General features: G+C 43.5%; 9 protein-coding genes and 2 long non-coding RNA genes across 19 annotated transcripts in view; 6 read left to right on the forward strand and 5 right to left on the reverse strand.

Annotated features, from left to right (window-relative positions):
- The window catches only part of nfkbiab (nuclear factor of kappa light polypeptide gene enhancer in B-cells inhibitor, alpha b), a 3,000-nt gene extending 2,671 nt beyond the window's left edge, over positions 1-329 (forward strand). Inside the window, exon 6 of the mRNA XM_029675757.2 lies at positions 1-329. This exon is cut by the window's left edge and continues 157 nt beyond it. The gene's annotated coding sequence lies outside the window, so the exon portion shown is untranslated.
- A 2,387-nt stretch (positions 330-2,716) lies between these two features.
- LOC115139012 (proteasome subunit alpha type-6-like) lies at positions 2,717-5,144 on the reverse strand. The gene is made up of 7 exons (XM_029676186.2): positions 4,966-5,144; positions 4,424-4,518; positions 4,242-4,323; positions 3,972-4,127; positions 3,283-3,461; positions 3,087-3,181; positions 2,717-2,922 (listed from the first exon to the last, which is right to left on the reverse strand). Exons 1-7 carry the CDS (start codon positions 5,039-5,041, stop codon positions 2,865-2,867), a joined length of 741 nt encoding a protein of 246 aa, XP_029532046.1. The 5' UTR covers positions 5,042-5,144; the 3' UTR covers positions 2,717-2,864.
- A 145-nt stretch (positions 5,145-5,289) lies between these two features.
- prorp (protein only RNase P catalytic subunit) lies at positions 5,290-32,930 on the reverse strand (the record flags this gene model as incomplete). The annotated part of the gene is given in 11 exon segments (XM_065025013.1): positions 5,290-5,472; positions 5,750-5,882; positions 5,884-5,943; positions 6,140-6,285; positions 16,575-16,579; positions 17,313-17,424; positions 31,855-31,987; positions 32,150-32,189; positions 32,312-32,796; positions 32,798-32,867; positions 32,870-32,930. Coding segments are annotated over 11 exon segments (1,377 nt in total), but the record flags the coding sequence as incomplete, so codon positions are not given.
- LOC115139013 (uncharacterized) lies at positions 21,592-24,230 on the forward strand. The gene is made up of 2 exons (XR_010465218.1): positions 21,592-22,273; positions 22,393-24,230. It is a non-coding gene; the product is annotated as an uncharacterized LOC115139013 (long non-coding RNA).
- LOC135574191 (uncharacterized) lies at positions 24,915-25,826 on the reverse strand. The gene is made up of 2 exons (XR_010465219.1): positions 25,689-25,826; positions 24,915-25,391 (listed from the first exon to the last, which is right to left on the reverse strand). It is a non-coding gene; the product is annotated as an uncharacterized LOC135574191 (long non-coding RNA).
- Positions 32,931-37,247: 4,317 nt separating the features above from the next.
- ppp2r3c (protein phosphatase 2, regulatory subunit B'', gamma) lies at positions 37,248-46,482 on the forward strand. The gene is made up of 12 exons (XM_029675758.2): positions 37,248-37,437; positions 37,658-37,779; positions 38,098-38,202; positions 38,343-38,455; positions 39,097-39,194; positions 39,784-39,854; positions 42,956-43,088; positions 43,244-43,375; positions 43,531-43,667; positions 43,998-44,135; positions 44,727-44,786; positions 46,016-46,482. The coding sequence occupies exons 1-12, from the start codon at positions 37,371-37,373 to the stop codon at positions 46,205-46,207; spliced, it is 1,368 nt and encodes a 455-aa protein (XP_029531618.1). The 5' UTR covers positions 37,248-37,370; the 3' UTR covers positions 46,208-46,482.
- fam177a1 (family with sequence similarity 177 member A1) lies at positions 46,344-48,825 on the reverse strand. Its single transcript, XM_029675761.2, has 5 exons — positions 48,717-48,825; positions 48,096-48,278; positions 47,908-47,974; positions 47,690-47,787; positions 46,344-47,541 (listed from the first exon to the last, which is right to left on the reverse strand). Exons 1-5 carry the CDS (start codon positions 48,783-48,785, stop codon positions 47,347-47,349), a joined length of 612 nt encoding a protein of 203 aa, XP_029531621.1. The 5' UTR covers positions 48,786-48,825; the 3' UTR covers positions 46,344-47,346.
- A 4,768-nt stretch (positions 48,826-53,593) lies between these two features.
- LOC115138664 (F-box only protein 33) lies at positions 53,594-61,296 on the forward strand. The gene is made up of 4 exons (XM_029675765.1): positions 53,594-54,138; positions 54,947-55,057; positions 55,493-56,160; positions 56,467-61,296. The coding sequence occupies exons 1-4, from the start codon at positions 53,600-53,602 to the stop codon at positions 56,730-56,732; spliced, it is 1,584 nt and encodes a 527-aa protein (XP_029531625.1). The 5' UTR covers positions 53,594-53,599; the 3' UTR covers positions 56,733-61,296.
- A 655-nt stretch (positions 61,297-61,951) lies between these two features.
- mia2 (MIA SH3 domain ER export factor 2) lies at positions 61,952-89,120 on the reverse strand. Of its 9 annotated transcripts, none has more exons than XM_065025758.1 (28): positions 88,779-89,114; positions 88,547-88,680; positions 88,362-88,448; positions 83,418-88,215; positions 83,112-83,240; positions 82,853-82,968; positions 81,133-81,264; positions 80,911-81,021; positions 80,693-80,764; positions 80,429-80,539; positions 80,205-80,276; positions 79,966-80,070; positions 79,576-79,698; positions 78,263-78,374; positions 75,444-75,490; positions 75,255-75,345; positions 74,486-74,624; positions 70,044-70,145; positions 69,755-69,815; positions 69,605-69,640; positions 69,455-69,522; positions 69,251-69,333; positions 67,029-67,166; positions 66,238-66,366; positions 64,879-65,001; positions 64,404-64,453; positions 64,077-64,251; positions 61,952-63,412 (listed from the first exon to the last, which is right to left on the reverse strand). In XM_065025758.1, exons 1-28 carry the CDS (start codon positions 88,885-88,887, stop codon positions 63,231-63,233), a joined length of 7,635 nt encoding a protein of 2,544 aa, XP_064881830.1. In that variant the 5' UTR covers positions 88,888-89,114; the 3' UTR covers positions 61,952-63,230. The 9 variants fall into 9 exon arrangements, with proteins under 9 accessions (XP_064881830.1, XP_064881829.1, XP_064881833.1 ...); XM_065025757.1 differs by having other exon boundaries at positions 83,112-83,243; XM_065025761.1 differs by having other exon boundaries at positions 87,387-88,215; positions 88,779-89,073.
- gemin2 (gem (nuclear organelle) associated protein 2) lies at positions 88,892-94,166 on the forward strand. The gene is made up of 10 exons (XM_029675766.2): positions 88,892-89,727; positions 89,830-89,914; positions 90,077-90,166; positions 90,260-90,319; positions 90,410-90,523; positions 92,961-93,005; positions 93,128-93,196; positions 93,449-93,559; positions 93,728-93,786; positions 93,884-94,166. The coding sequence occupies exons 1-10, from the start codon at positions 89,606-89,608 to the stop codon at positions 93,921-93,923; spliced, it is 795 nt and encodes a 264-aa protein (XP_029531626.1). The 5' UTR covers positions 88,892-89,605; the 3' UTR covers positions 93,924-94,166.
- Positions 94,167-94,960: 794 nt separating this feature from the next.
- On the forward strand, positions 94,961-100,427 carry pnn (pinin, desmosome associated protein). The gene is made up of 9 exons (XM_029675768.2): positions 94,961-95,108; positions 95,757-95,822; positions 95,905-95,982; positions 97,373-97,448; positions 97,526-97,620; positions 97,881-97,956; positions 98,143-98,298; positions 98,468-98,606; positions 98,716-100,427. The coding sequence occupies exons 1-9, from the start codon at positions 94,996-94,998 to the stop codon at positions 99,939-99,941; spliced, it is 2,025 nt and encodes a 674-aa protein (XP_029531628.1). The 5' UTR covers positions 94,961-94,995; the 3' UTR covers positions 99,942-100,427.
- Positions 100,428-142,740: the final 42,313 nt, after the last annotated feature.

A 142,740-nucleotide genomic window follows, 5' to 3' on the forward strand; every position in this document is an offset into this window, starting at 1 on the left:
GAGGTAGAGGATGGCAGAAGACTGGTACAGCAGGGGTACAACAGACTGAGAAAGTGATGATGGACAGTGTGAACCACTGAGAAGATGCCAGATAAACAAAATGGATGCCAATAAATAATTCTTTATGGCTCTGAAAGAGACTCATTATCACAGCATACATCCAACCAACGATGTAATAACACCTACATGTATTATATTGTAAATGGATGTGAATACAAAGATTTATATTTTTAAATGTGTAAAGTTTGACTATTGTAAATGATTTCCATTGTTTGTGGAAAGGTAAAGCAAGCCACACACTCCAGTAAATTAAAACAATACATATTTAACATTGCCTTGATTTCTGGTGTTTTGCCATCTATTGGAGTCATACCTCTTTACGAGACTGAATCATGCAATTATTGTTAAATAAATTACACAGTGTTAAAGACTAACACACTATTATGCAGATAAAATGGCACATCACAAATGCCCGAACAGAATAAGGGACTCAAGTCCCAAGATGCTGGTCTATCAGGCTTGTAAATGAGTTACAGCCATATGATGAGCTGTACCGTCTATCCATAGACTTGTATAGGTAATTAGTATTGTTATTATAGCTGAGCACACTGGCATTTCCTGTAAGGGTGGGGCCAAAACTGGCAGCAGTGAACAATTTCCCTGGGGAGTCAGAGCTTCCCAGACATAAGGAAGTCTCAGATGTTTAACGTGATTAAGGTCATGTGATGAGGGATATACAGTAACTTTGATTACCTGTGTGTGTGTGTGTACAAACAGTCTGGTAGAACTCCGAGACTATTGTCAGTGTGGTTATTGTCATGCGTATAAGTACAAGCTTAAAAGCTCATGGGAATCTACCACTGAGCTACTGATTTTCATACTACAAAGATGAGTCATTTTGCCTTATCAGTCTACTTTTCAGTGGTGCATTCTCAAAGAAACCTCTGCAGGTGAAGGCAAATTATTTAGTCATAGCATGCTCCCTCAAAGCCCGAAATGATCAGGAAACACAAGAGGGACAGGCAGGCCATTCAGAAAAGAGTCCCGAGGGGGAATAAGAGAAGCTCATATGACTCGGCCTGACAAGGAGAAATGACAAAGCCTTCGGATGGAAAATCCAGACCGTCTTCATGAAGGGGAATATACAGTGCATTTGGAAATTATTCAGGCCCCTTGACTTTTTCCACATTTTGTTAGATTAGACTTATTCTAAAATTGATTAAATCATTTTTTTCTTCATCAACCTACACATAATACCCCATGACAAAGCAAAAACAGGTTTTTAGAATTTTTTCAAATATACAAAACCCCTGAAATATCACATTTACTTCAGTATTCAGACCCTTTACTCAGTACTTTGTTAAAGCACCTTTGGCAGCAATTACAACCTTGAGTCTCCTTGGGTATGACGCTACAAGCTTGGCACACCTGTATTTGGGGAGTTTCTCCCATTCTTCTCTGCAGATCCTCTTCAAGCTTTGTCAGTTTGGATAGGGAGTGTCACTGCACAGCTATTTTCAGGTCTCTCCAGAGATATTCGATCGGGTTCAAGTCTGGGCCACTCAATGACATTCAGAGGCTTTGTCCCGAAGTCACTCCTGCATTGTCTTGGCTATGTGTTTAAGGTCATTGTCCAGTTGGAAGGTGAAGTCTGAGGTCCTGAACACTCTGGAGCAGGTTTTCATCAAGGATTTCTCTGTACTTTGCTCTGTTCATCTTTCCCTCCGTCCTGACTAGTCTCCCAGCCCTGAAAAACATCCCCACAGCATGATTTTGCCACCACCATGCTTCACCGTAGGGATGGTGCCAGGTTTCCTCCAGACATGACACTTGGTATTCAGGCCAATGAGTTTAATCTTTGTTTCATCAGACCAGATAATATTGTTTCTCATGGTCTGAGGGTCCTTTAGGTGCCTTTTGGCAAACTCCAAGGAGGCTGTCATGTGCCTTTTACTGAAGAGTGGCTTCCGTCTGACCACTCTACCATAAAGGCCTGATTGGTGGAGTGCGGCAGATGGGATAACCTTCCAGAAGGGGAACTATCTCCAGAGGAACTCTGGAGCTCCATCAGAGTGACCATCGGGTTCTTGGTCAACTCCCTGACCAAGCCTCGGAGCTCTACGGACAATTCCTTCAACCTCGTGTCTTGGTTTTTGCTCTGACATGCACTGTCAACTGTGGGACCTTATATAGACAGGTGTGCCTCTTTCCAAATCATGCCCAATCAATTGAATTGACCACAGGTGGACTCCAATCAAGTTGTAGAAACATCAAGGACGATGAATGGAAACAGGATGCATAAATGTGAACACTTATGCAAATGTCATCATTGAAGATGAGGTAATTCCATTTTAGGTGATTGCTAAAAATCAGAGTTGTCTTTGATAAGACATTTGTGGATGTGAATATTAAGTTTATAATGCACACATGCTTACAACCACTTCAAGAATGCTGTACATCCAGCAGTCTAGAACAGGGAATAAGAGGATCTTCAATCTCATTGCTCAACTTTCAAATATTATTGTATTACATCACTAATGTGCTGAGCTGTGTGGACAACTTATTTCAAAAGATCTGAATCCACTTGCCTTTGTTAATAAGTTAAGACATTCAGGAATTTCTATAGCACACACACAATCATGGTGTCAAATAACAGTCAGCATAAGGCTTTGGATCTATGCACCATATCTGTATGGGGAAAGAAAACCTACCAGGATTTGAGTTTCTCGAAAACATTCTCTTTAATTGAACAGCGTAAATGTACAGCAAAAAAGAAGTCAGGGCTTTCGTTCTGAAGATCAGTGGTAGTGTTCTGTCATATTTCTAGGGTAGTCTCCCCTCTAGACTGGAACACATGGAAACACTCAATCTCGCTCTGACAGGGACACAAGGTGGACATCGATCTCGGTCTCTGTCAGGATCCTGTAAATGGAGAGAGACAAATACTGATTCTGCCTGGGTCTTTGTACATAACCTATCTGTCCAAAAGATTGAATTTCTATTTACACTCATGACTTCCTATGTTCTTTTCTGCACCAAGCTTCAAAAAGTTCCATCACTATTAAACAATTCCCATGGAGACTCACCTGAATTTAGGGTCTTCTGTTGTAATGACACCGATCTCTAGCTCGGAGGGCTTGAAGTCAATGGACAGTACCGTAGACAAACAAGTTATTGCAGTCTGTAAACAAAAGAGGATTAAACTCAAACTATTTCAAATCGGGACTATTTTGCTGATTTAAGTTTTATTATTCTACATGCCAAAGGGGTAAGGTATTTTACCTCGATTGTTTGCGCAAAGGTCCAGTCCAGTTTCTTCTTGACCTTTTTCTCCAGGAAGGTGGTGGCCTCTGTCTGTTTGACCCCAGCAGCAGTGGCCTTGAAGCCACAGTAGTATCCTGCAGGGTCACACTTATACACCTGGGGACCACACTCCTCGTCCACACCAATCACTATCATGCCTGCAACAATGGATATTTTATTTTTTATTAATTGAGACCAAAACTAAAAGCATCTTAGCTAAGAATGCAATTTTCTTACTCTGCATTCCCCCCCAATTTTTTATTTATTTTTACATTTGAGTCATTTAGCAGATGCTCTTATCCAGAGTGACTTACAGTTAGTGCATTCATCTTAAGATAGCTAGGTGAGAACCACATATCGCAGTCATAGTAAGTACATTTTTCTTCAATAAATAAGTTATCAGCAATGCCAGTGCAAGTAGGAAAAGTGCAGTTTTTTAGGGGGAGGGGGATAAGACAGATGTCTTATTTAAGATACTCTTTGAAAAGGTAGGGTTTCAGACGTTTTTATAAGATGGGCAGGGACTCTGCTTTCCTGACGTTTTTATTAGTGAGGAACAACAGTCATGCGATTCATTTTAAACCAGCGGGTTTGGTTCACCTCCAATCATTTGAAACCACTTATAGTCCAAGATCATTACTATTTTTAAACAGAATTGTAACACTTACAGCAACCCAGAGGTCTCATCTCAGCATTCTGTGTGTACACCTGAGAGATGTCAGCCATCCTCTTACACAGCATGTCCACTGGGATCTCATAGCCATACTTGTACTTCCAGTTGGCTGCTTCGTAGCGAGCTCTCTGGACTTGAGACTTGCTGTCAGCTGAACACAAATTAATCAGTTATTATTTGTCATTATTACAGAAATTAATTAATACACTCCATGAAGTTCATCTTCAGTCTGTATTGGATATTTCAACCTTAAAATATTTCCCACCCGTCATTCCGGACATGACACAGCCAATGTTTTCTGTGATTTTGAATAGGTGTGTGACTGTGGAGGCATCAAGAAGCTTGTCCTGTGGGAGAGATTGAAGAGCACATCTCATTACTGCCTGTAACATCGCATAGGCATATTGATAACAAGAGCAATTAATAAGTCATGAAGGGTGTTCTTACTGGAACTTTCTTCTGTGTGACGACAACTGCACAGTCTTGTCCTCGGATAGCTAATGAGGTAAGGCCACCTTGGTTGATAGCCTTGAATGCATATTCTGGGGAAATAAACAACAGGAAAACATTATGCATCACTCCAGACTGTTGTTTATGGAAGAGATAACAGATTCAAAGCGGCAACTTCTGTCAAATAACGTTACACGAGTAGTTCTTAAGTTAGCAAATTTCAAGCGCTGCAGGAACTGTTGACAGATTTGAATGAGACGTTAGCTAGGATAGCTACTTAGCTGGCTAACTAGCTAATTGATTAGCTACTAGTTAGCAAGCATAATCAATGTCTTACACGTTAGGATCTGAAAATGTTAACATACATTATCCGTTCACTGACAGAATCAAACAGATAGCTAGATATAATATGCCTAACTTAAGTAACATGTTCCTTAACATTACTAGCTAGCTAAATTACTAGCTTACGTTAGTTTGCTACCGGTGATGACTGCGCAAGTTAGTATTTTTTCTTGTCTTCATAACAATCCCATACTAACCGACTTGGTAGAGTCTGCCCTCTGGAGAGAATATGGTAATATGTCGGTCAAATCCTGCACTCGACCCTCGGGACATTGTGTTGGTAAACAAGCAAATATGTATAAAAGTTTAAACTGAAAATAGAACAGCTCAGGGAAAAACGATGCACGGCAATGACCCCCGGAAGTAGTTTTGGGGAACAGTAGATTCATGTTCGGGTCAAGCGAAGAAGGGGCGTGGTTTACTCACACTGGTTTGATGAATGCTTATATATATATATATAATCTAGGACTCAAAGTGATTGAGTCTTTCTTTTATTATTTTTTCACGTTTTATCGTTTCATTAAGGAACACTGTATTTTACAGTTTGTGAAGATCAAACCGAAGCAGGTGCCTTATTTTGCCCTGGTGAGACAAAGACACTTCTGGGGAACTAAATAAGTATATCTCTCTGCCCCATTCTCATCACAGTGGATGTGACAGGAGCCTCCATTTGTCTGGACAATGGTGTCATAACTTGATATCCTCTGAAAAAAAAGTAACAGAACACCACAAGAATTATAATAACCTCAAACACACACATGCCATGCATTTATTTCTTTGGGGCTCCGAGTGGCACAGCAGTCTAAGGCACTGCATCTCAGTGCTAGAGACATAACTACAGACACCCTGGTTCAAATCCTGGCTGTATCCCTGTGCGATAGGGCGGCGCACAACGTTAATTTTAGGTCCCCATATAGACAACATGCATTTATGCATTGATTTGTAATAAATAAGCAAGCTCCATCTCCCTTTTACTTTCACCTGGAATCATACACTCTTTCCCAGAGTGTAACTGCTCAGCACCATCTAGTGCCCGCACTGCCACTTGAAGAAGAGGCGTCGAGTAGCACCATCGGGCAGGCAGGCCTTGTGGTCCCGCATCAGGTCCCAGCTCAAAGTTACAGTGGTTCCCAGAGTGCAGTGTGGCATACAGCAGGAAAGGGTCATCCTCAGAACTGTCAAACAACCAGAGGTGTCAAGATCCAAACAAACCCAAAGAATACACAATGTATTGCACACAAATACACAGAGTGGACAAAACATTGAGAACACCTTTCTAATACTGCGTTGCCTAATATGATCCTCCAGAAAGCTTTGGTTTGTAAAGACATAGGACTGAGTTTGTAAGACAGAGTATACAGCTGAACTCACATGTCAGTGAAGAAGCAGTGGGCCTTCTGCTGGACCAGGCTCATGTCATGTCTGTTCCAGCTGCGTGAGGGCCGTTGCATGTGCTTCCTCCACAGGACCAGAATGACCAGGCCCTGTCGCTCCAGCTCTGACACCACCACCAGGAGCTGCATGTAAACACAAAGACATTTAGCCATCATCACTTATGTCACACCACGGTCCTTTTAATTAGGCACCAAACAGAACACAATGTATTTAAAAGGACTACTCATTTCTTTGCACATTTTAACAAAATGTTTGTTGCATGCCAGCCTTAATAAACATTATTTTGCTTTTAGAAGATCAACAAAGGTTAGCCAATATAATGCATTGCATTTAGGGTGAACATTCTCTGTCAATGTAAGATTTTTATGAATTAAAGAACAATGCATTTTCCCATTGGGATGAATACTCAGTCCGTCATGTGTTACCTTCATTCACTTTCTCTGTGGGGAATTTCCCTGGTTGAGTCTGAGACAATTGACACATATATATATTTTTTTACCTTTATTTAACTATGCAGGTCAGTTAAGAACAAATTCTTATTTACGATGACGGCCTACATCAGCTATAGATAAATTAATTATCTCAATGCTTAACCATTGTTTTGGCTTTTTTTGGTATTAACTATTGGTTTACTCAGGTAGGGTTGCAAAAATCCAGTAACTTTCCCAAATTTCCCTGGTTTTCCAGAAAACCCGATTGGAGTTCCTGGACAACCCTACTCAGAGGTGATGATGATGCGAGTTCTTTTCTACAGGATATTGCATATTTTCCACTTTTGACAAAAAAAAAGGGAAATTAAAAAGCTGATTTCAATCTTTATATTACTTTGCTATCAATTTGCACCTGTTTGACTGAGATAAAAAAAATTTTTTGTCTCATTCATCTCATCTCCTCTGCAACTTATTCCTAGGTTCCTTGCTGCAAATGAGAATTGCTGCAAATGAGAATATGTTCAGTCAACATACCTGGTGAAATAAGGGTTAAATAAAGAGGACCTGTGCAAACACCATGCCATTATTTAGCACTTTTTAAAAAGATCACACCTAGGGCCGTGGCAGTCACGAAATTTTGTCCGCTGGTTATTGTCATGCAAAAGTGAATTAACATAAACATGTTTAGTATCTCTAGGCCTCCACACATACAATCGGCATACAAGTGTAAGGTTCTGCTTTTCTTTTCTTAGTCAACTTTGTGTTCTGGAACGTAGTTCTGTCTTTCATTTTTGTTCATTGATTTCACCTGTGTTCGTTTCTCACCTGGTCTCATCAGCTCCCTAATTAGTTCAGTTCTTTATGTTTGAATGGTTGTGAGGTATTGTTTGTTTTTGACTTCCTACCTGTGTATGACCATTGCCTGCGACCACGTTCCTGCCTTCCGTGAAGGCTTAATGAACATCTGCCGTGCTCTGTGTGTGAATCTACACCTTTTTCTCCCTGAGTATTCATTACAACAAGCTGGTGATGCACGCCTTTGGAACATCTACATTTATGTCGAATAAATCAATTGAATATACACCATGACAATAAATCCATTATTTATTTTAGGCAGGTCTAATGAAACATGACATGAATAAAATGTATTTCAGAAGAACAGAATATGTTTTGGCCTACTGTATGTTGTCTGGCCATACGTCATGGCATAGGCTGAAGGCTTGTACATTTAACAATCAGTGGAGGATCCTCATAAGAGGAAAGGGAGGACCATCCTCTTCAGTGAATTTCCTAAAAAATAAAAAATAATTTTTATACTGAACTAAAATATAAACTCAACATGTAAAGTGTTGGTCCTATTTTTCATGAGCTGAAATAAGAAATCCCTGAAATTATGCATACACACAAAAAGCTAATTTTGAGCACAAATTTCTTTACATTCCTGTTAGTGACATATCAAGAAGCTGATTAAACAACATGATCATTACACAGGTGCACTTTGTGCTGGCGATAATAAAAGGCCACTCTAAAATGTGCAGTTTTTACTCTAAAATGTCTCAAGATTTGAGGGAGCGTGCAATTAGCATGCTGGCTGCACATTAGCATGATGTTAGCATGCTGACTGTCCACCAGAACTGTTGCCAGAGAATTTAATGTTAATTCCTCTAATATAAGCCACCTCCAATGTTGTTTTCGAGAATTTGGCAGTAGGTCCAACCTGCCTCACAATTGCAGACCACGTGTAACCATGCCAGCCCAGGACCTCCACATCCGGCTTCTTCACATTTGGGATCGTCTGAGACCAGCCACCCAAACAACTGATGAAACTAAGGAGTATTTCTGTCTGTAATGAAGCCTTTTTGAGGGGAAAAACAAATTCTAATTGGCAGGGTCTGGCTCCCCAGTGAGTAGGTAGGCATATGCCTTCCCAGGCAACACCCATGGCTGCACCCCTGCCCAGTCATGTGAAATTAGGGCCTCATGAATTTATTTAAATTGACTGATTTCCTTATATCAAATCAAATCAAAGTTTATTTGTCACGTGCGCCGAATACAACAGGTGTAGACCTTACAGTGAAATGCTTACTTACAGGCCCTAACCAACAGTGGAATTTTAAAGTAAAAAATAGGTATTAGGTGAACAATAGATTAGTAAAGAAATAAAAAACAACAGTAAAAAGACAGTGAAAAATAACTGTGGCGAGGCTATAACAGTAGCGAGGCTATATACAGGCACCAGGTAGTCTGGCTAATTGATGTAGTATGTACATGTAAGTATGGTTAAAGTGACTATGCATATATGATAAACAGAGAGTAGCAGTAGCATAAAAGAGGGGTTGGGGGGTGGTGGGTGGTGGGACACAATGCAAATAGTCTGGGTAGCCAATGTGCGGGGGCACTGGTTAGTCGGGCTAATTGAGGTAGTATGTACATGAATGTATTGTCAATTTCTAAGTCGCTCTGGATAAGAGCGTCTGCAAAATGACTTAAATGTAAATGTAATGTAAATGTTAAAGTGATATGCATATATGCTAAACAGAGTGTAGTAGCAGCGTAAAAGAGGGGTTGAGGGGGCACAATGCAAATAGACCTGGTAGCCATTTGATGACCAGTTCAGGCGTCTTATGGCTTGGGGGTAAAAGCTGTTGAGAAGCCTTTTGGTCCTAGACTTGGTGCTCCGGTACCGCTTGCCGTGCGGTAGTAGAGAGAACAGTCTATGACTGGGGTGGCTGGGATCTTTGACAATTTTTAGGGCCTTCCTTTGACACCACCTGGTGTAGAGGTCCTGGTTGGCAGGCAGCTTAGCCCCAGTGTAGTATTGGAATGGCACTATCCTCTGTAGTGCCTTGCGGTCAGTGGCCGAGCAGTTGCCGTACCAGGCAGTGATGCAACCAGTCAAGATACTCTCGATGTTGCAGCTGTAGAACCTTTTGAGGATTTGAGGACCCATGCCAAATCTTTTTAGTTTCCTGAGGGGGAAAAGGCTTTGTCGTGCCCTATTCACGACTGTCTTGGTGTGTTTAATGGTTTATTGTCTTGGTGACCAATCTAGTTTGTTGGTGATGTGGACACCAAGGAACTTGAAGCTCTCAACCTGCTCCACTACAGCCCCATCGATGAGAATGGGGGCGTACTCGGTCCTCCTTTTCATGTAGTCCTCAATCATCTCCTTAGTCTTGGTTACGTTGAGGGATAGGTTGTTATTCTGGCACCACCCGGCCAGGTCTCTGACCTCCTCCCAATAGGCTGTCTCTTCATTGTCGGTGATCAGGCCTGCCACTGTTGTGTCTTCTGCAAACTTAATGATGGCGTTGGAGTCGTGCCTGGCCACACAGTCGTGGGTGAACAGGGAGTACAGGAGGGGACTGAGCACGCACCCCTGGGGGCTCCAGTGTTGAGGATAAGCATGGCAGATATGATGCTACCTACCCTCACCAAATGGGGGCAGCCCGTCAGGAAGTCCAGGATCCAGTTGCAGAGGGAGGTGAATAGTCCCAGGGTCCTTAGCTTAGTGATGAGCTTTGAGGGTACTATGGTGTTGAATGCTGAGCTGTAGTCAATGAATAGTATTCTCACATAGGTGTTCCTTTTGTCCAGGTGGGAAAGGGCAGTGTGGAGTGCAATAGAAATTGCATCATCTGTGGATCTGTTTGGGCGGTATGCAAATTGGAGTGGGTCTATGGTTTCTGGGATAATGTTGTTTATGTGAGCCATTACCAGCCTTCGGAAGCACTTCATGGCTACAGAAGTGAGTGCTATGTGTCTGTAGTCATTCAGGCAGGTTGCCTTAGTGTTCTTGGGCACAGGGACTATGGTGGTCTGCTTTAAACATGTTGGTATTTCAGACTCAATCAGGGACATGTTGAAAATGTCAGTAAAGACACCTGCCAGTTGGTCCGCACATGACCGGAGCACACATCCTGTTAATCAGTCTATCCCTGCGGCCTTGTGAATGTTGACCTGTTTAAAAGTCTTACTCACATCGGCTACGGAGAGCGGGATCACACAGTCATCCAGAACAGCTGATGCTCTCATGCATGCCTCAGTGTTGCTTGCTTCGAAGCGAGCATAGAAGTGATTTAGCTCATCTGGTTGGCTTGTGTCACTGGGCAGCTCTCGTGGCTGTGCTTCCCTTTATAGTCTGTAATAGTTTGCAAGCCCTGCCACATAAGACGAGTGTCAGAGCCGGTCTAGTAAGATTCAATCTTCGCCCAGTATTGGTGCTTTGCCTGTTTGATGGTTCGTCGGAGGGCATAGCAGGATTTCTTATAAGCTTCCAAGTTAGAGTCCCGCACCTTGAAAGCGGCAGCTCTACCCTTTCGCTCAGTGTGAATGTTGCCTGTAATCCATGGCTTCTGTTTGGCGTATGTACGTACAGTCACTGTGGGGACAATGTCCTCGATGCACTTATTGATAAAGCCAGTGACTGAAGTGGTGTACTCCTCAATTCAATCAGAGGAATCCCAAAACATGTTCCAGTTTGTGATAGCAAAACAGTCCTGTAGTTTAGCATCTGCTTCATCTGACCACTTTTTTATAGACCAAGTCACTGGTGCTTCCTGCTTTAATATTTGCTTGTAAGCAGGTATCAGGAGGATAGAATTGTGGTCCGATTTTTTTATATTTTACCCCGTTTTCTACCCAATTTTGTGGTATCCAATTGTTTTTTAGTAGCTACTATCTTGTCTAAAATCGCTACAACTCCCGTACGGGCTCGGGAGAGACGAAGGTTTAAAGTCATGGGTCCTCCGATACACAACCCAACCAAGCCGCACTGCTTCTTAACACAGCGCGCACCGGAGGAGGAAGGAAGGAAACACTGTGCACCTGGCAACCTTGGTTAGTGCGCACTGCGCCCGGCCCGCCACAGGAGTCACTGGTGCACGATGAGACAAGGACATCCATACCGGCCAAGCCCTCCCTAACCTGGACAACGCTAGGCCAATTGTGCGTCGACCCACGGACCTCCTGGTCGCAGCCGGTTACGACAGAGCCTGGTCGCGAACCCAGAGTCTCTGGTGGCACAGCTGGCGCTGCAGTACAGCGCCCTTAACCACTGCGCCACCCGGGAGTGATTTAAAAGTTATTTAAGTTTCCCTGCATTAAAGTCGCCGGCCACTTGGAGCACTGCCTCTGGGTGCTCAATTTCCTGTTTGCTTATTTCCTTATAAGTGCAGTCTAAGTGTGGTCTTAGTGCCAGCATCCATCTGTGGTGGTAAATAAACAGAATATCCATGTCATCATTCAGTCACGATTCCGTGAAACATAAGATGTTACAGTTTTTGATATCCCATTGGTAGGATATTCGTGATCGTACTTCGTCTAATTTATTGTCCAATGATTGTACATTGATGAGTAATACTGACGGTAATGGCAGCGTTCCCACTCGCCTTCTGCGGATCCTTACGAGGCACCCCGCTCTGTGTCCTCTGTACCTGCATCTCTTTCTCTTGCCAATAACGGGGATGTTGGCCTTGTCGGATGTTAGCAGTATATCCTGTTCGTCCTGCTTGTTGAAGAAAAATCTTTGTCTAATCCGAGGTGAGTGATTGCTGTCCTGATATGCAGAAGCCCTTTTTTGCTATAAGATACGGTGGCAGAAACATTATGTACAAAATAAGTTACAAATAACCCGAAAACCCCACATAATAGCACAGTTGGTTAGGCACCCGTAAAACTGCTGCCATTTCTTCCAAGGACATTTATATGAACTGTAACTCAGTAAAATCGTTTAAATTGTTGCATGTTGTGTTTATATTTTTGTTCAGTATAAATAAAACTATACTAAATATATTGAAGTCACCAAATAATTGATTTTAAAAAACTGTTTTGCAATTGTCCACAGTTGCCTCAGCCATTATTCTGTAGGGGAGCTCCATGGTGTTGCCGGAGGACAGCTAGTTTCCGTTCTCCTCTGGTCACATTGACTTCAATACAAAACCTAGGAGGCTTATGGTTCTCACCCCCTTCCATAGACTTACACAGAAATTATGACAACTTCCGGAGGACATCCTCCAACCTATCAGAGCTCTTGCAGCATAAACTGACATTTCGTCCACCAAATCAAAGGATCAGAGAATTAATCTAGTACTGAAATCATAAGCTTTGGTCACTGGAACTCTTCCAAGTCAAGGTAAGCATTTGGTTTTATTAATGTATTGCCACTGGGGCCGGCCAGTGTAACTGCTAATCTGATTGCTGCATGTACACTGTACTGCATGATTTTAGCGGGTTTATTAGTAGTTTTAGTTGACTATGATGTGACAACGATGTAGGCTGTGTGTAGCGGTTAGCGGTCATGATATGAAGTTTTGGCTTGGAAAGGTTTTTTCATCTGGTCACAGACAGCTGATGTGTTGTGCAAGTGAAGGGAAAAGGTGAGGAGGAGACTGAATAGATAGTTGCGAGAAGTAATTATATATAGGTCTACAGCGAGCAAAGTGATCATGCTGTTTTTATGTGGCTGCTATGAAAGTGAACTGTTAGCGTGTGATTAGGGGTGTATTCATTCCACCTATTCTGTTGAACCTTCACCTCACTAAAACCCCAGGTTCGATCCTAGGCTGTGTCACAACCGGCTGTGACCGGGGGTCCGATAGGGCGGTGCACAATTGGCCCAGCTTCACCTGGGTTAGGGAAGGGTTTGGATGGGCACCTGCAGGCTGGCTTCGGTCGTCAGTTGGACGGTGTCTCCTCCGACACATTGGTGCGGCTGACTACTGGGTTAAGTGGGCAGGTGTTAAGAAGTGCGGTTTGGCGGGTCATGTTTTGGAGGACTCGACCTTCGCTACACCCGAGCCCGTTGGGGAGTTGCAGCGATGAGACAAGATCGTAATTGGATCGCAATTGGATATCACAAAATTGGGGAGAAAAAGGGTGTAAACTAAAAATAATAAATAAAAGAATAATGATGTTCAATGCTGCAAAAATGTTTTGATACCCTTTCCCAGATCTGTGCCTCGACACAATCCTGTCTCGGAGCTCTGCGGACAATTCCTTCGACCTTATGGCTTGGTTTTTGCTCTGACATGCACTGTCAACTGTGGGACCTTGCATAGACAGGTGTGTGCCTATCCAAATCATGTCGAATCAATTTAATTTACCCCAGGTGGACTCCAATCAAGTTGTAGAAACATCTCAAGGATGATCAATGGAAACAGGATGCACCTTTTCTCAATTTCAAGTCTCATAGCAAATGGTCTGAATACTTATGTAAATAAGGTATTTCAGTTTTTATTTTTAATACATTTGCTAAATTTTCTAAAAGCCTGTTTTTGCTTTGTCATTATGGGGTATTGTGTGTAGATTGATGAGGGGAAAAAATTATGTAATACATTTTAGAATAAGGCTGTAACGTAACAAAATGTGGAAAAAGTCAAAGGGTATGAAACATTTCTGAATTTACTCAGTCTATCATTACTTTAGGCCTATGTATAAGGTCTAATATGCATATGGGTGTTTGGAATTAATCATCACCTCTGAAAGTGCTGTCCATTTCATTGCACTTTCTTGGCATTCTCTCAACCAGCTTCACAAGTTAGTCACCTGGAATGCATTTCAATTAACAGGTGTGCCTCGTTAAAAGTTAATTTGTGGAATTTCTTTCCTTCTTAATGCATTTGAGCCAATCAGTTGTGTTGTGACAAGGTAGGGCTGGTATATAGAAGATAGCCCTATTTGGTGAAAGACCAATCTCATATTATGGCAAGAACAGCTCAAATAGACAAAGAGAAATGAGTCAATCATTACTTGAAAGACATAAAAGTCAGTCAATACGGAAAATTTCCAGAATTTCAAAAACCAAGCACTATGCACTATGCACTATGCACTATCAAGCACTATGATGATGAAACTGGCTCTCGTGAGGACCATCACAGGAAAGGAAGACCCAGAGTTACGTCTGCTGCAGAGTTACGTCTGCTCACTAGAGTTACCAGCCGCGGAAATTGCAGCCCAAATAAATGCTTCACAGAGTTCAATTAACAGACACATCTCAACATCAACTGTTCAGAGGAGACTGTGTGAATTAGGCCTTCATGGTAGAATTGCTAAAAAGAAACCACTACTAAAGGACACCAATAATAAGAAGAGACTTGCTTGGGCCAAGAAACACGAGCAATGGACATTAGTTTGGTGGAAAGCTGTCCTTTGGTCTGATTAGTCCAAATTTGAGATTTTTGGTTCCAATCGCCGTGTCTTTGTGAGATGCAGAGGAGGTGAACAGATGATCTCCGCATGTTTGATTCCCACCATGAAGCTTGGAGGAGGAGGTGTGATGGTGTGATAGAGATACGCCATCCCATCTGTTTTGAGCTTAGTGGGACTATCATTTGTTTTTCAACAGGACAATGACCCAACACACCTCTAGGCTGTGTAAGGGCTATTTGACCAAGAAGGAGAGTGATGGAGTGCTGCATCAGGTGACCTGGCCTCCACAATCACCTGACCTCAACCCAATTGACATGGTTTGGGATGAGTTGGACCACAGAGTGAAGGACAAGCAGCCAACAAGGGCTCAGAATATGTGGGAACTCCTTCAGAACTGTTGGAAAAGCATTCCAGGTGAAGCTGGTTGAGAGAATGCCAAGAGTGTGCAAAGCTGTCATCAAGGCAAAAGGTGGCTACTTTGAAAAATATAAAATATATATAAAATATACTTTTTGGGTTACTACATGATTCCATATGTGTTATTTCATAGTTTTGGTGTCTTCACTATTATTCTACAATGTAGAAAATAGTACAAATAATGAAAAACCCTTGAATGAGTAGGTGTGTCCAAACTTTTGACTGGAACTGGAAGTGTTTGATGTGATTATCGATTGCGTTTGCATTGATGTCAGAGTGGTTAGAGGGACAATAGAGCCCTTAGTACCAGGCCATTAGGACCTGGTGATCGTTAGCGAGTTGAGTACTACTAATGCATGTCCAGAGTGCATAAAAGGAGATTACCATGATTCAACGGTCACTTAGAATTTTTACTGGGGTCATGACTCAGGACTGCAGGTGTTGCAGTAATTTGGTCACCGCAACAGCCCTAATCACACCCTGTTCTCTTTCTGTCCACTCTAGATGAGGAAGTGTTGACCTGGGAACAGCCGGTGGGTGTGGCTGTGTTCTGCTAACTCATCATGGGGGAAGTGAGCTTGGAGCAGCAGGTGTAAGGTTTACCAAGTAAAGCGTGAGACAAGAGCCATGAACCTTTAGCTGTAACCTGAAGTAATTTATATTTCCCACCTCATTGTTGTATCCGTTTTAGTTTCTCATTCGAAAAAAATCAACACAGAATAATTATTTAATTACGCAATGATTTCCATATTAAAAGTCATTGCTTATTGCAAATATCTGTTAATAGTAGATTCATGGTTTTACACACACAAAAAACTCCTAAATGTCTAGTTGTCCGATGTGGTTGATGCTGCAGACGTGTGGGTTGGGGAGATGTGGCCTTTAGCTCATAACTGGGATGGAAGTTTACCCCACACACACACTTGAAATACTGATGTTAGTCATGTGAGAACCGGAGAGGAAACCCCCTCAATAAGGCATCAGGGTCTGTAGGTGTGCTGAAACAATACTCTCTGTGCTGCGATTATACTAACACAGACCTCTTATACATTTACATTTAAGTCATTTAGCAGACGCTCTTATCCAGAGCATGTATTATTTATTTATTTATTTGAAAGCAGGGGATTAATATATACTCTATGCAGTCAGTGACCTGAGGCCACAGCCCCTCCTGCTCACTTCACCTGTCAGAGAAACAATAATGCCACACAGTTGTGGGGAGTTGGAGGGAGGAAAAGGAATGTCATTATTCACACTGTGTGGTCAGACTGCGGTGACTGAGGGTTCTGCTTACAGATAGAAACCCACAGAGTATGGTCAGGCTATGAACAAATGTATACCCATCTTTCCCACAGGATCCAATCTAAACAACAGCCTCCCACATCACATTGCAGCTGTGACAATGCCATCTCCACTGTGTCTCAAGTGGGGGAAGACTGGCATTACAACTAAGTCACTTCAATGCAATTCAAGACGTTCCCTTTCAGGATATTTGTATTTGGCTCTATCCGAGGGGTCTATCCGAGGGGGAGGCAGGTAGCCTAATGGTTAGATAGATGATGATGACTGATGCTCGACCACTCAAGTAGTAGGAAATCCAGATTAAGGAAATCCACCCATTGCATTGGGAGATCGCTTTTTGAGTGACATGGACTGTGGTTTGCTTAGTTTGGAAGACAGAGGAAGAGTAACAGTGAGTGAGCATGAACCTAAACACACTAACATGAGCTGTTGCCTTGCCAACTGGAAATGGTAACACCAGCTGTGGGTGTTCATTATGTTCTAATAGCTACTGTAGAGAGGGCAGGGAAGGAGAGAGAAGGGCAGGAGAAGGCATGGAAGGAGAGGGCTGGGCAGGGCACTGCACGGCAGGAGAGGGCAGGGCTGGGACGTGGAGATTCCATCAGGTGCAGTGTAATTGCACTGCAGAAGCCACATCAATAACACATCTCAACCTTATGTGTCAGATCTTATGGTCAGATCAACAGTGCCAACCTAGGCTCGGAACATTTCGTACCATCTTGCTCAGATTGTTGCTCCATTGAGTTTGGCAGGTCGCTGCCTTAAGAAAATAGACAAGGCCTTTGCCTTAACTCATGACAATTATATATTCTGGATTCACACCGCCAGATATGAGAGATCTGGCAGAGCACTCGCCAGCTGCGACTGGTTCCCTTTGATGCCCATGTTGGCAACTTTGAAACCATCTATGACCATGTCAAAGGCCGGCTTCCACTTGACAAAGTTCTTGAAGCTCTCCAGCTCCTAGGAGAGGGAGAAACATTTGGTTACCAAAGCTACTGGTTTAAATATTTGGTGAAATGCTTTCTGCTTCCATTTTAAATGTTTGTGCATGTCAAGTGCATATCATATGTAATATTGACATTTTTATGATGCATTTCAATGTCTCACAGCTATCAAATATCTAAATCTTAGGTGAAATATAAAGGGGGTGGGGGGATTCACATGCTGGAACAATATCACTTCATGACAAAAACAGACTTGAAAGTTACAAGCACCAGCTCACGTTGCATGCCTGACTGTACACAACAAGGATGACTTTTAGTAACAGGGCAAGACTTGTTCAATATTTACTGAACTTGACAGCCAGACCTTCCCTTTTTTTGTCATGTTTTTCTTTTCTTGTTTCCATTTCAATGGGAACCTGGACTAGCTCCAGATATGAGTCTGGCAGTACACAGTACAGTGGGGGAATTTCTGGCTGGACCACATGCCAACTCCAGGCCACACCTCTACATGTCTGTCTATCATGTACATTGCACACTGTATGTATGCATAGGTCTCTCGTGTTGCTGTCACTGCTGCATTGGAAATAGAGATCCATTTACATTTCATTGGTAGGAGGTTGGTAAATACTGGTCATACATGTCTAAATCTAAAGTTTTTTGCTGAACTAAAATGTTTCTTAAAAAAGGATTTCATCACGTATATGCAAATATGTTCCTCATGTTTCCAGAGAATGCAACGAGACTGACCAACTGCAGCCTACACACAGGAGATTACAGTAGGACACTGCAGAGTCCATTCATTGTTCAACCAATCATGTTGTGTAAGTGTCTATTATACAATACTGTAGCCATGGGAACAGGCCACTACTTTCACTTCTTTGTCTCCACGATGCAAATAGCCTGAGAAATCCCCACCACACCCCAACACAAACCTCAAAGTCCACCAGAACAACAGTACTGTATACCCTTGCAAAATACTAACCATTCTTCAAGTAGGCTCCAACTGCTTGATTGTACTGTACCTTTGAGAATAAGAAATGCAGATAATAATTCTAAAAAGAATTGTAGATTATTTGACTAAAGCTAGTAACTTGTCCCTTGTAGTGTCAGCTGTGTGAGTTGTGTCAGTTGCTCTGTCTAGTGGTGTCAATTTTTTTACATTTTCCATTTGGTTTACATTTTTTATATTATGCACTTCGAGATTATTCTGTATAATAAAAAGCACTTTGCAAATGTAATAAATTATTATTATTATTATTACTTTTATTATTAACAGCATTGCAGTGAGACATCTGTATAGAATGGTAAGGGGAAGAATATTTGGGGAATCCCTCTTTTGTGCAGAAGGGAGAAGGTTCTGAAATAAATTACATTCAGAAGTCAAGAAATGTTCAGGCCCTGTTTCAGGCCATTTTGCACTTTGGGTTTCATCCCTCTTTTATATATGGTGCTTTAATAAATTCAGTAGTTCTAAACCTGCGAGCGACTGCCCCCTGCCTGCTCCTCTCTACACTTGTGACAGAATGACCGACCCAAGAGAACAGGAAGCAGCAGGACATCCTGATCTCTCCGCTACAGGAACGAAGTTCCACTACCACGACTCGTGCCTGGAGCACCTCAAGACTGCCATGGACGAGGTGCTCCAGACTGTACGCCAGCTGCAGGCTTAAACCACCACCTTCCCAGCTCCCTGCGGTCGTTCCAGCCACCCCACCACCATCTACCCGGTCTGATTAGAAACCTCCACCTGCACCTCCCGGAGCGGTTTCACGGCACCCCAGCTCACTGTAGGGGTTTTCACCTGCAGTGTGACCTCCACCTTGCCTGTCATGCTGGGACGGCCTCCGAGAGGGACAAGGTGGCAATGGTGATGTCGACAGGCCGGAATCTGGAATGGGCACAAGCTGTTTGGGAGAGGGACGGTCCAGAAGTGCAGTCCTATGAGCGCTTCACCCAACTCTTCCGTGACGTTTTCGACCACCCTACAGAGGTCCGATGGGGAGGTGAGCATCTCCTCCGTCTACTCCAGGGGTCCAGGAGAGTGTCTGAGTACGCTCTGGATTTCCGGACGGTGGCTGCGCCCACTGGTGACCAGGCCCTGTTGACGGTTTCCCGCAGTGGGCTACAGGCGGATGTCCAGACCGAGCTGTCCTGTTCCGATGAGGACCTTATGCTGGACCAGCTCATCGCCATTGCCATCCGCCTGGATAATCTCCTGCGTGCCCGTTGTCGCCCATCCCGGGGGTTCCTTCTCTCTGTCCACCCAGCCCGTTCTCCTTCCTGTCACCTTCCCGGACTATCCTGACCCCCCACTGACTCTTGCCCTGGTGGACTCATGTTCTGCAAGCAATTTCCTAGACCAATCAGAGGCCTTATCATTACACATTCCTCTAGTCCCTTTACAACCTCCTATCCCAGTCCTTGCCCTAGACAACTGTCCCCTAGGAACAGGACTGGTGTGCCAGACCATGATTCCCATTTCCCTCACAGTTGCCACAACCACCATGAACCCATAATTTTCCTCATCTTAGACTCTCCTGTACACCCCGTAGTTTTAGGTTTCCCCTGGTTACAGTTGCATAACCCCAGGATATTGTGGACAGAGAGGAGGTTGTTGAGTTGGTCGTAGGAGTGTCAGGGGAGGTGTCTATCTGTGCCACCTCTGTGGAAAGTCCGGACCAGGCCACCCACGTCCCTATCCCGGAGGAATACTGGGACCTACAGGTGGCTTTTTTGAAGACTTCTGCCATGTGCCCCTCTCTCCACCCTCCTGAAGGGAGGTCCACAACAGCTGCGCTGGACTGAGGCCAACAAAGCCTTCCGTGCGCTCAAGAAACGTTTTACGAATGCACCTGTTCTGGTTCATCCTGATCCGTCTGTGCCCTTCATCGTGGAAGCGGACGCCTCAGAAGTTGGAGTAGGAACTCTTCCCTCCCAATGCACTGGATCGCTGTCTAAATTCCATCTATGCTCCTTCTACTCACGGAAGCTGTCTCCTGCAGAGCGAAATTACGACGTGGGGGATCGTGAGTTGCTGGCCATCAAGAAGTCACTGAAAACATGGTGGCACTGGCTGGAGGGTGCGCAAACACATTCCTGGTTTGGATGGACCACCGGAACCTAGAGTATATTCGAGCAGTGAAGAGGCTGAACCCGTGTCAGGCCAGATGGGCCCTATTCTTCGCCAGGTTTGACTTTTATTTTTTTATTTTTTTATTTCACCTTTATTTAACCAGGTAGGCTAGTTGAGAACAAGTTCTCATTTACAACTATGACCTGGCCAAGATAAAGCAAATCAGTGCGACACAAACAACAACACAGAGTTACACATGGAATAAACAAACATGCAGTCAATAATACAATAGAAACGCCTATATACAGTGTGTGCAAATGAGGTCGGATAAGGGAGGTAAGGCAATAAATAGGCCATAGTGGCAAAATAATTACAATATAGCAATTAAACACAGGAGTGACAGATGTGCAGAAGATGAATGTGCAAGTAGAGATACAGGGGTGCAAAGGAGCAAAATAAATAAATAACAGTATGGGGATGAGGTAGTTGGATGGGCTATGTACAGGTGCAGTGATCTGTGAGCTGCTCTGACAGCTGGTGCTTAAAGTTAGTGAGGGAGACATGAGTCTCCAGATTCAGTGATTTTTTGGTTGGTTTTGCCATTCGTTCCAGTCATTGGCAGCAGAGAACTGGAAGGAAAGGCGGTCAAACGAGGAATAGGCTTTGGGGGTGACTAGTGAAATATACCTGCTGGAGCGTGTGCTACAGGTGGGTGCTGCTATGGTGACCAGTGAGCTGAGATAATGCGGGGCTTTACCTAGCAAAGACTTATAGATGACCTGGAGCCAGTGGGTTTGACTTTACCCTCTCCTAGCGGCCGGGATCTAAGAACATCAAGGCCAATACGTTGTCCCGCACACACGCACACACACACACGCACGCCTGCACGCACACACACACGCACGCACGCACACACACACACACACACGCACACATGCACACACGCACACACGCACACACACACACACACGCACGCCTGCACGCACACACGCACGCACGCACACACACACACACACACACACACACACACACACACACACATACACACAAACAGAGCAGGCAGGGACTTTCCAGGGTCACTCATGTGAGAGCCTATTGAGGGCTGAAATGTGAAACTCTTTTGTGCAGCTTACAACTACAGTTCCCCCGTCCCGCGTTGTGGCTCCTGCTGTGTGGACGTGGACATCCGTTAAGCCCTGCGACAGGAGCCCTCACCTGCCCACTGTCCCGAGGGGAGTACCTACATGCCCTCTGATGTGCGGGACTGTCTCCTCGCCTGGGCACACACAGCACCTGTGTCGGGGCATCTGGGTATAGCCTGTACTATCGAGTGTCTCTCCTCCAAGTACTGGTGGCCCACCTTGGCTCAGGGGTTTACATCTATTCATGCTCCACCTGCGCAGAGAGCAAGACACCGAGATGCCTCCCCTATGGCAAACTCCACCTGCTGCCGGTTCCCCAACGAACCTGGTCCCATCTCTCCGTGGACTTTGTCACAGACCGTCCCCCCTCGGAGGGCACACCACCATCCTGGTCGTTGTGGACCGGTTTTCCAAAGCCTGTCGTTTGATTCCTCTGCCTATTCTCCCTACGGACATGCAGACCGTGGAGGATCTCTTCTCTCATGTCTTCCGGCACTACGAGATTCCGGGGGACATTGTGTCTGACCGTGTGGTCCTCAGTTCACCTCCCATGTCTGGAAGGCCTTCATCGAACGACTGGGTGTCACGGTCAGCCTCACCTCTGGGTACCGTCCCCAATCAAATGGGCAGGTGGAAAGGTCAGGAACTGGGTAGGTACCTTCGTAGTTACTGTCAGGACCGGCCGGGGAAGTGGGCTGCGTTTCTGCCTTGGGCAGATCATGCACAAAACTCCCTCTGTCACTCCTCCACTAACCTCACACCCTTTCAGTGTGTTCTAGGCCATCAGCCGGCCCTGGCACCCTGGCACTGGAGTCAGATAGAGGCTCCTGCGGTGGACGAATTGGTTCCAGCGCGCCGAGGAGGTATGGAACACAGCGCACACCCATCTCCAGCACGTCGTCAATTACCGTCTCTCACCCTCATTTCATGTATGTCCCTTGGCAAGTGCTGGACTCCACGACGCACCTCCCCCTCCCTTGGACGGCGAGGGGGCCCACGGCGTAGCCTGTCCGCAGCCTGTTGGACTCACGGCGTTGTGAGGGGTCTCTCCAGTACCTGGTCGACTGGGAGGGGTACGGTCCCGAAGAGCGGTGCTGGGTTTCGGCGCGGGACGTCCTAGACCGGTCTCTCATTCGGGACTTCCACAGGCGTCGGGCTGATTGACCTCCCCCTCCTGTCCAGCTCAGGCGTTCAGCATCGCTGGCTTTCTAGTTGCTGCCGAACCTGCTACTGGCAAACGCCATTCACTCGTCAATCCCGGACTTGTCACGTCATCATTACACACACCTGGCTCCAATTCCCACTCCATCACTGTATATATATTGGACACTGTGCTATCTAACCTCCAAACGAGGTTAGATAGCCTCCAAACGAGCTTCAATGCCATACAACACTCCTTCCGTGGCCTCCAACTGCTCTTAAACGCTAGTAAAACCAAATGCATGCTTTTCAACCGATCGCTGCCTGCACCCGCATGCCCGACTAGCATCACCACACTGGATGGTTCCGACATTGAATATGTGGACACCTATAAGTACCTAGGTGTCTGGCTAGACTGCAAACTCTCCTTCCAGACCCATATCAAACATCTCCAATCGAAAATCAAATCAAGAGTCGGCTTTCTATTCCGCAACAAAGCCTCCTTCACTCACGCTGCCAAGCTTACCCTAGTAAAACTGACTATCCTACCGATCCTCGACTTCGGCGATGTCATCTACAAAATTGCTTCCAACACTCTACTCAGCAAACTGGATGCAGTTTATCACAGTGCCATCCGTTTTGTCACTAAAGCACCTTATACTACCCACCACTGCGACTTGTATGCTCTAGTCGGCTGGCCCTCGCTACATATTCGTCGCCAGACCCACTGGCTCCAGGTCATCTACAAGGCCATGCTAGGTAAAGCTCCGCCTTATCTCAGTTCACTGGTCACGATGGCAACACCCATCCGTAGCACGCGCTCCAGCAGGTGTATCTCACTGATCATCCCTAAAGCCAACACCTCATTCGGCCGCCTTTCGTTCCAGTACTCTGCTGCCTGTGCCTGGAACGAATTGCAAAAATCGCTGAAGTTGGAGACTTTTATCTCCCTCACCAACTTCAAACATCTGCTATCTGAGCAACTAACCGATCGCTGCAGCTGTACATAATCTATTGGTAAACAGCCCACCCATTTTCACCTACCTCATCCCCACAGTTTTTATTTATTTACTTTTCTGCTCTTTTGCACACCAATATCTCTACCTGTACATGATCATCTGATCATTTATCACTCCAGTGTTAATCTGCAATATTGTAATTATTCGCCTACCTCCTCATGCCTTTTGCACACATTGTATATAGTATAAAGAGTCCCCCTTTTTTTCTACTGTGTTATTGACTTGTTAATTGTTTACTCCATGTGTAACTCTGTGTTGTCTATTCACACTGCTATGCTTTATCTTGGCCAGGTCGCAGTTGCAAATGAGAACTTGTTCTCAACTAGCCTGCTTGTTTTCCTGAGAGGAATCTCTTCTACTATTTCTTGAGTACTTTATTATTTTGCACTTTGGGTTTTGTCCCGCTTTTATATATGTTGCTTTAATAAATTCAGTAGTTCTAAACCTGTGACTGCCTCCTGCCTGCTCCTCTCTACACTTGTGACAAGTAGGAAGAGATTCTTTCACATTTGGCTCTTCATTGTTCTTGCACAATTAAGTTATCAATGTGGAAAAGGGACAGACGTCTGAGAAACAATTTTATCAACAAGATACAATGTCTAAAAGCACTGAGGAGCCTACATATTAAATGCATTAGGCTACACAGTGACATTCCACAACTATTCTACAAAAATCTCCCAACCTCCCCAACCTCCCAAAACAAAAGGCGGGCCTGCTGGTAAATAAAGCCCGACCAATCAGCCTAAAATGAACACAGGTGAAACCAATAAACAGAAAGGGGGAAAAGGGATCAGTGGCAGCTAGTAGGCCGGTGACGACGACCGCCGAGCGCCACCCGAACAGGAAGAGGAGCCACCTTCGGTAGGAGTCGTGACACCACCCATGTCTGTGATCTAATTACGTCTAGTCTAAAGCAAAATAAACCGGTTGTTTAAGTTCTATGGCTGGGTCTATATTCTAAAAAGCCCTGTCAACTTGTTTCAAAATGTTACCAGAAACTCTTTCTTGTCAGTGTAAGATTATTTTGTGTTTATGCTATGCCTTTACCTCTAAAAGTATTGATTGGGACAGAAAGAGAAATCTGCTAATACAAAGCTGTATTGTGAATCCTAGACAAAAATTATGCAGATGCTTTTCAATTGGTTCTGAATGCATTGTTATTCAAATCAAATCAAATCAAATGTATTTATATAGCCCTTCGTACATCAGCTGATATCTCAAAGTGCTGTACAGAAACCCAGCCTAAAACCCCAAACAGCAAGCAATGCAGGTGTTGAAGCACGTTGAATAGGAAAAACTCCCTAGAAAGGCCAAAACCTAGGAAGAAACCTAGAGAGGAACTAGGCTATGAGGGGTGGCCAGTCCTCTTCTGGCTGTGCCAGGTGGAGATTATAACAGACCATGGCCAAGATGTTCAAATGTTCATAAATGACCAGCATGGTCAAATAATAGGTCTGGGACAGGTAGCACGTCCGGTGTACAGGTCAGGATTCCATAGCCGCAGATAGAACAGTTGAAACTGGAGCAGCAGCACGGCCAGGTGGATTGGGGACAGCAAGGAGTCATCAGGCCAGGTAGTCCTGAAGCATGGCCCTAGTGCTCAGGTCCTCTGAGAGAGAGAAAGAAAGAGAGAAAGAGAGAATTAGAGAGAGCATACTTAAATTCCCACAGGACACCGGATAAGACAGGAGAAGTACTCCAGATATAACAAACTGACCCTAGCCCCCCGAGACATAAACTACTGCAGCATAAATACTGGAGGCTGAGACAGGAGGGGTCAGGAGACACTGTGGCCCCATCCGATGATACCCCCGGACAGGGCCAAACAGGAAAGATATAACCCCACCCACTTTACCAAAGCATAGCCCCCACACCACTAGAGGGATATCTTCAACCACCAACTTACCATCCTAAGACAAGGCCGAGTATAGCCCACTGTTTCATGCGACAGACTTAACAAAAGTTGAACCTTGAAAAGAAAACACTGATGCTGCATAGGAGCATGCAAGGAGCAACGCTCCAGCGCCAGGACTGAAGGCGTTAGTTTTCAGTGCCCCACAGTGGTTTCACTACATAAACTACTCACTCATGTAGACATGGGGGGTTAGAGTCCACCCACAAACACATGCATACGCACACACACACACACACACACACACACACACACACGCACACACGCACACACACACACACACACACGCACGCCTGCACGCACACACACACGCACGCACGCACACACGCACACACGCACACACGCACACACACACACACACACACGCACGCCTGCACGCACACACGCACGCCTGCACGCACACACGCACGCACGCACACACACACACACACACACACACACACACACACACACACACACACACACATACACACAAACAGAGCAGGCAGGGACTTTCCAGGGTCACTCATGTGAGAGCCTATTGAGGGCTGAAATGTGAAACTCTTTTGTGCAGCTTACAACTACAGTGGTCTAAAAACTGTCCAAGCTACGCCCAGAAATAAACATGTCACAAAAAGCTAGTGTTACCTAAAGCAACAGAGAAGGATTACAGCTCAAAACAGGGATTTAACTGACATGCAGCAGCAGCGAATTGCATTTCCGAATTGCATAATAGCTTATTACTTTATTATACAATATGCATATCTTTATCAATACTGAAGATGCCAATTGCATGCTCGCTCTAAACTTGAGACATACGTGGCATTGTGTTGTGTGACAAAACTGCACATTTTAGAGTGGTGCAGGCCTACCTGCAGGCTCTGTTGCCCCGGCTGTAGGAGGGCACAGAGGAGCTCCTCTGGGAAGCGATGGAGGTGTCTCGCCTGCTTTCCCTGCTCTTGAGGGATGTGGCCCGCGTCAACGGATGGGCCATGGCGCAGGTGGTTACCTCCCAGCACCATCTCTGGCTGGCCCAATCCGGTCTGCCAGCAGCTCTCCAGAGCACATTTGCCACTCTCCCAATCCCCCCAGGGCGGACGCTTGGCCCAGGAGTTGATGACATTCTGGAGCGGACGGATAAGGTTCATAGGGACCGGGAGACGCTGAGACAGTTCATGCCGCCTCCTCAGTCCGGGTCCAAGGCAGACAGACCATCGCCACCCACATGCACCCGAACGATAGTGGGGTCCCTCTCCTGCCCCATCGCCTCATGCCGAGGGACGACAGCAGGGAGGGGCACAGCATGCGGTGGAGCAACAACCTGTCAACCGTCACCACCGCAGGGACGTACCTGGGGAACCCAGGCGCTCAGGGCACCAGAGGAGAGGCGGGCTACGGCAGGACCTCTGACACACCCTTCCCCGGCCTCGGCCGCTTCTCCCGGTCTCAAAGGGCAAAGTGGGGGGAGGGTGTGGAGTCCCACTGGGTGTTGTCAACAATGCTCGAGGGGTACCGACTCCAATTCCGGTGCCGGCCCTCATCCTTCAGGGGCCTTTGTGTCACCGCGGTGGCCAACCTCCTGAAGAAAACCCTGCTGCTGGAGATCTCCTCACTCCTGGACAAGCGTGCCATCCGCAGGATCGAGACATCAGAACGGCTAGGTGGGTTCTACTCCACCTAATGTGTGCTCCCAAAAAGAGACGGAGGATTTCGACCGATTCTGGACCTCCGAAACCTCAATGCGTACTTCCATGTTCCTGTTCACCCAGCTCATTGGCAGTACCTCCGATTCGCTTTCGAAGGGACAGCTAACAAATTCATGGTTCTTCCGTTCGGCCTCTCCTTGGCACACGCACTTTCACAAAGTGCATGGACGCTGTCCTGGCACCTCTCCCGTCCTGAGGATTGTTTATCCTCAATTACCTGAATGATTAGCTGATTTGTGCCCTGACCAGGACCTAGATCCTGTCAGACAGAGACATGCTCCTGACCCACATCGCAGGCTGGGTTTGGCGCCCACCCAGAGGATGGCCTTCATTGGCATGGAACTGGACTCAGTTCTCATAAGAGCACGCATGCCCACCAGAAGGGTTCAGGCGATCTTAACTTGTGTCGACCACTTTCGGCAGGAGCGGGTGGTATCCGCCCTGACCTGCCAACTCCTGTTGGGCTTGCTGACGGCGGCCTCGTTGCTGATTCCCCTGGGCCTGCTCCATCTCCGGCCTCTTCAACGGTTGTTCAACTCCCACCAGCCGCACCCGAAGCACCACCGTCACCGCCAGCTGTGGGTGACCGCACTGTTCCTCAAAGCATTGTTGAGGTGGCGCTGTCACTCCTTTCTCTCAGGTGGGTTGGAGATGCTGAGGATATGCTGCCGGGAGCTGGTCAGCACAGACGCCTCCCAGATCGGCTGGGGGGATGTGACCAAGGGCAGGTAAGCCAGCGGCTGTTGGCTACCCCCTTGGAGCAGCAGGCACATTAATACACTAGAGCTCCGAGATGTACTGCTGGTCCTGTGGTCTTTCCTTCCACATCTGAAGGGAAGACATGTCCTGGTGAGAACAGACAACACCACAGTGGTGGTTTCAATCAACCATCAGGGTGGACTGAGGTCCCACCACCTCCATCTTATGTCACGGGAGCTCCTTCTCTGGTCTCAGGGACATCTAGTGTCTCTACGCTCAGCGCACATACCTGGCATCCTGAATGTAGCTGTGGATATGTTCTCGAGGGAGGGCCCGCCACCATGGGACTGGAGTTGCACCTGTGGGACAAGTTCGGGAAGTCGCAGGTGGACCCATTTGCCTCCCTGGACAATGCACACTGCCTCCTGTGGTACTCCATGTCAGAGCCACCAGGGCCTCTGGGCTTGGATGCTCTGGCTCATGATTGGCCAGGGATGGAGCTTTACGCATTCCCCCCTTTTCCCCTGATCCAGGCTGTGCTGGACAGGACCAGGATGGTGGAGCATCGTCTGCTGCTGGTGGCCCCATACTGTCCCAGACGATCCTGGTTCAGCCTTCTCCTTGCCCTGTTGACTGGGACACATTGGCAACTGCCCCTGAGACCCAACCTGCTGTTGCGGCTGGGGGAACTCTGTGGCATTCAAGACTACACCGCCTCAGTCTGTGGGCCTGGCCGCTAAACAGCACCAATGGTCCATGTTAGGACTAGAGGAGGGCGTAATGAACACCATGCAGAGTACAAGGGCACCTGCTACAACCGCGCATACCAGTTGCACTGGCGGTTATTATGCTCTTGGTGCACTGGTATTGAGGTTGTGCCCGAGTCATGCGGGGTGCAGTATGTCCTCCAATACCTGCAGTTTCCCTTGAATGAGGGCTTGGCAACCTCTACACTGAGAGGGTATTTGGCCGCTATATCTGCCTGCCATGTGGGGTGGATGGACAGGCCAGTGGGGCAACATCCCTTGGTCTCCAGGTTTATGAAGGCTGTTCGTCGCCTGCATCCAGCTTTGACCCACTCAATGGCGAGCTGGGATCTGGATGTTGTCTATGCAGCTTTGGCAAAGCTGCCATGAACCGTTGGAGTCTGCCTCCCTGAAACACCTCTATATGAAGGTGGCTTTCTTGGTAGCGATTACTTCCATGTAGAGGGTGGGTGAGCTCCATACTCTTTCAGTAAGTTCTGAGTGCTACCGGAAGGACCCCGGTGGGAGGAGTATATCTCTCCGCCTCAACCCTTCATTCCTCCCGAAGGTTCTGTCAGACAAACATGTGAACATCCCTTTAATCCTGTCTGCTTACAACCCCCCGGCAGTGGCGGGGGAGCCTGGGCCTCCCTCCGGCATGCTGTGCCCTGTGCGGGCACTGGCTGCCTATATGGAGCGGACACGGTCAGTGAGAACAACAGACCAGCTCTTTGTCTGCTATGGTGAGAGAGTCCTGGGGGCTGGGGTATCAAAGCAGAGGCTCTCTCACTGGATCATAGACATGATTATGCCAGCATACCGTCTGGCTGGAAGGCCAGTGCTGGGATCTGAGGTGGCACATTCAACACAAGGTGTGGCTGCGTCCTGGGCTCTACTGAGAGGAGTGCCCCTCACTGATATCTGTGCTGCGGCCAGCTGGGCTTCCTCTTGCAACTTTTCTAGGTACTATTGGGTAAATGTGGCACCTCCCTCTGCGGTTGGTTCAGCGGTCCTGAGCGGCGTCTCCCCTTCCAGGGACTGTGCCGTGGCCCCCCTTCCACATTGACGGCCCCTGTGTCTCGATCCCTCGCTGGGACTTCGCTGCAGGCTGGCCAGGTCCCTCTAGCACCGACTAAATCTGCTACGGGTATAGCAATATATTGCCTTGATCCAATATAGTGAAACATAACGAAGGTTACGTATGTAGCCACAGTTATGTGAGCCATATGAATCACTCTAATCCTCTAACGTGCTAGAGGCACCTCAAAAATGATGTCGAGAACATGTGTCATGGCCATGGGGTCTATATATAGGGGCGGACCACAGCCGTGACACAGGTGTACACAGGAGTAAATCTGTAAATCCTCACTTCGGATTTATCCCTCCGCTGTGGATTAATACCAATATATTGGAGTGATCCATAGACAGTGGGGCAAAAAAGTATTTAGTCAGCCACCAATTGTGCAAGTTCTCCCACTTAAAAAGATGAGAGAGGCCTGTAATTTTCATCATAGGTACACTTCAACTATGACAGACAAAATGAGAAAAAAAATTCCAGAAAATCACATTGTAGGATTTTTAATGAATTTATTTGCAAATTATAAATAAGTCCATACAGAAATGGTTAGTCGAGATCGGTGTGGAAGAACTTGACTTGCCTGCACAGAGCCCTGACCTCAACCCCATCGATGAATTGGAATTGAATTGGAAGGCTGTTATAGCAGCCAAAGGGGGACCAACTCCATATTAATGACCATGATTTTTGAAGATGTTCGATGAGCAGCTGTCCACATACTTTTGGTAATGTAGTGTATCTGTACAAAAAGGAGTTCCCATGCTCCCATTAAGACAAAACAGAATTAACAAGGTGTTTCCCCCACAGTATTCTGTAGGTTATATTGTGTATAAAGGCTTTCACACATCGCAATGAATGTGTATCTAGCGTTCGTCTGCCGATCGTTCAGTGCGCTGTGTTTGGCTGCCAACATTTTCACAAAATTCTATATGTAAAATCGGGTGGGCAAATTACGTTCAGAGGTGCTAAGTACTCTCAGACTGTAAATGCTATTGTTGTGTCTGAGCCCTAAGGAGCATTAGGAACATAAGATAAGACTCAGTCTCAAAGAATTGTATGTTTCCTCCCATGCGTCTGAAGATTTCTTATTGATGAAACATAAATGGCCACATATAGGAACAGTGATAAATGGAGGTAAGCTAGATACTGTACAAATATTTTGACCTGAGAAGAGCCTAAAAGCAGCTATCATCAAACACTGCATTTAGACAGACGGAAGAATTCGGATATTGACCAGCCTTTGCTAGTGTCTGCAATGTGTGGCTGGACTGAGCTGACTGACTATGAGCGGGCTCAGTGGGGGATGCATAGAGAGACACAGGGAGCTAAATGTGATGCAACTGGAAATCCCCATCATCTCATCTAATTGTGAAACATGCTTGATTCTTTGGAGGACATCTTGCTATTTAATCAGTAGACACCCAGCTCATACAAGAGGCCCCCATGCAGCAAATGATCTTGTCTAATTCAGGAATGAGATAAATCGTTACACTACAGCAAACTCTAAGACTAAAGCAAGATCAGCCCTGAACAACACTGTATCATGCAGCTGATTAGTTTGACCAATACTTTTAAAATGTTTTTTAAAATGTTTGCCCAAACATCCAGCACCAAAGGAATAGTTCAATGCAAAATCAAAAATGTGCAAATCTCACTGCATGCATCTGGAGAAATGCAGGAGAAATCTGCAGTTGCTTGACAATGCAACCCTTTGCCATTAAATTCACATCGTGCAGACTTGATTTAATATGACACTAGCACCATCTACTGGCCATTGTATCTGTCTACTTTTACATGATGTGTTTGTTCAACCAAATGTACTCAAAAGGATCAGCTGATAAAAAAAACATAAAGCTGACCTGTAGTGCAGACAGTTTGCATCATGTTTTTGGAGACTATCAGTGTGGTGATAGACAAGAGGGAGACAAATAAGAAAGAAAAAGAGGTTCCCAAACCTCTGGAGTGGTCTCATTTAAGACATCTCTGCCTTGGATCACATCCCCCATAACCCTGTCCTTGAGCTGGGCGTACTCCTCCTGACTCTGTGTGATGAATTTCAGCTCTGCCTGACAGCTCAGACATAATCCCCTGGTTACAGGGGGTAAAGAGGCCAGAAGTAAAAAATGAATTCAATTTTCCAGCCATCTAGATTTATTTAGAAGTATAGAAGTAGCCTATGAAGTGCTGATTAAAAATCTGAATTCATTAGGTCTATTGGTTTAATGAAGAGGAGAATGTTTATGTCGTTACCTGGGGTCTGCGGTGGACCAGCTTCCACTCCACTTCTGGTCTAGAAGATTGGCAGAAGAGAGGAAGATATCATCATCAAACTAAAATAGGCACAACCCATGCTTTGTCCCAATACTATTGTGTGATTGTAGGCCTATTCAGTAACCTATACTCAGGACTTACCTCTCAAACCAAGCTTTGATATCTTTATCCAGAGTATCCATAGGATAGGTTGTCTGATAGGTTGTCTGGTTGTCTCTATGTGAAGCAGGATGGACTGCAGCCCGTCCCCGTGGCCCCGATGAGAGAGGCCACACTGGAATAGGGCCTGCCATGTCTCCTGGTTGGGAATGAGGCCCTTCTCCATCAGTTCGGCATACAGGGCCCCGGCAGTGGCACAGTCACCATGCAGTACTGCCCCCATGATGGCATCGCCATACTTACGCGGTGATGGCCCTCTTGATGGGTGTGATAGCGCCTCCTTCCAGCGTTCTGATCAGCTGAAGTCCTTTATGAGCAGGCTAGAGGCCCTGGTGTCTAACGTAATGATCTGGCTCCTCATGATGTCATACATGTTAAACACCTCCAAGTGGTGACCACTGCCGACACACAGGGTGAGGTATTGAAGAAGCAGCTCGTAAGACAGTGTCCCGGTGTCCATGGTAACACAGGGACTTGGCCACGCTAATGTCTGTCCCATCGGCCAGCATTGATGCCATCATCGTCAAATCGATGGGGGGTTCGGTGAAGTCAATTTGAGTCTCTCCCATTCTGAGGCAGTGAGAGGGTGGTCTGGGGGTTCCACTCACTTATTCTTTCTGGGGAAGTCTGGTTCTTCCTCCTACAGGGCCGCCTCAGCCCTCTTCTTTTGGTATTCATCATTATCTTAGCTTTTATTTTTTTATTTTATTTCACCTTTATTTAACCAGGTAAGCAAGTTGAGAACAAGTTCTCATTTACAATTGCGACCTGGCCAAGATAAAGCAAAGCAGTTCGACACATACAACGACACAGAGTTACACATGGAGTAAAACAAACATACAGTCAATAATACAGTAAAAAAAAAAAAAAAAAAAAAACAAGTCTATATACAATGTGAGCAAATGAGGTGAGAAGGGAGGTAAAGGCAAAAAAGGCCATGGTGGCAAAGTAAATACAATATAGCAAGTAAAACACTGGAATGGTAGTTTTGCAATGGAAGAATGTGCAAAGTAGAAATAAAAATAATGGGGTGCAAAGGAGCAAAATAAATAAATAAATTAAATACAGTTGGGAAAGAGGTAGTTGTTTGGGCTAAATTATAGGTGGGCTATGTACAGGTGCAGTAATCTGTAAGATGCTCTGACAGTTGGTGCTTAAAGCTAGTGAGGGAGATAAGTGTTTCCAATTTAAGAGATTTTTGTAGTTCGTTCCAGTCATTGGCAGCAGAGAACTGGAAGGAGAGGCGGCCAAAGAAAGAATCGGTTTTGGGGGTGACTAGAGAGATATACCTGCTGGAGTGTGTGCTACAGGTGGGAGATGCTATGGTGACCAGCGAGCTGAGATAAGGGGGGACTTTACCTAGCAGGGTCTTGTAGATGACATGGAGCCAGTGGGTTTGGCGACGAGTATGAAGCGAGGGCCAGCCAACGAGAGCGTACAGGTCGCAATGGTGGGTAGTATATGGGGCTTTGGTGACAAAACGGATAGCACTGTGATAGACTGCATCCAATTTGTTGAGTAGGGTATTGGAGGCTATTTTGTAAATGACATCGCCAAAGTCGAGGATTGGTAGGATGGTCAATTTTACAAGGGTATGTTTGGCAGCATGAGTGAAGGATGCTTTGTTGCGAAATAGGAAGCCAATTCTAGATTTAACTTTGGATTGGAAATGTTTGATATGGGTCTGGAAGGAGAGTTTACAGTCTAACCAGACACCTAAGTATTTGTAGTTGTCCACGTATTCTAAGTCAGAGCCGTCCAGAGTAGTGATGTTGGACAGGCGGGTAGGTGCAGGTAGCGATCGGTTGAAGAGCATGCATTTAGTTTTACTTGTATTTAAGAGCAATTGGAGGCCACGGAAGGAGAGTTGTATGGCATTGAAGCTTGCCTGGAGGGTTGTTAACACAGTGTCCAAAGAAGGGCCGGAAGTATACAGAATGGTGTCGTCTGCGTAGAGGTGGATCAGAGACTCACCAGATTTTTCAGCTCTTTCAGAACTTCAGCTGAATGGATTTGGGAGAAGGAGAAATGGGGAAGGCTTGGGCGAGTTGCTGTTGGGGGTGCAGTGCTGTTGACCGGGGTAGGAGTTGCCAGGTGGAAAGCATGGCCAGCCGTAGAAAAATGCTTATTGAAATTCTCAATTATGGTGGATTTATCAGTGGTGACAGTGTTTCCTATCTTCAGTGCAGTGGGCAGCTGGGAGGAGGTGTTCTTATTCTCCATGGACTTTACAGTGTCCCAGAACTTTTTAGAGTTAGTGTTGCAGGAAGCAAATTTCTGCTTGAAAAAGCTAGCCTTGGCTTTTCTAACTGCCTGTGTATAACGGTTTCTAGCTTCCCTGAACAGCTGCATATCACGGGGGCTGTTCGATGCTAATGCAGAACGCCATAGGATGTTTTTGTGTTGGTTAAGGGCAGTCAGGTCTGGGGAGAACCAAGGGCTATATCTGTTCCTGGTTCTAATTTTCTTGAATGGGGCATGTTTATTTAAGATTGTTAGGAAGGCATTTTTAAAAAATATCCAGGCATCCTCTACTGACGGGATGAGATCAATATCCTTCCAGGACACCCCGGCCAGGTTGATTAGAAAGGCCTGCTCGCTGAAGTGTTTCAGGGAGCGTTTTACAGTGATGAGTGGAGGTCGTTTGACCGCTGACCCATTACGGATGCAGGCAATGAGGCAGTGATCGCTGAGATCTTGGTTGAAGACAGCAGAGGTGTATTTAGAGGGGAAGTTGGTTAGGATGATATCTATGAGGGTGCCCGTGTTTAAAGCTTTGGGGGGGTACCTGGTAGGTTCATTGATCATTTGTGTGAGATTGAGGGCATCAAGTTTAGATTGTAGGATGGCTGGGGTGTTAAGCATGTTCCAGTTTAGGTCGCCTAGCAGCACGAGCTCTGAAGATAGATGGGGGGCAATCAGTTCACATATGGTGTCCAGAGCACAGCTGGGGGCAGAGGGTGGTCTATAGCAGGCGGCAACGGTGAGAGACTTGTTTTTAGAGAGGTGGATTTTTAAAAGTAGAAGTTCAAATTGTTTGGGTACAGACCTGGATAGTAGGACAGAACTCTGCAGGCTATCTTTGCAGTAGATTGCAACACCGCCCCCTTTGGCAGTTCTATCTTGTCTGAAAATGTTGTAGTTTGGAATTAAAATTTCTGAATTTTTGGTGGTCTTCCTAAGCCAGGATTCAGACACAGCTAGAACATCCGGGTTGGCAGAGTGTGCTAAAGCAGTGAAAAGAACAAACTTAGGGAGGAGGCTTCTAATGTTAACATGCATGAAACCAAGGCTATTACGGTTACAGAAGTCATCAAAAGAGAGCGCCTGGGGAATAGGAGTGGAGCTAGGCACTGCAGGGCCTGGATTCACCTCTACATCGCCAGAGGAACATAGGAGGAGAAGAATAAGGGTACGGCTAAAAGCAATAAGAATTGGTCGTCTAGAACGTCTGGAACAGAGAGTAAAAGGAGGTTTCTGGGGGCGATAAAATAGCATCAAGGTATAATGTACAGACAAAGGTATGGTAGGATGTGAATACAGTGGAGCTGTTCCAGCAGCAAACACTGACTTGGAAAAAGGGGCCTATCTCAGATATTGAAGTCCCTCTGTCTGTCTTCTTTCCTGTTGGTACCTTCATGTCTACTCACTCCTTTCATGCATAATAGTCTGGTACAACCTGATAGCTTGCTAATCGCATTATTTAGGGCAATAAAGCCAGGAGTGCTGGGATGAAAGTGTGGGCTAATGTATTTGATGTTTTCTTGGTTTGTTTACAGAAAATATTTTGATGATACCAACTACTTTAACAATATTATTTTGTACACACTGTCAGTGTCCACTGTGCGGTCTCATGCCTCTGTTGTTCAAAAAACAGTTAAGTGAAGTTCAAACTAACATTAGCTAGCTAGCTGGAAGTGTCAAGACACATCCGTTGTCATTGTCTACAAGTAACAACCAGTTAACAGCTGATAATAACAGGTTTAATTATTTTATTCTTTATTCTTTGACTAAATAATATAGCTGAAGAAGAATTTACAGAGTATTGAGAATGAATGCCTGTGATCAGAAAGTTGAATTTCATGATGTCATAATCATGTCGATAGCCGACAAACCCATTGCAGGATTAGACAGATGGGTATACAGAGAAGGTTTACTTGGGTCCCGTTAGAGGTTGGGATGTTGATGTTGTAGTTTCAATGAGCAAGGCAGAGGCAAAAAGCCTGATATGGACAGTGATGCTGCAGAGATGGCAGGAGCAGTGGAATAGAGATACTAAGGGCAGGCATTTATTTCAAATACAGAGGAAAGTCAGGGAGGGGAGGACGCAGGAAGGGACAGAAGAGAGGAGGATATTTTTTTCAACAGGCTGGGTGGCACACAGCCTGTTGAATAAGTCCTTAAATGTGATAGGAAAGCATCCAACAGGAAAGTGTGATTATTGCCAGGAAACAGAGATGGTGGAGCATGTTTTGCTACAGTGTGGGCAGATCAAGTATGAGGGAGAATTTTAATTATTTTATTTTATTTTATTTAACCCTTATTTAACTAGGCAAGTCAGTTAAGAACACATTCTTATTTACAATGACGGCCTTCCCCTGCCAAACCCGGACGACGCTGGGCCAATTGTGCACCACCCTATGTGACTCCCAATCACGGTCGGTTGTGATACAGCCTGGAATCGAACCAGGGTCTGTAGTGACGCTGGAGAAGGGGATACAGGAAATTAGTTGAAAGAGTATATTGATTAGAACGTCATTAGATATAGTCTCAAATATTTTATATTTTTTAAGAGCAATGGGGCAGGTAGAATTTTGTTTCTCCGTCTCTGGTCTACACCCCCAGTACAGTAGGTGGCGGTAATGCACCATAACATTGGATGTCAAGCGCCGATAAACCCCACCGAATAAGAAGAAGTCGCTAGCCGACCAATCCCAAGCGAGCTAACGATTGTTTAGACATTTCAGAGAAGCTGAAAAAATAAGTTATCATAACATTGATTAGCTTGTTTTCATGTTATTAGGAATAAAAATAAGTTAAAATGTCAAACGATACGGTAGTACACTGGAAGGAACTTTTGAAAAGAAGATTGGCATCCTCCAAGAAAGGTTTTCTACGTCCATAGCTAGATCTGTTGTGTTTATTTAGATAGCAAGTTAGCTAGCTAACCTTAGGCTCATTTCAGCTAGCTAGTCATATTTATGAATAGCTAGTTATCTACTTATTTATTTTCGTGTTTAGAAAAACTAGATAACTAGCAATCTACCCACTCAATTATTGAACATTCACAAAGCCTTGTTGTGTCAACGTGTATCCATTTCTGTTCAGATGAGAGGACTGAGGAGGAGAAGAAAGCAGAGGAGACAGCACTCTTCACTAAATACTACACAGAGTGGAGGGGTGGAGGCAACAGAGAGAATTACAGGAACATTCCACGCTTCTACTACAGGGCAATTGAACATTCTGACAAACATTCTAGCTGACTAATCAGATCATTTTTGGGGGGGTGTTTTGACATCTTTATAGCAATTGTGATATTCACAACGTGTCAATTTAAAATAAATGTTAGGGTCATTTAGCAGACGCTCTTCTTCAGAGCGACTTACAGAGTCTGTGCGTACATTTCCCCCGTGGGAATGGAATCCACAACCCTGGATTTGCAAAGCACCAAGCTCTACCAACTGAGCCAAACAGGACTGAAGTGCTTTTGTGAGGGGCTGAAAGGATCATGCTTTCTGAAGTCTTATATATCTGTGTGATCCCTATAGCTTCCTGCAGAGGATGAAGTTCTCCTGCAGAAGCTGCGAGAGGAGTCCAGAGCCGTCTTTCTGCAGAGGAAGAGCCGGGAGCTTCTGGACAATGAGGAGTTACAGGTGAGACTGACATCTGGTTCAATCAAACAACTATTTAGTGAAATAGAAAGATTTACAAGCACTGGAATCTGGTAAGTCCGTGGCACTATTAAAGTAATCAAACCTAATTATTTAACCTACACCTTCTTTCTGTTATCTAGAATCTGTGGTTTCTGCTGGACAAACATCAAGTGCCACCCATGACAGGAGAGGAGGCAATGATAAGCTATGACAGTTTTCTGAAGGTTGGAGAAAAAGCAGGAGTTAAGTGCAAGTGAGTACTCGGCATATTACGTTTTGGAGCCACACATTTTGTGCTAATCACTTGAGCAGAATTAACACTGTTTACATTCATATTAGCCCAAAAGCATGTTTTTAGCTGGTGTGAAAAGGCAACATGAATACCATAATGAGACATACTGTATGTGTAAACTAGGGGTGGATTTATTAGTCGTAGCAAAACGTTTTGCACCGTAGCAATTTTTATTTTGTAAATCTGCTCCAAAGTATTCCCACGAATAATAGAGAGATACAGGATATGTGATTGTATACAAGCAAGGTTTGAAAATATTTTGCTTTAGTCTAATATTATATTAGTTTCTTGTTGTAAATTTGCAGTCTACAAATGATTTGTAATTATGTTTCTGCCCACTTACCATCTGCTCAAGAAAACATTTGCCTGCAACTGAATCTAGTTGATGATCCCTGGTTTAGAGTAAATGTTTCCGTTGCAAAGTGTGTTTTTTCTTGCAGTGTAAAAAGTTTTGCAATGGTGAGCAACTAATGAATACACCCCAGGACTATGTGTGTCACAAGCATATGGAACACTAAGCTCATTAACCATTTTTGACGTATCTTGGAATGGAACGTAGAATTCTTCTAACAGTTTTTTTTTGTCCTGCCTTTCGCTCCTAGGCAGTTCTTCACTGCCAGGGTGTATGCCAAACTTCTCCACAACGATCCATATGGCAGGATATCAATTATGCAGTTCTTTAACTATGTCATGAGAAAAGGTCAGTTTCTTATCCATGTCTCCTATTGTCTTGCATCCATAACTTTCATCCATAACTTAGGTCCAACATATTTGGCCAGACAACTTTTTCAGTCAGAGCATCTGGATAATGGAACACCCTGCCAACCAAGAGAGTGTAGTACCTTTATTAGCATCAAAGCAAACATGAAAAAGTGGCGGAAGACAAACCAGTCATGTGAAAATTAATACATTCCTACACTTAAGATGTCAGATACCTTTAAACAAAATATTATCATTATATTGTCTATTATTGTATATTAGTGTTATATTGCTGTTTTCTGTCTAGGGACTACAGAAAATTATCACATAAAATGTGCTATCTAACTAAGTCTGGTGTAATGGCATGTTATACATCAGGGATGGGCAACTTTGATGGGGTGGGAGCCACAAAAAATCGGAACTCATCATGAGGGCCGCAGTGGCTTGCGGGTCTGCGAACCCACATCCATACTTTTTGAGGCCCCTAAGTGAAAATGTGTTGAGTTTGGTGGGAAAGTGAAGTTGGTACTTTGTAACAGTGTTCGATAAGTGCCTTGTCCTGATTTTGATATTGATGTCTCTTCTTCCAGTGTGGCTTCACCAGACGAGGATAGGACTGAGTCTCTATGACGTGGCTGGACAGGGCTACCTCCGTGAGTCTGTAAGCACTCTCACTACTTTACTTTTACACCAAAATCTTGTGTTGGTGGCTCCTTAGTGAAATAGGGATATTCCTTCCCTACTTTCTCATGATTCCTATTGCGGCCCATTTGTGCTTTTCAGAGATGTGAAAGATGATATTTACTATGACCATGATGCAGGAACCACCCTCCTGTGAAGCATCTCTGGTTATAGGGTGTTGTTCTTCTCTGTGACATGTTCTTCTCAGTGACCCTTTTGCCTTTGGTTAACCAACCAATGGTGTTTTTTTGTTAATTTATTTGTGTTTGTAACTGATTTTTTAAAACTTAATTTGTACATAATGTTGCCGCTACCGTCTCTTATGACCAAAAATAACTTTTGAACATCAGGACTGCGATTACTCACCACGGACTGACAGAATCCTTTTTTCCTTTTAACGAGTCTGATGAGATCGACACGGACGATATAATGCTTTCTCGGGAACAGGCCCAGATCCCCGTGATTTGCATGAAGAGGAGGCGGTGAAAAAGAGGCCAGAGGCTGGGCTGCCTTCTGAGAATTTGTAGGCGATTGAATAAACCCCCACTTCCTTCCATTCTGCTAGCAAACGTGCAATCTTTGGTGAATAAAATTGATGACCTACGTGCAGATTTAAACTACCAACAGGACATTCAAAACTGTAAAGTCTCATGCTTCATGGAGTCGTGGCTGAACGACGACACTATCAACATACAGTTGTCTGGTTATACACTTGCTCGCCTTATCTCATGATAAGCTGTAGACCACACTATCTACCTAGAGAGTTTTCATCTGTATTTTTTGTAGCTGTTTACATACCACCACAGTCAGAAGCTGAGCTGTATTCCACCATAAGCAAACAAGAACATGCTCACCCAGAGGCGGCGCTCCCACCAGCCAAGGACATTAATGCAGGGAAACTTAAATCCGTTTTACCAAATTTCTATCAGCATGTTAAATCTGGACCACATTTACTCCACACACAGAGATGCATACCAAGCTCTCCCTCGCCCTCCATTTGGGAAATCTGACCATAATTCTATCCTCCTGATTCCTGCTTACAAGCAAAAATTTAAGCAGGAAGCACTAGTGACTAGATCAATAAAAAAGTGGTCAGAGGAAGCAGATGCTAAGTTACAGGACTGTTTTGCTAGCACAGACTGGAATATGTTCCGGGATTCCTCTGATGGCATTGAGTAGTACACCACATCAGTCATTGGCTTCATCAATAAGTGCATTGATGACATCGTCCCAACAGTGACCTTACATACATACCCAATCTAGAAGCCATGGATTACAGGCAACATCCTCACTGAATTAAAGGGTAGAGCTGCCGCTTTCAAGGAGCTCTCTAACCCGGAAGCTTATAAGAAATGTAAATTTTACCCCTTTTTCTCACCAATTTCGTGGTATCCAATTGTTTTTAGTAGCTACTATCTTGTCTCATCGCTACAACTCCCGTACGGGCTCGGGAGAGACGAAGGTTGAAAGTCATGCGTCCTCCGATACACAACCCAACCAAGCCGCACTGCTTCTTAACACAGCGCGCATCCAACCCGGAAGCCAGCCGCACCAATGTGTCGGAGGAAACACTGTGCACCTGGCAACCTTGGTTAGCGCGCACTGCGCCCGGCCCGCCACAGGAGTCACTGGTGCGCGATGAGACAAGTATATCCCTACCGGTCTAACCCGGACGATGCTAGGCCAATTGTGCGTCGCCACACGGACCTCCCGGTCGCAGCCGGTTACGACAGAGCTTGGGCGCAAACCCAGAGTCTCTGGTGGCACAGCTGGCTCTGCAGTACAGCGCCCTTAACCACTGCGCCACCCGGGAGGCCGTGAGTAAGACATTTTAACAGGTCAACATTCACAAGGCCGCAGGACCAGAATGTTTACCAGGACGTGTACTGCGAGCATGCTCCGACCAACTGGCAAGTGTCTTCACTGACATTTTCAACCTCTCCCTGTCCGAGTCTATAATAGCAACATGTTTTAAGCAGACCACCATAGTGCCTGTGCCGAAGAACACTAAGGTAACCTGCCTAAATTACTACCGACCCGTAGCTTTCACGTCTGTATCCTTGAAGTGCTTTGAAAGGCTGGTCTTGACTCACATCAACAACATTATCCCAGAAACCCTAGACCCACTCCAATTTACATACCGACGCCAACAGATCCACAGATGACGCAATCTCTATTGCACTCCACCCTGCCCTTTCCCACCTGGACAAAAGGAACACCTATGTGAGAATGCTATTCATTGACTACAGCTCAGCGTTCAACACCATAGTACCCTCAAAGCTCATCAATAACTAAGGACCCTGGGACTAAACACCTCTCTCTGCAACTGGATCCTGGACTTCCTGACGGGCCGCCCCCAGGTGGTAAGGGTAAGTAACAACACATCCACCACGCTGATCCTCAACACAGGGGCTCCTCAGGGGTGCGTGCTCAGTCCCCTCCTGTAATCATGACTGTGTGGCCAGGCACGACTTCAACACCATCATTAAGTTTGCAAATGATTATCGGCAACGACGAGATAGGCTATAGGGAGGAGGTCCGAGACCTGGCCGTGTGGTGCCAGGACAACAACCTCTCCCTGAATGTGATCAAGACAAAGGAAATGATTGTGGACTACAGGAAAAAGAGGACCAAGCATGCCCCCATTCTGACCGACGGGGTTGCAGTGGAGCAGTTTGAGAGCGTCAAGTTCCTTGGTGTCCACATCACCAACAAACTAACATGGTCTAAGCACACCAAGACAATCGTGAAGAGGTCACGACAAAACCTATTCCCCCTCAGGAGACTGAAAAGATTTGGCATGGGTCCTCAGATCCTCAAAAGGTTCAACAGCTGCACCATCGAGAGAATCCTGACTGCTTGCATCACTGCCTGGTATGGCAACTGCTCTGCCTCCGACCACATGTGACTAATACACTTTTATTTTATTTGTTCTTTCCAGCAAAGCGACAAATATTATGACTTTTGGGGTGTAAATTGTCCAGGTTGCCCCAGATTCACTATAGGTTGAACATCAGACTGTTTAGAATTCAGATTTGACTTATTGTTGAGATGATATGTGTGTGTTTTGTAATGTAATAGGACTTGGAGAACTACATTTTAGAGCTGATTCCCACACTCCCTCAGCTGGATGGCCTGGAGAAGTCCTTCTATTCCTTCTATGTCTGCACCGCTGTCCGCAAGTTTTTCTTCTTCCTGGATCCCCTACGGACTGGTTTGTTACTTATGATAACTAACCAAAAACATATTTGTCAAATGTGCATATTTCTGTAAGATTCCTATAACTCCTTTGTCATGCCTATAACTTGTTTATCACTGCCTGCTCTGACAAAATAACAACTTGTTCCATTTATTCATGTTTATTCTCAGGGAAAATTAAGATTCAAGACATCTTGGCCTGCAGCTTTTTGGATGATCTACTCGAGCTGAGAGATGAGGAGCTTTCCAAGGAGAGCCAGGAATCCAACTGGTTCTCTGCACCCTCTGCTCTTAGAGTTTATGGTATGCAGCAGCTATTTGATTTAAAAAAATGCCTCATAGACATTAGGCTAATCTGAAGCTGGTAACACCTGAATGTTCAAATTAAAAAGAGATTCTAGATGATCTTTGTCCTTGCCCTCTTGGTAAGATGGTCGATCATGTGTTCCCTTTTGTAGGTCAGTACCTGAATCTTGACAAGGACCACAACGGCATGCTCAGTAAGGAGGAGCTGTCTCGCTACGGCACTGGCACTCTGACCAGCATATTTCTGGACCGCGTGTACCAGGAGTGCCTCACCTACGACGGAGAGATGGTAAGAACCTTGCCTGCTGTTCTGACCTATTTTACTATACATGTGCGCACTTAGAATAGATGATTGATGTCGGTGTGTTGCAAAGACTCTCCTTGCAGGTTTATAGCTCTTTATTTGTCTAAATTTAAAATAGTTTAACCAAATACAATGACTTTGAACTGTACGAAACCATCTAAAACACACTCTTATTCAGAATTGCTCAGATTCCACATGGCATAAGACCATTATCACATAGTCGTTCTAAGATTTTATCAAAGGACACAGTAAGTGCGAAATGTGTTATGACCTGATTTGATGCTTAATCTGGTCTTGACTATGTGTCTCTCACAGGACTATAAGACGTACCTGGACTTTGTCCTGGCTCTGGAGAACAGGAAGGAGCCTGCAGCGCTGCAGTACATCTTCAAGCTGCTGGACATGGAGAATAAGGGCTATCTCAACGTCTTCGCACTCAACTACTTCTTCAGGGTGAGACATCAGAGGGATAAATAGAGACAGCACAGTAGACAGTGGGACCTCTCCATCTGAAATCCTGCCCACTGAATAAAAAGTGTTGTCATGGGCCTCCCGAGTGGCGCAGTAGTCTAAGGCACTGCATGGCAGTGCTGAGGCATCACTACAGACTCGGGTTCGATCCCAGGCTGTGTCACAGTCGGCTGTGCCCAGGAGACCCATGAGGCTGCGCACAATTGGCCCAGCGTCATTCGGGTTATGGGAGGGTTTGTCGGGCCGGGATGTCCTTGTCTCATCGTGCTCTAGCGACTCCTTGTGGTGGGCCGGGCTTGGCAGGGTCTTGTTTCGGAGGACGCATGGCTCTCGACCTTCGCATCTTCCATGTCTATAGAGGAGTTGAAGCGCTGACACAAGACTGTAACTACCAATTGGATACCACGAAATTGGGGAGAAAACAAAAAATATATATCAGTTATCAACTTTTTTTGTGAACAATTGTTATTTATTAAGTCACTTTATCAAAACAATCAATGAGAATAATAATAATTGATCTACATCTGAAAACTGTTGTAATCATGTATTTTTGCTTCATGTATTTTCCACCAGGCCATTCAGGAGCAGATGAAAATCCATGGCCAGGAGTCGGTGTCCTTCCAGGATGTCAAGGTAAATGGACTTTGTCCCCTGTTACCGTATTCACCATGGAGGAAGTAACTCTGAAGTATACTACTGGTTACTGTAAATCAGCTTAAAGTATCAATTTCCTGCAGAAATATTGTGTGGTTACACCATGCCCAAAAGCCATTGGGCGCAAATTGATTTTGTCCCCCCACACCAAATGCGATCACAACTCGCAGGTTGAAATATCACAACAAACTCTGAAGCAATTGTATTAATTTGAAGAGGTCAAAAAGTATGACAAATGTATGGCAATTTAGCTAGCTAGCTTGCAGTTGCTAGCAAATTTGTCCACTTTAGCAAGCTTGCTGTTATTAGCTCATTTGTCCTGGGATATAAACGTTGAGTTGTTATTTTACCTGAAATACACAAGGTCATCTACTCCAACAATTAATCCACACATAAAACGGTCAACTGAATCATTTCTAGTCATCTCTCCTCCTTCCAGTTTTTTTTTTTTGGACTTCTAGCTTTCATAATAAGGTGTATTACCACAACTGACCCACCAACCTGTTCATCTTTCAATTACCCACGTGGGTATAACCAATGAGATGGCACGTGGGTATATGCTTCTATAAACCAATGAGGAGATGGGAGAGGCAGGAATTGCACTGCTTTCAGTGTCACAAATAGAACTGACTTTTATTTTGGCGTGCACGAGCAGTGTGGGTGAAATTATTAAATAACATGCGTGTCCATTTATTTTGGAATGCACACGATGTGATTGTTCTGGTCAGCATGTTAGTGTGGGCATCAAGCATTTGTAGAAGGTATTGTGCTCAGTAGGTGTTCAGTGTTTCCCCAAGCTCTATTCTGAGTTTGTTTATACAAATTTTACATTGATGCAAATTTGTCATGCCATAAAATCGAAGTTCCCTGACGCTTTTTACAGTCTCAAACTGCATTCTCATTTGTACTAGTATTTTGTTTTTAAAACTGGAATCTTTAATATTACAAGAAGTTACTGCAAAGAACAGTTTTTTCCATCAGACGTCATTGCATGCGTGATAGAACAGCAGCATATCTTCTGACATTTCTTTTACCATGATGCGTGATGCTCCCCAGCTCTGCTTCAACAAAACAAAAACAACGGCTGTGGGGCAGACAGTGGCGCTGTTTTCCCCACTGTGGTTTCCATCTTTAATAATGATTTCAATAATTAACTCAAATGATTTTAATAAGTTGTTTAAAAAAAAGTTGCAATGTTGTGCCTTCAGGATGAGATCTTTGACATGGTGAAGCCAAAGGATCCCTACAAGATCACGCTGCAGGATCTAGTGAACAGCAGCCAAGGAGACACAGTAACCAGCATCCTCATTGATCTCAACGGATTCTGGACTTATGAAAACAGGGAAGTTCTGGTTGCTAATGACAACGACAGCAACACAGTTGACCTTGACGATACATGAATCTTCAGTCAAACCGGGGACTACTAGACTCAGCAAGAAGAAGATACATGTTACGGTAAAGATTCTAGACACACTCACTGGAACTCAGTTGTTTTAAAAAGAACTTGTCAAGACTTCGAAATACAACAGTTGTATGACCTGTTTAAATGTTTATTAATGTAGTGTACATACTATAGAAAATGAAAATGCTATGTATTTTACTCTAAAAATGACTATAAAAAGCCTTCAAATTAAACTGTTTTTCCATTAACACATTATAAAATGATTTTACATAATTATGTTGGCCTTTCAGTTTTTCTTTCCTTGGGTAAAGGTGTGTAGTGTGAATACCGTAGGTTGGGAAAATATTTTCCTTATACAACCAGCCCTAATAAAGTGGCATTTCATATTATTTGGGGACTGTGAAAAGTAGTCATCTTGACAATACTGCTGTTCAAAAGAAAAGCAGCAGATATGTTTTAAACATGTTTCGCTTTATCTTGGGCTTCCTTCTCAAGCCTTATACACACACTCAGAAGGGATCATGGCAGATTAGATAAACTTCAGCAAAGCTATTTCTAAATGTATGGTTCTGGACAATAGTAATGATTGAAGTGTGAGCACAGATGCCAACGAACAACGTGTGAAGTTTTGTTAAAGGAGAACTGGAGGACAGTTCTCAACATCATTATGATGACCTTTCTGAAAAGTACTGGAGAACTAGTCATAGTAAAACAATAAGATTTTTGTGGGTATTTTAAGGGGAAAATTGTCACGGTTGACAATGAATATAATAAACTATTCCAATAACATTATGCACCTCTGGAATGGTTTTAGAAAGGTCACTTATCTCGCTGCTAACTTATTGTATAACAATGTTATTAAGTACCTGAAAAAATGTATCAGATCTCTTAAACCCGCAAATAGTTCAAATCAGCATCATATCTATAATGTGTGTGCTCATTCACTGACGCACAGCAATGTTCATTGCACACAAAAGTTATTGACAACGCAGCAACTAAAAAAGATGTATTCTGTCTCATGTCTGACTTACAGTATTAATAGAACATGATCAATATGATACAAAAATAAGAACTACACTATAGCAAAAATGCTGAGGCTACATTGTGAAATGTGAAGATGTCCATTTAATTGAACTGTTAGGTGGGGATGGGGGCAGGGAATCTGTTGGCATCAGATGTGGCATCTTGATCCAGCTCAAAGGTGACGTTGACGAAGGAGGCTTTACCCTCCGGCTGCTCCATGGCTGGCTGCTGCATCTCCTGTTCACGCTCCTCCTCAAAACGACGCTCTGCCTCCTCAGACAGCCGGTTCTCCTCTTCCTCCTCCTCCTCCTGTCAGTCACAACATGAATTAGGAGCAGGGATACTAAACTACACCTTGGAGTAGTAACAAGTAGTGAAAATAGTGGTAACACATTAGTAGTAATTAAGCATGCCAAGGTCTGCCAGTAGATGCTTCCCCATTGACAAGACAACGTACCTCCTTTTTCATTCTGTAGTACTCGTCGATAGCATACTGGTACTTAGGTGACGTAATGCCAAACAATGAGGCCATTCTCTCCCCAAGATAGTCACAAACTGAAAGCACAAGGCAGAGGCACAGTATTACCAAGACACAAAACATTACACTTATATAGGATATATTTTGACACTCATATGTGTGTATCTTTAGGCTAGTACACATAATACCACATTTACCTGAAATAGTGGAGGTTGCCACTCTCCACATGTGAAACAAAAAATATGGACCCCAAGTCAACCTGGACTATAACAAAATGATGACACAATTAAGAAAAAGTTAACAAAATGCAGGAATATTTAATTCTATTCAAACTCATGTCATGGAGTAAAGTCCAATTTGAATTTATAAGGACATAGAAACTAACAGGGTCAGCTGAGGTCTTAACAGCTATAGAAGCTTGCACTTCCTCCTCTTCTTCTTCATCTGTGCTGTATTCCTCCATGGTCTCTCCACTGGCAAAGTAAATTGTTCTTCGGGGCACCTTCTGCTTCTTCATCCCTATGTCTCCCAGCTCCACACTCTCAAACTCCTTCACCATATTGGAGCTCTGTCAATCATCATCACCAACAAAAACAGTATATTCTCAAAACATGTCTGGTTACAGCTGGTAGAAACAGGATTTTACTATCATGTTAGCGCTAGAAAACTTAGCAGCTACATTATAGGGCTGTTTACATTTGTCTCACGTTATTTTGAGGTTAGTACATCACCATTTGAATGAAAACATTCCAACAGGTTTTTCAAGCAGTTTCTGTGAGTGATTGATTCATAGCCAGCTATGTCTGTGTTATAATTGTGAACAAATAACCTACAGAATGCACATATTTATTCATGTTCGAGATAGCTAGATATATAGCTAGCTGCTGATGCTACAAGGAAGTATTAACGTTAGATCGCTAGCTAAAACAAACACAACAAACAATGTTTTTTTATTGGCTAAACTCATGAGAACAGGTCTAAAATTGTAATTATGACACAATCGCACCTTTTCAGCGTCCATAGTTTTCCCCAAAGAGATGTTGACATTAGTGAGATATAGCGACAGCTCTGCCATCTCACTTCTCTCTCAAATTTCGGAAGTGACGTAGATAGGGGTTTGGCCATAGAGATCCTATTAAATTACAAAACGGATTTTTCATAAACCCTCAAAGATCCAGAATGGACACAATGGCAGCCACCTTGGTCAGGGAGAAATCCAAAACCTGTCGAATTGGAATTAATGGCAGTAAAGGCATAGGTGATGCATTTCCTGCTTTTACTTACACAGGACAATAAATGTAACGCATAAGTAAGTTACCAGGGGGCAGGGCTACCGACGTTAAAACGAATCTGAAGAGGGGGCTGGCTAAGGCTAAAACTGGCGAGTGTAGAGAGTATAGGGATATTGTTATCCACGCCGGCACCAACGATTTTCGGATGAAACAGCCAGAGGTCACCAAGCACAACATAGCTTCAGCGTGTAAATTAGCTAGAAAGATGTGTCGGCATTGATTAATTGTTTCTGGCCCCCTCCCAGTTAGGGGGAGTGATGAGCTCTACAACAGTCTCACAACTCAATCGCTGGTTGAAAACTGTTTTCTGTGCAACCCAAAAGATACAATATGTAGATAACATGCCCTCTTTGCTGAGGAATGACAGGGCTCAAACTCCTCTAGCTCCACAATGAGATAAGGTGCAGACCAGGCAGCAGGCTGTCAGCGGCCTGCCAGTTTAGTGGAGTCTGCCACTAGCATAGTTAGTGTAGTCAGCTCAGCTATCCCCATTGAGACCGTGTCTGTGCCTCGATCTAGGTTCACTTTAGCAATCTCACTGGAATAAAGACCTCCTCCGTGCCTGTCATTATTGAAAAAGATTATGATATCTCAAAATAGGGCTACTTAATGTTAGATCCCTCACTTCCAAGGCAGTTAAAGTCAATGAACTAATCACTGATCATAATCTTGATGTGATTGGCGTGACTGAAACATGGCTTAAACCTGATGAATTTACTGTGTTAAATGAGGCCTCTCCTCCTGGTTACGCTAGTGACCATATCCCCACGCATCCCGCAAAGGCGGAGGTGTTGCTAACATTTATGATAGCAAATTTCAATATACCTAAAACAAAATGGCTGTGTTTTTGTCTTTTGAGCTTCTAGTCATGAATTCTATGCAGCCTACTCATTCACTTTTTATGGCTACTGTTTACAGACCTCCAGGACCATATATAGAATTCCTCACTGAGTTCCCTGAATTCTTATCGGACCTTGTAGTCATGGCAGATAATATTCACATTTTTGGTGACTTTAATATTCATGGAAAAGTCCACAGATCCAAAAGGCTTTCGGCGCAATCACCGACTCAGTGGGTTTTGTCTCCGGACCTACTCACTGCCACAGTCATACCCTGGACCTAATTTTGTCCCGTGGAATAAATATTGTGGATCTTAATGTTTTTCCTCATAATCCTGGACCATCGGACCACCATCTTATGTTTACAATCGCAACAGGTAATCTACATAGACCCCAACCAAGGATCATCAAAAGCCGTGCTATGAATTCTCAGATAACCCAAAGATTCCTAGATGCCCTTCCAGACTCCCTCCACCTACCCAAGGAGTACAAAAATTGGTTAACCACCTAACTGAGGAACTAAATTTAACCTTGCGTAATACCCGAGATGCAGTCACACCCCTAAAAACAAAAAACATTTGTCACAAGTTGGTATACAGAAAATACCAGAGGCCTGAAGCAAGCTTTCAGAATATTGGAATGGAAATGGAACTCCGCCAAACTGGAAGACTTCCAACTAGCTTGGAAAGACAGTACTGTGCAATATCGAAGGGCCCTCACTGCTGCTCAATCATCCTATTTTTCCAAACGAATTGAGCAGAATAAGAACAATCCAAAATAAATTTAAAAATGTATACTGTCGCAAAGCTAACTAAAAAGCAGAAAGAGAGGATGGTTTTCACTCCAGCAGTGATGAATTCATGAACTTCTTCAATGAAAATATCATAATCATTAGAAAGCAAATTACGGACTCCTCTTTGAATCTGCATATTTCTCCAAAGCTCAGTTGTTCTGAGTCTGCACAACACTGCCAGGACCTGGGATCAATGGAAACACTCAAGTTTTTAAAATCCTATATCTCTTGACACATTCGTGAAAATTATTATGGCTTCTAAACCTTCAAGCTGCATACTGGACCCTATTCCAACTAAACTACTGAAAGAGCTGCTTCTTGTGCTTGGCTCTCCTATGTTGAACATAATTAATGGCTCCCTATCCACCGGATGTGTTCCAAACTCACTAAACGTGGCAGTAATAAAGCCTCTCTTGAAAAAGCCAAACCTTGACCCAGAAAATAAATTAAAACTATCGGCCTATATCAAATCTCCCATTCCTCTCAAAAAAATGGGAAAATCTGTTGTGTAGCAAGTCACTGCCTTCCTGAAGACAAACAATGTATACGAAACGCTTCAGTCTGGTTTTAGACCCCAATCAAAGAACTGAGATTGCACTCATGAAGGTGGTAAATTACCTTTTAATGGTGTCAGACCAAGGCACTCCATCTGTCCTCGTGCTCCTAGACCTTAGTGCTGCTTTTGAAACCATCAATCACCACATTATTTTGGAGAGATTGGAAACCCTAACTGGTCTACACAGACAAGTTTTGGCCTGGTTTAGATCTTATCTGTCGGAAAGATATCAGTTTGTCTCTGTGGATGGTTTGTGCTCTGACAAATCAATTGTACGTTTCGGTGTTCCTCGAGGTTCCGTTTTAGGACCACTATTGTTTTCACAATATATTTTACCTCTTGGTGATGTCATTCGGAAACATAATGTTAACTTTCACTGCTATGCAGACAATACACAGCCCTACATTTCGATAAAATATGGCAAAGCCCCAAAATTGCCCTCCCTGGAAGTGGATGGGGGCATATTTTTTACTTTTAAACTCAGACAAAACAGAGATGCTAGTTCTAGGTCCCAAGAAACAAAGAGATCTTCTGTTGGATCTGACAATTAATCTTGATGGTTGTACAATCATCTCAAATAAAACTGTGAAGGACCTTGGCGTTACTCTTGATCCTGATATCTCTTTTGATGAACATATCAATACTATTTCAAGGACAGCTTTTTTCCATTTTCATAACATTGCAAAACTCTTTGTCCAAAAATGATGCAGAAAATCTAATCCATGCTTTTGTTACTTCTAGATTAGACTACTGCAATGCTCTACTCCCCGGCTACCTGGATAAAGCACTAAATAAACTTCAGTTCGTGCTGAACATGGCTGCTAGAATCTTGACTAGAACCCAAAAATGTGATCATATTACTCCAGTGCTAGACTCTCTAAACTGGCTTCCTGTGAAGGCTAGGGCTGATTTCAGGGTTTTACTGCTAACCTACAAAGCATTACATGTGCTTGCTCCTACCCATCTCTCTGATTTGGTCCTGCCGTACATACCTACATGTACGCTACGGTCACAAGACGCAGGCCTCCTTATTGTCCCTAGGGCTTTCTATAGAGCTCTATTTTTATGGAATGGTCTGCCTATCCATGTGAGAGACGCAGACTCAACCTTTAAGTCTTTATTGAACACTCATCTCTTCAGTAGGTCCTATGATTGAGTGTTGTCTGGCCCAAGGGTGCGAAGGTGAACTGAAAGGCACTGGAGCGACGCACCACCCTTGCTGTCTCTGCCTGGTGGGTTCCCCTCTCTCCACTGGGATTCTCTGCCTCTGACCCTATTACGGGTGCTGAGTCACTGGCTTACTAGTGCTCTTCCATGCCGTCCCCAGGAGGGGTGCGTCACTTGAGTGGGTTGAGTCACTGACGTGATCTTCCTGTCCGAGTTGGTGTCCCCTCGGGTTTGTGCCGTAGGGGAGATCTTTGTGGGCTATACTCAGCCTTGCCTCAGGGTAGTAAGTTGGTGGTTTACAGATATCCCTCTAGTGGCCCAATTTGTAAGTCGCTCTGGATAAGAGCGTCTGCTAAATGACTTAAATGTAAATGTAAATGTAATGTGGTGTGGGGGCTGTGCTTTGGCAAAGTTGGTGGGGTTATATCCTGCCTGGTTGGCCCTGTCCGTGGGTATCATTGGACGGGGCCGCAGTGTCTCCCGACCCCTCCTGTCTCAGCCTCCAGTATCTATTCTGCAATAGTTTGTGTAATTCTCCTGTCTTATCCAGTGTCCTGTGTAAATTTAAGTTTTCTCCCTCTAATTCTCTCTCCCTTCCCTCCCCGGAGGACCTGAGGCCTAGGACCATGCCTCAGGACTACCTGGCCTGATGACTCCTTGCTGTCCCCAGTCCACTTAGTTGTGCTGCTGCTCCAGTTTCAACTGCTTTGTCTGAGGCTATGGAACCCTGACCTGTTCACAGGGTGTGCTACCTTGTCCTGGACCTGCTGTTTTCGACTCTCTCTCTCTCTCTACCACACCTGCTGTATCGAGCTCTAAATGCTCGGCTATGAAAAGCCAATTGACATTTACTCCTGAGGTGCTGACCTGTTGCCCCCTCTACAACCACTGTGATTATTATTATTTGACCCTGCTCAACTGCAATGAAAGTGCGGGGCTCAACTGCAATGAAAGTCCTCCACCTTGCGCACTTGAGCGGTATGGCAAAAATAACAGCACTTGGGTCAAACCATTTATCTAAATGGCTTGATAAAATAATACTGCATTTGAAGATGCCGTCAGTACAACTAAATGGACAACATACTATAGGGAAACTAAAAGTGTATCAAACAGATGTATTTTCATAAGGAAAACAAACTATGTCGGCCTGTTTCATAAGTGGGATTTTGCAGAGTATTGTTTTCATCCCCACGTAGTCATAGAAGTGGTATGATCCAATAGTATTGAACGCAAAGCTGCTGAATGTTGTTTGTTTTCCACACAGAGAGTAGCGGAACAGTACCGTTGTCGCACAATCTTACAACGGTTATATTTACACTTTTGTCTGCGAATAATAGTTTAGTGGCCTGCGCCATGGCTCTGTGCGGGGGTGTTGGAGCCATGGCTTTACCAAGCGAGCTTATCGTCCACATATTTTCATTCTTGTCCGACCGTGACAAGCTTCGGGCCTCGTCCGTTTGCTCTCGTTGGAGGGAGTGTCTGTTTTACCCATCGCTTTGGATGGAGCTCAAGTTGCGTGTCGGAGGTGGCTCGAATGGGGGAGGCTATGGCTCCGAACAGACCCCAAGATTAGACTTTCTCATGAGGAAGTTTGGCTCTTTCGTGCGCGAGCTACAGCTCGAGTTTGCCCCAGTTGAAGGATATCTAAGGCCATTGAATGGCGTGGAGGGCAGGATGGAATCTGTCGAAAGCGACCCTCAGTTCCCTGGCCGCTGGAAAGAGGCAATTATCACCTATTTGGACCAGGTGTTGTGTGTCCTCGGATGTATTCGAAACAACAGGTAGTTGGATACATCAACATAATGTTTAATGCGAAGTGCGTCAGCTACGCCATACTCGACAATTTGAGTGCGTTGGGTCTGCGTAGTCAGCGAGCTAACCTTTAGCTAGCCTAACTATAAACAAACCCACCATGTCATTACGTAATCGGGCCATGTCGTTCTCTACGGATTTCTGCTTATACTGCCTGATTGACGTGTCGTTTTTCGCCTATTCAAGCTATTATCTAGCTACTTGGTATATAGGACATGTCAGTCTGAAGTCTGTTTTTCTGCCTGGTATGCAAATGTTGCTAGGGTATGTTTATAATTTGAACTGCATTGCTGCAGCAGTGGTGGTCAAGCTCAGGTAATTTATAAACGGAACCACTAAGGTCAGCAATGACATTGGCAGCATGCTTTCATTTGCAAGTCCGGTTTCTCGAACCTGTACTAGCAATATGCCATGTACTAGCAATATGCCAATATCTTTTGGACACGTACTGTCCTGAAAAGTGCCAGTTGCACTGCCACCTAGGGAGACTAAAGCTGTCTTGAGGCATTTCTTTGTTGGTAGTTCATTCCAGTACTCATTCAATAACAGCACACTTGTGAAAGAGAGCTCTAGAGAGGTTGGTTGTACAGTCATATGAGGAATGCTGGGTTTGTGGTGTACACCAGTGATGTTGAAAGGTGCTGATTGTCACAGGCCTTCTGGAAAATTGGTGAGGACGTGTTTGTTGCAGTGTACAATTAGAACATACGGTCACTGACCTCCACTATGTCTGATTGTGTCTGGTTTTGTCTAAAGCTCACTACTTTCTCGCTCTAGAAATCTCCAGAAGCTGAGTCTGTATGGGGATACCTGCATTCTTCAGGATGAGGGCATTCTGGACAGTGCCTATCTCAACCAGGTTGACCAAGGAGGAGTGAAAATCAAAGAGTGAGTGGCTTTATATCTTGCCCAAGTTGACAAAATCACAATCACAGTACAAACTGTCCTCAGTTGAAATTCTGCCTCATAGAATTACATAACTAGGTTTATTTATTTAACCTTTATTTGATTAGGCAATTCAGTTAAGAACTCATTCTTATTTACAATGAAGGTGCCTTATGACAGATTTTGACCTTGTCAGCTTGGGGATTTGATCTAGCAATCTAGCAACCTTTCGTTACTGGGCCAATGCTCTAACCACTAGGCTACCTGCTGCCCCAGGTAACCTAATAGGATTTATGTTCTGCCTAGTTTTTTTTCCTGTATTCATTTAGAGTAGGCTTTTATTCGCAGATATGAGAGTTAGACGTTATGAAGATTTTAACTTTTTCTCTCCTCTCTCTCTCTCTGTCTTTGTGTTTGTATTCCTCTGGCCTGAAATAGGATCCAGCAGCTGTTAGTGGAAGTTTTGTCTAACAGCAGGCAGATGAAGTGGCTGTCCTCAGCCTTCATGCTGGGTGTGTTGACCCCCTGCTCCCTGGCCTCTCTGTCCAACCCCAGCGCTGCCTCCCTGGAGCACCTCAGCCTGTTGGACAACCAGCTGCCCTGCCTGTCCTCCCCTGTGGAGCTGGAGCGCCTTGTCCACCTGCGTTCCCTGGCCCTCGACTTCTGTGACTTCACCTCTGAGATGAGCCGCCTGCTGGCTGGAGGACACCGTGCTCCACTTCACCGCCTCTCCTTGATGGTGAATGGCGCCGCTCTGGAGGCCAAGCCGCTGGATTGCACCGCCAGTGAGGATGACTGGAAGGCCCTAGTCCGACGCTGCGCTAACCTGCGGGTCTACATGATGGCCCTGGATGTGTCCAGCCAGGACCTGCTGAGGGTGCTCAAGCCCAGCCTGCCCCTGGAGAGGATCCACCTGGACAGCTACTCCACCCTGGTCACAGACGGCACTCTGGAGCTCATTTCCCAGCAGTACAACAAGACCCTGAGCCACTTCGTCCTGATGAGGGATGACACCGGCTTCCCTGACCTCAGCGTCAACCGCAACGAGGACCCGCTGGTCCTACTGGCCTGGCGCTGCGTACACCTCTCTGTCCTGGTTATCCATGGTGAGTCAGCCTGGGTCAAAAGCTAGTATTACATAGCTCAACACTTTTAGTGTAGCCTAACATTTTAATGGGAGTGATTTACATTTAAAATATCATGGGTTCTAGTTGCGCAGATAAAATAACCAGTTATAGATCTTTTCTATAGGAGTAATGTTATGTCTAGTGTGTGTATAGTGTAGAGGTCATATTGGCAGCATGTTGATTTTGTATAGCACAGATCAAATGGAGTTGGTTTACATTCAGTATGCAGTATGTTTTTTTCTACAGTGGTGTTCAATGTGATTCTTCTCTGTCTGAACGCCACAGGCTACACTGTGTGGTCCCACAACCTGGTGGCCATCTCCCGTCTACGTGGCTCCAGCCTCAAGGTCCTGGCTGTGTCTGAGGAGAGTATCGACTTCGACCCGGACCAGGGAGTCTTCATGGAGGGTGACCCCGTCCACAACCTGGTGAAGGAGGTGTCCCAGGGCCTGGGGCGCATCTGGCACCCCTCCATGGACTCCAACTTGGTCCTCAGCGAGCCCACCCAGCACTTCCACAGGGAGATGCAGAGCTTCAGCCTGGGCATGTAGACTAGAGCTACAACCGCCAGGCCGGGCCTCCATCTGGGTCGTGTTCATTAGGCACCAAACGGAAGAAAACAAGACAGGGAGGGACTACCCGGACTTGTCCAGTAAGAAACACTCATCTTCTGTTTTCTGTTGCAAAACATTTTGAAATGTTTTCTGTTGCGTGCCCTAAAGAACACGACCCTGGTCTGGCCTGCTGCACATGCTCAGTGCTTGTCATGATGATATAATCTAAACCTTATGGGTCCTATCTCATTTGCATACTTTATTTTTAGTTTATATATTTTCTTTCTTTGTAGAATGAACTAATCCTTTATATGTGCTGTGTTTAATCAGTATTAGCTCTATATTTATATCTATCTATATATATCCTGCTTATGAATAGGAGAGTATAGTTGGGTATTTGATTAATAGCTAATTGAGCGATTGGTGTATGGAGGGGGCTTTTTTTTACACAGCTAGCTTACTTGTATTGCAAGTTTTCTTTTTGGTTTTGTCTGTTTGTTGTTTTTCTCTTAGCGAGTGCTGAGTTACCGTAAACTAACTTATCAGTTAATCCACCTTGGCTTTTTGCAATGACTGAATCCTTTGTAATTGCTTGTTCACCTTTTTAAGGGGAGATTAGTCCAGTGGTCTTCCGGCAGAGGGGGGGAGAGTGCTGGTGGACTGTTAGGCCCCCTAACCCCTCCCTTCCTGTCTGCTCTTTACTTTTGTGTTTTGGAGATAATATGATTGCTATGTTACGGGACTAAGATCCTGCTGGTTCTTCTCAGCCTAGAGGTGGGATGTGATACAGTTCTGTTGGTGAAACCAATTGCTGAGGTTTCCACACTGACACACTCATGCTGAGGCCCTTTGAGCTGCCTACGTACAGCTGCAGTACTTTAGTCAGGGGTCAGCATTGACAGTTATGTGTTGCAGTTTGCTCTCAGAAAAATCCTCTGTGTCTCAGGTAGGCAAAACATGATGATGAAGATGGTGGTGGGGGTGATGATGATGTATACTATGAAACAATCAGCTAGTCTGTCAGTTTAATCCAGTTTTTCTTGAGTCACAGTTGCCTTGGAAATCCCCTTGTGTTCTGGATTCAATCGTTTTTGCCATCAAATCTGCCCCTTTTACCACGGGGTAAACAAACTTAGTCGTACATTTGTTTTAAGATTAAGGTGTTGAAAGAGTTTAAAGAATGGCAAACTACTCCTTGCACGTATTTCTCTTGTTCACAGTTTTAGGGCAAAGTACTTGCTGTGTTGACTGACTCCAGGGCCACAGTGTTTCACCTGCTGAGCGTTGGATGGAGGGAGGCATATATTTGCTTGTTCCATATCTCAGGATTTTTGCACTTTCTGTACTTTTTTCCAATGAAGGCTTTATTTTAATGCAAAGCTATCTGTTGTTCTAAGGACCAGTGTGCGTGGTGGTGGGACTGAATACTGGATACTAATAATGGGGAAAGAAATCTTCCAACACAACGCACACCAGAGGTTGTTGGTTTTATTTTTCTAGCCCCGCCTCGTTCCCTCAATTGAACTTTTAAGAAGGTTAAGATCTGTGATGTCCGTCTGTGAAAATACTTTTAATGACGTTTTCTATTGTTGTGTACTTGCTGTTTTAGAGCTCAGAGTAGTAGAGGGAATCTGAAGTTGGTTGCTCAGTGGTAGAATGTAAATGTGAAGCTAACAACCTTTTTTAATGTGTAAAGTTGTCTGCTATCCAGAATTCCCCCTACGTACGAATATCTTCTTCTTTATCCTCGCTTGTAAAGCTTAGGGAACCATTCCTGACTGATAGGGCAGTACAGTGTGTGGGGCCTGGAATAGGTGACCTCTCTGGTAGGCCTCTGCTTGTTCTGTGCTGCTGAGATGTTGTAACATTCCAGAGAGACGAGAGTAGGCTACATCTCTTGACCTTGAGTGGTTATGAAGCCGTCGGTCGGCTATTGCTTCTTGTTGCGTTCCTCCGTGCCCATGACTTTCATTGGTACTACCAAAGCCAGCCATTTCAGTTAAAGAATAGATAAAGTACTGTATATTGAGGAAAAAATGATCTTGCATAGAAACATCTGACATCAGATGGCAAGAAGTGTGTGTGTGAGATCCATGTTTCAAACAATGTCACAATCAGCCTGTGGAATCCACTACTAATCTGTTTAACTGTTGCAGTCAGATATGAGCCTGCATGCAAGGTTCCACTCGGAGTAAACTTAGTCTATCTACGGTTTATGCATGAGAAGCATCAATATGGGGAAAAAGTAATATTGAAACTATATGCATGTTAAGAGGGATTCTAAAAGTGTTCAAGTCCTGTCTATTTTTAGTACCACACCAAAAAGGATAGATAATATTCTATATTTGGAGTTAACTTGTTTGTGCTGAACAGGGGTAGGGTAAGACCTTGTTAGAGGTAGAGGATGACGAATGCCAGTCAATTGTTACAATGTGTAAAACATCCTAATGTTGCATTCATGCTGTGCCTAAATCCAGAGGAGCTTTAATTTCAAATGTTCCATTTGTTCTGCGTTCGTTTCCAGTTCATTGTCTAGTACCGCATTTGACTACCGTTACAGAAGCATAGCTCATTTACGCATCAGTGTTTGTTTTTTTGGTGTGTGTTTTGTTTAAAGTTTGAAAAGTGCATACATCAGAGAAGGGGGTGTATGGTGTGTTTGAAGTAAAACATGGTGTACCACTTTCTCACCAGTGAGCAGGAAACAGCCTTTCTCAGGGTTACTGTCAGTTGCGGGAGAGGAGGAAATGATTTCCATCGCTCAGGCCTCAACATCATAATGAAAGTTAGGATCAATCTTTTTTCCAACAAGTCACTGGATTTTAAAAACGTTGTGTCAGCGCGTCTGCGTCAGCTGCCAAAGATCACGGTGTGAAACAACTCTTAAAGTGCCCACATGCTGGCAGAGGGCAGGGCCCATGGCTGATCAGCCGTGATGTACTACTACGACTACTCCTTTACAACTACTACTATACTTCTAGAAATATGATATACTTACTGAATAGGGGGTGAAGTTGGACCACATGTGGTGCACAGCTGAGCTGTGGTTTGGTCAACAACAGTAGAGCTCTCTCTCTTTACAAATGCACCTGTATCACTGTGAAGAGTGAATGTAATTTAAGTATAGATAAAATCAAGATTGGTTGATTCTATCAGACCAGTACGCTGCTAAGAAACGTGTAAGGAACATTCCACTGGGGAGTTAAAAACAAACAAAATGGCCAAATGTCTGCATGAGATGACTTTTTTTTTTTTACTGTTTTATTCTTTGTTTTGAAGGGTAACGGGATCCAGTAGGTAGGTCACAACTGGTCTTTTGATGAAAATAATTGTTTGCATAGAGGTTGTGTAGCCCAGTCTTTCTGCATGTTAAAAGGCACAGGAGAGCAGACGGGATATTTTGTTACTATGGACAAAAAGACCAGTTGGGTTATTTGTAGGTTACAACTGTGAGGTTGGATCCCCTTTTTTTTATTTGCTATTGTTTTATTATTTCTGAACACTTTTTATATGCATTTGCAATCCAAATCTCTCTTGAGTAGGATGAAGCTGTGTAGCTACAGTGAGCTGCTTGGAGGGCAGGTCTAACTGTTGCCTATAGAAGCGTATTGCACTCAGAAAGCTACAGTACCTTACAGCTAAATGAACTCATGCCAGCCTTAAGAGTGTAAATGCTTGAAGTTAAGAGACCTGAGTGAGGAGAACTGATGCTTTCTGTCTTTGGTTTTATTCCATTATTAAAAACCTGAACCACTGTAATACCACAGGTCCACTGTTGTGAGGGTCAGGAGGGAGGCGAGCTTAAAACAAGCCACATCTCTTAATGGCTGGCTTGCATTACAGCAGTCAAACTATGCAAGTGGAATGCATATAATCCAGTGGATTTTTTTTTGTCACTTACAAATGGAAATAACTTGCTACGATACTTGGCCTTATTACAATTATTATTGTTTTAAGATCTTGATTCTTCGGAAGCCAAACTGTTTCAAAGGCAACCGTGGGTTACAGACATGGTCTCTATGAGACTGGCCAGCAGGCCCCAGTTAAGTGGTACGAATGTCGTGCATTTGTTTAAAATCAGGACAGTTTGCAATAAAATAAGTCATACATTACAAGTGGCAACCACGGGGGCACGAGCAGTGCGAACACCTGGGCTGCGTCCTTATACATTTTTGGGGAAGAAAATAACTCATTGCATATTTGTATATATCAATACATATACTCTTATGCAACATGTCTGGGTTCTATTTATGAACGAGGTTTGTTACCATCTTAAATGTTTAAATATTTGGACAGGTGTGTTCTGTTTCAAGTGAGCACATAGCATTGGATTTTATATGTACATCTGCTAATGGGAAATCCACTGGCGCATGTGTGAAAATGCCAGGTGTGGAGAGAATTTTATTGATTTAGAAAAGTGATCCAAGGTTTCAAGATAGCTAAAGAAGGAGAATCCTATGAAAAAAACCCTAACTGACAGATTGGGTAAACCAGCCGAATGTTGATTTGAATCAATGTTGAATGCTTCTTTTAATCAGTGAATAAAAGCATTATAAAGACACATGGTCTTTTGTATTATTCATTAGTGTTTCTGATCCTTAGTTTTTATTGCAGTGTTTAATCTTGTGCAACATCTCACCCTTAATATTCATCAGGTGTAATTTGACCTTACAAGAACATGTCAGAGCTAGACGACGTTTGACTTGGCACAGCTTATGGTTTAGATCGAGGTTACAGCTATACCTGAATAGGACCAATGTCATTTTTAATGAAACATTTGATACTATATGAACATTACAACAGCAACAATTGAATTACTTGAGCACAACATTTTACATTTTTACAATAAATCTCTTCATATTCCATGACCTTTAATGATCAAACTATGGACGGTCAAAACCTCAATGCTAAAAAAGTCATTTTTTTAGCTCAATTTAGACAATTCCTTCACAATCTCTATACCCATGTCAAGAATGCAAGGGACATAAGATTGATTTAAAAGGCCTTAAACAATACAAGCAAACGCACTCTTCAAGTTAGTCCAAGTCGCCACTCAGAACAAGGCAGATTCACATAGCTAGAGTCATCATACCCATAACACCTAGTGGTCAGAGAAATCTATATTCTACTTTTCCTGTAGGGATTTCAGAAACACTTAAGGGCTGTGTAGGCTTACCCTGGCGTGACATTTTGATAACTCTCTTGGACAAAGGAGACATAGTCGGCTCTATTTATTCAGATTCAAAAATGCTAATTACTAGACATCATGCAAAATGGCAAATCCCTGCAAGCCCCTGAACATCATTTTTAGGTGACACCTTTGCCAACAGGTAAGGTCAATTTAAAACTTGCTCAAGACAGTTTACAGAAATGTAGCCAATTTATTACTGCACTGAAAAATATAAAACGCAACAAGTGTTGGGCCCATGTTTCACGAGCTGAAATAAGACCCCTGAAATTCTCCATATGTACAAATGTTTTGCACACATCTGTTAGTGAGCATTTCTCCTCTGCCAAGATAATCCATCCACCTGAATGGCATATCAAGAAGTTGATTAAACAGCATTATCATTGGACAATAGAAGGCCACTCTAAAATGTGCAGTTGTCACATGCCACAGTTTTGAGGGAGCGTTCAATTGGAATGCCCACCAAAGCTATTTCAAGATCATTTCTCACCAGTAAGCCGCCTCCGCCGTTTTAGAGAATTTGGCATCCGCAGACCATGTGTATGGTGTCATGTGGGTGATCAGTTTGCTGATGTTTATGTTGTGAACTTGGTTTTGGTATGGGCAAGCATAAGCAAAATAGCATTTTATCAATTGCAATTTGAATGCACAGAAATACCATGACATGATCGGGAAGCCCTTTTCTTAAGGTAACTATGTCCAACAGTTGCATATCAATATTCCCAGTCATGTGAAATGCATAGATTAGGGCCTAATGAATTTATTTCAATTGACTGATTTCCTCATATGAACTTTCAGTGAAATTCTTGCATGTTGTGTTCATATTTTTGTTCAGTATACATTTAGTGAAAATTAGATCTTTAATAGAGATTCTTACCGTTGCCTCAATTAATCAATTTTAAGTGTTTCTAAAATCCCCTATGGGAAAAATGGTTGGAAAAACAACTGGAAACAATTCCCTGTTTGACTGCTAGATTTTATGAGTATTATGACTCATACAGCTATGTGAATCTACAAAAAAAACTGTTACATAAATGATCGCTCAGTACTCCTAGTGGTACTGTATTGTTCACTCATTAAGTCCTAAGACACAGTGATCTATGTTTGTGTGTGCAACAGACTGTGGGGGAAACAATTCCACTCCCAGCCTCTAGAAAAGGGAGAAAGAGTCATGAATGTTGAAGTTACACTTCAGGAAACAGTCCCTGAACACACGCTCACTACTATCACAACAACAGGAAATTAAGTTTCACACAGGAAGCGGGCCAAGAGAGTTACTCCCGCACAGAGAGAGAGAGAGAGATGGCTCAGATGACATCATGTGGAGAGGGAGATTGGTCAGAAGACACTTCACTGTCAGGTGGGGAGGGCCTTGGAGGGGGCCCAGGGGGAAAACTGTCTGGGTGGGGTCTCATGGGAGGGTACCCCATATGCTGCGGTGGTGGAGGGGGGACTCGCCCGAACATTCCCGGGGGAGGTGGTCCTCGCACTACAGGGGAAATAAGGGGGAAAGGATTACATTTAGTCAGTCTAACAGTATGAAGGCAGAGACATTTAATCTGCAAGATGTAGCAAATGATGGATGGAATGACAATCTTCATCTCCCACCCAAAACTTAATAGAAACAAATGACATAAAAACATGTAATACTACTTAACCTGCAGTTTAAATGCATTATAAATGTCTATTTTTAATATACCCCCTTTTCTCCCCATTGGTAGTTACAGTCTTGTCGCTGCAACTGCTGTACGGACTCGGGAGAGATGAAGGTCGAGAGCCGTGAATCCTCCAAAACACAACCCAACCAAGCCGCACTGCTTCTTGTCACAATGTCCACTTAAACCGGAAGCCAGCCGCACCAATGTGTCGGAGGAAACACCGTACATCTGGTGACCGTGTCAGTGTGCTCTGCGCCCAGCCCGCCACAAGAGTCGCTAGTGCGTGATGGGACAAGGCCAAACCCTCCCCTAACCCGGACGACGCTGGGCCAATTGTGCGCCGCCCGATGGGGTCTCCCGGTCGCGGCCGGCAGCAACAGAGCCTGGACTCGAACCCAGAATCTCTAGTGGCACAGCTAGCACTGTGATGCAGTGCCTTGCGCCACTCGGAAGGCCCGTAATGCCTTTATTATGTAGGGAAAACAGCATACTTACTGCCCATGGGCGCTGGACCTCGTGGGGAGAAAAAGTCTGGAGGTCCGTAAGGGCCTTTGCGTGCAAAGTAAGGGTCCCTGTGGTCCATGGGTGGGAGGGGACCCATACCAGGGGGTACTAAGAGAGGAGGTCCCATCCTCATGTCTCGCAGATCTCCAGGTGCTGACAGATGGGACTGAGGGAACACATTTCAAATACCCAATAATGGAGGGCACTGTAGTGGTACAACACTATTATCCCCATGGGGAAATTAGTTATATATAAATATGAGAAAGAGAGAGTGCATGACTGGACCCCTATTGTTAGTAGAAGGGTGAGAAAACTTACGTCTCTTTCATTTTCACCAGGACCCATACTGTTTCCCATAAATGACGAGTCTGCAAGAACACAAGAGAAAAAAACAGTAATGACCTAGCTAGATCCACTTCCGTCTTTGGTGGGTTTATTTGATGAAGAGGGCTCATTTATGCCTCGATAATGCTATTAGCTTAACTCTATTAAACCAAGGGAGTTTCCAGATTAGGCACAATATCCTGCCCATTCTCTAACATTGGATTGTTCTTCAGGGGTATACTAATCATCGACACTCCTACTATTCACTGCTGACGAAGGAGATCGGTCTGAATCACGTCAGCATTAAAGATCCTGTCTTCAAAATATATTTAATCACTTTAGTTACATACACCTAGCTTTTTGAAGTTAATTTGACAGAGTGGCTATAGTGCAGACACAGAAATAATCTCAAACATTTTAAAACTAAATCTATGGTCCTGTAATACATGTTAGAAAGGAAGGTTCTCACCAGGTTGGTGGCCGAAGCTGTGGGGCTCAGCAGGACCGGGGCCCCTGGGTGGAAGGGGGCCCATAGGAAGGGCTCCGGGCAGAGGTCTCCTGTAGGGAAGGCCTGTGTCTAGATACATATACCCTTTATGAGGAAAAAAAAGAGAGAGAGAGAGAGCACTGTTTCATCAGATTTATTTAGACCAGCTGAGCCGAAGGAGGGGATCACACAGTCAGAAGTGTACAAAGCACAGGAGGTTGGTGGCACCTTAATTGGAAAGGCTCATGGTAATGGCTGGAGCAGAATAATATCAAACACATGGTTTCTATGTGTTTAATGACATTCCATTCGCTCCATTCTAGCCATTCTTATGAGCCATCCTCCCTTTAGCAGCCTCCACTGGTCCAAAGGGGATTGGAGCAAAAAGCAAAAGCCTCACCATCATATCAGAAACAAAAAACAAGCACACATTTAAATCATGATGCATTGAGTTAGTACACATCAAAACAGTGACAGTAGTAGGCAGGGTGGGCATGATGGAATTGTGAATGTAATCAAAATACAGTGATGCCACATGCTAATTGCTCCCCCATGATAACTCAACTAAATAAATAATAGTTCCTAACTCAAGTGAATATTAGACATCTCAAACCAGGCTGAGGCCAGACTTGGGTTAGAGTAGCGTAGGGGCCCAGGTGACAAAGGCCAAAGTGTGGGTGGGGGAAAACTCTAGAACAAACCAGTGGAGGCTCAGGCTCCTCAATGCAGTGGTCTGCAGTCAGTGTGCCCAACCTGCTGACTCTGCCCATCTCTGTGGTCCCGTCACATGACTCAGACAGAGATGAGGCTGGAACTACGACAACCGACCACATCAGTACTGGACAAATAGTAGTCATACACTCACTGACCTATGCCTCACAGACTGACAACCAAAAGACAGAATCTCAAACCTTTCACAGGGCCGGCTGACCACACTACAGCACCACAATCAAATCATATAAAAATGTATTTGTCACATGTCAAATACAACAGAAGTAGACTTCACTGTGAAATTTAAATAGTAACCCAACTGAGGGGAAATATTTTGCTGTGAACAAATCTGACAGTTGGTTAACAAACATAATTAGTAATCAGGTTAGAGTGAGTTATCTAAAACCCAAAAGAAAGTCAGGGCCTCTATACGTAGAAAGATGGTAAAACATACTGAAGTAAATAAAGAACACAAACCCTTTAGGGCTGATATTAAAAAACAAATGAATGTGTCAGAGTAGACTAGAAGATTTGAATATCAGAAGGATAGAATAACTTCTGTCTATTGTGATTGGAGCGGCTGCTGCCTGAGATCATAGGGGGGGCGATAGCAGGTTGTCATCACTGTACCTGGAGGGTGTATAGGTGGGCCCCTGCGATCCCTCTCCCAGGTGGGAGATATCGAGCCGCTGTCAGAGTGAGGACCACCACTACGATCAGAGTCCACCCCACCAGGGGGATCTAACAGGCCTCGGGATACTGGTTATGGGGGAGAGAGAAAGGGGGGTGGTGGGGGGTGGAGAGAAAGAGGGAGGGCAGAAAGAGAAAGCATGACAAAGAGTCTATGAGAAAGAGGTGAGATATGTGGGAGTGGTTGGTGAGTGAGAAAGGGAGATCCAGCATAATGTCAATGAGTTCATGAAGCATGGATGACAAGACCAAAACATGTGCAAAGATCACACTCCCCTCACTGTAGGTGATAGGAAATGCATGCTCACTGCCAAGGCAATTTAGACTATAAAGATAAGCATCTTTAACAGATGTTGTGCCAATCTTCTAGCCAATCAAGACTTGGTACGCATTTGTATTATGTGCTTAAGAACAGGTTTTCAGCATTGTTTTAGTCAATAAGAAGACTATAAAATCAAAACTCTAATATCATTGATTTAAATTATCCTGCAGATCATTTTTCTTAATGTCATTTTTACAAGGTCATGGCACATAGGAAATTGGTACTAAATACAAAGGTAAAAATATTTATGCTAAATATAAACTCATAACACGCCATTCCAAGGAGTATAACATGGCACTGATGGTGAAAGGGCACACATGTCACAAGACATGTAAATTCAGCTGTGGTGTTATTGTATGACCGGAATGACCCAGGCCTGCAGTGCATTGGCGTGGACTGGAGAGGTCACCTCTGCCTCCTGGTCCCATGGGGGGGAAGTTTGGAGAGAGGCGGAGTGGGCCATCCATCAGGGTAGGCGGAGACAGGAAGGCTCTGTTCTCAGAGGCGGGGCGATGTAGGGGGGAGGGGCCATACGGTGACCTTTCACCTGCAGGACAGGGAGGGACATATGGTTCAACGTACAGAATTATGACAGAAATTCTAAATCAACACCCAGAACATGATAGGCAAGCCATAAGACATCTAAATAGTTAACCAGTAGCTACAAGGACTAACTATCTGCATTGAACCTTTTTGCACTAACTCTGACTGCTACTGTCCAACTATCCTGTTGCCTAGTCACTTTACCCCTACCTACATGTACAGTGGGAAAGTACGCAGACCTCTTGACCTTTTCCACATTTTGTTACATTAAAGCCTTTTTCTATAATGGATTACATTACAATTTATCATCTACATACAATACCCCATAATGAGTGAAAACAGGTTTAGAATTTTTTAAAATATGTAAATTAGGTATTTCTGTTTATACAAGTATTCAGACCCTTTGCTATGAGCCTCAAAATCGAGCTCAGGTGCATTCTGTTTCCATTGATCATCCTTGGGATGTTTCTACAACTTGATTTGAGTCCACCTGTGGTCAATTCAATTGATTGGACATGATTTGGAAAGGCACACACCCGTATATAAGCTCCCACAGTTGACAGTGCAAGTCAAAGCAAAAACCAAGCCATGAGGTCGAAGGAATTGTCTGTAGAGCTCAGACAGGATTGTGTCGAGGCACAGATCTGGGGATGGGTACCAAAAACATTCTGCAGGTGAAGGTCACCAATGACACAGTGGCCTCCATCATTCTTAAAATGGAAGAAGTTTGGGTACCTGGCCAAACTGAGCAATCGGGGGAGAAGGGCCTTGGTCAAGGAGGAGACCAAGAACCCGTTGGTCACTGACAGAGCTCCAGAATTCCTCTGTGGAGATGAGAGAACCTTCCAGAATGACAACCCTCTCTGCAGCACTCCACCAATCAGGCCTTTATGGTAGAGTGGCCAGATGGAAGCCACTCCTCAGTAAAAGACACATGACAGCCTACTTGGCGTTTGCCAAAAGGCACCTAAAGGACTCAAGACCATGAGCAACAAGATTCTTTGGTCTGATGAAACCAAGATTGACATTTTTGTCCTGAATGCCAAGCCTCGAGGAAACCTGGCACCATCCCTACAGTGAAGCATTGTGGTGGCAGCATCATGCTGTGGGGATGTTTTTCAGGGGCAGGGACTGGGAGACTAGTCAGGATGGAGGGAAAGATGAACGGAGCAAAGTACAGAGCTTGATGAAAACCTGCTCCAGAGCACTCAGGACCTCAGACTGGGGCAAAGGTTCACCTTCCAACAGTACAAAGACCCTAAGCACACAGCCAAGACAATGCACAAGTGGCTTCGGGAAAAGTCTCAATGTCCTTGAGTGGCCCAGCCAGAGTCTGGACTTGAACCTGATCGAACATCTCTGGAGAGACCTGAAAATAGCTCTGCAGCGATGCTCCCCAGCCAACCTGACAGAGCTTGATATGATCTGAATGGGAGAAACTCCCCAAATACAGATGAGCCAAGCTTATAGCTTCATACCCAAGAAGACTCAAGGCTGTAACCGCTGCCAAAGGTGCTTCAATGTACTGAGTATAGACTCTGAATACTTATAAAATTTGATATTTCCATTTGAAATTTATGAATTTGCACAACAAAAAGTGCTTTCTCATTATGCGGTATTGTGTGTAGATTGAATAGGTTTTCCCCTCACCAATCAATTAAAGAATAAGGCTGTAACGTAACAAAATGTGGATAAAGTCTAGGGGTCTGAATACTTTCCAGATACACTGTACATATATACCTCAATTACCTCGTACCCCTGCACATCAACACAGTACTGGTACCCAGTGTATATAGATTTTAAATTATAGCCAGGTTATCATTACTCATTGTGTATTTGTTATTCTTTTTCTCTGCATTGTTGGGAAGGGCCTGTAAGTAAGAATTTCAGTTAGTCTACACCTGTTTTTATGAAGCATGTGACAAATAACATTTGATTTGATGCACTCCTGTAGATCTGAGAGGATGGATATTATACAAATAATAATTAGGTGGGTGCTTACATCTGTGCTATTTCACACATGTACAAGTGCATGTGTGAATTGGAAATATTACACCCCCCAGTTAGAGAGGTTTATTGGAGACTCACCTCTGAACAGAGGTCTGTCCATGTTGTCCAGAGTATAGGGGTCTTTCTCCACAACATCCAGCTTGAACTGAGTATCAGTCAATCTGCATGGAGACAAACCACAGCTGGAGAATACTTCTCACTACAGGGAAATACTATTTTGTAGCGACAACTGCCAGGTCTGGTGAAACTGACTTCAATAGAAAAGTATTCTTTAGTACTTACTTCTGCCTGAGGTGTGCATTCTCTCTTTTAACTTCAGCCAGGTCGCGGTCAGCACCTCGTGCTGCTAGCTACAATGCAGACAACAGAAATTACAGATGAGTTGCCTGAGGTGTGCTCCATAGTGTATGTATGATGCAACTATGTACTTACCCAGTTATTGTGTGCCTTCTTTTCCTGAGAAGTTATCTGAAAGATGGAAAGAGAATTAAATGAGTTATTTGCCATACATCATCATTGCACATGGTCAATGTTTTTGCCCTCTCCCAGTCTCTTATGATACAACAGTGTCAGATCTCCCACCTGGGTTTTGTAGGCCTGGTTAGTCTTCTCCAGCTCATCCTCCAGGTCTTGTGCCCTTTGCCTGTATGTGTGAAAACTGCACCCTGAGACAAGCACTCACAACAAAAACACCCCGCAAAGTGGAGTCTCATAGAACACATTGGATCGATTTGATTGACAGGAACTCCCTCTGGGGTTCACGCTTTGGGTTTTTGCCCTAGCACTTCACAGCTGATTCAAATAATCAAAGTTTGATGAGTTATTGGAATCAGCGGTCTAGTGCTAAGGCAAAAACCATGCAGAAACTGACCTGTAGCTGTTGAGCTCCTCCACGGCCAGGGTGATGCTCTTGTCAGCCTTGGTCAGCTTCTCGTCCTTCTGAAGACGCTCCCTCTCCTCCACAGTCAACATCCTGACACCAGGGGAGAACACCCAGTATCAGACAGATATTATCAGGCATAGTACAGTTCAATAGCCCCACTCTAATTAGTGAAACCTTGAATGTGGGCTTTCCTTCTCTGTGGCCGAGAGACTAGTCAAGGATCATATCACCTCTACCTTACCTGCCACCCTAGACCCACCCAGACGGCATCCCTAGCCACGTCCTCAGAGCATGTGCAGATCAGCTGGCTGGTGCTTAAAGATGGCCACCATTGTCCCTGTACCCAAGAAGGCAAAAGGTAACCGAACTTAATGACTATCGCCCTGTAGCACTCACTTCTGTCATCATGAAGTGCTTTGAGAGCCTAGTCGAGGATCATATCACCTCTACCTTACCTGCCACCCTAGACCCACTTCAGTTTGCTTACCACCCTAATAGAGACAGAGGAGGCAGTCGCCATCACTCTGCCCTATCCAATCTGGACAAGAGGAATACCTATAAGAATGCTGTTTATTGACTATAGCGCAGCCATCAACACCATAGTACCCTCCAAGCTCATCATTAAGCTCGAGGCCCTGGGTCTGAACCCTGCCCTGCGCAACTGGGTCCTGGACTTCCTGGCGGGTCACCCCCAGGGGGTGAAGGAAGGAAACATCACATCCACTCCCTCTTGTACTCCCTGTTTACCCATGACTGCGTAGCAAAGCATGCCTCCAACTCAATCAAGTTTGCAGATGACAACAGTAGTAGGCTTGATTACCAACAATGATGACACAGCCTTCAGGGAGGAGGTGAGGGCTCTGGGAGTGTGGTGCCAGGAAAACAACCTCAATGTCACCAAAACAAAAAGGAGATGATCGTGGACTTCAGGAAACAGAAGGTGCACCCCCCTATCTACATCGACGGGACTGCAGTGGAGAAGGGGGAAAACTTCAAGTACCTTGGTGTACACACCACAGACAAACTGAAATGGTTCACCCACACAGACAGCGTGGTGGAGAAGGCACAACAGAGCCTCTAAAGAAATTTGGCTTGTCACCTAAAACCCACAAACTTCAACAGATGGACAATTGAGAGCATTCTGTCGGGCTGTATCACCACCTGCTATGGCAACTGCACTGCCCACAACAGCAAGGCTCTCCAGAGGGTGGTGCGATCTGCTCAATGCATTACCGGGGGCAAACTACCCGACCTCCAGGACACCTACAGCACCCAATGTCAGATTTATTTCACCTTTATTTAACCAGGTAGGTTAGTTGAGAACAAGTTCTCATTTACAACTGCGACCTGGCCAAGATAAAGCAAAGCAGTGTGGCAAACACAGAGTTACACATGGAATAAACAAACAGTCAGTAATACAATAGAAAAAGTCTATATACAGTGTGTGCAAATGAGGTAGGATGAGGGAGGAAAGGCAATAAACAGGCCATAGTGGCAAAATAATTACCTTATACCAATTAAACACTGGAGTGATAGATGTGCAGAAGATGAATGTGCAAGTAGAGATACTGGGGTGCAAAGGTGCAAAATAAATAAAATAACCGTATGGGGATGAGGTAGTGAGGATGGGCTATTTACAGATGGGCTGTGTACATGTGCAGTGATCTGTGAGCTGCTCTGAATGCTGGTGCTTAAAGTTAGTGAGGGAGATATGAGTCTCCAGCTTCAGTGATTTTTGCAGTTCGTTCTAGTCATTGACAGCAGAGAACTGGAAGGAAAGGCGGCCAAAGGAGGAATTGCCTTTGGGTGTGACCAGTGAAATATACCTGCTGGAGCGTGTGCTACTGGTGGGTGCTGCTATGGTGACCAGTGAGCTGAGATAAGGCGGTGCTTTACCTAGCAAAGACTTATAGATGACCTGGAGCCAGTGAGTTTGGCGACGAACATGAAGCAAGGGCCAGCCAACGAGAGCATACAGGTCGCAGTGGTGGGTAGGCTTTGGTGACAAAACGGATGGCACTGTGTTAGACTGCATCCAATTTGCTGAGTAGAGTGTTGGAGGCTATTTTGTAAATGACACCGCTGAAGTCAAGGATCGGTAGGATGGTCAGTTTTACGAGGGTATGTTTGGCAGCATGAGCGAAGGATGCTTTGTTGCGAAATTAGAAGCCGAATCGAAATAAAATGTTGGATTGGAGATGCTTAATGTGAGTCTGGAAGGAGAGTTTACAGTCTAACCAGACACCCAGGTATTTGTCCACATATTCTAAGCCAGAAACGTCCAGAGTAGTGATGCTGGACGGGCGGGCAGCGATCGGTTGAAGAGCATGCATTTAGTTTTACTTGCATTTAAGAGCAGTTGGAGGCCACGGAAGGAAAGTTGTATGGCATTGAAGCTTGTCTGGAGGTTAGTTAACACAGTGTCCAAAGAAGGGCCAGAAGTATACAGAATGGTGTCGTCTGCGTAGAGATGGATCAGAGAATCACCAGCAGCAAGAGTGACATCATTGATGTATACAGAGAAGAGAGTCGGCCCGAGAATTTAACCCTGTGGCACCCCCATAGATACTGCCAGAGGTCCAGACAACAGGCCCTCCGATTTGACACACTGAACTCTATCAGAAAGTAGTTGGTGAACCAGGCGAGGCAGTCATTTGAGAAATCAAGGCTATTGAGACTGCCGATAAGAATGTGGTGATTGACAGAGTCAAAAGCCTTGGCCAGGTCGATGAATACAGCTGCATAGTATTGTCTCTTATCGATGGCGGTTATGATATCGTTTAGGACCTTGAGCGAGGCGGAGGTGCCCCCATGACCAGCTCAGAAACCAGATTGCATAGCGGAGAAGGGATGGTGGGATTTGTTAACTTGGCTTTCGAAGACCTTAGAAAAGGCAGGGTAGGTTAGATGTAGGTCTGTAGCAGTTCGGGTCTAGAGTGTCTCCCCTTCGAAGAGGGGGATGACCGCGGCAGCTTTCCAATCTTTGGGGATCTCAGACGATATACGAAAGAGAAGTTGAACAGGCTAGTAATAGGGGTTGCAACAATTTCAGCAGATAATTTTAGAAAGAGAGGGTCCAGATTGTCTAGCCGGCTGATTTGTAGGGGTCCAGATTTTGCAGCTCTTTCAGAACATCAGCTATCTGGATTTGGGTGAAGGAGAAATGTGGGAGGGTTGGGCAAGAGGCTGTGGGGGGTGCAGGGCTGTTTTGACCGGTGTACGGTAGCCAGGTGGAAAGCATGGCCAGCTGTAGAAAAATGCTTATTGAAATTCTCAATTATTGTGGATTTATCGGTGGTGACAGTGTTTCCTAGCCTCAGTGCAGTGGGCAGCTGGAGGAGGTGCTCTTATTCTCCATGGACTTTACAGTGTCCCAGAACTTTTTAGATTGTCCCAGAACTTGTCTATTGCTTTCCATACTGCCTGTGTATATTGTTTCCTAAGTTCCCTGAAAAGTTGCATATCGTGGGGGCTATTCGATGCTAATGCAGTACGCCACAGGATGTTTTTGTGCTGGTCAAGGGCAGTCAGGTCTGAAGTGAACCAAGGGCTATATCGGTTTCTTGGTTCTACATTTTTTGAACGGGGAGTAAGGAAGGCCAAAAATATCATCAAGGACATCAACCACCCGAAGCCACTGCCCGTTCACCCCGCTATCATCCAGAGGGCGAGGTCAGTACAGGTGCATCAAAGCTGGGACCGAGAGACTGAAAAACAGTTTCTAACAGCCATCACTAGCACATTAGAGACTGTTGTCTATAGGCATAGACTAGGAATCACTGGTCACTTTAAGGAATGGAACACTAGTCACTTGAATAATGTTTTACATATCTGGCATTACACATCTCATATGTACAGTGGGGCAAAAAAGTATTTAGTCAGCCACCAATTGTGCAAGTTCTCCCACTTAAAAAGATGAGATGTGATTTTCTGGATTTTTTTTCTCATTTTGTCTGTCATAGTTGAAGTGTACCTATGATGAAAATTATAGGCCTCATCTTTTTAAGTGGGAGAACTTGCACAATTGGTGGCTGACTAAATACTTTTTTGCCCCACTGTATATACTGTATTCTATACTATTCTACGGTATCTTAGACACTTAATTCTTATATATCTTGCATTACTCATCTCATATGTATATACTGTTTTTCTATACTATTCTACTGTATCCGTTCAGCTCTGACATCGCTCATCCATATGTATAGTCTTAATTCATTCCTACTTAGATGTGTGTATATGTTGTGTAATTTCTTATATATTACTTGTTAAATATTACTGCACTGTCAGAGATAGAAGCACAAGAATTGCGCTACACCCGCAATAACATCTGCCAGTCACGTGTATGTGACCAATAAAATGTTATTTGATTTGAATGTTTATAGATGAAGCTGTGCATTTGGGTGAGCGTTGGTGTGGCTCCCGTACAGTACCTGTGTAGTTTGAGCTCATTCTCCTGGTACATCTCTGTCATGATCTGCAGTTTCTGCTGGAGTGTCTGCACCTGGACCGTGTACTTCTCACTGTCTGTCTGCAGAGAGGCCTTCTCATTCTCCAGTTTCTTAATCCCCTCTGCAACACAACAGTAAAGCTGTTATGTCCAGGTCTAGGCTCAAAGGGATACTTTGGGATTTTGGTAATGAGGCCCTTTAAATCGACTTCCCCAAAGTCAGATGAACTTGTGGATACCAGTTTTATGTAATCTCTGTCCAGTATGAAGGAAGTTAGAGGTAGTTTCACGAACCAATGCTAACTAGCTTTGGTGCAATAACTGGAAGTCTATCGGTATCTACTAGTAATGCTAATTATCCCTTTAATCTGTGTCTGGGAAACCGACCATTTGTCTTTACATCTTGATTATTCCCAAAAAACCCTCGCTTTTCTTGAACTAACCCTAGTATTTGGCTTTTCTTACTTGCACTGACTTTGCTAATAGCTACTTCATTGAGGAAAATGTTTACTTACTATGACTGCGATGTGGTTCTCACCTAGCTATCTTAATATTAATGCACTAACTGTAAGTCGCTCTGGATAAGAGCATCTGCTAAATGACCAAAATGTAAAAATGGTCTGTTATCATGAAAACAGCTATTGAAGCGTCTTTCAATAGAACTACATTTATGTACATTATAAAACAAACGTTGTTTTGTTACCCACCGTGATCAGAGGAATTACTATTGAACAGCTGACTACTCTGCTTACCTTGGAGGTCCTCCTTGGCCTTGACTTCATCTGCTAGTTTAGCAAACACCCTGTCCTTGTCTTCATCCACCGACTTCAAGTCTGCATTCATCTAAAGAGAAGAAAAAAAAGAAAGTCTCATATCTTCCATTTATCGCTGATAAGAGTTGTTTTTAAGCCATAATTTCAGTTGTTGAAGAGAAGACATACCTTGGCTGCATGAATGAGTTTCTGTATTCTTCGTCGTTGATGGTTATCTGTGGACCAAAAAATACAAACAAATAAGTTAAATCTGGGAAGACACACACACATATGTAGACACATCCCTCAGTCAATATCTTGACTCCTTAAAAATAAAAATATCCAATGATGGCTGTGCATATCGATCCAAAGAGATGGTGAGAAAAAGCCTGCTGACCATGCCTTTACTCTCCTTTCATGGCCTCCCAACCGCTCTTAATTAAAGTAAAACTAAATGCATGCTCTTCAACCGATCGCTGCCCGCACCTGCCCGCCTGTCCAGCATCACTACTCTGGACGGTTCTAACTTAGAATATGTGGACAACTACCTAGGTGTCTGGTTAGACTATAAACTCCTCCCAGACTCACATTAAGCATCTCCAATCCAAAATTGAATCGGCTTCCAATTTCACAACAAAGCCTCCTTCACTCATGCTGCCAAACTTACCCTCGTAAAACTGACCATCCTACCGATCCTTGACTTCAGCGGTGTCATTTACAAAATAGCCTTCAACACTCTACTCAGCAAATTGGATGCAGTCTAACACAGTGCCATCCGTTTTGTCACCAAAGCCCCATATACTACCCACCACTGCGACCTGTATGCTCTCGTTGGCCGGCCCTCACATCAGATTCGTCACCAAACCCACTGGCTCCAGGTCATCTACAAGTCTTTGCTAGGTAAAGCCCAGTCTTATGTCAGCTCACTGGTCACCATAGCAGCACCCACCTGTAGCACACGCTCCAGCAGGTATATTTCACTGGTCACCATTGTCATGACTGTCCTGATCAGGTCAGGTTACAGGAGACCTCAACCCTACAGATTATCTCTCAACCCCAACAGAGGAGAGATCTAGGGGTCTGAAGATGTGGGTTTTTTATGACCCCTCACGCCCCTGGTAAATCTTAGGCCACAGACAAATTCCTTTTGTCCTGTTACTATGGAGAACCTTAAACATGAAATAAAGGGACTTTGGAACAATGGTTTCCGTCAGCCACAATGGTGGTCATGACAATAGATGGAATATGAAAATGTATGTCATTTTTGTTTTGTTATTAATAGGTGAAGTTATTACGAAAACATTGTAACGACAACAGTTTACCTAGTATATGTTTGATGTTAATACATTGTACGTTGTATGGAAAATGTCCAAATCAAAGAGGATGTTTTGGTAAAGATGAAATGTGAAGTTAGTTGTCTAAAATTGGATTTGAGTCAAATCTAGACCTTGCCTCTTAACTTGGTACGCCCAGAGAATTGCCCTAAAGGCGGTTACGCCCACTTCTGACCCGAGGGTTTAAAACCTGTGAGTGAAGAATTTACAGATAAGACTAAGTGACCCAAGGTCTAAAAAGTCAACGAACCCAAAACGCAACACAAGTTTGAAGACAAAGAAATATTTTTCTACCCAAGCTACGGATGAGTAGCTGTGTCTAAGAGGGTGAATTCAAGTCGAACCACCTAGCCTCCACCTCCCATCGAATCATGTCATCTACACTGTTTCATTCCTACGCTGTGAGCGCTGAGCTGTCTGTCCTCAGAAGAGCCCTTCCAGAACAAGGGTGAGGGAACAGACTCCTAAGTCAAAAGGACACTGACATCGTGAGGACGACCAGAGTTGCACCGGAGAAGTGAGTCATTGAGCAGCCTGAACGGTCCACGCGGAGAATCCACGGAGACCATCCCCACGCGGAGAATCCACAGAGACCTTCCCCACGTAATTACATCATTATATTCTGACCCATAAGAGCGGCAGTTTGGGGGCAAGGCTAAGAATAAGCATAGTTGACAAATTCACCCAAATGTATATGTCTCTCGTGTACTTTCTTTTTCGCTCTCTTTTAAATCCCCATTTTGGGTAACACGCGCCATAGTGTGTTGGCCCGTTATACTAAGTCCTAATCAATAGCCTAGAATGTGTTTTTGTGTATCTTTTATCATCATTTTAGCTTTATAGTAAATAAATACTCAACTAAGATTGGTGTGGTACGAACTCATTGGTGAGACCCGGGTCCGTGCATATTCCCGGATTATGCGACGTTCAGAACGAGACTGTAGAGGTAACTGGTTAATTAGCGGCTGTTGTGAAATCGATATTCTTTGTTAATCTGGGAAATTGAAACTCAATAAAACTAATTTTCCCAGGGTGCCCAAGGTTAATGAGTTAATAATCGCTTGATTCAGTTAATCACGCAATTAGAAACCTTTAATCATTCGATGAGCAGTCATCACATTAACTAATACAATGTCACGATACCTCCAAAGCCAATTCCTCCTTTCCTTACAGTTCTCTGCTGACAATGACTTGAACGAATTACAAAAATCACTGAAGCTGGAGACTCATATCTCCCTCACTAACTTTAAGCATCAGCTGTCAGAGCAGCTGTACATAGCCCATCTGTAAATATCCCATCAAACTACCTCATCCCCATACTGTTATTTATTTTGCTCCTTTGCACCCAGTATCTCTACTTGCACATTTATCTTCTGCACATCTATCACTCCAGTGTTTCATTGCTAAATTGTAATTACTTCGCCACGACAGCCTATTTATTGCCTTACGTCATTTGCACACACTGTACATAGATTTTTTTATATTGTGTTATTGACTATACGTTTGTTTATTCCATGTGCAACTCTGTTGTTTATGTCGCACTGCTTTAATTTATCTTGGCCAGGTTGCAGTTGTAAATGAGAACTTGTTCTCAACTGGCCTACCTGGTTAAATAAAGGTGAAATAAAAATAAATAAAATGGGGTCAGCCTTGTGTACATCAAGAGAATCTCACCTTGTCCTTCTCCATTCTCTGTCCCTTGTGTCCCACTCCTCTCCTCCCTGTTGGCGCCATCCTCCAGCACTGAGTCCCAGTCCTTCATCTTCAACAGGCAGTCTGTCAAGGACTGATGGAGAGAGAAGGCTTTACCACTCAAACTTTATTTTAGTCTTGAGAACTTCTTGTGTTGTATACATGAAACAGAACACACACTACATGTCCAAAAGCACTTTGACACCTGCTTGTTGAACACCTCATTCCAAAATCATGGGCGTTAACGTGGAGTTGGTCCCCCCCTTTGCTGCTCTAACAGCCTCCACTCGTTTCAATTCATCCAAAATGTGTTTGATGGGATTGAGGTTAGGGCTCTGTACAGGCCAGTAAAGTTCTTCCACACCGATCTTGACAAACCATTTCTGTATGGACCTCACTTTGTGCATTATGCTGGACAGGAAAGGGCCTTCCCCAAACTGTTGCCACAAAGATGGAAGCATAGAATTGTCTACAATGTCATTGTATGCTGTCGTATTAAGATTTCCCGTCACTGGAACTAAGGGGCCTAACCAGAACCATGAAAAACAGCCCCAAACCCAGATTCGTATGTCAGATTGCCAGATGGTGAAGCGTGATTCATCACTCCAGATAACACGTTTCCACTGTTCCAGAGTCAAATAGCGGCAAGCTTTACACCACTCCAGCTAACACTTGGCATTGCGCATAGTGATCTTAGGCTTGTGTGTTATTGTGCTGACGTTGAGTCCAGAGGCAGTTTGGAACTCGGTTGCGAGTGTTGAAGCCGAGGACAGAGCTTACCGGGGGAGCTCTAGCAAGGCAGAAATTTGACTTACTGACTTGTTGGAAAGGTGCCATCCTATGACAGTGCCACATTGGAAGTCACTAAGCTCTTCAGTAAGGCCATTCTACTGCCAATGTTTGTCGATGGAGATTGCATGGCTGTGCGTTCGATTTCACTAGTGCGTTCAAATCCACTAATTCAAAAGGGGTGTCCAAATACATTTGCACATATATATATACACACACATACATATATATATATATATACATACATACATACATACACAACAAAACACAGTACATACAAATTATAATTAAATAACAAGCAATAAAGGATTTCCATTATGAAGATTATCATAGCCTCAAATAGGTTGAGCCATTTAGGGTGTTTAACTTATGGTCAGTTGAAACCCCAAGTAATCTTCATAGTGGGTGTTGACTGGTTTTTCCAGTACAGGGCACGGTACACAAATATTTGTTTTAGACATCTTACTGCATGTGGTTTTTGCCAGTGCAGTAATATGAATGCAAACCTTGATGCGCTCATCTTTGTTGGTAGCATCCTGCAGCATTCCAGTGTAGGAGCTCTCACACATCCTCATCTCCTCCTCCAGCTCACTCATCCGCTCCCCCCAGCCCTCTGCCTCCTGGACCAGCTGTGGGAAGAGGGGAGAGGGTGAGGACCCCACCAGACTATAGGACTCTTTGTGCTTTCTGTTCAGGACAACCCCTACAGGTTCTTTGTGTAACAAGAAACTTCAAATGCTTTGTTTTGCATTAATGGCAACAAAGGCTGATATGGAACTGGAGTATACACCACTATTAGTGACAGAGCCACCCACATAGATACTGTATCTATGGCTCTGATTTGTGAATAGGCCTAGATAGATGAAAATTGGCATTTTAGATGTCAGGTTACATACCTGGCCATTTTTCTCCTGGAGCAACACCTTCTCTTCTTTTGCTGCCTCCAGATTATTCTGATTCCTTTCACTGTTCATGTCAAATATTTTCAGGGTTGTCTGTGCCTGAAATGATAACAGAATGAGTTACATCTAACCTGGCTCTGACTGTGTCAGATTTAAAATGCATTATGGGAAGGAATTACAATTAACATTTTGTTCATAATATATAACATTGTAATGGGGACATCAGACTTTACCTGTTCTGTCTGGGACTTGAGGTCCCTGGTTTCTTCTTCTAAGGTTTTCAAGGTTTCCTGCATATCTGCAATCTGAAGAATTGCACACAACACCAGATCTCAAAAACAAACTGAAATATGAGAGCAAAGAGGAAAATAATAACAATAGCTGAAACATGTCAAAGCATAAACATCAACACACAGAAAAAGGTGATGAGAAAAAAAAAGTCTTAAGTCAAACGCACTGTCTCCTCCTGCTGCAACCTCATTGCTCTTTGGATATTCAGGTCCTCCTTTAACTTTTCTATATCATTTCCAAGCTGTGTATTTGACTGTTTCAGCCTCTGGGACATCACCTGAGGAGGACACCATTATAGTTTTACTGGGACTTGAAAGTCGCACGCATACCAAGTCCTTTTATACCACTTGGCAGTGTTATTTAGCTGTGATATATGGGAATGTCTCTTCAGTATTGAGAACAATCATACTATGTAGTATCTTTGTCTTACCTCCAGATTCTCTCTCTCTGTGACATGAGCCAAAATACCACTATTCCGCAGGGCAGTTTCCAGTTCTTCATACTAAAAAGGTACATAAATAAACAAACAGTAGCAAAGGCATTCATAACACACAGGTCCATACAAAACATGTAATTTCAAAGGGAATTGCATTGAATAGTTTGAAAATCTAGTCAGTCACACACAGGTTTATTTGACATAGGCCTCACATTTCGTTGAACCTCACTCAAAGTCTCAAGGACTTTGCACTTTTCATCTAATAGTTCAGCCACCTTCAGGCCCATCCGCCTCTCTTTGCTTGAATACAGTCTGCTCTTTATCTGTGGAAACAATGGAAGAATTTTGTGAGCTTGGTCACTCTCCAATCAAAATAAAGAACGTGGTTGTTCATCCCTATACTTGCATGCTGATCATAATATCAGACAACTTACACATTGGTAGAACCTGCAGCTGAACAATAGGAGGGTGCCCAACCCTAGTAAGGCAGTGACGATGACCGCTTCCCATGGCAGTCCATACAGGTCAGGACCTGGCTTTATGTCATCAGGAAGGGATGACAGGACCTAGGTAGGAAAAAAATTAAATAATAATACTAATTTTGAAAAAGTATCAACTAAATCAGAGAAATGACTTATAATCATTATAGATCTGCTATAGATTTTTGTTTCAGGCCCTGGATTGTGGATACATGACAGTTCAAACGTAAAGTGATTGTCAATGCTTTTAGGAGCCTCAACACGCTAACTAGCTAGCCAGCTACTTAGACAGATAGCTAACTACAACCGTTAGCTAGTTATCTAGCTAAGTATTTAGCTAGCTTACCAGGCAACAGTGCTCTCATAGCCAACAAGACACGAGACATTGGCTAGATAAGCCTTTTCTGACGAATTAAATGATGTAGTAACGTTAGTTGGTTAGCTTGCTTGATAACACCAGTTGATGTTTTTAGCAGTGATGGGTCCAAATTAACGTAAGATATAATGACACGTGACTCACATCGTTCGCTTTCTCCAAGGCAATAGTGTAATAGGTCCTTGCTGTCATTTTGAAATCAGTCACTTGAGTAGCGACTGTCTCGCCACTTGTTTGATCTTCCATTTGTTGAATATTTCATTTAAATATTATTTTCAGGATCATGTTTGCTAACATTGAAAAAACGAATGCTCAGCTGTTACTTGGACCTGATAGTAGTAGCGGGTAACGTCATGACGCTGAAACGTACGGTGGAGGTTGTTGCTATTTTATGCACGCCAAATTCACTTAAACGACTCACTTTCGGTTATTTTTTCCTAAAACGAATATTTATTGATTTATATAATTGTAATCCTACACAATAATATATGTTATCTGACTTTTCAATCAAAAGAGTTATTTGTAATTGTTACAACACTCCCACTTCCTGCCTAACGTTGAGTTGGTATATTCTCAACGTCACCAATCGTAGAACGCCACACTGGCAGACTGAGGCGTATTTAAAGTAACACTGAACCTGACGAAACATGCAAATTGTGGGAAAACAACACATATTAGTCAACCTCCATCCCTATTCTTAAATAGTCAAGGAAAAATTGACATTTTTCTCCAGCTGAGACAGATTGTCACCAAAGTCCCTCTGCTGTCAACTGCCTTGCCCTATCAGAGTAGGCCAAGTTGTTGTTGTTGGTTGGGTGTTGACCTTTCCTGTAGCTTTTCAGTGCTGTCCCCAGTGTCCAAAACACTACCCTTTACTCACCTGGTCAACATCCTGAACCTCCATTTGTATTCTCAATTTAAAGTCCTCATGTTATTATTGCATTACCATAGTGCGGGGAAAAGCCTTGTCACCGAAGCCAGAGCCAACTACAACTCCTCAAAGTGTTGGATGACTCATAGGGGTAGTGCAGATGACATGTTGCATACCAGAGACACATACCAGAGGTTTTAAAGGACCAGCTTTTCTAGTCAATGATTATTGTCATGTGTGTATTGTGCTGTATTTGTCTAAGTCCAATGCCACAACCGAAGTTCCCTGTCATGGAAAAATATGACATTCTATTGAGGATGATGGAGACATCCATAGTGCAGTCCAATCATTTTAAATGTATGGGCTGTTTAGCTAATTTAATCTCAATAGATTACAAGGGGGATATAGTAGTCATATAACTTTCTTACCTGTATAGTGAGCCATTTTAGAAGAGCCTTAACTGTCAGCATATGAGCAACAGCATCACCAGTGACTTGACGTGCAGAAGAAAAAAGATATTCCATCACTGCAGGCTCAGGTTTATCTGTTAAATATATTTAAAAGGTATACATAACACAATAGTGAGTGTCATAATAATTGATCATATATTTTTACCAGCCACAGATGGAACTATTTTCATCTATATAATTAGTATGTTATTTTTAAGAATGGACATAAATGCATTACATTTGTCTGTTAGTGTTGGGGTTTGGATGTCTCCTTCCCCAGAGAAATGTTCTCCTTTCAGGTTGGTTAGGTCTTCGTTTTCATTGCGAGTTAAACAATCATCATTGATGCAGTTTGTCTTGTCTGTTTCTGCTGGATAACATATAGACATTATGATACCAAATAATTTAAAAAAAACATGTAAGACCTTGTCAATAAATGGTTGTCAGATATAACACTTTGACAACTGCTAACCTTTTCAATATTGACATGGAAGAGACATGCAACCAAAATCAATAAATGTTTCTCATACTACTTGAGTAGTACCTTGATTGTCTTTTATACTGACAGGTGCTTTCACTTGGGTGAATCTGTTTTTTATGTTTGACAAGAGTATTTCTAGTTTTCGTAATGACACAAATTTTCTGGATTGGTCTTCATCCTCCAGTACTCCACCAGATGGAGTTTTTGTCTCATCAATGTGATACTGCAGGAGCCTTTCAAAGTCTGATATAATAGCTAGGTCATTATCACCATCTTGGCCATCAGTAAAAGTCTCTGAGCTTCCTAGGCTGTAGTCAAGCCACAGGAATTTGTGCTTCCCAAACATGTCCAACAAAGTAGTTATTTCATATGTGCTGATTTGCTTTTGGATATTCTTGTATTCTTTCAAAAATGCTGTAGCTTTCACCGAGTCTTCTACTGAGGTTGACTGAGACTGTGGTTCTGGTTCATGGAGGTCCAGGTAAGGAAGATCAGGTGGGGGTTCTTGTTCCTCCTCTTCTTGCCCCTTTGGTTCTGGGTCTTCTAAGTCTTTGGAGTCAGTGCTTGGGATCAAAAAGTCCATTGCATTTTCAAAGAAACTCCTAGTACCCTTGTTGACTGATGTGTCTGTAATTTCCTCTTGAGGGGGCCCTACTGAATACTGGTCAGATGGCATGTCTTGATTTTCAAGGGGTTCAATGTGAGAAGTTGATTTGTTCACAAATTCTTCTTGAGTGGGGTCTAGGCCTACTATCTGATCTGATGGCATGTCTTGCTTTTCAGGGGGTTCGCTGTGAGAAGTGGAAGTCTCACCCTCTCTTTCAACATTGTGAATAGATTCAATATCCCTATAACTGATTTTCTCAAAATCAACCTTCTCAATCACGTCCACGTTTTCAAAATCCTGCTGCCTATCTTCATCACTAATTGTGCTCTTTACATCTGTTGCTTCTTGATAATTAGACCAACTGTCTGAGAGGAAATTCTCACCTGAATACAATGTATCATGGTCTATTGTTTTCTCTGATTGAATAATGACATCATAAGCTTCATCAGTGGGGGAAAGCTGACTAACTGCATGTGACTGATCAAAGCTATTTCGTCCATCATTGGTTTCCCTATCCTGTAGGCCTAATTCCTGTGCTCTCTCGTTTTCTAGAGTGATCTCATTATACAATCCTTTGGTCCCTTTTGAATGTACTTCCTGGCTACTGACTGATGAGATGTGATTCCTGTCATCTAGCGGCAGATTATTGTCCTCAATTGCTGTCGTCTGGTCACTCGTCATCCCAGATCTATCATTCGGGACGTTTTTCTCATCACTGTCTTTTTGAGATTCATGGGACTCCCTGTGGACATGAATGAAATCTTCTACTGACATGTTTTCTGTGTCTGCCTCCTCAAGGATTTCTGTCTGTCGTTGTTCATTTCCAATTTCTGTCTCAGGGGGAACTAGCTCTGAGCTGTCAGGATACATTTCAATTTTAGCATCAGGTTCGGAACTGCTCTGTGTATTTTCAAAGACATGTGTAGGGAGAGTTGCTTGATCCCCATGGTCTCTCTCAACTTCAACTATTTTCCCTGGTTCTATCCCCTCTGTCTCAGTAACTTCTTTAGTTGAATCTGCTTCCTCTATCTCAGATGCTTTGTCCACAATATAACGTCCCCCATCATCATTACCTTTATCAGATAGAAGATTGTTACTTGTAGTGTCAGCATTTAGTATAGTTGAGTCTAACACTGGGTCAAGGGTAATGTTTATCATCCCTATGTTATCTACAGGATCGGCCTCAACGTGCCACTCCTTGAAATGATCAGAGGAGGAAAATTCCTCTTGATCAACAACTTCCATTACATTGGAATTACTTTCCTCATAGTTAGAAGATAACCAGTCTTTCAGCAAAACTGAATCTATGTCTCCAAAATGAACATTCTTATCTGTTACCTCTAATGTATTCTCATTCTTGTCCTTACTTTCCTCATCCCCACTTGAGGTAATCAAATGATGTATTTCCACTCCTGATACATTTTCAATGACTGGATCAACTCTGACCGGTTCAACTAAAGATAAGTTCAGGATAAGTTCAGCTATGTGAGGGTCCTGGGTATCATGCAGATGGGGGTCAGGTGTCTGTGTGACCTCCTCCAGCACTGAAGCATCCTCTGTACCTGGCATGCTTGTCTGACTATATAGCATCCCTACTCTGTCCCTATTGTCCTCTTCTGCTGGGCTCTGAGGCACTAGAATACTGTCGTCTCCTTTCTGATTGGAGGATACCACTTCAATACCTGTAGTGTCAATGTCAATGTCCTCCACCTCAGCATGCATTACAGATGTATCCTCTGATACATTAGGTAGCTCCTCTGTCGGTGTTTCTGCTTTTGTCTGAATAGGAATCGAATCAGAGAGATTTGGAATCCCTGATCCTTCTAAAGCATCCTGACCAACTGAATGATCAGTCTCAACATCATTCAGGCTATTTTCAGCAAGGTCAGCAGCAGGACTCTCTTGATGGTGATTAAGGGCATTCTCATCACTATCATGCAAAAGCGCTTCGGGGAGCACAGTTGATATTTTCACATCCTCTTCATTGTCTGGTTTGGGGTCCGACACTAATTGCTTTGGCTCTACACCTCCTTGGGAACTGACAGGTTCATTAGTAGTGACATCATCTAGCTCTAATCTACCTGCAGAATCGTGCTCATCATTTTCATTGATCTCAGCTATAGATTTTTCACGATCATCTTCAAGATTCACTATTCCGGTTGTGTCCTGTAATTGAGGGTTGTGGGACAAAGACATATACTTGCTATTTCCAAGTAGCTGTTTGAATGCCTCCAGCATTTCATTACTGTCATCTGTATGGTTTCTGTCATTTAGCGGCAGATTACTGTCCTCATTTGCTGTCGTCTGGTCATCCGTCATCCCAGATCTATCATTCAGGACGTTTTTCTCGTCACTGTCTTTTTGAGATTCATGGGACACCCAGTGGACATGAATGAAATCTTCCACTAACATGTTTTCTGTGTCTGCCTCCTCAAGGATTTCTGTCTGTCTCTGTTCATTTCCTGTTACTGTCTCAGGGGGAACTAGATCTGAGCTGTCAGGATACATTTCAATTTTAGCATTGGGTCCGGAATTGCTCTGTGTATATTCAAAGACATGTGTAGAGAAAGTAGCTTCATCCCCGTGGTCTCTCTCAACTTCAACTATTTTCTTTGGTTCTATCCCCTCTGTCTCAGTAACTTCATTAGTTGAATCTGCTTCCTCTCTCTCAGATGCTTTGTCCACAATATAACGTCCCCCATCATCATTACCTTTATCAGATAGAAGATTGTTACTTGTAGCGTCAGCATTTAGTATAGTTGAGTCTAACACTGGGTCAAGGATAATGTTTATAAACCCTGTGTTATCTATGGGATCGGTCTCAACGTGCCACTTCTTGGAATGATCAGAGGAGGGAAATTCCTCTTGATCAACAACTTCCATCTCAGCTATAGCTTTTTCAGGATCAACTCCAAGATTCACTATTCCGTCTGTGTCTTGTAATTGAGGGTCGTGGGACAAAGACATATACTTGCTAGTTTCAAGTATTTTATTGGCACTCTGAACCGTATCTATATCTAATGGAGGGGGATGTGGAACCTCATTGCTGTCATTACCATCATTATCATCCTTCCTACCTACAGAAGCCTCAGTAGAATCATATGGGATAGCCGTCTGAGAAGTAAGGGAGGTCTCTGTATCTCCATCTGCTTCTGCCGGTTTTATATCTGTTACCTCATCACTTTGGGCATTTTTATAATTGTTAGTTGTATCGGCCTGAAACGGTGATACCAGAGTGTCAAACATGGATGAGAACACAGACTGTGACTCTGTTTCTGACTGAAGGCTGATATCTTTATCCTCTTCATCCTCAGCTATAAGTATATCCTCCTCCTCCTCAACATAACCCTGTTCTCCATAAAGGCCTACAATATTGTTATAGATGCTACCATACCACCCTGCATCTTCCTCTTTTCTTAACTCACCATCTTCTTCCTGACTATGACGGTCCTCTTGGTTATAATCCTTAACAGGTTTTGAGGGGTGTGTCTCTGTTCTCTCTGCCTTCTTACCAGTGATATCATCTCTCTGGTGCTCTGTTTCTTTTATTTGCTCCACTGTGGCATCATGATGAGACTGACTTGTGCCAAGGTCCTGTGGGTCTATTGTGCCTGTCGATTCATCTCTGCCTGCTGCTTCTATTATCTCTTCAACCTTATCCTGATTAGATTGACCAAAATGTAAGACATCTCTAATGCCAATATTCAGCCAGGAGTTAGAGGGTGGGGGTTGCTCTTCCACTTCCTTTTCAATGGGCTTCTCCTCCTCTGGAGCTTTTTGACCAAAACCAAAGGCGCTAGTCAGTCCATCTCCAAACCAGCCAGAGTTTTCAGCATTTTTCTTCTCTTCCTTCAATTGGTTCGCATCAATGTCCAAAGCAAGTTTCCTGCTCCTGAAAGACTCTTGTTCTGGGTTGTCTTCTTTGGGATTATCATCTGGGTTTTCACCACCTAAACTAAGCCATCCAGTTACTGTAGAGCCAATCCACTGAGACCCATCTTGTTCGCTAGGTTCAGGTTTGGTATCATCAGAGAAGTCTTCCATTACGACCTGAATGGCATCTTTGTTTCCTGTTTCATCACTGCTCTGTGCAAAACTTTGGGACAGAAAGGCATCTTTGGAAGTTTTAGAATCCTGAGCATCATTGGCTGCGATTTCCTGAAATTCTGAAACTAGATTTTCTTCATTGTCCCACTCACTGGAGTCATTATCAATTAATGAGCCATACTCATCTATGCAGAAGAAGTCTTGTTTCTAAAAGGAACATAAGAGTACCTTTAATTAACAGAATGTGTTTAACAAAATAATTTAAAGCACTGCTTATTCACCCTTCAATACACATGTATAACCATACATTAAATAGGCCTAAAATTCATAGAGTACTAAAGTGGAAAAATTACCTGTGTGGCCACTTCTTTCTCTGTGTTTGAATAAATTTCATCAACTTTCACAGCGTCTTTTGGAAAATAACCAAATTGTCTGTCAATCTGAAATACAGCATAGGGCACAAAACATTATTGCATAACAAACATACAACAAAATATATGTTATTCAATGTGATTTCAGTGAAAAAAAAAACACTTACACTTCCTGCCCATAAATCATCTCTTTTGCCAGAGAGTTTGTGGTAAACAAATATCACATCCCCTTTTTTGAAGTTCAGGAATCTACAATCCTTTCCTCTGTGATCTCTTGTGGCCCTGACCCGACTCAGCAAGCCTATACACACAAAAGCCACATAAGGTAATGTATGAATAATTAATTTGTAATATGTGCTGCACATAGCCTAACCATTTATTTTCTTGTTATCTACTTACTTTCACATTCAGAGTCGCCACAAATTTTGAAGTCAGACAGCAATCCCCAAGTTAGAGTTGGAAAAAGGAAAATAGTAAATGTCCAAATGTATATCTGTGAAGCAGCCATATCGACCCTGGAAGTCCAGTCATGTAGAATGGTCCACAGTGAAACTGGGTAGTTAAAAAACTGTGGTGAAATGGTGTTCCAAGTTGAATAGTCATGTTGCGTTGAATTCCATTGTGCCAAATGAACATTGCCTTCACGTTGTTGCAGTCACATCTCAACAAGTAAACATGTTTCAATGGCTAAATGAGGAGGGAATCAAGATACAAGGTAACTGAGGAGTAATGATTAACGTGGCAACAGTGCTTGCAACAAGAATGATTTAATTTACCAAGGCAAGGGCTGATCTATAAGCAATACAAACAATCAATGTTTATTGGAGAAGTATCTCCCTTCAGGTGATTTTAATTATTTGTACAGTAATTATGACGTAGTATATTTTGTTGAAAAAAATAATATGTTATTGGTCATTATGTTGGAAAGCAACGCGTGGAAAATTATGTTGTAGACCTTGACCTGTGGAATTTGGAATGCCAAAATAAACATGTAGCGTTATCTTTAAATAACCATGGCAACGGGCACATTCTAAACGCGTCATGATTCGCACTTGAAACAAAATGGCGTCAAAGTTTAATTTGATGTGAGACTTGTGTCCTTATCCAACAAAACAACCTTTATAACGTGATAACAGAAGTACAGTAGTAAATACAAGTGTCATTAGTTGCCTGTTAATCTAACAGTATATCAATCCGACACTGAGCAAATAATTTGGAGTTTCAGCATGAAATCCGACGTGGAGGAACTGATGCCCAGGCTTCTGCCTGTGGAAATATGCGACACTGGCGAAGACTTCAATCTAAACGAGCCTCCAAGAAATCCCCAGGAGTATTTGAGACAGGTTCAGTAAGTCCCGCATAGCACTGTCTTTTCATGGTTTTCACGCATATTCCCAGGAAACACGCATTCATGTAATAAAAAAATACGCTGCCTATCTCTTTTTTTCAGATTAGAGGCGTCTCTCTGTCCTGATGTTGTGGTGGCGAAGATTGATCCAAAGAAATTGAGAAAGAAACAATCAGTGAACGTGTCGGTAAGTTTCACCATAAGGGTAGGCCACTGCCACAAATAAAATGTAACTAGAGACTATCTGACTATGACTATCTACTAGATCTACCTACTAGATCTACCTACCTATCTACTAGAGACTATCTGACTATGTATGTATAATTTCTTGTCAACTTTTATTTGGCAGCTCACAGGTTGCCAAGCTGCTCCTCAAGGATTTTCACCGAGTTTAAAATGGCAGCGACAGCAAGTCAGCAACTTCTCAGAAATAAGACAGGTAACTATAGATTGTATTATCCCCTATACATTTCAATTTATTTGTCACGTTGGGTTGAAGTGAGTTATTCTGATCATGTTTTACTACTTGCAGAGTATCAGTAAGCATAGACAACACTGGAGTGGTCATGCATTGGATGACAATGTGTTAATGGTGATTATGATTTTTTGTTGTTGTTATTGGTAAAAGTGAATTGTAAAATACAACATACACTCTCTAACTATGTGTTTTGTCTATCTCCAGCCAAAACAGGACGCGGAGGAACAATGGAAAAAGTTCTGCCTGGGTGAAAATGTTTATTTGAACTCTCCTCCCATTGACCCTGGTGCTGAAGATCGAGCCCTTGATTATGTGAAGGTAATCTTTTAGACCAGGTTTCTTAAACTATGGGTCCAGACCCAAAGCGGGCCCTGGGCATGTGAGCAGTGGGTCACGAGTTATGAGAATACATCTATAGTCTCACACTATTTTTTCTTAATTTTGGTCATGGGAGGACGATTTGGGTCATGGGAGGATGGTACATTTCTCATTTGGGGCTCGAGCTGAAAAAGTTTAAAGAGTAACTTTAATGAAAAAACATTTATTTAATTGAAAACCAGATGTTTTGGAGTATACTATAGTCATATGTCATTTATTGTCTTCATTTTTGACAGTTTGTTGCAAAAGTTAAATAGTTTAGCAGTAAATCTATCTCTTTCCCCATAGCGGTTCAACTCTACCATTGAAATTGTGATGTAGAGGCACCTTGAGAAGGTGCCTCTACGTCATGTCAAGGGAGGGTTTGGTATGAAATACATTCCCTTCTAGATGTGCTGGGTGGTCCCACCTCAAGGGAGGGGTTGGTATGAAATACACTCTCTTCAAGATGTGCTGGGTGGTTCCACCTCAAGGCTTACTATAAAAGCAGGTGAAAGTTTGCCTAATTTGGCAATGGTCTTGCTAAGTGGAGTGTGCCAATATATTTTGAATGATACTTCCATGACTAAACTACTGACCTTACACCAAATTCAAAATGCAGTAAGGCACATTTCCGCACATGACCAAATTCAATGTTTTTGCTTACCATTTCATACACTGTGCTTTTACGAGAAAAAAACATGTAGGCTATGAGGATTATACATTTATATTCGTGTCTACATCCATCGTAACAAGAAATAGATGACAGTGGTGGTCATGTCAAAGTATTTGGTTTTTTTCCTCAGTTGTGATGACTGATTGGTGGTGCCTCTATGACACAGTTCAAATCAAATTGTATTTGTCACATGACCTGAATACAACAGGTATTAACCAACAATGCAGTTCAAGAAATAGTTAAGAAAGTATTTACTAAATAAACTAAAGTAAAAAATAAAATACAAAGTAACACAATAAAATAACAATACAGAGGCTATATTTTTTTTAAACATAAAAAAAATATATTGAACCTTTATTTAACTAGGCAAGTAATTTAAGAACAAATTCTTATTTCCAATGACGGCCTACTCCGGCCAAATCCGGACAACACTGAGCCAATTGTGAGCCGCCCTACGGGACTCCCAATCACGGCCAGATGTGATACAGCCTAGAATCGAACCAGGTACTATAGTGACGCCTCTTGCCTTAGACCGCTGTGCCACTCGGGAGCCTATATACAGGGGGTACCGGTACTGAGTCAATGTGCAGGAGTACAGGTTAGTCGAGGTAATTTGTACATTTAGGTAGGGGTAAAGTGACTATGCATAGATAATAAACAGTGAGTAGCAGCAGTGTAAAATAATTTGATTAATTGTTCAGCAGTCTTATGGCTTGGGGGTAGAAGCTGTTAAAGAGCCTTGGTGCTCTGGTACCGTTTGCTGTGCGGTAGCAGAGAGAACAGTCTATGGCTTGGTTGACTGGAGTCTTTGACAATTTTTCGGCCTTCCTCTGACACCGCCAAGTAAATAGGTCCTGGATAGCAGGAAACTTGGCCCCAGTGATGTACTGGGCCGTACGCACTACCTTCTGTAGCGCCTTGCGCTCGGATGCCTAACAGTTGCCATAGCAGGCGGTTATGCAACCGGTCAGGATGCTCTCAATGTGCAGCTGTAGAACTTTTTGAGGATCTGGAGACCCAAGCCAAATCTTTTCAGTCTCCTGAGGGGGGAAAGGTGTTGTGATGCCCTCTTCACGACTGTTTTGGTGTGTTTGAACCATGATAGTTTGGCTCTTAGTTCAATAGTTGTGAGTTCTAATCCCACATTGGGCAGATATATTTTTTTCTTCATATGCTTTATTTACAATATTCATTCTAATTCTGAAAAGTGAACGCCTACCTGTGAGAGGCGTCGCCTTCGTAGTAGTTGTGGTCTTGGGTACTGTATAAAAACCTCATCTGTGAGTTAATTTTACAGTTGGATTAAATACTGCAATGCTGGTTGAATTGAATTGAGCCCCTAATTTTAATTTTCAAGGTGATGATTGCACTTTTCTTCCCAACACAATACTGAAATAAATGTGACTTCACATTTCAACAAAAATAAATTATGCCCCATGGGGGATTCGAACTGACACCGCAAGTGGCAATATATGTTTGGAATTTAATGCCATAACACTGTAAGCTAACTGTCTAAAGCCATAACTTCTCATCTGAATGCATTTTATTTTTTATTATTTGAAGGTTTTGGGCAAATGCTGAAATTGCGATTGAGAGTTCCCCTTTAAGAACCCCTGTTATAGTGGAAATATCTGACCATAGATAATATACATCATGTAAGATTTTTGTATAAAGAATTTTCCATTAATCATGCGTCTGATATTTAACCACTTGTTTCACCAGGTTGGTTTTCCACCTTTCCTTAGTATAGTGAGCAGATTAAATCAGGTGAGTGTTTTCACAGCATTGGCATGGCACTCACTGCAATCCTCCCTCATCAGTTGATGCTTCTAATCATGACTTCAATGACGGTACTCGTGTTTGACACTCAATTATACCTTCCCTACTAGGCCACAATCTCTGCAGTTTTGGAGTACTTGATAAACTGGTTTGAAGAGAGAGAGTTTGTCCCGCAGTTGGTAAGTTCAGTTTCTTTAATGTCATCAACACAATTTGGCATTTTTAATACTTTCCATGTTTGGGGTCAATTTCATATCTATTCGAGTAAATTCAGAAAGTAAACCCAATTCCAAATTGCCTCGAATGAAAAGGCATTGAAGAGAATTTTTGACTTTGGAATTTCAGTTTACTTTCTGAATTGACTGGAATTTTAAATGGAATTGACCCCAACCATGATGCTTTCATGGCTAATATGTGTTCAACTTCTCTAGGGAAGATGGCTGTATGCACTGCTGGCTTGCCTTGAGAAACCTCTTCTCCCTGAAGCACATTCCCTAATAAGACAGCTGGCCAGACGGAGTTCTGAAGTGCGGGCCAATCTGGTAGGATGATATAGTGGCTGGATTAATGGATGTTGAGATGAGAGGTTACAAACCAACTTCCTTATGGGTAGAATTCAAATGTTCAAATACAGCAGATGCTCAAATGTTTGATAAGGATGAACAGGGTATGATAGTCATTCTTAATTTTTTCTTTCTTTACCATTACAGGAAAGCCAGGAAGATGAAAGGTTGTCTCCTCTAAACTTGATGATCTGCCTTGTTGCTAGGTAAGCTACGTTATTTGACTTCACAAAAACTCACAGCCAGGAAAACTTGTTGTTTGATAATCATATATATATATACACATATATTTTTTTTACATAGGTACTTTGATCAGAACGACTTGGCCGATAAGGAGGACTAAATGGGTTAATGTGGTGAAATCCACGATTTGAGGCTGAAACTGATCACACCATGAACTGTAGCTCTATGAACCCATCATCATGCTCAGATTTGGGATCCATGGGAAGTTGCACTGTGGTGATTTGTGAGGAAAATGTACCCAATAAATGGTGAAATTGGACTGTTTTTTTTTTCTTTTTTTCTATTATAGTTAGTATTCAACTTCTGCTATTGTTGGAATTAAATAAAATGTTTGCTTTCACAATTGTTGTGTTTTCATCTTTACAAGCCCACCACTGCTATGTACCTTAAAGAAAAACTGTATGCCACACGGACATCAGACATACACATAAATCCATTGTTCTGAAGGAGTGTTTTAGTAACCAGATGTTTTAAATGCCACTTTTCTGTGGTGTAACTTTAGGATCAAAACAACCAAATTACTATTATTATTTGTCATCATTAGGGCCCTGTGTTTTGGTTAATAATGTGACATGACCTGAATTATAGCCTTTATTTGAAGTATTTTACAAAAATGAGAATTGGACCAAAAGTAAAAGTAAGTGTCTGAGGATGGTGCGGCTGACCAAAAGAAAACGGGACAGTTCGATGAAAAAGCGTCAAATCAAGGTCATGTGACCTAATTAAACAATATACAGGACCGAGTCAGAATCAATGGGCGAGTTCGTTTTGCATGGACCGGTGTCCGGGTGGAGATTTCACTTAAGGACCAATGGAATGGTCCCGGGGCACCGTGCCATGCAAACGATCTCGCCCAAAGAAAATATTTAATTATCGTCAAGAAAATACTGGACATGTGGCGATTGGAGAATGCTCACATTTATGGTCATTGCTTTCTGGAATCCTTGGGACGTCCTTACCCCCATTGCAGTAAACATTGCAAATGGTTGGGGTATGGATGTCCCAAGGATTTCGGAAAACAGTAACCCACAATTTATGGACGTGTGCGTTTACGCTAATGAATTTGCCAATTGGGCATTTGAGTTGTCTATCAACGGTGTGAAACGCGTTTATCACCCCCCCCATGATGCATTGCGGCGAGCGACCTGTGAGAGGAAAGCTTGTTAGCTAAGATGGCGGTGGCAGTAGGTTCTTTGCAAGCCCAGCTTGAGAAAGCTAAAGAGAGTTTGAAAAATGTAGACGATAATATCCGTAAATTAACTGGCCGGGATCCTAATGAATTGAGGTAAGACATACTGCATTTTGAAACGCAACATTGTATTCTATGTGTCAGCCTTTATTCGTCTAACGTTATCTAGCAATACGCCAGTCCCAAGAAAAAAATGGCATCTCCCATTCTCGTGCACAACCAGGGTGCGTGCTATATAATCGAATCGGCCTTGTGGTAGTTGTCTAGTTAAATGGAAGTACATATACTTAAATGGCTTACTGGAGTTTTTACTTACCGGTAGGTGACAGCTGGGTGGTTGCGGTTGCCCATTCATTATTGTTGAACTGGCGAAGTAACGTTAAGTTAGCGAGAGAGTAGTAATATTATCATATTTTTTTCTGCTAGCAAGCTAACTTACTCAGTCCTTGTCAGTTACGTTTTATTCTCCCATTAACGTTAGCTTGCTAATTAATGACTACTAGCCACGAGTTGGCTAGTTTCGATTCAGTTTCATGTCCAGACTTATCGGAGTAGAAGTAACGGTAGTTAGACAGCTTTTCCACACGTATTTGTTGTCTCCATTCCAAATGGATTAACACCCCTATATAACGTCAGCTAGCTAGGTTTTCTCAAATCTATCGCTAGCTATGACTACAGCTCTGGTCCGTCTGTATGTTACAGCTAAATCATAAGAAGTAACTGATCTCTCTACCTTCCTTTCAGACCTGGCCAAGCTAGAAGGCCAACCATCCCAGGCGTTGGAGGTAGGGGACGAGGAATCAACTTGAGGTAAAACATTTTGCCTTACTTTCCATCAGTTGGTGTCATTACCTCTGTCAGAGCTTTATGTAACATTCATACTTGTCTACAGACGTGGACTCTCCGACATTGGTGGAGGACCTGGAGGACCCCCAGCTAAACAGAGGGACATTGAAGGGGCCCTTCTGAGGTTAGAATAATCTATAGATCTGGTCCTTTTCCTGCTGCAGCAAAAATGAGTGGTACTCCCTCTGCTCAAATCAAATTACTTGTCACATGGTTAGCAGATGATGATTTGAGTGTAACGAGCACGCACCCATGTGGGAGTCCAGGACTCGATTGCGCAGAGGGGTTGAGACCGAGGGCCCCCAGCTTGATATATTTGGAGGATACTATGGTGTTGAATCCTTTTGTCCAGATGGGTAAGAGCAGTGCGATGGCGATTGCATCATCTGTGGACCTGTTGGGGTGGTATGCAAACGGAAGTGGGTCTAGGGTGGCTGGTAAGGTGGTCATATGATCCTTGGCTACTCAAATCACTTCATGATGACAGAAGTGAGTTCTCAAGTGATGGCTCTGCCTGCAACTTCAAAATCATTGTTGCGCTATTGACGTCCCTCTAAGTAAATCGGGTGATACATTTACTACTGTTTTGGTTGGTTTCCTGAGCTGAAGACTGCGGTTCAGATCTCACCCTTAACAGAGAATTGCATCAATGGTTTTCAGGCTTGAATACACCTTCACAGCAAAAAAATCACATGCAATGTAGGGTATATAGCCAGGCCTAATTTGTTTGGTTTTCAGCATGAATCTGCTATCCGTTACTGCAGGGGGCTTTCTCCCTGGCCTTAGAGCTTGGTGTTTCTGATTGTGATTTGTTTAGGGAGTGTAGTTGCGTTTCCTTTAGCCAGCTGTTGGCTCATTTTTAAATAATTACAATAAGAAGAAATTGTCAGAAAATACACCGAAAATAAATATCCTCAATCATATTTGCTTTGCGTGGAAGTTGGTTCAGGTTGTCTTTCAATTTAGTCATCTTTCTACTCTGCCTGTCCACACTGTCTTGAGTGGTCTGTCAATTGGAACCTTTTATCAACTGGTTCTGGGCGCAAACCTTCCCGTGCCATCAGCTCTGTGACAGCATAAGCTGTATGTGTGCGTGGGTGAAGTGTTGTGGTATTTTTGGATGTTATGCTGGGTTAATATCCCTGAAAGAGAATTCCCTCATATTTAAATTAAGTCATTTTTGCTTCTCTCCCTCTAAAGCCTGGTCAAGTAGTTGGCTTTAAAAAAAATCTGTGGCAATCAGTTAGCTACTGTACCAAAGATGGATGCACAGACAAGTGAAAAAATAGACATAGAGCCCAAATAGATGCAGATGTGCAAGAAGCCAACTTTCACTTGGTTGGCTGCCATTCCTCCTTACGCAATTATTGCAGTCACTTCCATGTGGTGTCAATGAATCGTCAGGGTGCTCTCCTACAAAGGCATTACCTACACCTGGTGGTATTCAAACAGATGTCTATTTCATATGGCTGGTAAATCACGTATTTGTCCTCTTGCGTGTCTTTATTGTATAGGCTGGCCGGTGACCAGCGAGCGAGGAGAGATTCACGCCATGACAGTGACGCTGAGGATGATGACGATGTCAAGAAGGTAAATCATTGTACACTGAATGTCTTTAATCTTTCCCTCAATGTTTTAACTCCCTGCTTGCCATTCTCCATACATAGCCAGCGTTGCAGTCATCAGTAGTAGCTACCTCCAAGGAGCGTACGCGTCGAGACCTGATTCAGGATCAGACCATGGATGAGAGGGGAAAACAAAGGTAATGCATCATTACGTATGCGTAAGGAATAAGTGGGTGGCAGTTAGCCTAGTGATTAAGAGCGCCAGTAACCGAAAGGTCGCTGGTTCGAATCCCTTAGCCGACTAGTTGCTAATCTGTGCCCGTGAGTAAGTCACTTTACCCTAATTCTGCCTCTTAAGTTGCTCTGGGTAAGAGCATGTGCTAAATTGAACTTTTCTATTTCCAATAAATCATCTGTTATCATGCTAGTCATTGCTTTTGCTTCTTTTTCCCTATAGGAATCGACGCATGTTTGGCCTGTTGATGGGAACGTTACAGAAATTTAAGCAGGAATCTAATGTGGCAACAGATAGGGTAGGGATAACACTTTACTCCAATATGTGCATCAATAAAACTAATCACTGCTGTTCGAATACTGTAAATGCATAAAAATTGGCCTTAGCTTTATGCTTGGTGAAAATGATTCCAGCAATTAAGCTATAGTTTTGAATATTTCCCAATGGGAAATTCATTTTTGTTTAATGTTTTATTTCATCTTAGCAAAAGAAACGCATTGAGATTGAACAGAAATTGGAAGTTCAAGCTGAACAAGAACGCAAGAAAGTAGAGGGCGAAAGACGAGAGCTCTTTGATGAGAGGCGTGCCAAGCAGACAGAGCTAAAACTGTTGGAACAGAAAGTGGAGCTTGCTCACTTGGTAAGGACCTTTCTTGAAAGCAATATTATTGGTTATGGTGTAGCCTTAGAAAACAAAGGAAATGTTAAACCGGTAGGAACATTGCAGTAAGATTAAATTAAACCCTCATGTGTTTTCCCCACATGTCAATGAGGAGATTCTGTTGCTCATGAACTTTTTTGTATTCTAGCAAGAGGAGTGGAATGAGCACAATACAAAAATTGTCAAGTACATCCGCACAAAGACCAAGCCACCCATATTCTATCTGCCTGGGAGGATGTGCTCAGCCACTCAGAAGCTCTTTGATGAGTCGCAGAAAAAAATGAATGGTAAGCAATTGTGCCTTTAGCCATTCCTCTGCACTCGACAAGTGGCAATAATACACGTCCTTGGTTTGCGTTGTCACTGAATCTGTTTTTGTTTTATCCCTGTTTCCAGTTATGTTTGAGGAGAGATGCGAGGCCTTTGCCGAGTATCTGAATAAGATGGAGGCTCGGCCTCGACGCCAGTCTCTGAGGGACAACGCTCTGGGTAAGGACCTGAAGAAAGAAGAACAAGAGGAGGGTAAGCCCACGGGTCAGGTAGTCAAAGTGACAGGTAATCGGTTTAATGTGGAGATGGAGGACGAGGCAACACTAGAGGGGGATGTGGGTGTAAAGCGTAAGGAGGACAGAAAGAAAAAGCCAGGAGAGAAAGTCAGGGAGCAGGCACCTATGAAGGGGGTGAATGAGGAAAATGGTCAAGACATTAGAATAATAGAGTTCAGAGAGGTGGAAGAGCAGATGGAGGTTACTGCAGTGGTGAGGGAGGCTGAATGGCAGGTCGGGGATCAGGATAAGAAGATGGAGGATAGTTTGGTGATAGGTGGGGCAGAGGTAGATAATGAGAAGGAAGCAGAACAGCAGCAACCGGTTCAGGTAGAAAAGGAAAATAAGCCGCTTCAGAATCAGGACCCCACAGCTGTGTCAGACGACCAGGAGAAAAGCTTTGAAATGCAACCAACTGAAGATGAAGAGCCACATACAGAAGTGTCCATACCCCTGCTCTCAGAGCCCAACCCTAGTCTGGAAGTCTCTGATGGAGCATCTATAGCCCCTGAGGTTCAGATCCCGCTGCTGGAGGCTGGAACAGAGCCTCTCACAACAGAGCAGAGCCAAGAGGCTGATCAAGGTGCAATGAAGCAGACTGATGTCCAACCTGCCCAGTATGATGCTGCCCCCAAGGAGCTGGAGCCTCTGATCGGGGAATCAAGCAGGGGACGTGGAAAGTCCAAGTCAAAGGACAAGGGAGATGGTGGTGGCAGCAGTAGCTCCTCAAGTAGCTCTTCTGGCTCCTCATCCAGCGGGAGCTCCGGCTCCTCTAGCGGCTCCTCCAGCAGGAGCAGCTCCTCCAGTGGCAGCTCCTCTTCCAGCTCCTCTAGCAGGAGCCGCAGCCGGGGGAGGAAGGACAGGAAGCACAGGAGGAAGCCGTCCGAGAGGAAGAAGGGAGGTGGTGACAAGAGCCAGAAGTCGTCCATGGCCAGTGGTCGTGAATCCAGAGGTTCCAAAGAGAAGGGCTCTAAGTCTGACAGGAAGAGGACCAGCTCTGAGGGCTGCCGGTCAGGGAAGATGTCCTCTCGCAGTGACCGGGATCGCAAGTCTGATAGGAAGGAAAAAAGACGTTAAAGTTGGTTCTTCTGTCATGCTTAGTTTTGTTTATCCTTTTGATAAATACATTTTCATAAGTGAAATGTTGTGGATTTCCATAAATGGAGTTCCACAGGGTAGGGAAACTTAACTGCCTTAGTGTATTTCTTGGAACAATGTGGGTTTTTAATCAAATCTTTCTTTCTCTAGTCCCCATTCAGTTGACAGCCCTGCTGCGCCGGGGTCTGGACTTATTCTACCTAGATTTATTTTATTTTATTGTTTGGTTTTTAATTGTTCCTAAACAGGTGCAATTTGAAGAGGATGTGTTTTTCTTTGACTCCAGTGTTAAGGGATAGGATAGTAGTGTAATGTTGAAGTGTAACATGCAGCTTTTTTTTATTCATCCAAAGCCTCAATCTGACTGTGCAATGTCTAGCTCTGCATTGTGCATGACACTTGTTTTGGAAAGTAATGTTAAAAATAAAAATAATCTAAGCATCAATTAAAATAAAATAAAAACTGGTCATATTCCTGTCATTAATGGCTCACATCTGAATGATTTCTTATAGCCTAATGGTCATTAAATGCTATTTGTTGGTTATGATGCAGAACTACTTAAACCACATGCATATTCAATGTATATGGTTTTAGGTTAACTGATTTAAAAGCCTGTTTTTATATAATTGGTGGACACCCTCTGGCAGACCGGTACCCTTTTTAGAATGGATACGTGACGCATGATGCTCCAGACATAGTGCCCTTGGAAAATTTTCGACCCCTTGACTTTTTTCACACTTTGTTACATTACAGCCTTATTCTAAAATGGATAAAATGCTGATTAAATCTATCTATACACAATACCCTATGATAAAGCAAAAACAGGTTATGAATTTTTGCAAAAATAATACCTTTTTCAACAAGGAACACAGACTGAGGCCAAGGTCTCTTACAGCTGGTCCCTGCGTATACATGTTTACACATACAATTTAAGTACAATGATTAAGAAACTACATAAGACAAACAAAACGATCACAGATAATACAGCAATAGATTACATTTACACATGGGTTATTGCCCTAACAGCACAAGAACTTGCATTAATATAAAAATCCATTCAATATTTAAAATGGACAAGAGTCTTAAGTTTAGTGGCATGGTCTACAGTGTCACAAGCTTTCGAAAAGTCTATGAACAAGGCGGCACAGTACTTTCTATTATCTCGGGCATTAGTAATATAATTTACAACACGTACAGTGGCCGTAGTAGTACTGTGTTTAGGTCTGAAGCCAGATTGATTATTAGAAAGTGTTAACAGTTAAAGATTGTAGTTGCTTTTTCACCAATGACTAGAATTGTAGCCAAACAGGAGAGCTTAGAGATGGGCTGATAATTATCCAATTTACTACCATCACCTCCCTTGAGTGGTAAAACCAAAGCTGATTTCCAAGATTTGGGTGTCTTTCTTACGACAAATGTTTGATTTTAAGATAAGCGTCAAATTATTCAAACCCTTTGCTATGAGACTTGAAATTGAGTACGGGTGCATCCTGTTTTCATCGATTTATCCTTGACGTTTCTACAACTTGATTGGAGTCCACCTGTGGTAAATTCAATTGATTGGATATGGTTTGGAAAAGCTCGCACACACCTGTCTATTTAAGACGCACAGTTGACTGCATGCCACGAGGTCAAAGGAGTTGTCCGTAGAGCTCCAAGACAGGATTGTGTCCAGGCACAGGTATGGGAAAGGGTACCAAAGAATTCCTGCAGTTTGGTTTCATTTCTTAAATGGAAGAAGTTTCGAACCACCAAGACTCTTCCTTGAGCAGGCTGCCCGGCAAAACTGAGCAATTGGGGGAGAAGGCCCTTAGTCAGGGAGTTGACCAAGAAACCTGATGATCACTCTGACAGAGCTATTCTGTGGAGATGGGAGAAACTCCCAGAAGGACAACAGTCTGCAGCACTCCACCAATTAGGCCTTTATGGTAGAGTGGCCAGACGGAAGCCACTCCTCAGTAACAGGCACATGACAGCCCGCTTGGACTTTGCCAAAAGGCACCTGAAGACTCTCAGACCATGAGAAACCAGATTGAACTCTGTCCTGAATGCCAAGTGTCACGTTTGGAGGAAACCTGGCACCATCCTTACGGTGAAGCATTGTGGTGGCAGCATCATGCTGTGGTGATGTTTTTTAGCGGCAGGGACTGGAAGATTAGTCAGGATTGAGGCGAAGATGAACAGAGCAAAGACCAGAGCAAAGATCCTTGCTGAAAACCTGGAGCAGGTTGGGGGGCATAAAGCTTGCCGTGTCATACCCAAGAAGACTCTAGGCTGAAATCGCTGACAACTGTGCTTCAATGAAGTACTGAGTAAAGGGTCTGAATACTTATGTAAATGTAATATTTCAGTTGTATTTTTAATACTTTTGCAAAAATGTGTAAACAGTTTTTGCTTTGTCATTATGGGGTATTGTGTGTAGATTAATTGGGAAAACAATTACATTTTTAGAATTAGGCTTTTACCTAACAAAATGTGGAAAAAGTCCAGGGGTCTGGATACATTCTGAAGGCATTGTACATTCAACCTGTAATATGTCATTCACTGCCATACTGCCCAGCCCTTATATACTGCGTCCTGCAAAATGACTTGATTAAAGGTAGTCCGGTTTTGAACATGCTGCAGGCAAAGAGTCATGCAAATTATATTATTCTGCTCAAGTGACTTGGAACGAGTCCGATACTAAATATACAGGTGATGCACAATGAAGCTCATGATAACAGGACAGTTTGACAGTGACTAGATGAAAAAGTAATGAACCTGTACTGCTGATCTTATTGGGCAAGGTTTCACAGTCTCTCTCCAATGTCAAATTCAAGAATGCGAAGACGGGTGTTTTGGATGTTTTATGCCAGGGGTACTCAACTCTTACACTACGAGGTCCGGAGCCTGCTGGTTTTCTGTTCTACCTGATTATTAATTGCACACCTAGTGTCACGGGACAATAAAAAAATACAGTGGAACTGGCTTCGAGGTCCAGAATTGAGTTTGAGGGTTCTATGCAGTCCTTTGGAACTAGAAGCACAAGCATTTCGCTACACTCGCATTAACATCTGCTAACCATGTGTATGTGACCAATTAAATTTGATTTGATGAATTATACCAGAGGTGCAGTAGCTGTAATGTCCACTTGGTGACAGTAGTGCCCCAGGGGTATAAAACCCAAAGCCCCATCTGCGTTTTCCTTGCTCACTAAGCACTCATGGACAAACAATATTATTGCTAGAATCACTAGGCTAGACTGTATAACCAACTGCAACATTGTTCATTATCTTTAATAGTATAGAAAATAAACAGACTTTTGATTTTGGGTCAGTGCAAGGATACCGATGGTTTACTGGGCCTACTAATGGAGAGTGAGGTCTCAGGGTTGGGTAGGTTACTTTCTAAATGTAATCTGTTACTAGTTACCTGTCCAATTGTAATCAGTAAGAACTTTTGGATTACCCAAACTCATTAACGTAATCTGATTACATTCTGTTTACTTTTGGATTACTTTCCCTTTAAAAGGCATTAGAGAAGAGAACAATGTATGTTACCAATTGAACGACATCTATTGCAGGAGTTATCAGTGTTCAAGTTTACACGGTCATATATGGATGTTAAATTTTACTTTATGTCGGCTTCTTCTAACCCAACGCTTTCTACTACATATAATACGATTAAATTATATCTTTACATTAAAAACGAAAGTCTTTCAGAATTCCAATAAATGTTATACCCCTTGAACTTCAAGAACAGGTCTTGGAAATATGGAAGTGGGGTAAAAAAGTATTTAGTCAGCCACCAATTGTGCAAGTTCTCCCACTTAAAAAGATGAGAGAGGCCTGTAATTTTCATCATAGGTACACTTCAACTATGACAGACAAAATGAGAAGGAAAAAAATTCAGAAAATCACATTGTAGGATTTTTAACTAATTTATTTGCAAATTATGGTGGAAAATAAGTATTTGTTCACCTACAAACAAGCAAGATTTCTGGCTCGCACAGGCCTGTAACTTCTTTAAGAGGCTCCTCTGTCCTCCACTCGTTACCTGTATTAATGGCACCTGCTTGAACTTGTTATCAGTATAAAAGACACCTGTCCACAACCTCAAACAGTCACACTCCAAACTCCACTATGGCCAAGACCAAAGAGCTGTCAAAGGACACCAGAAACTAAATTGTAGACCTGCACCAGACTGGGAAGATTGAATCTGCAATAGGTAAGCAGCTTGGTTTGAAGAAATCAACTGTGGGAGCAATTATTAGGAAATGGAAGACATACAAGACCAATGATAATCTCCCTCGAACTGGGGCTGCACGCAAGATCTCACCCCGTGGGGTCAAAATGATCACAAGAACGGTGAGCAAAAATCCCAGAACCACACGGGGGGACCTAGTGAATGACCTGCAGAGAGCTGGGACCAAAGTAACAAAGCCTACCATCAGTAACACACTACGCCGCCAGAGACTCAAATCCTGCGGTGTCATACCTTTCCTGTTGTTCTTGACCAGGTTTGCACACACTGCAGCAGGGATTTTGGTCCACTCCTCCATACAGAGCTTCTCCAAATCCTTCAGGTTTCGGGGCTGTCGCTGGGCAATACGGACTTTGAGCTCCCTCAAAAGATTTTATTTTGGGTTCAGGTCTGGAGACTGGCTAGGCCACTCCAGGACCTTGAGATGCTTCTTATGGAGCCACTCCTTAGTTGCCCTGGCTGTTTGTTTCGGGTCGTTGTCATGTTGGAAGACCCAGCCACGACCCATCTTCAATGCTCTTACTGAGAGGAGGAGGTTGTTGGCCAAGATCTCGCGATACATGGCCCCATCCATCCTCCCCTCAATACGGTACAGTCGTCCTGTCCCCTTTGCAGAAAACCATCCCCAAAGAATGATGTTTCCACCTCCATGCTTCACGGTTGGGATGGTGTTCTTGGGGTTGTACTCATCCTCCTTCTTCCTCCAAACACAGCGAGTGGAGTTTAGACCGAAAAGCTCTATTTTTGTCTCATCAGACCACATGACCTTCTCCCATTCCTCCTCTGGATCATCCAGATGATCATTGGCAAACGTCAGATGGGCCTGGACATGCGCTGGCTTGAGCAGGGGGACCTTGCGTGCGCTGCAGGATTTGAATCCATGACGGCGTAGTGTGTTACTAATGGTTTTCTTTGAGACTGTGGTCCCAGCTCTCTTCAGGTCATTGACCAGGTCCTGCCGTGTATTTCTGGGCTGATCCCTCACCTTCCTCATGATCATTGATGCCGCACGAGGTGAGATCTTGCATGGAGCCCCAGACCGAGGGTGATTGACCGTCATCTTGAACTTCTTCTATTTTCTAATAATTGCGCCAACAGTTGTTGCCTTCTCACCAAGCTGCTTGCCTATTGTCCTGTAGCCCATCCCAGCCTTGTGCAGGTCTACAATTTTATCCCTGATGTCCTTACACAGCTGTCTGGTCTTGGCCGTTGTGGAGAGGTTGGAGTCTGTTTGATTGAGTGTGTGGACAGCTGTCTTTTATACAAGTAACGAGTTCAAACAGGTGCAGTTAATACAGGTAATGACTGGAGAACAGGAGGGATTCTTAAAGAAAAACTAACAGGTCTGTGAGAGCCGGAATTCTTACTGGTTGGTAGGTGATCAAATACTTATGTCATGCAATAAAATGCGAATTAATTACTTAAAAATCATACAATGTGATTTCCTGGATTGTTGTTTTAGATTCCGTCTCTCACAGTTGAAGTGTACCTATGATAAAAAATTACAGACCTCTACATGCTTTGTAAATAGGAAAACCTGCAAAATCGGCAGTGTATCAAATACTTGTTCTTCCCACTGTATATATATATATATATATATATTTGGAGTCATTAAAACTTGTTTTTCAACCACCCCACTAATTTCTTGTTAACAAACTATAGTTTTGGCAAGTCGGTTAGGACATCTACTTTGTGCATGACACAATTAATTTTTCCAACAATTGTTTACAGACAGATTATTTCACTTATAATTCACTGTATCACAATTCCAGTGGGTCAGAAGTTTACATTCACTAAGTCGACTGTGCCTTTAAACAGCTAGGAAATGTCAAGAAAATGATGTCATGGCTTTAGAAGCTTCTGATAGGCTAATTGACATCATTTGAGTCAATTGCAGGTGTACCTGTGGATGTATTTCAAGGCCTACATTCAAACCCAGTGCCTCTTTGCTTGACATCATGGAAAAATCAAAAGAAATCAGCCAAGACTTCAGAAAAAAAATTGTAGACCTCCACAAGTCTGGTTCATCCTTGGGAGCAATTTCCAAAAGCCTGAAGCTGAAGGTACCACATTCATCTGTACAAACAGTAGTATGCAAGTATAAACACCATGGGACCATGCAGCCGTCATACTGCTCAGGAAGGAGACGCATTCTGTCTCCTAGAGATGAGCGTACTTTGGTGCGAAAAGTGCAAATCAATCCCAGAACAACACCTTGTGAAGATGCTGGAGGAAACTGGTACAACTGGTATCCACAGTAAATCAAGTCCTATATTGATATATATATCATACACATACCCACATATACACATATATATATACATACATAATACACATACCCACATATACACATATATATATACATACATAATACACATACTTTAATAAAAATATATACCTTCCTTTTGTATTCCCTGCAAACCCAATCACCCATCTCCCAGTTGGAGGAAACTAATAAACACCACTTAGGCTTCTACTTCCAGCTCCAAAACCACCATAAAAAAAGCCAGACTACGGTTTGCAGCTGCACATGGGGACAAAGATCATACTTTTTGGAGAAATGTCCTCTGGTCTGAGAACAAAATAGAACTGTTTGGCCATAATGACCATCATTATGTTTGTAGGATAAAGGGGGAGGCTTGCGAGCCAAAGAACAACATCCCAACCGTGAAGCACGGGGATGGCAGCGTCATGTTGTGGGGGTGCTTTGCTGCAGGAGGGACTGGTGCACTTTACAAAATAGATCGCATCATGAGGCAGGAAAATTATGTGGATATATTGAAGCAACATCAAGACATCAGTCAGGAAGTTAAAGTTTGTCGCAAATGGGTCTTCCAAATGGACAATGACCCCAAGCATACTTCCAAAGGTGTGGCAAAATGTCTTAAGAACAACAAAGTCAAGGTAGTGGAATGGCCATCACAAAGCCCTGACCTTAATCCTACAGAACATGTGTGTGCAGAACTGAAAAGTGTGTGTGAGCAAGGAGGCCTACAAACCTGATTCAGTTTCACCAGCTCTGTCAGGAGGAATAGGGGGAAGCTGTGGAAGGCTACCCGAAAAGTTTGACCCAAGTTAAACAATTTACAGGCAATGATACCAAATACTAATTGAGTGTATGTAAACTTCTGACTTCTGACAGGGAATATTTACTAGGTTTAAAAGTCAGGAATTGTGAAAAACTGAGTTTACATGTATTTGGCTAAGGTGTATGTAAACTTCTGACTTCAACTGTATATTGATATATATATCATACACATACCCACATATACACATATATATATACATACATAATACACATACCCACATATACACATATATATATATACATACATAATACACATACTTTAATAAAAAAAATATACCTTCCTTTTGTATTCCCTGCAAACCCAATCACCCATCTCCCAGTTGGAGGAAACTAATAAACACCACTTAGGCTTCTACTTCCAGCTTATACATACTATACACATTTTACAGACACAATCTATTTTACAATAGTTATATTTAGTTTGTTTTTAGTCCTGGCCTTCCTCTATTTCTGATGTCCACCCAGGTTGATTTCTATTTGCTATATACACTGCTCAACAAAATAAAGGGAACACTTAAACAACACAATGTAACTCCAAGTCAATCACACTTCTGTGAAATCAAACTGTCCACTTAGGAAGCAACACTGATTGAAAATACATTTCACATGCTGTTGTGCAAATGGAATAGACAACAGGTGGAAATTATAGGCAATTAGCAAGACACCCCCAATAAAGGAGTGGTTCTGCAGGTGGTGACCACAGACCACTTCTCAGTTCCTATGCTTCCTGGCTGATGTTTTGGTCACTTTTTAAGGCTGGCGGTGCTTTCACTCTAGTGGTAGCATGAGACGGAGTCTACAACCCACACAAGTGGCTCAGGTAGTGCAGCTCATCCAGGATGGGACATCAATGCGAGCTGTGGCAAGAAGGTTTGCTGTGTCTGTCAGCGTAGTGTCCAGAGCATGGAGGCGCTACCAGGAGACAGGCCAGTACATCAGGAGACGTGGAGGAGGCCGTAGGAGGCAACAACCCAGCAGCAGGACCGCTACCTCCGCCTTTGTGCAAGGAGGAGCAGGAGCAGCACTGCCAGAGCCCTGCAAAATGACCTCCAGCAGGCCACAAATGTGCATGTGTCTGCTCAAATGGTCAGAAACAGACTCCATGAGGGTGGTATGAGGCATTTGCCAGAGAACACCAAGATTGGCAAATTTGCCACTGGCGCCCTGTACTCTTCACAGATGAAAGCAGGTTCACACTGAGCACATGTGACAGACGTGACAGAGTCGTGGAGAACGTTCGGCTGCCTGCAACATCCTCCAGCATGACCGGTTTGGCGGTGGGTCAGTCATGGTGTGGGGTGGCATTTCTTTGGGGGGCCGCAGAGCCCTCCATGTGCTCGCCAGAGGTAGCCTGACTGCCATTGGGTACCGAGATGAGATCCTCAGACCCCTTGTGAGACCATATGCTGGTGCAGTTGGCCCTGGGTTCCTCCTAATGCAAGACAATGCTAGACCTCATGTGGCTGGAGTGTGTCAGCAGTTCCTGCAAGAGGAAAGCAATGATGCTATGGACTGGCCCGCCCGTTCCCCAGACCTGAATCCAATTGAGCACATCTGGGACATCATGTTTCGCTCCATCCACCAACGCCACGTTGCACCACAGACTGTCCAGGAGTTGGCGGATGCTTTCGTCCAGGTCTGGGAGGAGATCCCTCAGGAGACCATCCGCCACCTCATCAGGAGCATGCCCAGGCATTGTAGGGAGGTCATACCGGCACGTGGAGGCCACACACACACCTCATTTTGACTTGTTTTAAGGACATTATATCAAAGTTGGATCAGGCTGTAGTGTGGTTTTCCACTTTAATTTTGAGTGTGACTCCAAATCCAGACCTCCATGGGTTGATACATTTGAATTCCATTGATCATTTTTGTGTGATTTTGTTGTCAGCACATTCAACTATGTAAAGAAAAAAGTATTTAATAAGAATATTTCATTCATTGAGATCTAGGATGTGTTATTTTAGTGTTCCCTTTATTTTTTTGAGCAGTGTAGTTTGGTGAATCATGAGTGACTCCATCATTTGTAAGAAGTTTCAATACATTTTTTGGGGTAGCATTTCCATATTGAAGATTAAAAAATCATTTGGTGCATTTTTCCCCATATTCCATCCAGTTCGCTTTATTTTTACTTGAATAAGTTCCTCCATTTATTTTTGCCTTTCCTCTAACTTACTCTGAGCCTCTATGGTACAGTTTTTATTGCTATCTATCTGTACTGTTAGTCCTTGAATATCCTTTGTTAATATGGACTCTTTTGACCTAAATTGCTTTTGTTTTATAGATGAGTACTGAATTGCATGGCCTTTAAAGGCACATTTAAAAGTGTCCCATACAATAAGGGGATCTGCTGTACCTATGTTATGTTGGAAAAGTCAGTTATAAATGATTCTGTCCTAGTTAAAAACAAGTTATCATCCAGTAGGCTTTGATTACATTTCCAATATCCTTGCCCACGTGGAAATTCTGTAAGAGTAATATATATGCCAATTATGTGATGATCCAACTGCTTTCTGTCCCCTATCAACACTTTTTAAACTTTTGGTGCCAGAGAGAATGACATAAGTAAGTAATCAAGACGACTAGCTTTATTAAGCCTCCTCCATGTATATCTCACTAGGTCAGGGTATTTAAGCCTCCATATATCCACTAATTCCAATATATCCATGACATTTATTTCCTCTACGGTCCATAGAGGTATTTAAAACCATATTATAATCTCCCGCCATAATAATAGAGTCTTGTGTTGCTTGTAGAGTTGATAAATTATTATTTGGACCATATAGGTTAATAAGCCATGTCTGTTTATGGTCCAATAACATATTTAAAATCATCCGTCTACCTTGAAGATCTGTTTGGACAATTTGCACATTTGGATCAAAATTACTGTTAATTAATATCATCCCCCCTTTTGAATTTCTTTACCCATGGGAGAAATATATTACCCCCCCCCAGTCCCTTTTCCACAAAAATTTGTCTGGAATTGTTGAATGAGTTTCCTGTAAACAATAGATATTATATTCCTTCTCTTTTAGCCAGGTAAATACTTATAGTCTTTTCTTATTATCTGCTATTACAATTATAACTGGCTATAATTATATCACCAATTACCATACTGAGACACACGTTTCAATTCTATTTATCAACAAGACTCTTACAATAACTGTCTTCTAGCTTTCATTTTAATGAGAGGCCTGCATTCCTTTAAATGTTTTAAAACCTTTTATAGTATTCCTAGGCTACTGCTATGCATTGTGGAGTGGGGTAGTGAGAGGTTAAACAAAGGAATGTGGCTGCATGATGTTTTTTGTTCCTCCATGGTTCGCTCCGATATGAGTCAATGATCCATGCAGCAACTCATTTGCATATCACCCTGCAATCTGCTTTCACTTTGTCCCAGTACAGTGTGTGTGTGTGTGTGTAAGTCCGAGTCCCCTGTGGTCCGACCGGGGTGTATACGGGACGGAAAGTGAGTAGTCAGCTGTTCTTTCTCTCGGCTCATTAGCGTCCTGGGTCTCGGATGAGCCCGGACGAGGAAGCCCTTCTATTGATCCTCATCCTCCCTCTCTCCCTCCACCTAACGGCCCACCAACTGACCCACCGGAGGAAAGCTGCTGTATAAACATTACCAGACTTGGGTTCAAATACTTGATATTTTTTCTAATACTTTATCTAAGCTTGATTGAGCTTGCCTGGCACAATGGAACCAATATAATAGTCCAATAACTGCAACCCCGCCACTCCAGGCAGGCTAGAGCAAACGCTCAAAGTATTTGAAAGATTTGAAATAGTAGTTGAACCCAGGTCTGAATGGTACAGGAGTAGAGTAGTCTAAGGAACGGATTTGTTCTGGGAGTGCTGCCCACTGGAGGAGATGGGTGTTGCGGAAGAGGGGCAGAGAAATGCTGTGTGAGGGAGGAACAGGAGTGGGTTACGGATAGTTCTTGGAGGGCTGCCCATTGGTGCGGAGAGATGCTAGGGCCAGGGAGGGAGGGACAGTGATCTTTTTTGTTCCAAGCAACTGCAAGTTATTGGATGTGCGTACACTGCATTTGAAACTAGAGGCAGTGAGTGACAGAAGAAGCCTGTTACCATCAACTTATGCCAAGTATGTATACATTCCACCACATTAGATACAATATATGTTAGACATACTCTTTTGATGACTTACTTTATGTATTTGGTTCCCGGCCTTCCTACAAAATCAAGTACTTGCCAAAATGTTCAGGTGACTGTGTGAAAGATGTAAGCTAATGACTATGCTGTGTATTGGAAAAACTATGTCAACAGTAATTTCAGAGGTTAATAATAAGTTATGATACTTCTCTTCTTGGCCCTTTGTCATATGCAGAGGAACGTAATTATGTAATCCTCCTGACTTGCATGTAGGTGTACTTTTCGCTGCAGTACTTTCTCAGTGGTCAGCGGTTTGCTGTTCTAGGGAGAGTAGTCCGATTTTCAGATCAATAGCGATATTCTTCCCTTCAAGCTTCAAAGCCAGGGGGGTTGAGCTGGGCTTAATGAGACAACAGGGCTCTTTAGAAGGTGCTGCGTGTCCCTTAAAGCCACCCCGAAGAAGCTGGAACACACTAGATATGCTGCTAGCTATACGGTGCCTTTGGAAAGTATTCAGACCCCTTGACTTTTCCCACATTTTGGGAAATCCTTATTCTAAAATGGATTAAATAAATAAAATCCTCAGCAATCTACACACAATACCCCACAATGACAGTGAAAACAGGTTTTTAGAATTTTTGCAAATGCATAAAAAAAAACAGATACCTTATTTACATAAGTATTCAGACCCATTGCTATGAGACTCAAAATTGAGCTCAGGTTCATCATTTACATTACATTTAAGTCATTTAGCAGACGCTCTTATCCAGAGCGACTTACAAATTGGTGCATTCACCTTATGACATCCAGTGGAACAGTAGTGCATCTAAATCTTTTAAGGGGGGTGAGAGGGATTACTTTATCCTATCCTAGGTATTCCTTAAAGAGGTGGGATTTCAGGTGTCTCCGGAAGGTGGTGATTGACTCCGCTGTCCTGGCGTCGTGAGGGAGTTTGTTCCACCATTGGGGGGCCAGAGCAGCGAACAGTTTTGACTGGGCTGAGCGGGAACTGTACTTCCTCAGTGGTAGGGAGGCGAGCAGGCCAGAGGTGGATGAACGCAGTGCCCTTGTTTGGGTGTAGGGCCTGATCAGAGCCTGGAGGTACTGAGGTGCCGTTCCCCTCACAGCTCCGTAGGCAAGCACCATGGTCTTGTAGCGGATGCGAGCTTCAACTGGAAGCCAGTGGAGAGAGCGGAGGAGCGGGGTGACGTGAGAGAACTTGGGAAGGTTGAACACCAGACGGGCTGCGGCGTTCTGGATGAGTTGTAGGGGTTTAATGGCACAGGCAGGGAGCCCAGCCAACAGCGAGTTGCAGTAATCCAGACGGGAGATGACGAGTGCCTGGATTAGGACCTGCGCCGCTTCCTGTGTGAGGCAGGGTCGTACTCTGCGGATGTTGTAGAGCATGAACCTACAGGAACGGGCCACCGCCAAGATGTTAGTTGAGAACGACATGGTGTTGTCCAGGATCACGCCAAGGTTCTTAGCGCTCTGGGAGGAGGACACAATGGAGTTGTCAACCGTGATGGCGAGATCATGGAACGGGCAGTCCTTCCCCGGGAGGAAGAGCAGCTCCGTCTTGCCGAGGTTCAGCTTGAGGTGGTGATCCGTCATCCACACTGATATGTCTGCCAGACATGCAGAGATGCGATTCGCCACCTGATCATCAGAAGGGGGAAAGGAGAAGATTAATTGTGTGTCGTCTGCATAGCAATGATAGGAGAGACCATGTGAGGTTATGACAGAGCCAAGTGACTTGGTGTATAGCGAGAATAGGAGAGGGCCTAGAACAGAGCCCTGGGGACACCAGTGGTGAGAGCACGTGGTGTGGAGACGGATTCTCGCCACGCCACCTGGTAGGAGCGACCTGTCAGGTAGGACGCAATCCAAGCGTGGGCCGCGCCGGAGATGCCCAACTCGGAGAGGGTGGAGAGGAGGATCTGATGGTTCACAGTATCGAAGGCAGCCGATAGGTCTAGAAGGATGAGAGCAGAGGAGAGAGAGTTAGCTTTAGCAGTGCGGAGCGCCTCCGTGATACAGAGAAGAGCAGTCTCAGTTGAATGACTAGTCTTGAAACCTGACTGATTTGGATCAAGAAGGTCATTCTGAGAGAGATAGCGGGAGAGCTGGCCAAGGACGGCACGTTCAAGAGTTTTGGAGAGAAAAGAAAGAAGGGATACTGGTCTGTAGTTGTTGACATCGGAGGGATCGAGTGTAGGTTTTTTCAGAAGGGGTGCAACTCTCGCTCTCTTGAAGACGGAAGGGACGTAGCCAGCGGTCAGGGATGAGTTGATGAGCGAGGTGAGGTAAGGGAGAAGGTCTCCGGAAATGGTCTGGAGAAGAGAGGAGGGGATAGGGTCAAGCGGGCAGGTTGTTGGGCGGCCGGCCGTCACAAGACGTGAGATTTCATCTGGAGAGAGCGGGGAGAAAGAGGTCAGAGCACAGGGTAGGGCAGTGTGAGCAGAACCAGCGGTGTCGTTTGACTTCGCAAACGAGGATCGGATGTCGTCGACCTTCTTCATCCTTGAGATGTTTTTACAACTTGATTGGAGTTTACCTGTGGTAAATTCAATTGATTACACATAGTTTGGAAAGGAACATGCCTAACTATATAAGGCCCCACAGTTGACAGTGCATGTCAGAGTAATAACCAAGCCATGAGGTCGAAGGAATTGTCCGTAGAGCTCAGAGACAGGATTGTGTCGAGGCACAGAAAAAAAATCACAGTGGCCTTCATCATTCTTAAATGGAAGAAGTTTGGAACCACCAAGACTCTTCCTAGAGCTTGCCACCCGACCAAACTGAGCAATCGGGGGAGAAGGGCCTTGGTTAGGTAGGTGACCAAGAACCTGATGGTCACTCTGACAGAGCTCTAGAGTTCTTCTGTGGAGATGGGAGAACCTTCCAAAAGGACAACCATCTCGGTAGCACTCCACAAAACAGGCTTTATGGTAGAGTGGCCAGACGGAAGCCACTCCTCAGTAAAAGGCACATAACAGCTTCCTTGGAGTTTGCCAAAAGCCACCTAAAGACTCTCAGACCATGAGAACATTCTCTGGTCTGATGAAAACAAGATTGAACTCTTTGGCCTGAATGTCAAGCATCATGTCTGGAGGAAACCTGGCACTATCCCTATGGTGAAGCATGGTGAAGGCCTCATCAAACTGTGGGGTTGTTTTTCAGCGCCAGGGACTGGGAGACTAGTCAGGATCAAGGGAAAGATGAACGGAGAAAAGTACAGAGATCCTTGATGAAAACCTGCTCCAGATCACTCAGGACCTCAGACTGGGGCGAAGGTTCACCTTCCAACAGGACAACGACCCTAAGCACACAGCCAAGACAACACAGGAGTCGCTTCGGTACAAGTCTCTGAATGTCTTTGAGTGGCCCAGCCAGAGCCTGGACTTGAACCCGATCGAACATCTCTGGAGAGACCTGAAAATAGCGACGCTCCCCCATCCAACCTGACAGATCTTGAGAGGATCTGCAGAGAAGAATGGGAGAAACTCCCCAAATACAGGTGTGCCACGCTTGTAGTGTCATACCCAAGAAGACTCGAGGCTGTAATCACTGTCAAAGGGGCTTCAACAAAGTCCTGAGTAAAGGGTGTGAATACTTATGTAAACGTAATATTTCAGTTTTTTATTTGTAATAAATTAGCCAACATTTCTAAAGTCCTGTTTTTGTTTTGTTATTACGAGGTATTGTGTGTACAGTCGTGGCCAAAAGTTTTGAGAAAGAGTCAATATTTGCAGTGTTGATCCTTCCTTGACCTCTGTCAATTAACTTCTGGGCCACATCCTAACTGATGGCAGCCCATTCTTGCATAATCAATGCTTGGAGTTTGTCAGAATTTGTGGGGTTTTGTTTGTCCACCCACCTCTTGAGGATTGACCACAAGTTCTCAATAGGATTAACCTGGCCATGGACACAAAATATCGATGTTTTGTTCCCCGAGCCATTTAGTTATCACTTTTGGCTTATGGCAAGGTGCTCCATCATGCTGGAAAAGGCATTGTTTGTCACCAAACTGTTCCTTGATGGTTGGGAGACATTGCTCTCGGAGGAAGAGTTGGTACCATTCTTTATTCATGGCTGTGTTCTTAGGCAAAATTGTGAGTGAGCCCACTCCCTTGGCTGAAAAGCAACCCCACACATGAATGGTCTCAGGATGCTTTAATGTTGGCAAGACACAGGACTGATGGTAGCGCTCACCTTGTCTTCTCCGGACAAGTTTTTTTTCCGGGTGACCCAAACAATTGGAAAGGGGATTCATCAGAGAAAGTGACTTTACCCCAGTCCTCGTCAGTTCAATCCCTGTAACTTTTGCAAAATATCGGTCTGTCCCTGATGCTTTTCCTGTAGAAAAGTGGCTTTTTTGCTGCCCTTCTTGACACCAGGCCATCCTCCAAAAGTCTTCGCCTCACTGTGCATGCAGATGTACTCACACCTGCCTGCTGCCATTCCTGAGCAAGCTCTGTACTGGTGATGCCCCGATCCCGCAGCTGAATCAACTTTAGGAGACGGTCCTGATGTCAGCTAGTCCTTTTCTGGCAGGTCTGAAATGCAGTGGAAATGTTTTTTGGGATTCAGTTAATTTTCATGGCAAAGAGGGACTGCAATTAATTGCAATTCATCTGATCACTCTTCATAACATTCTGGAGTATATGCAAATTGCCATCATACAAACTGAGGTTGCCGACTTTGTGAAAATTAATATTTGTGTCATTCTCAAAACCTTTGGCCACGACTGTAGATTGATGAGGGGAAAAAACAATTTAATGCATTTTAGAATAAGGCTGTAACGTAACAAAATGTGGAAAAAGTCAAGGGATCTGAATACTTTCCGAATGCACTGTATATGCTGACCAGTGGGGAATTGGTGGATCCCATCACACATTCATTTTTGTTATGTTCCATACTGTGCCCTATTCCCTTTATATCATACTCCTTTTGACCAGGGCCCATAGGGTTAGGTCACACTTCAAATTAGGGCTCTGCATGAAAGGATATATCAATATCAATGTGACTTCCCTGGTTAAAAGGATAAAAACAGATTTGCACTACACGCTCCTGGAGAACTTACAGAACGATGAAGACATCACCTGCAGACAGTGCCATGGCAACAGCAGGATTGTGACTATAAAAGGCTACCATTTCCTTGACTTGTACCACCCATTATCATCCATCCTTACTATACCTAACCGGCTTCCCTTGCATGCGGAGGCACTCAGATCAGCTCCACTTATAGCTGTTAGCGGGAAAGTGCTACAGCACCAACATGTTAGCAGAGAGAGTGTGGATGTAAGGTATGGAACACTATTATGGTCTTATGTTGCCTGTGAGTATCAAAATGTTTCCAGAAATAATGTTATTTACCAAGCAAACATTCCAATGAAGTGCACCCATCATATGATGCTGTATTGAAGCACTGCAGCTATCTGTGTTTAGTAAAATGGATTCCTGGGCCACACGTTTTGGCAGTGAATTTATATAACCCATTAATATTCCAAATGTGCATTTTCCCCATGCATAACTTACACCCAGCAACACGAGCACACACACACACACACACACACACACACACACACACACACACACACACACACACACACACACACACACACACACACACACACACACACACACACACTCTACTCTCAATTGTGTCTATTACCTCTCTCTTAGCATTACACATGCATACACCCAGGCCTTCAATTACTCAAGAGAGGAAGAGAGACATGAATATCCTATTTCATTTGTAGTGTTGGCCAGCTGAAGTAGGTTGGCAGTACTGTCCCTTTTACACAAAGGGCAGCACCAGACAGGCAGAGTGTAGGAGTTACTCATGTTCCCATTGTCTTTCTGACAGTTCCTACTACAAAGCCTGGGCCTGACTGGTCCCCGCATGCAGCCAGCAGCCTGGATACAAACACACCTACAACCCAGTGGCTGAGCCTGTCTGGTGGGATGTAAATCAAAGCCTGTGGCTGAGCCTTGTGATCCGGGGGTACTGTAGCCTATCCTCTGCTCTGACCACATGGGCTGAGACACCAAGTCAGGAAAGTGGCAGTAGGATAGCAGAGAAAAGTGTGGATAATCTGAGCTACCATTTGATTTACAGTATCAGGGAGGGATGTTAGAATGAAAAACCCTTGTGTACTTTTGTGCTGCTACACTGCTTTTTTTCAGCTCTAGTTGGCGATATCGTTTTTGCTAGCTTTTTCATAGAACAATGTCCATTTGATGTCCATATTGCAGTTAGACACAATGGTAAGCATTGGTATTACCATGTGTAAACATAACAGTTGTATGAATAAAGCACTGTGCTCAATGTGAAATGAGGAGGACAGAGAAAGCTACAAATGCTTAACACTATCTGCATGTTTGCATTCAGTGTGCTTTGAAATATTAACAAAATGAATCCATACATTATGCTATGTACAATGTGTGATGGATCTACATCATCAGCCAAAGAGTAATATGATGAGTGATGGAGACAGCTGCGTTGTGCACAGTGATGTAGCTGGAGAGACATCAAGTGTTAAAAGATGAGCTGCCAGACCAAGTGCTCGTTTCACCTTGGAATAGAGTTTAGCAAGTCTCGTTGGGTCTGTGGGTTTTGTCACAGAGAATATCTACCAGTTGTAAATGACTGAGTTTCTTATTCCTTAACTCATTTTGGGCAAGGATTTTGTGTCGTGGCAGTGGGGGGTTGATCACTTGGGTAATCTACTGCAGGTCTACTGTGTACTGTGTCACAGCCAGTTACAGGATGAATATTAGGATAAGAACAGTCATTTTGTGCAGTTCTAATCTGAATCTTGTGACCATGTCCCTGTCTCATGTCAGGCATCCTCAGAGGGCTGCATGAAGAATCCAAATGGCAACCTATTCCCTATATAGTGCACTACTTTTGACCAGAGCCCATAGGGAATAGGGTGTCAAATGGCAACCTATTCTGTATATAGTGCACTACTTTTGACCAGAGTCCATATGGAATAGGGTGCCAAATAGGGTGTCAAATGGCAACCTATTCCCTATATAGTTTATTTTTTATTTTACCTTTATTTAACTAGGCAAGTCAGTTAAGAACATATTCTTATTTTCAATGACGGCCTAGGAACAGTGGGTTAACTGCCTGTTCAGGGGCAGAACGACAGATAGTGCACTACTTTTGGCCAGAGGGAATAGGGTGCCATTTGGGACGTAACCATACCCAGGTTACTTTATCTTAATTTGAGAGTTTTAAGGCTTTCAGGTGAAAAATATGATGCTTCTCTTCAGTGAAGCAAAATGTTTTAAATATAGAAAGGAAAGGGTTATTTTGTGAGGATTTACATTTGTGGAGGTGAGGGCTGTTGTGGAATGTTGGCCAGGGATAACGTTTTTGAGCTCAGGTCTCCTCTGAGGAATGGGAGTGTTTTCTTAACAACTATTGGTCTATTGGCAGTCTATCAGATACTTCCTGCTTATATCAGAACAGTGAGTGGCAAACAAATCCCTGTTATCTTATTGCTGAATGGTGAGTGTTAGTTCTCCATAACTTTTCTATTGTTTTTCGTACAGTACAGCACCTCTCATGACTTTTTCTGTCTAAATTGTGTTTTATATGATATAATACCTACACTTTGTTATTTCTGCCTTTTGCCTTTTGGTCTGAAAAGTAGCACAGCTGCTTGAAGAAAGTGACCATTGTTTTTTGAGTCATCACCATATTTCTCTAGCTGAGACTCCAGTGTATTGACGTTAACATCTGATAAGGTGTTCTGACTGTGGCGCCGTCAGTTTTTCTTTTCTGAGCGCCTCCCACCCGCGCGGCAGGTTCTGCATACGGTTTCTAATGGCGTTCTATTTTTAAACATCCGAGAGCCTCAGGTGAGTTTCATTCCTGTACCAAATAGACAGAAGCCAGCCAGCCAGCTCCTATCAAAGAGACAGATAATGCTGGTTGCCTTGGAAACCAATCCACTGTTAAGTTATACATCACACTCCACTCTAGAGATTTTTTTAAGTGGTTGAAAATGGATTTTCATTGTTTTTTCTTTCTCCTTGTTTGTTCTGGGCAGGTCACTGATGATCTGTTTGTACAGTTTTGGGGATTGTGTAAATTGTTCAATTGTTCTACCCGCACCCTCCTGCCCGACTAGCATCATTACTCTGGACGGTTCTGACTTAGAATATGTGGACAACTACAAATACCTAGGTGTCTGGTTAGACTGTAAACTCTCCTTCCAGACTCACGTTAAGCATCTCCAATCCAAAATGTAATCTAGAATCGGCTTCCTATTTCAGTTTTGTGGATTTTGTAAATTGTTCAATCTAGCCCTATAAAGATTGCTGCCTGCACTCTCCCGCCCAACTAGCATCACTACTCTGGACGTTTCTGACTTAGAATATGTGGACAACTACAAATACCTAGGTGTCTGGTTAGACTGTAAACTCTCCTTCTAGACTCACATTAAGCATCTCCAATCCAAAATTAAATCTAGAATCGGCCTCCTACTTCGAAACAAAGCCTCCTTCAGTCATGCTGCCTAACATACCCTCGTAAAACTGACTATCTACTGATCCTCCTCATGCCTTTTTTTTCTACTGTGTTATTGACATGTTTATTGTGTGCTCCATGTGTAACTCTGTTGTTGTCTGTTCACACTGCTATGCTTTATCTTGGCCAGGTCGCAGTTGTAAATGAGAACTTGTTCTCAACTCGCCTACCTGGTTAATAAATAAAGGTGAATTTTTTTTTTTGACTTCGGCAATGTCATTTACAAAATAGCCTCCAACACTCTACTCAGCAAATTGAATGCAGTCTATCACAGTGACATCCGTCTTGCCACCAAAGCCCCATATACTACCCACTACTGCGACCTGTATGCTCTCGTTGGCTGGCCATCGCTTCATATTCGTTGCCAAACTCACTGGCTCCAGGTCATCTATATGTCTTTGCTAGGTAAAGCCCCGCCTTATCTCAGTTCACTGGTCATCATCGCAGCACCTACCCGTAGCACGCGCTCCAGCAGGCATATCTCACTGGTCATCCCCAAAGCCAACACTTCCTTTGGCTGCCTATCCTTCCAGTTCTCTGCTGCCAATGACTGGAACGAATAGCAAAAATCTGGGGTCTTATATCTCCCTCTCTAAATTTAAGCATCAGCTATCAGAGCAGCTCACCGATCACTGTACCTGTACACAGCCAATCTGTAAATAGCACACCCAACAACCGCATCCCCATAGTATTACTTAATCTCTTGCTCTTTTGCACCCCAGTATCTCTACTTGCACATCATCATCTGCACATCTATCACTCCAGTGTTAATGGTAAATTGTAATTATTTTGCCTCTATGGCCTATTTATTACCTTACCTCCCTACTCTTCTACATTTGCACACACTGTACATAGATTTTTCTATTGTGTTATTGACTGTACGTTTGTTTATGTGTAACTCTGTGTTGTTGTTTTTGTCGCACTGCTTTGCTTTATCTTGGCCAGGTTTCGCAGTTGTAAATGAAAACTTGTTCTCAACCCGTCTACCTTGTTAAAATAAAGGTGAAATAAAATAAAATAGCTTTTGAATGGATCTCCACAAGCAGATTATGTGATTTGGATAGATCTCTGTACTCTGTTCCCCTATTATAAACTGTGAGGTAGTGTGGAGAAGTAACTGTGAGGCTGGGAAAATGTTTGTAGGCCACTCTAGTAAAATGTTTGTAGAAAGAGCCAGATAGAAGAATAGACCCAAATGACTATGTTCATGCATTTAGTTAACGTGTGAAAAATCACCACTTGAAAACACCCTGCTCCTCCAACAACAGTGGTTATTGAATGGAAGTGCCTTTGCTTTCCAAACCTTTAACCTTCACTTTGTTTACCTTGTCCTTTCAGCCCAATTGATCACTCTTCCCCCATAGTCTATGGAGGGAGACTTTGATCTGGTGGTAAGACTCTTGTTGTGGCACTGAATCACATAACTGTTCCTCATCCGCTCTCTACCTTTGTTTGCTGCTCCCAGGCTCTCAGAGCCATTAGGGCCTCAGCCGGGGGTCGACAAGCCAGCCACCTCAAGCACTATCTGGCAGCCAGCCTTAATCGCTCCACTGTCACCTGGTGAAAAATGAACTTCCCAACCTAATTACAGTCCTATGCTGATTCAGGGGGTTCTGTTCTAGTCTGTTCATTTACCTTAGCCGAAGTAGAGAGATTCAGACACAGTTCGTGTTATGAGTTACTTGATGGATCTGTTGTGTTGTGTGTCCCTCTGGTCTGAGCTGCCAAAATAACCAAAATATGGTCATTTTGACTGTATGAAAATGGTAGTCTAAAATAAAAAATTACGAATTTTTTTCTTTCTTCTGATAATGAAAACAGTCAATCTACAGTTGTTTGTAGTGATGGGAATTATGTGCATTGTTGTCTCTACGATATTCAGATATTCACACAGAATGCCAATTGGTTTGGTGTGTTTAATAATGTTTTAATAAACCTGATGTAAAACACTACCGAGTTGAGTTGCTGTCTGGTGCGACTCATTTGTTTGAGTACTGCTGTCTCTCTCTCTCTCTCTCCGTCTTTTTCTCTCTGTCTCTCTCTCTCCATGTCTCTGTCTCTCGCTCTTTCTCTGTCGCTCTCTCTCTCTGTCTCTCAATTTCAATTTAAGGGGCTTCATTAGCATGGGAAACATTGCCAAAGCAAGTGAAATAGATTAATAAACAAAAGTTGAATAAACAATAAAAAATTAACAGTAAACATTACAAGTTCCAAAAAGAATAAAGACATTTTAAATGTCATATTATGTCTATATACAGTGTTGTAACAATGTGGATATCGTTGAAGTACAAAAAGGGAAATAAATAAACATAAATATGGGTTGTATTTACAATGGTGTTTGTTCTTCACTGGTTGCCTTCTTCTTGTGGCAACAGGTCAACTGTGATTGTGATTGCACACTGTATAAGGATCAACACTAAGAAGCAGGTACGGGGAGTGAACAAGAAGCAGGTACGGGGAGTGAACAAGAAGCAGGTACGGGGAGTGAACAAGAAGCAGGTACGGGGAGTGAACAAGAAGCAGGTACGGGGAGTGAACAAGAAGCAGGTACGGGGAGTGAACAAGAAGCAGGTACGGGGAGTGAACATTTAATTACCAACAGACATGGAACAGGACAAAACAGTGTCGACATGAACACATAACGACATTAATGCTGACACAGGGAACAAACGGGGGAGCAGACAGTTATAGACGGGGCAATCAACAAAGGGAAGGAGTCCAATGAGCGCTGCTGCATGTAATGATGGTGACAGGTGTGCGTAATGAAGGGTAGTCTGGCGCCCTAGAGCGCTGGCGGGAGAGAGCGGGAGCAGGCGTGACACACTGTGATATTTCACCCAATAGATATTGGAGTTGATCAAAATCGGGTTTGTTTTCAAATTCTTTGTGGATCTGTGTAATCTGAGGGAAAATGTGTCTCTAATATGGTCATACATTTGGCAGGAGGTTGGGAAGTGCAGCTCAGTTTCCACCTCGTTTTGTGGGCAGTGTGCACATAGCCTGTCTTCTCTTGAGAGCCAGGTCTGCCTACGACGGCCTTTCTCAAGAGCAAGGCTATGCTCACTGAGTCTGTACATAACATAGTCCAAGCTTTCTTTAAGTTTGTGTCCGTCACAGTGGTCAGGTATTCTGCCACTGTGTACTCTCTGTTTAGGGCCAAATAACATTCTAGTTTGCTCAGTTTTTTTGTTAATTCTTTCCAATATGTCAAGTAATTATCTTTTTGTTTTCTCATGATTTGGTTGGGGCTAATTGTGTTGCTGTCCTGGGGCTCTGTGGGGTCTGTTTGTGTTTGTGAACAGAGCCCCAGGACCAGCTTGCTTAGGGGACTCTTCTCTACGTTCATCTCTCTGTAGGCGATGGCTTTGTTATGGAAGGTTTGGGAATCGCTGCCTTTTAGGTGGTTGTAGAATTTAACGGCTCTTTTCTGAATTTTGATAATTAGCGGGTATCGGCCTAATTCTGCTCTGCATGCATTATTTGGTGTTTTACGTTGTACACTGAGGATATTTGTACACTGAGTCTCAATTTGGTGTTTGTCCAATTTTGTGAATTCTTGGTTGGTGAGCGGACCCCAGACCTCACAACCATAAAGGGCAATGGGTTCTATAACCGATTCAAGTATTTTTAGCCAGATCCTAATTGGGATGTCGAATTTTATGTTCCTTTTGATGGCATAGAATACCCTTCTTGCCTTGTCTCTGAGATCGTTCACAGCTTTGTGGAAGTTACCTGTGGCGCTGATGTTTAGGCCAAGGTATGTATAGTTTTTTTGTGTGCTCTATGGCAACGGTGTCTAGATGGAATTTGTATTTGTGGTCCTGGCGTCTGGACCTTTTTTGGAACACCATTATTTTGGTCTTACTGAGATTTACTGTCAGGGCCCAGGTCTGGCAGAATCTGTGCAGTAGATCTAGGTGCTGCTGTAGGCCCTCCTTGGTTGGTGACAGAAGCACCAGATCATCAGCAAACAGTAGACATTTGGCTTAAGATTCTAGTAGGGTGAGGCCGGGTGCTGCAGACTGTTGTCTAGTGCCCTCACCAATTTGTTGATATATATGTTGAAGAGGGTGGAGCTTAAGCTGCATCCCTGTCTCACCCCACAGCCCTGTGGGAAGAAATGTGTGTGTTTTTGCTTATTTTAACTGCACACCGGTTGTTTGTGTACATTCATTTTATGATGTCGTATGTTTTTCCCCCAACACCACTTTCCATCAATTTGTATAGCAGACAAATGCCAAATTGAGTCAAATACTTTTTTGAAATCAAAAAAGCATGAGAATACTTTGCCTTTGTTTCGGTTTGTTTGTTTGTCAATTAGGGTGTGCAGGGTGAATACGTAGTCTGTCGTATGATAATTTGGTAAAAAGTCAATTTGGCATTTGCTCAGTACATTGTTTTCACTGAGGAAATGTACGAGTCTGCAGTTAATGATAATGCAGAGGATTTTCCCAAGGTTGCTGTTGACGCATATCCCACGGTAGTTATTGGGGTCAAATTTGTCTCCACTTTTGCAGATTGGGGTGATCAGTCCTTGGTTCCAAATATTGGGGAAGATGCCAGAGCTAAGGCTGATGCTAAAGAGTTTTAGTATAGCCAATTGGAATTTGTTGTCTGTATATTTTATAATTTCATTGAGGATACCATCAACACCACAGGCCTTTTTGTTTTTTTTAATTTATTTTGTCCTGTAGTTCATTCAAGGCAATTGGAGAATCCAATGGGCTCTGGTAGTCTTTAATAGTTGATTCTAAGATTTGTATTTGATCATGTATATGTTTTTGCTGTTTGTTCTTTGTTATAGAGCCAAAAAGATTGGAGAAGTGGTTTACCCATACCACTCTATTTTGGATAGATAATTCTTTGTGTTGTTGTTTGTTTAGTGTTTTCCAATTTTCCCAGAAGTGGTTAGAGTCTATGGATTATTCAATTACGTTGAGCTGATTTATGATGTGATGTTCTCTATCTCTGTCTTGCTCCTCCCTTTCTCTCCCCACATTCAAACAGCAGATGTTTGGATCCAGAGTGTGTCGTCTGGCCAGGGCTGTGAGTGTTTTGCTTTCAGTAGCACTGCATAAAGAAGTAGTGCCACTTCTATAGAATAAAGGTGGATACAGAGTGCTCTGTGACTTTTTGGCCTAAGCCCTGTTTGTTTAATATATTCCTACTTTAATATACATTCAGCATGAACAGAATTTAAGGAGGGGGGAATTCCATCACCAAAAATCATATGTGTTCTACTTGTACTAGTGTTCTACTTGTACTGAAAGGTTGCAAGCTCGAATCCCCGAGCTGACAAGGTACAAATCTGTCGTTCTGCCCCTGAACAGGCAGTTAACCCACTGTTCCTCGGCCATCATTGAAAATAAGAATTTGTTCTTAACTGACTTGCCTAGTTAAATAAAGGTCAAATAAATAAACTTGTACAATCATCATCTGCACATCTATCACTCCAGTGTTTAATTGCTAAATTGTAATTATTTCGCCACTATGGCGTGTTTATTGCCTTACCTCCCTAATCTTACTACATTTGCACACACTGTATATAGATTTTTCTATTGCGTTATTGACTGTACGTTTGTTTACTCCATGTGTAACTCTGTGTTGTTTGTGTCGCACTGCTTTGCTTTATTCTTGGCCAGGTCGCAGTTGTAAATGAGAACTTGTTCTCAACTGGCCTACCTGGTTAAATAAAGGTTAAATATATATATTTTTTAAGTGTTCACATCTGGTGTTTGAAAAATGTATGAACTTTTTCACATTTTTTAATAAATGGTGAGAAAGTCACTGTTTAGTAACGAAGTAAATAACTGAGAAAGTCACTGTGACTAGTAATGGAGTAAATAACAGAGTAATAACTTGTGAGTAATAAATGAGAACATGTCTGTCCAAAACATCTGCTGGCTTCTTGAGCTGCCGCCACTTGAGACTTCCTTTACCATTATTACTTTTAAAAAATCTAAATAACTCAATAACATGCTAATCACTGGGGCTTTACTGCTTAGTATGGTTGAACATTTTTGTATGAGAGATTGTCCTTGTTGACATACCAAATATTAGTCAGGCTTACCCTATCTGTGTGTGAAATTCCGCTAAAATCTGCCTCCGAGCCGCTCTACTATAAATTGTGCTTTACTACTCAATACGGTCTGCAGATGATGCTGTAGTAATAAATATAATCCCTATTGTAACTACTATTGTTTTCGCAGGCAAGACAAAATGCATGTCCTCATTGGAGATGCAATGGAGCACAACAACATGTGGGTTTTATCAAGAGGGAGTTGCTAGTTGATTAGATTATCTAGTTTAGCCCGATCAATTGATCCAATCCCAGTCGCTGATCCTCAGTCAAATGTTTCTTCTCCAATGGCTTTGTTCTGCAGTTGACATTAAGATGGACGTTGGACCCACTCTAAGAGCACCTCCGAAGGGCTGAAATGAACAACTGGAGCCCCGTGGACAACAGTCAGTCTGTGTGGTGCTCTGAGCTGAGCGCTCTGTTTGGTGGTTTGTGAAAAGACCTTCTCTAAATGTCACGCCCTGGCCTTAGTTATCTTTGTTTTCTGTATTATTTTGGTTAGGTCAGGGTGTGACATGGGGGATTTATGTGTTTTGTCTGGTCTAGGGGTTTTGTATGTTTATGGGTTTTTTTTCCTTGTCTAGGTGATTATGTAAGTCTATGGTTGCCTAGATTGGTTCTCAATTAGAGGCAGGTGTTTATCGTTGTCTCTGATTGGGAACCATATTTAGGCAGCCATGTTCTTTGGGTGTTTTGTGGGTGGTTGTCTTCTGTCTTTGTGTCTATGCACCAAATAGGACTGTTTTTTCTTTTCTTCACATTTTTGTTTTGTATTTTGTAGTGTTTATGTTTATTGTCCTTATTAAATATGTTGAACACTAACCATGCTGAATTTTGGTCCTCCTCTCCTTCAACGGAAGAAAAACGTTACACTAAAGCTACAGTCCTAGATTCGAAAAACAACAAAATGGGGTCCCTGACACTTTTTTTGGTATACATCTGAAGGATGGGGCTAGGGAAATGTAACCTCTCTCAAATCCATATACAGCACTGTAGGTGCAATGAGGGACAGTTCATGACATCTAAGAGGCTGTTTTGATCATATTTTGAAGCTATACATTGTATACATTGTTTGTTGACATTCTTGCTGTTTGTAAACAATGGAGTAATAATTTATATTTTAGGTTGAGATAAAGACAGACACTTGTGCTCAGCTCATGAGGTCATGAAGTCATGTTCTTCAAGAATCAGTGGGTAAATATCAAGAATTGAAAAGACCCTTGAAAGTTTCCCAAATCCCAGACTGTAGCTTTAAGATCCTGGCTGTCCAGTAACAAGCTGCAGGATGAATTGTGCTCTTATAGATAAACTCCTGGGGGATTGTGGGAAGGAGAGAAGTGATTCTCATTAATGAGGAGAGTACAGAGAGAGGCCTGTAGCAAGCAGAGTGGCCAGTCCTCTACAGATCACAGATCACAGGGGAGATGGAGGAATGGAGAGAGATTGAGGGAAGGGAGAGACAGAGAAGCCTGTAGCAAGCAGAGTGGCCAGTCCTCAGTCTCTACAGCCCACGGATTGGAGGGAGGGATGGAGAGAAAGATTGTGGGAGGGGAGGGAGAGAAGACTATCAAACGGAACAGCCAGTCCTCAGTCTCTACAGCCCATGGATTGGAGGGAGGGATGGAGAGAAAGATTGTGGGATGGGAGAGAGAGGAAGAGAAGACTAGCAAATGGAGCGGCCATTACTCAGTCTCTACAGCCCACGGATTGGAGGGAGGGATGGAGAGAAAGATTGTGGGAGGGGAGGGGAGAGAAGACTAGCAAATGGAGAGGCCAGTCCTCAGTCTCTACAGCCCACGGATTGGAGGGAGGGATGGAGAGAAAGATTGTGGGAGGGGAGGGAGAGAAGACTAGCAAACGGAGTGGACAGTCCTCAGTCTCTACAGCCCATGGATTGGAGGGAGGGATGGAGAGAGAGGAAGAGAAGACTAGCAAACGGAGCGGCCAGTCCTCAGTCTCTACAGCCCATGGATTGGAGGGAGGGATGGAGAGAAAGATTGTGGGAGGGGAGAGAGAGGAAGAGAAGACTAGCAAACGGAACGGCCAGTCCTCAGTCTCTACAGCCCATGGATTGGAGGGAGGGATGGAGAGAAAGATTGTGGGAGGGGAGAGAGAGGAAGAGAAGACTAGCAAATGGAGCGGCCAGTCCTGAGTCTCTACAGCCCACGGATTGGAGGGAGGGATGGAGAGAAAGATTGTGGGAGGGGAGAGAGAGGGAGAGAAGACTAGCAAACGGAGCGGCCAGTCCTCAGTCTCTACAGCCCACAGATCACAGGGAGATGGAGGGAAGAATGGAGAAAAAAACAGAAGATGGAAATGGAGGGATGGAGAGAAAGAGGGAGATGGGAGATGGACTGCTTGTCAGTTAGCTCTCTTAACACAGTAGTTTATGAGTATCACTGCTGGAGAGCTGGGACCCTGGAGGTTTTTGACTGTGTGTGTGTGTGTAAATATATGTACATTATGTAAATGTGTGTGTTTTGGAAGGGAAGGGTAAGGAAAGTGAGAGAATGTGCTCTCCCTGCTTCCCTCCTGTTTACAGTCATTAAGTTGTGTGTGGAATTCATTTGTCTCTGAGTTTTGATTCCTTCCACCTCAAAAAATACATAATTCATTTCCACAGCTGCAGTGCAGGCCCCCTATGTCTGTTTATGAGTGTGTGTGTGTGTGTGTGTGTGTGTGTGTGTGTGTGTGTGTGTGTGTGTGTGTGTGTGTGTGTGTGTGTCAGGAATTAATACCGTATCGCATCCTGTTCCAAATAAACCAGCGGAAACAGAGGGGAGGCTTGTTTGCGTTAGCGTGTCCCCGCTAGGCTAGTTGTCGGGCATTAAAACATGCAGATGAATGGATAATTCAGATTTTGGAAGATGTTGTTCACGACCACATCAGCACAGACAGGAGGACAGGAGCCAACAAAGTTACCCCCAAGCAAGTGGGACACTGGGTTTGTTTCGATTAGGATGTAACTGGGTTTTGAGTGGAGAGGACACCTGAACCTCATTCATTATTGCACTACTATGCCACAAACTAATTACAGATAGTCTACACACAGTTTGCACCACTGCAGCATGCTGCCACTGCAGATTTAACTCTGCTTGTTTCATTCTGCATCTGTTATATGAAAACTCAGACCTGATCTGCATATTGTGAAACTGCTGTGACAGATTTACTGTCACTGATCCAGTTCTACCAAGCTTTTTCAATAGTTCAGGTTTTCAATGTACTTTACTTTCTAATATCAATATTGTATAAAGGATTGAGGAAAAAAGCTCCTCTCTCCTCATATCCTCTGACATAGTTTTCCTCCTCGAGATCAACCATTCTCCCATCACTTACTCTGTCCGTCTCTCTCTCTCTTTCTCACTCAACTGAATTATAGAATGTTTCAAATTCAATGGACCAGATTAATGGAAGTGTCTGACATAATTGTATTTCTGAAAACGTAATCGCTCTTCTTGGTTTAGGTAGAAGGACATGCACGCACACATAGACACACTAGCACATAGCCCATCATAGACACACTAGCACATAGCCCAACATAGACACACTAGCACATAGCCCAACATAGACACACTAGCACATAGCCCAACATAGACACACAAGCACATAGCCCAACATAGACACACAAGCACATAGCCCAACATAGACACACTAGCACATAGCCCAACATAGACACACTAGCACATAGCCCAACATAGACACACAAGCACATAGCCCAACATAGACACACTAGCACATAGCCCAACATAGACACACTAGCACATAGCCCAACATAGACACACTAGCACATAGCCCAACATAGACACACAAGATGTTTGTTACAGTAGCTAGGTTTCCATCCGATTGGGGACAGATTTTCATGCCAATATTCTGAAATCCGCATAAAGTCAGTATGTGCATTTTTCCACCAGTGGTGTTTTTTAAAATATTTTTTTTACAAATTAGACATGTTGCGGATAAATAATAATGTTCAACTCTACCTATAGTTAATAGCAAATGTTCCTAAACTCTGGTCTTGACACATGCGCTTTAGCAAACACCTAGCAGATACTCTGCAGGTAGGCTGTGTGAGTACTGGGTAGGCTAGTCTACATGATGAGATTATTATGAATAAGAGCGAGAATATTTTCAATAGTCAAATGGCAGTCAAGCATCGACATTGACAGATTTAGGTATAGGCAACATGGGTAGCCGCCCAGGGAGGCATATTGCTGGGGGCGGCACAGGGCGCCTGCACAACAAAACAAAAAAAAACATTAAAAAAAAATATCGGAATGGTGACATTTGTGCATTGGTTTTCTATTGCACATTTGCACATCATGTCAATGATATCAAGTCACTGTGTGGGACTGTGGGTCAATTAACCTTGTCGGGAGTGGGCACCCTGATTCTAGTTTCTGCGCTAGGCAGACTACTGCCTGGGAAGGTCTCCCACTCAGAAGTATGAGATGGGGAGGGGGCAGTGGTAGATTGACCTCAGGTCTCCCCACTGCAAACCAAGGGTGAGTGGGGGAATCTATCAAATAGCGTACCTCTAACTTTGTACTGTACTAATGCAATTAGTAAAATCAGTCACATTACGCAATGCTACCTAATAAACCACAATTCAGGCGGGAGACTCCGGACTCAGGAGTGACGGGAGATTCCGAGGACAGAGGACAGACGGGAGACTCCGGCAGCTCAGGACAGACGGGAGACTCCGGCAGCTCAGGACAGACGCAGACGGGAGACTCCGGCAGCTCAGGACAGACGGGAGACTCTGGCAGCTCAGGACAGACGGGAGACTCCGGCAGCTCAGGATAGACGGGAGACTCCGGCAGCTCAGGACAGACGGGACACTCTGGCAGCTCAGGACAGACGGGAGACTCTGGCAGCACTGGACAGGCGGGAGCACCTGTAGGGAGGAGACAGCCAGCCTGGTGCGGGGGGCTGCCACCGGAGGGCTGGTGCAGTGGAGGTGGCACCGGTGGAATAGTCCGCACTGGGCTGTGCTGGCGAATCGCGGACACCATGCATAGGGCTGGTGCCATGTACCCCGGCCCGAGGAGACGCACTGGAGACCAGATGCGCTGAGCCGGCTTCATGGCAACTGGCTCGATGCCCACTCTAGCCCGGCCAATACGAGGCGCTGCTATGTACCGCACCGGGCTATGCCTGCGCACCAGGGACACAGTGCACCTCACGGCATAACATGGTGCCTGCCCGGTCCACCTCTCTCCACGGTAAGCACGGGGAGTTGGCTCAGATTTCCTACCTGACTTAGCCATACTCCCCGTGTGCCACCCCCCCCAATACATTTTTGGGGTTGCCTCTCGTGCTTCCAGCCGCGCTGCCGTGCTGCCTCCTCATACCACCGCCTCTCCGCTTTCGCTGCCTCCAGCTCTGCCTTGGGGCAGCGATATTCCCCAGTCTGTGCCCAGGGTCCTTTGCCGTCTAAAATCTCCTCCCATGTCCAGGAGTCTGGAGATCGCTGCTGCTGCCCGTTACCACGCTGCTTGGTCCTTGGTTGCTGGGTGATTCTGTAACGCTCGTCTTCTTCCTCTGAGGAGGAGTAGGAGAGATCGGACCAATGCACAGCGTGGTAAGTGTCCATAACGATCCTTTATTTACATGAACACTAAACTACAAAATAACAACGTGAAATACCGAAAACAAACTAAACAGTCCCATGTGGCACAAACACTGACATGGAAAAGAATCACCCACAACTCAAAAGTGAAACCAGGCTACCTAAGTATGGTTCTCAATCAGGGACAACGATTGACAGCTGCTTCTGATTGAGAACCATACCAGGCCAAACACAGAAATCCCAAAACATAGAAAAAGGAACATAGACAACCCACCCAACTCACGCCCTGACCATACTAAACAAAGACATAACCAAAGAACTAAGGTCAGAACGTGACACTTTACTCGCGTAAAAACTGTGGATGGAAACGTGGTTAATGACAGTAATTGAGTTCCAGAGGGGAATGCACATGCTCAGTGAAGAGCAGAAACAGCAGTCTAATGTAATAATGCTGGATGTGCATCATGCAGCTCTCAGAGATGGTAAAACTGCCTGAGGATGGAATTAATGGTGTGACACAGTGAACCCAATGGAGGTGAAGTTTGAGCACAAAGTAGCAAATTATTATTGAATAACAGTTAGGTTAGAGCACTAAATAACAGTTAGGTTAGAGCACTAAATAACAGTTAGGTTAGAGCACTAAATAACAGTTAGGTTAGAGCACCAAATAACAGTTAGGTTAGAGCACTAAATAACAGTTAGGTTAGAGCACTAAAGTTAGAGCACTAAATAACAGTTAGGTTAGAGCACTAAATAACTGTTACGTTAGAGCACTAAAGTTAGAGCACTCTTTGAGTCACTGACACAAAACCTTGAGAGCCTTGACTTTATTGCCCCATACTAAGCATGGCTTTATGGACTCTTGATGGCTTTATGGACTCTTGATGGCTTAGAGGCTTTACATTTTCAACGTGTCCTCTCTCGCTCTCTCTCTCTCTGTTGTGAGGCAGATGACTACATGAGTCATCACTGTGCAGGGCCATTGTTACGGATACAGGTATCCTGTGTGTGTGTGTGTGTGTATCCTGTGTTCTTTTCTCTCCTCCCCTCACAGGTGAAAATCATCACTCCCCAATCAGTCACCAATCAATCAGAAGACACACCTCCTCCTGTTTCCTACCCAATCACAGTTCCTTTCCCTTGGTTTAAAAACCCTGTCAGTTGTTTGCTCTAGAGCTCAATCTCTCTGTAAATGCCATATGTCTGTAGATCGCTCTGTTTCCCCTCTCCTACTATGTCTCTCTATCGCTCTTTATGTATTGAGCTCACTTTTGTTTGAGCACCTCCATATCGCTTTGTCCTCACCTGTGAGTTGTGGTTATGGTGTTTGTTTGCTGGTGGGAAAAGGGGGAACCAAGACAAGTCGCCCATGGGCATACACTACCCGTAGGTAAACTTTGTTAAACACTAGTTAGAACTGGGCGGACCACCCACTGTATTTTTGGTTAGTTAGTTAGCTGTTGTTGAACTAGGCTAGTCTAGATTAGGGGTGTTTTGGATGCTTGTTGTTTTTTTCTTTGGGTCCAGCTCAGCCCCCCATTACCGTGTGTTTTCTAATAAACCATGTGTTTGACGGTCATTTAGTTGTCTGTGGTTATTTCTTTTTCACTATTATAATTTGCATGAGTTATGTTACGGGTCTCGTTACCATCTCCCCTAGACTGTCGGGCCAAAAGGGATTCGTAACAGCCATGCACAGACCTTTAATGGAGCAAGTGTTCAAAGTGGAAAAAGCTCCTCAACAACAATAAAAAAAGTGAGGCAACATGTTTGAAGTTTTAAAAGTCGTCTTTATGGAATACACATTGTATTCAGTGCATTCGGAAAGTATTCAAACCCCTTGACTTTTTCCATATTTTGTTACGTTACAGCCTTATTTTAAAACTGATCAAATGGTTTTTATCCCTCATCGATCTACACACAATACCCACAATGAGAAAGCAAAAACAGTTTTTTTTTTTTTTTGCTAATTTATAAAAAAAAACAACTGAAATATCACATTTACATAACTATTCAGACCCTTTACTCAGTACTTTGTTGAAACACCTTTGGCAGCGATTACAGCCTAGACTCTTCTTGGGTATGACACTACAAGATCCTAAGCATTCTGGAGCAGGTTTTCATCAAGGATCTCTCTATACGTTGCTCCGTTCATCTTTCCCTCGATCTTGACTAGTCTCCCATTCCTTGCAGCTGAAAACCATCCCCACAGCATGATGCTGCCACCACTATGCTTCACTGTAGGGATGGTGCCAGCTTTCCTCCAGACGTGATGCTTGGCATTCAGGCCAAAGAGTTCAATCTTGGTTTCAACAGACCAGAGAATCTTGTTTCTCATGGTCTATGAGTCCTTTAAGTTTCTTTTGGCAAACTCCAAGCGGGCTGTCATGTGCCTTTTACTGAAATGTATTTATTTTTTCCTCATCAATCTACACACAAAACCCAATAATGACAAAGCGAAAACAGTTATTTACTTATTTACATAAATATTCAGACTTCAGATTTTCTATGAGAATCGAAATTGAGCTCAGGTGCATCCTGTTTCCATTGATCATCCGTGAGACGTTTCTACAACTTAATTGGAGTCCACCTGTGGCAAATTCAATTGATTTGGAAAGGCACATACCTGTTTATATAAGGTCCCACAGTTGACAGTGCATGTTAGAGCAATAACCAAGCCATGAGGAATTGTCTGTAGAGCTCTGAGACAGGATTGCGTCGAGGCACAGATCTGGGAAAGGGTACCAAAACATTTCTGCAGCATTGAAGGTCCCCAAGAACACAGTGACCTCCATCATTCTTAAATGGAAGAAGTTTGGAACCACCAAGACTCTTCCTAGAGCTTGCCGCCCGGCCAAACTGAGCAATCGGGGGAGAAGTTGGTCACTCTGACAGAGTTCCTCTGTGGAGATGGGATACACTTCCAGAAGGACAACCATCTCTGCAGCACTCCACCAAGCAGGCCTTTATGGTAGAGTGGCAAGACGGAGCCCCTCCTCAGAATAAGGCTATTATGTAACAAAATGTGGAAAAAGTTAAGGGGTCTGAATACTTTCCGACTGCACTGTACATCATGCAATGAAATGCTTACTTGCAGGTTCTTTCTTGACAATGCAACAACAATAATAAATAATAAAATAGAAGAATACGAACATAAAGTAAATGGCTTAGTTTAAGTATATTATAGGAAGGCAAAATTTAACATCCATTACACGTTAGTGGAGGCTGGTGGGAGGAGTTATAGGAGGATGCGCTTATTGTAAAGACTGGAATGGAATAAATGGAACGGTATCAAACACAAAGATATGGTAACCACCTGTATGACTCCATTCCATTCCAGCCTTACAATTAGCCAGTCCTCCTAAAGCTTATTTCTCTCACATTTTGTGTGCTGTTTACATCCCTGTTAGTGAGCATTTCTCCTTTGCCAAAATAATCCATCCACCTGACAGGTGTGGCATATCAAGAAGCCGATTAAACAGCATGGTCATTACACAGGTGCACCTTATGCTGGGGACAATAAAAGGCCACTCTAAAATGTGCAGTTTTGTGTCAACACAATGCCACAGATGTCTCATGTTTTGAGGGAGCGTGCCATTGGCACATCCGGCTTCTTCATCTGCGGGATCGGCCGAGACCGGCTACCCGGACAGCTGCTGAAGCTGTGGGTTTGCACAACCAAAGAATTTCTGCACAAACTGTCAGGAAACATCACAGGGATGCTCCTCTGCGTGCTCGTCGTCCTCACCAGGGTTTTGACCTAACTGCAGTTCGGCGTTGTAACTGACTTCAGTGAGGCAAATGCTTACCTTCGATGGCCACTGGCACTGATGAATCCCGGTTTCAACTGTACCCGGCAGACAGTGTGTATGGCGTCATGTGGGCAAGCAGTTTGCTGATGTCAACGTTGTGAACAAAGTTACCCACGGTGGAGGTGGGGCAGTTATCGATGGCAATTTGATGCACAGAGAAAGCGTGACAGGATCCTGAGGGCAATTGTTGTACAATTCATCCACCGCCATCACCTCGTGTTTCAGCATGATAATGCATGGCCCCATGTTGCAAGGATCTGTGCACAATTCCTGGAAGCTGAAAATGTCCCAGTTGTTCCATGGCCTGCACACTCACCAGATATGTCACCCATTGAGCATGTTTGGGATACTCTGGGTCGGCATGTACGACAGTGTGTTCCAGTTCCTGCAAATATCCAGCAACTTCGCACAGCCATTGAAGAGGAGTGGGACAACATTACACAGGCCACAATCAACAGCCTGATCAACTTTATGTGAAAGAGGAGTGTCGCGCTGCATTAGGCAAATCAAATCAAATCAAAGTTTATTTGTCACGTGCGCTGAATACAACCGTGAAATGCTTACTTACAGGCTCTAACCAATAGTGCAAAAAAGGTATTAGGTGAACAACAGGTAAGTAAAGAAATAAAACAACAGTTAAAAGACAGGCTATATACAGTAGCGAGGCTACATACAGACACCGGTTAGTCAGGCTGATTGAGGTAGTATGTACATGTATATATGGTTAAAGTGACTATGCATATATGATGAACAGAGAGTAGCAGTAGTGTAGAAGAGGGGTTGGCGGGTGGTGGGTTGGACACAATGCAGATAGCCCGTTTAGCCAATGTGCGGGAGCACTGGTTGGTCAGGCCAATTGAGGTAGTATGTACATGAATGTATAGCTAAAGTTACTATGCATATATGATAAACAGAGTAGCAGCAGCGTAAAAAGAGGGGTTGGGGGGCACACAATGCAAATAGTATGGGAAGCCATTCAGGAGTCTTATTGCTTGGGGATAAAAACTGTTGATTTGTAAGTCGCTCTGGATAAGAGCGTCTGCTAAATGACTTAAATGTAAATGTAAATGTTGAGAAGCCTTTCTGTCCTAGACTTGGCACTCCGGTACCGCTTGCCATGCGGTAGCAGAGAGAACAGTCTATGACTGGGGTGGCTGGGGTCTTTGACAATTTTTAGGGTCTTCCTCTGATACCACCTGGTGTAGAGGCCCTGGATGGCAGGCAGCTTAGCCCCAGTGATGTACTGGGCTGTACGCACTACCCTCTGTAGTGCCTTGCGGTCAGAGGCCGAGCAATTGCTGTACCAGGCAGTGATGCAACAAGTCAGGATGCCCTCGATGTTGCAGCTGTAGAACCTTTTGAGGATCTCAGGACCCATGCCAAATCTTTTTAGTTTCCTGAGGGGGAATAGGCTTTGTCGTGCCCTCTTCACGACTGTCTTGGTGTGTTTGGACCATTCTAGTTTGTTGTTGATGTGGACACCAAGGAACTTGAAGCACTCAACCTGCTCCACTACAGCCCCGTCGATGAGAATGTGGGAGTGCCCGGTCCTCCTTTTCCTGTAGTCCACAATCATCTCCTTAGTCTTGGTTACATTGAGGGATAGGTTGTTATTCTGGCACCACCCGGCCAGGTCTCTGACTTCCTCCCTATAGGCTGTCTCGTTGTTGTCAGTGATCAGGCCTACCACTGTTGTGTCATCGTCAAACTTAATGATGGTGTTGGAGTCATGCCAGGCCATGCAGTTGTGGGTGAATAGGGAGTACAGGAGGGGACTGAGCACGCACCCCTGGGGAGCTCCAGTGTTGAGGATCAGCGTGGCAGATGTGTTGCTACCTACCCTCACCACCTGGGGGCGGCCCGTCAGGAAGTCCAGGATCCAGTTGCAGAGGGAGTTGTTTAGTCCTAGGATCCTTAGCTTAGTGATGAGCTTTGAGGACACTATGGTGTTGAACGCTGAACTATAGTCAATGAATAGCATTCTCACATAAGTGTTCTTTTTGTCCAGGTGGGAAAGGGCAGTGTGGAGTGCAATAGAGATTGCATCATCTGTGGGTGTTATGCAAATTGGAGTGGGTCTAGGGTTTCTGGAATAATGGTGTTGATATGAGCCATTACCAACCTTTCAAAGCACTTCATGGCTACAGACGTGAGTGCTACTGGTCTGTAGTTATTTAGGCAGGTTGCCTTAGTGTTCTTAGGCACAGGGACTATGGTGGTCTGCTTCAAACAGTGGTCACACCAGATACTGACTGGTTTTCTGATCCACGCCCTACTTTTTTTTAAAGGTATCTGTGACCAACATATCTATATCTGTATTCCCAGTCATGCGGAATCTATAGATTAGGGCCTAATTAATTTATTTCAATAACTGATTTCCTTATATGAACTGTATCTCAGTAAAATCTTAGAAACAGTTGCATGTTGCGTTTATATATTTGTTCAGTGTAGTTGGATGCGCAATTGGATGGACAATTTGTTGCATTTGCAAAAGAGAAACAGACTAAAAATTAAATAGAAAGTAATTAGCAACAAAAAAAAACACACCAATCAGAAGGGCAATTTCTTCATAGTAGAGCAAAACTGCTCTATCTGTGCACTGCCACTATGGCAGTTGGACCTTCCCACAGAGCAACGGTTGTTTCCACATCATTTCAATGAAATTAAGTTGAACCAACGTGGAATATACGTTGAATTGACATCTGTACCCAGTGGAATGTCTATTCAAAATGAGACATTCCAAGGAAATGGTTTATAAGAATGCTTTCACACTGGGATCTCGTTTATTTCTATGACGGCTGGTTTTTAGACTGGTATTGACTGATAAGATAAAGACTGAATCTAAAGACAAAGATAAGAGTCTTTCTGATTTATTAGAATGATACAATATTTATTTGCAAGGATACTTAGGCTGAACCTACTTTCTCTCGGGTGATGTTTTGGCTTCCAGGCCTCTTTAAACACCGTTTACAAGCTCTGGTCTCGTTCTCCATCTTGCCCAAAACCCTGAGAAATGGAAACGTGAAAGAACACAAATCTTCAAACTGATTCAAAACATCCACGGTCTGGAAACCGTACCAGAGAAATGCTTATCTGAATTTTAACACATTGTAACGCTTTTGACACCAACCCCAGAGAGCGGGTCAGACCGACACACTCACACACAACAACAGTCCCATGCCAGCTGCAAAGTGGAGAGTGGACGCCTGCTGATGAGTCGAGCGATAAACTCCATTCAGACTCTCACTGCAAACAGCTACGTGCTGCCAAGAGTGACTTATGGAGGGGATTTTCAAAGCAGCGTATCATAACTGAGTAAATATTATTTGTAGCAGATACGGGATAGGGCCAGGCAGCGGGGATGCAATGCATGCATTCAAACAAGCCTCCCAGTTCTCTCCAACTTTGTGAGGAAAGTAACCTGCTGGTTCTGCTCTGTTCTTTAAAAAAAAAATCGGAATTCTGGAACTGGTGCTGTGTTTATCAGTTCTCTTTCAGTGCCTGTGTGAAGGACGTCAAATCTGTCACACTAATTCAAATTAAACAGACTAAAAGCAGGTATGTGTATTTACTAGAAGATACATAATTACAAACCTCTAGTCTACATGACAAATACACCAACATTAATATTTTGAAAGTGTTGACAATGATAGAAGCTATGTATCAGAACTGAGTGAAGGATTGTTTTAATGAACTCATTAAATAGTGGTTGGAACATGAGACCCAACTCCCTCAGGTACTGGTTCATAAAACCTGGCAGAGAGACATGGGTGCATCCCAAATAGCACCCTATTCCCTATATAGTGCACTACTTTTGACCAGGGCCCATATTTGACTGGTCAAAAGTAGCACACTATGTAGGGAATAGGGTGCCATTTGAGACACAGGCATGCTCTTTCAGAGGCCAGTTTTGAATGGAATAGTAGATTGAATCATCTTCAGACGTGATTGAAATGATGTAGAGGTGTATCATTTATCATGAATGTGTGAATAGCATCTCTACGAGTGGAAACAGGTGGATATGGGGAAAGGGAAGAGATGGGGGGAACGACTGTACAATTAACTAGAGGAGTAGATGGAGGGAGGCATTGGGGGAGTGAAGTTGGTAGTATGTGGTAGAGGGGGAGGAAAAGAGGAAGAGAGTTGAAGTACAGAATTCTGCATCTGAGATGACACATGCTTCAGTGATGATGGAGGGAAAATTGAAGAGATGGAGGCTTCAGACAGATGGATGATGATAATTCCAACCTGTCTGTCTGCCTGTCTGTCTGTCCAACACTTGATCTCGTTCTCTTGTTCTCTCTCTAGGAGAGGAGAGAGTCCGTCACGTACATGACTTCTGATCATTGTGACACACATCAAACACACAGATCATGCTACATCATATCTTGTGTTTTTGACAGCCTTTCCTTCACATAACCTTGTAACTCCCAGTCATAAACTCCAAAGATATTTTGCCGCTCTCCAATCTCTTTGAGGGGGAGAGACCCTTCACAGGCTCCAGGCAATCTGCGAGACTCTGGAAATACTCTTTGTAGTGCAGTTTGGCTCTAAAAACACACTCTGCTCTGTGGTGGAACATTTTTAGGAAGAAAAGACTTGAATCCCAGTAGAGAAGGCCCTCCAGAACACTTTACCAGAGCATGGCTTTTAAAACATTCTCTTAGTTGAAACGTTTCGAAAAACTCTATGTAAAGACTTTTACTTGTCTGCAAAAACACCCATTGGATTGTGAAATATGTCTTGAGAATATCTCTGTTGGAAAAGATTAATCTAGAATACAATCACTGCATGTGGCAGAGTTCTGATAAGAGAAACGGTTTCTCTGGGTGTCTTGTGGCATTTTGTATTTCCTTTCAATACACAGCAGTGTTCTAGAATATTGGACAGTTGGATTTCATCTGTTTGAATTCTGAGTGCAGCACAAGCATTTTCTCCAACTGTCAACACATTCAAATTAATTGAGAATGCATACCGGAGATGTGTTAGTTGCGAGTTTTGGGGAGGTGTGCTTTTGGCTGTTACTATTAACATAATACTCACTTATAGGAATGGGTAATTGTTTACCAGTTGATAGCTATCATTATGGTTTTAAGGAGGTAGCATTGAATTGGGTACAGTCATATCTAACTGACAGGAAACAGTCCACCTATATCAAAGGTTCATTTTCTACCCCTCATGTGTTAAACTGTGGAATACCGCAGGGCAGCTGCCTTGGGCCACTTCTTTATTTAACATATACCAACGACCTTCCCTATGCCTTAGCTGAAACTCAAGCTACTATATTTGCAGATGATACTACAATTTATGAAGCAAGACAATCGGTTCAACAGGTACAGCAAGCTTTACAAGGAGATTTGGAGAATATCAAGGAGTGGGTTTGCCAGAACAAACTTGTTTTAAACACCAAGAAAACCAAAGTTATGTTGGTCTGTTCCACTAGGAAAAGGACAAAACAGCATGGGATACAATTAAGTATGGGAGGAGTACAAATTGAAGAAGTGGGCAGAAACCAAACTATTGGGAGTGCAGCCAGACAACTGCTTATCATGGTCCTCTCAAATAACTAATCTATGTAAAACAATTATTAAAACGGCATGCATAATCAGAAGGATAGCTAAATATTTACCAGGAAAAATTGAGAGTCAGGTGAACTACTGTTCTGTGGTCTGGGGAAATGCAATATCAAGTGAAGTTCGGAGGCTGCAGATTGCAAGGATTTTTTAAAGGTGGAGATATGGTTCTTCTGTTGCAGTCATGCGCAATGTTCTTGGTTGGTCATCAATCGACAAGATAATTGGAAAAAACATGCTTATTTTATTTCATAATATACATCATTTAAAACGGCCAAGTTCTATTCACAACGGTATTCAGTTGGTAAGAGACAGACATTATGTAAATACTAGGAATAGATTGTCCACCATCTATGCGTTATCCAGACAGAAAAGAGAAATAGGCAAAGTAACATTTCGATTTAGAGCAATAAAGAAATTGAATAAATTAACTGAGCAAACCAGAAATCTTTCAATATATAAATGGAAACATTATTTTAAAACCATTTAAATATAATACAAAGAAATGTTGTAGGACTACAGTAGATGAAGAATCAATATTTATTGGGTCATTATGTTTGTAATAGTGTGTTATATGTGAAAATGTGTTCGTTTTACAAATTGTATTTGACTGTTTAAGGACTCTTGGAAGATTAGTCCAAATGGGGACTAAAAGAGATCCAAATCAAATCCCATAAAGCCATCAATGAAAACCACATATTTTCATCTTCGTCTGTGGTTTGATAACTTCCTGTTTTTCCACGGACTCCGGCTGGACTAAAGGGGATGTTGCGATTCCACTCCATTATGGACGTTCCCATTGAAATGCATGACATCCGGCACAATGTAACTAAGTGCTTATGGGTAATGTGAATGATGCTTCAGAGCTGTGTAGCTATGTCACAATGGTGTAATCAGATTACTAGATTATTACTTCTAGGATTACTTTTAAATTCAGAATGGATATTTGCTATTTTTGGGGGGGGAGTCGTTTTTGTGATATTGATATTCAAAGTGATTATGATATGAGGGTTTGGCTTGGAAATATGTTTTTGCCTGGTCACTGACAGCTGATGTGTTGTGTATTGAAATCCACAAGTGAATGGAAAAGGTGAGAGGAGGAGAGCATGAAGATGGGAGAAGGGATTATAGCAACAACGATCAATGTGATCATGCTGTTCGTACAGTGGCTTGCGAAAGTATTCACCCCCCTTGGCAATTTTCCTATTTTGTTGCCTTACAACCTGGAATTAAAATTGATTTTTTGGGGGAGTTTGTATAATTTGATTTACACGACATGCCTACCACTTTGAAGATGGAAAATATTTTGGGGTTTGAAACAAACAAGAAATAAGACAAAAAAAACTTGAGTATGCATAACTATTCACCCCCCCCCCCTCCCCCCAAAGTCAATACTTTGTAGAGCCACCTTTTGCAGGAATTACAGCTGCAAGTCTCTTGGGGTATGTCTCTATAAGCTTGGCACATCTAGCCACTGGGATTTTTGCCCATTCTTCAAGGCAAAACTGCTCCAGCTCCTTCAAGTTGGATGGGTTCCACTGGTGTACAGCAATCTATAAGTCATACCACAGATTCTCAATTGGATGACCAGGCCATTCCAAGACATGTAAATGTTTCCCCTTAAACCACTCGAGTGTTGCTTTAGCAGTATGCTTAGGGTCATTGTCCTGCTGGAAGGTGAACCTCCATCCCAGTCTCAAATCTCTGGAAGACTGAAACAGGTTTTCCAAAATAATTTTCCTGTATTTAGC

Source organism: Oncorhynchus nerka, linkage group LG12, assembly GCF_034236695.1.
Source record: "Oncorhynchus nerka isolate Pitt River linkage group LG12, Oner_Uvic_2.0, whole genome shotgun sequence".
NCBI lineage: Eukaryota > Metazoa > Chordata > Actinopteri > Salmoniformes > Salmonidae > Oncorhynchus > Oncorhynchus nerka.

Bases quoted from the DNA above. Each gene is read 5' to 3' on its own strand.
- fam177a1 (XM_029675761.2), bottom strand. From the start codon at position 48,785: ATGGCAGAGCTGTCGCTATATCTCACTAATGTCAACATCTCTTTGGGG. The intron at 48,279-48,716 runs GTGCGATTGTGT...GATGATTGACAG, and splicing joins AAACTATGGACGCTGAAAAG to AGCTCCAATATGGTGAAGGA. The intron at 47,975-48,095 runs GTTAGTTTCTAT...ATTTTGTTATAG, and splicing joins TTAAGACCTCAGCTGACCCT to TCCAGGTTGACTTGGGGTCC.
- ppp2r3c (XM_029675758.2), top strand. From the start codon at position 37,371: ATGTCAAACGATACGGTAGTACACTGGAAGGAACTTTTGAAAAGAAGA. The intron at 37,780-38,097 runs GCAATTGAACAT...TGATCCCTATAG, and splicing joins TTCCACGCTTCTACTACAGG to CTTCCTGCAGAGGATGAAGT. The intron at 39,855-42,955 runs GTAAGCACTCTC...GTAATGTAATAG, and splicing joins AGGGCTACCTCCGTGAGTCT to GACTTGGAGAACTACATTTT.
- mia2 (XM_065025757.1), bottom strand. From the start codon at position 88,887: ATGGCTGCTTCACAGATATACATTTGGACATTTACTATTTTCCTTTTT. The intron at 74,625-75,254 runs GTAAGCAGAGTA...GTTGTGTTGCAG, and splicing joins GGCCAAGGAGGACCTCCAAG to AGGGGATTAAGAAACTGGAG. The intron at 69,334-69,454 runs GTAAGTACTAAA...GTCTCCATGCAG, and splicing joins AATGCACACCTCAGGCAGAA to ATTGACTGATACTCAGTTCA.
- pnn (XM_029675768.2), top strand. From the start codon at position 94,996: ATGGCGGTGGCAGTAGGTTCTTTGCAAGCCCAGCTTGAGAAAGCTAAA. The intron at 95,983-97,372 runs GTTAGAATAATC...TTTATTGTATAG, and splicing joins ATTGAAGGGGCCCTTCTGAG to GCTGGCCGGTGACCAGCGAG. The intron at 98,299-98,467 runs GTAAGGACCTTT...TTTGTATTCTAG, and splicing joins AAGTGGAGCTTGCTCACTTG to CAAGAGGAGTGGAATGAGCA.
- LOC115138664 (XM_029675765.1), top strand. From the start codon at position 53,600: ATGTTGTTTGTTTTCCACACAGAGAGTAGCGGAACAGTACCGTTGTCG. The intron at 54,139-54,946 runs GTAGTTGGATAC...TTCTCGCTCTAG, and splicing joins GGATGTATTCGAAACAACAG to AAATCTCCAGAAGCTGAGTC. The intron at 55,058-55,492 runs GTGAGTGGCTTT...GGCCTGAAATAG, and splicing joins GGAGGAGTGAAAATCAAAGA to GATCCAGCAGCTGTTAGTGG.
- LOC115139012 (XM_029676186.2), bottom strand. From the start codon at position 5,041: ATGTCCCGAGGGTCGAGTGCAGGATTTGACCGACATATTACCATATTC. The intron at 4,128-4,241 runs GTGGGAAATATT...ATTTGTGTTCAG, and splicing joins TGTCATGTCCGGAATGACGG to CTGACAGCAAGTCTCAAGTC. The intron at 2,923-3,086 runs GTGAGTCTCCAT...CTCCATTTACAG, and splicing joins ACAGAAGACCCTAAATTCAG to GATCCTGACAGAGACCGAGA.
- gemin2 (XM_029675766.2), top strand. From the start codon at position 89,606: ATGAAATCCGACGTGGAGGAACTGATGCCCAGGCTTCTGCCTGTGGAA. The intron at 90,320-90,409 runs GTGATTATGATT...GTCTATCTCCAG, and splicing joins TGGATGACAATGTGTTAATG to CCAAAACAGGACGCGGAGGA. The intron at 93,006-93,127 runs GTGAGTGTTTTC...CTTCCCTACTAG, and splicing joins TAGTGAGCAGATTAAATCAG to GCCACAATCTCTGCAGTTTT.